At 41.1% G+C, this 144,179-nt stretch overlaps 3 protein-coding genes across 4 annotated transcripts; all 3 read left to right on the top strand.

Annotated features, from left to right (window-relative positions):
* The first annotated feature begins 28,992 nt into the window (after positions 1 to 28,992).
* Positions 28,993 to 30,645, top strand: LOC110578967 (protein lin-9 homolog). Of its 2 annotated transcripts, XM_044914267.1 has the most exons (2): positions 28,993 to 29,174; positions 29,280 to 30,645. In XM_044914267.1, exons 1-2 carry the CDS (start codon positions 29,017 to 29,019, stop codon positions 30,643 to 30,645), a joined length of 1,524 nt encoding a protein of 507 aa, XP_044770202.1. In that variant the 5' UTR covers positions 28,993 to 29,016. The 2 variants fall into 2 exon arrangements, with proteins under 2 accessions (XP_044770202.1, XP_021544165.2); XM_021688490.2 differs by having other exon boundaries at positions 28,993 to 30,645.
* A 7,215-nt stretch (positions 30,646 to 37,860) lies between these two features.
* SNX31 (sorting nexin 31) lies at positions 37,861 to 94,309 on the top strand. The gene is made up of 15 exons (XM_021688652.1): positions 37,861 to 37,926; positions 38,038 to 38,112; positions 47,920 to 48,034; positions 51,732 to 51,796; positions 59,113 to 59,223; positions 63,109 to 63,199; positions 64,154 to 64,241; positions 67,702 to 67,771; positions 73,274 to 73,366; positions 77,927 to 78,130; positions 82,594 to 82,707; positions 85,546 to 85,623; positions 91,627 to 91,683; positions 93,532 to 93,534; positions 94,217 to 94,309. Exons 1-15 carry the CDS (start codon positions 37,861 to 37,863, stop codon positions 94,307 to 94,309), a joined length of 1,323 nt encoding a protein of 440 aa, XP_021544327.1.
* A 10,746-nt stretch (positions 94,310 to 105,055) lies between these two features.
* On the top strand, positions 105,056 to 140,935 carry ANKRD46 (ankyrin repeat domain 46). Its single transcript, XM_021688268.2, has 4 exons — positions 105,056 to 105,121; positions 133,045 to 133,382; positions 134,556 to 134,714; positions 138,916 to 140,935. The coding sequence occupies exons 2-4, from the start codon at positions 133,072 to 133,074 to the stop codon at positions 139,130 to 139,132; spliced, it is 687 nt and encodes a 228-aa protein (XP_021543943.1). The 5' UTR covers positions 105,056 to 105,121; positions 133,045 to 133,071; the 3' UTR covers positions 139,133 to 140,935.
* The last annotated feature ends 3,244 nt before the right edge of the window (positions 140,936 to 144,179 follow it).

Here is a 144,179-nt window from a genome sequence, read left to right as displayed (position 1 = left end):
GGTCTTGAGCTGGCTGGAGTCTAAGTCCTAGCTGTGTGTGACTTTGGTCAGTTTCCTCGTGTATAAAAAGGGGATGATAATAGTAAGTTCACTATCAAATCACAGAATGAAAAGTTAATCCATGTACAATGCTTAGACCAATTTCAGGTGAACAGAAACTATTCAATAAGAATTAACTATTACTTAATATCAGATACCGATAATATTATGAAGACAAATCCAACTAAAGGAGGATAGTTGAAAGAAAGGCAGGCAGGCAGGGGCAAGGGGCCCTATCCTAAGAGGAAACTACCCTTAAAGGAAAAAGCCCCCATCCTGTTATTCTACACCACCCTGAAAGGAGCCCTCCACCCTCTCCCATGTAAACAACTACCCAATAGGTAGATGAGCATGTGGATAAAAACCTGATTGGGTGACAGGCGCCTGGAGGGTTATTCAGATTAAAAGAGCCTGCCAACAATCTCATAAAAACCCCTAGACTTAGAAACTCCAATGGCAACCCTCTAGGGCCCCCTCCCTCTTCCGGAGCTTTGTACTATGGCTCAATAAACTTTGCTTTGCTGCCCACCACTCTTTGTCTGGTCTACCTCTTCATTCTTTGAAGCAGCGTGACCAAGCGCCATGGGCACTAAAGGCAGAGAGATCCCGAAACACAACTAGGTTAGGGAATCAAAGAGATGGGAATGAGAGAATAAAAGGCTGGGAGGGAAAAGGGAGGATTGTTATTTCAGTTGAGGTAGTCATGAAAGGCCTCTCCAAGGAGGTGACGTTGATGTAGAGGCCTGAATGAAGAAAGGGACAGATTTGCCAAAAGTCTGGGTTCAAGAGAACAGCAAAAAACAAGGTCCTGTGGCAGAAAACTGCTGTGGAGGCCTGGGAAAAAGAAAACGACTGGGATGCATGGAGTGAACGGGGAAAAATAGCCCATTGTGTCACTCAGCACATCTGTAGACTGAGATCTCTCACTAGACTATGAGTTGCAAGTCTTTGTGTCCTTGTACCATCCTGGGCCATGGAATAGGTTCTATGAATGTTTACTGAACAAAGACATTCATTATTAACCATGTATAGCCCCTCCATCAGCAAATTAGAAGATCAGGATTCTAGGCCCAATTTTTCACTCCCTAGTTCCACGCAAAACCCATCTAGAAGATGTTACATGGATGGTGATCTCCTAAGGCTTTGTTTTATAAAAAATATGGTCAGCAGCCCAGGAGAAGGAACATCAGATGGGCCACCAGTTGATAAGAACAATGCAAGTCCTTTCCTTGGTTCTCATAAGTGAGTGGATACAATTCCCTAGGGTACCATTATTATGTATAACTGCTTATATGCAGTCAAGGGTTACCAAAATTAGTGCTTTGCTAGTGTTTCCTAGGGACTGATTTAACATTCAACTGATAAGCCTGGCTGCCAAGCCCTGCTCTTGGGTGTTGGCCCTCCCACTGTTTGTGTGCCCAGCATTGCTGGAATTCCTGCCAATTTTAAGTGGAAGCTTTGTTATTGCATCATCAATGTTGTTTAGAGTTGATCATGTTTCTTTCTTCCAGGTTTTCTCACCTTTTAGTGATAACTTCCTGTGTCTCTCCAACCTTCTCAGTATGGTGTGATGCAGGTTTGTTTTGTGAGCCCTGCAGGCTGTAGTATAAATTGGTTCATCAACATTTTTCCATTACTTAGGTTTTAAGTTGTGTATTTAATTGTGTGTTTAAGTGTTTAGGTTGTGTTTTTGTTGCTTTAGCCTGTCCAGCTTTCCTTCCACTATTTTTTTTTTTTTTAAAGATTTTATTTATTTGAGAGAGTGAGAGCAAGAGAGAGAGCATGAGCAGGTGGGGAGGGGGGTCTGGGCGGGGAGGGGGTAGGAAGACTTCCCGCTGAGCAGGGAGCCTGACACAGGGCTCAATCCCAGGACCCTGAGATCATGACCCGAGCTGAAGGCAGACGCTTAACCGACTGAGCCACCCAGGCACCCCTCCACTTTCATTTAGTAATGGCATCGCACTTTTAGCTTGGTGACTCCTTCCCCAACTGCACTGGCCCTAGTAGGGTTGTTTAACTTGGAGTCTTGCCTCCCCTGCCTCCCTCCCTCCTTGTCCCTGCCCCAAGGTTGCTCACCTTACCTGGCTAACCAAGATGAGCACTTCCTTCCACTAGTCACAGTGAGCCCCGAGTTCAGGGATGGGTCCTGACCCATATTAAACCATTAGGGTCCTTACTATCCATTGGCAAATCAATGCTCCTTAGGGGGGAGAGCAGGCTGCCCTCTTCCTCTGGATAGTGGTTCTTAAAACCAACATCCTTTTTTATAAACAAGTATTTTGTTATTATCCCTTTAATATACCAAAAGAAAATTCATAGATAATACCAATGTCATTTAGAAAAATCAATGACGTCCTAATACAAAAGAGAAATAAAAGTAACATAAAACATAAAAAATAGCTTATCATAAAATAAAACATAAATATGTAAACTCAAGGACATGCCTACACTAGAAGACAAAATAGGATAAGCAGATGCTTGCCACAAACAGAATCACCATGAGTGTGACAGTGACAGATGGAGATGTGTGCAGGTGACCTGTGTAGTACCTCCAATACTACTAGTGTCATAACCATTGGTGATATCTGAAATAGCAAAATAGTGAGCATTACTTGGTAAAATTTCAAACAAAAGAAGTACAGTTTTCCCCTCACTATACACATGGTAGTATTCATGGACAATTCAGTGTGTCCCATGTAACCCATGTACTGCCCCACTGAGATGCTCCCTGGGGACAGAGGCCAGTGGATGTCATCTTTGGGCTCCCCTCCTCTGCCTGACTCCAGGTCACCAGGATCTCCCAAAAAGGAGCTTGTATACTCAGGTGGCACCCTGGTTTTTGCAGCTGCGACCAAAGGACACCTACACCACCTGGCTCTGGTGGTCGGTGGGGCTTATGCTTGCAGGTGTCCAGGACTGTAACAAATGAAGAAAGGATTCTTAACCTGCTGCTGCCCCAGGGAGATAAGAGCAGCAGAGAGGCAACAGACTGAGGAGCCAATCTTTCTCTGAAAGAGAACTTCTAGCTTGTCCCTACAGCTGTGACCTGAGGGGCAGGCTTATAATTAAACACACATCTAAGGCCATGTGTAATTCTTTCCAAGGGCTTCCAAGGGTAGGGGCCATCTTCCTGCTTTCTCTGTCATGCTTTAGATCATGGCTTTCTCCCTAGAGTGGAGCTTGTACATGCCTCTGGTGCCCCATTTTTTATAGCTGATGCTCTTTGTGGCTGCCACCCAGGGAATACCCCTTGATTGTCTGTCTCTGGTGGGCAGCGGGGCTTATGTTCACAAGTACAAGGGGGTGGTAGCAGAGAAAGAAAGAGCTCTTAACTGGCTATCACCACAGGGCTCAGCAGAGAGGGAACAGTCAGAAATGCCTAACTCCTAGTCTTCCCCTGGAAGAGATAGATCTGTATACTTTAAAAGATTTTGTCAGAGAGAGCATGCTCACAAGCAGGGGGAAGTGGCAAGCAGAAGCAGGCTCCCTGCTGAGCAAGGAGCCTGATGCAGGACTCAGTCCCAGGACCCTGGGACCATGACCTGAGCCAAAGGCAGACGTTTAAGGACCGAGCCACCCAGGCATCCCCAAGAAATATCTGTATACTTTAAAAGCTGCTGCCTGGGCGCCTGGGTGGCTCAGTTGGTTAAGCGACTGCCTTCGGCTCAGGTCATGATCCTGGAGTCCCTGGATCGAGTCCCGCATCGGGCTCCCTGCTCGGCAGGGAGTCTGCTTCTCCCTCTGACCCTCCCCCCTCTCATGTGCTCTCTCTCATTCTCTCTCAAATAAATAAATAAAATCTTTAAAAAAAAAAAAAAAAGCTGCTGCCTGAAGGTCTGGGTTCCAATCAGCCTGAATCCAGGTGCTGAATAAAATCTTCCCCTTTGGCACACTGCTAGGTCTTGGCATACCCTCAGCTATGGAGAGCCACTAAAAATAAGTTAGGCTGCTTGGGCAATTACAAAGGTTTAAGAGACAACCAAGAACTAGGGCAGGGTTGAACATAAGGCTCATCTTCAACATGAGGCCACACCTTCAAGAAAGGGAGAGGTGGCTGTTTTATCTAATGCATAAAAACCAACAAAGAGTCAAAGAAAATGAAATAGAAATATGTTCCAAAAGAAAGAATAAGATAAAACCTTAGAAAAAGACATTAATGGAGAGAAGTGATTTACCTGATAAAAAGTTCAAAATAATGATCATAAAGGTACTCACCAAACTCAGCAAAGAATGGATGAACAAAAGGAGAATTTCAACAAAAAGATGAAAAACATAACAAAGTACCAAACTGAACTCATAAAGCTAAAGAATACAATACATGAACTGAAAAATACACTAGAGGGATTCAACAGCAATATAAAATAGAAGAAAGGATCAGTAAACTGAAAGACAAGGCAGTGGGACTCATTCAGTCAGAGCAGCAAAAAGAAAAAAAGATGAGAAAATGGTAAGATAGCTCAGGGGACTTGTAGGACAACATCAATCAGACCAAGATTCATATTATAGGGGGTTACAAAGAGGAAGAGAGATAAAGGGGGCAGAGAACTTATTTTAAGATAATGGCTGAAAACATCTCACACTTGGGAAAGGAAACAGACATCCAGATCCAGGAAGCTCAGAGTTCCAAAGATGATGAACCCAAAGAGACCAACATCAAGACACATTATAATTGAAGTATCAATTCAATTCAATTAAAGTTAAAGGCCAGGAGAGAATCTTAAAAGCAGGAAGAGAAAAACAACTTGTTACATACAAGGGAACGCCCATAAGACTATCAGGTTTTTCAGCAGAAGCTTTGTGTACCAAAGGGAGTGGCACCATACATTCAAAGTGCTGAAAAAAAAAAAAAACCTTCCAGGGTGCCTGGGTGGCTCAGTTGGTTAAGCATCTGCCTTCGGCTCAGGTCATGATCTCAGGGTCCTGGGATCGAGTCCCACCTCGGGCTCCCTGCTCAGCAAGGAGTCTGCTTCTCCCCCTGCCTCTGCCCCTGCTTGGGCACCCTCTCTCTCTCTCTCTCTCAAATAAACAAACAAACCTTAAAAAAAAGAAAACCTGCCAACCAAGAATATTCTATCGTCAGAGTTGTCATTCAACAGTTGTCAGAATTGAAGGAGATATACAAAGTGTTCTCCAGAAAAGCAGAAGTTAAAGGAGTTCATCATCACTTGACTAGCTTTACAAGATATGTTTAAGAGACTTCTTTAAGCTAAAACCAAAGGATCTAATTAGTAAAACAAACACAAAACACAAAAAAACATATGAAACATAAATCTCACTGGTAAAGGTAAATATATAATAAAATTCAGAATAATGTTGTAAAGGTGGTGGGTTAACTGTTTAAATAGCTAGTATGAAGGTTAAAAGAGAGAAGTAGTAAAAAAAAAAAAACTATATATAACAATTTGTTAAGGGATATACAAGATAAAAAAATTTAAATTGTGACATCAAAACATAAAACATTGTTGGTGGGAATAAAAATGTGGAGTGTTAGAAGGTGTTCATACTTATGTTGCTATCAATTTAAAATAGATTCTTATAAATATAAGTTGTTTTATGTAAGCATCATGGTAACCATAAAGCAAAAACCTATAGTAAATACACAAAAGATAAGGAGAAAGGAATGTAAGCATACCACTACAGAAAAGTCATGAAATCACAAAGGAAGAAAGAGAAGGAACACAAGTCTTACAGAACAGCTGGAAAACAGTTAACAATAAGTCAGTAGTACATACCTATCAATAAGTACTTTAAACGTAAATGGTCTAAATTTTCCACTTAGGGGCACCTGGGTGGCTCAGTCATTAAGCGTCTGCCTTTGGCTTAGGTCCTGATCCCAGGGTCCTGGGATCGAGCCCTGCATCAGGCTCCCTGCTCAGTGGAGAGCGTGCGTCTCCCTCTCCCACTCCCCCTGCTTGTGTTCCCTCTCTCGCTGTGTCTCTGTCAAATAAATAAATAAAATCTTCAAATAAATAAATAAATAAATAAATAAATAAATAAATTCTCCACTTAGTCTCTAGAGCATTGAATAGATTAAAACAAAAACAAGACACACTATATGCAGAATACAAGAAACTCACTTCAGATGTAAGGACATACACAGACTGAAAATGAAGAGATTGAGGAAGATATTCCAAGCAAATGGAAACCCAAAGAAACTTGTGAGAGCTACACTTCTATCACAGAAAATAGACTTTAAGAAAATGTTTACATAATGATAAAAGGGTCAATCCAACAAGAGGATATAATATTTGTAAATATATATGCACCCAAAATAGAAGCACCTCAATATATACAACAAATTTTAAGCAACCCGAAAGAAGAAATACACTAATAGGGGACTTTAATACCCCACATTCATCAATGGATAGATCAGACAGAATATCAAAATGGCCATAAATGACACGTTAGAACAGATGGACTTAAAAGACATAAGCAGAACATTCCATCCAAAAACAACAGAATACACATTCTTTTCATGTGCACATGGAACATCCTCCAGGACAGATCATATATTAGGCCACAAAACAAGTCTTAATAAATTTAAAAAGACTGAAATCAATTCAACCATCTTTTCCAACCACAATGGTATGAAAACTCAAAATCAATTACTAGAAGAAAACTGGAAAATCCACAAATATGTGGACGTTAACCAACATGTCACTGAACGAGCAATAGATCAAAGAATAAAAATGTTGAGACAAATGAAAATGGAAATACAATATTCCAAAACTTATGGGATGCAGCAAAAGCAGTTCTAAGAGGGAAGTTCATAGTGATAAAGATCTACATCAAGAAACAAGGAAAATCTCAAACTAAACTTACATTTCAAGGAATCAGAAAAAGAACAAAGCCCAAAGTTAGTAGAAAGAAGGAAACAACAAAGATCAGAGCAGAAATAAATTATAGACAAAAAGGACAACAGAAAAGATCAGTGAAACTAGGAACTGATTTTTAAAGAAAAAAGTAACAAATCTTTAGACTCATCAAAAAAAAATAAAAATAAATAAAAGAGGACTTGTGTAAATAAAATCAGAAATGATAGAGGAGATGGTTCTGCCAATACCATAGAACTGCAAAGGGCTCATAAGAGACTACTATGAAAAATTATATGCCAACAAATTGGACAACATAGAAAAAAATGGATAAATTCCTAGTAACATACAACCTACCAGGACTAAATCAGTAAATCTGAAAAGACAAATGGTAGTAAGAATATTAAATCCGTAATCAAAAACCTCCCAACAAACAAAAGTCTAGGACTAGATGGCTTCACTAGTGGATTCTACAAAACATTTAAAGAATTAATACCAAGCCTTCTCAAACTCTTCCAAAAATAGAGAAGCAGGGAATACTTTCAAACACATTTCATGAGGCCAGCATTACTCTGGTAACAAACCAGACAAGGATGCCACATGAAAAGAAAATTACAGGCCAATATCCCGGATGAACATAGATGTGAAACCCTCAACAAGATATTAGCAAATTGAATTAAACAATATATTAAAAGGATCATATACCATGACCAAATGGGATTTACTCCAGGGATGCAAGGATGCTTCAATATCCACAAAATCAATGTGATATCACATAATCACAAAATAAGGAATAAAAATCATATGATTGCCTCAATGAATGCAGAAAACACACTTGAAAAATATAACATCTGTTTATGATTAAAAATAACTCTAAGAAAAAAAAGTGGGTATAGGGGAAACATACCTCAACTTAATAAGGGCCACAGCTAACATACTAATAGTGAAAAGCTAAAAGATTTTCTCTAAGATCAGGAACAAACAAGGATGGCCACTATCCCCACTTTTATTCAACATAACAATTCAACATAACAATTAGGCAAGAAAAAGAAATAAAGAACATCCAAATCAGAAAGGAAGTAGTAAAACTGTCACTATTTGCAGATGACATAGTATTATATATAGAAAATCCTGAAGATTCCAAACACTGTTAGAATAAACAAATTCAGTAAAGTTGCAGAATACAAAAATCAGCATACAAAAATCTGTTATATTTCTATACACTAATAGCAAACTATCAGAGATTAAGGAAACAGTCCTATTTACAATTGCATCATAAAGAATAAAATATTTATGAATAAATTTAGCTTAGGAGGTGAAAGACCTGTAAACTGAAAACTATCAGACACTGATGAAAGAAACTGAAAAAACACAAATAAATGCAAAGATATTCTGTGCTTATGGATTAGAAAAATTAATATTGTTAAAATGTCCATAGTACTCAAAGCAGTCTACAGATTCAGTGTGATTCCTATCAAAATCCCAATGCCATTTTTCACAGAAATAGAAAAAAAAAACAATCCCAAAATTTGTATGGAACCCCAAAAGACCCTGAATAACCAAAACAATCCTGAGAAAGAAGAACAAAGCTGGAGGGATCACATGCCTGGATTTCAAACTACATTACAAAGCTATAGTAATCAAAACAGTATCAGAGTAATCAAAAACAGACATGGAGATCAGTAGAACAGACTAGAGGGCCCAGAAATATAACCACACACATGGTCAATTAATTTATGAGAACAGGAGCCAAGCATATACAATGCGGAAAGGACAGTTTCTTTAATAAATGGTTTTGGGAAAATTGGACAGCCACATGCAAAAGAATCATGCTGGACCTCTAACTTGCACCATACACAAAAATCAATTCAAAATAGATTAAAGACTTGAATATAAAACCTGAAATCATAAAACTCTTAGAAGAAAACATAGGCAGTAAGTTCATTGGTCTTGGTGAGAGTTTTTTGGATTTGATACCACAAGCAAAGGCAACAAAAGCAAAAATAAAAAAGTGGGATTATACCAAACTAAATAACTCTGCACAGCAAAGGAAACCATCAACAAAACAAAAAGGCAACCTTACCAAATGGGGGAAAATACTTGCAAATCATGTATCTGATAAGGGGTTAATATCTAAAATATATAAATGATTCACATAACTCAACAGCAAAAACAAAAACAAAGAAACCCCCAAACCATCTGATTAGAAAATGGACAGAGGATCTTTTTTTCCAAAGAAGACATACACATGGCCAACAGGTACGTGAAATGTTTTCAACATCATTAATCCTCAGGGAAACGAAAATCAAAACCACAAGGAGATATCACCTCACACCTGTTAGAATGGTTATTCTCAAAAAGGTAAGAAATAACAAGTGTTGGACAAAAGGGAACCCTCGTGAACTATTGGTGGGAATGTAAATTGGGGTAGTCCCTACGGAAAACAGTATGGAGGTTCCTCAAAAACTAAAACTACACTATGATCTAGCAATTCCATTTCTGGGTATTTATCCAAAGGAAAAACACTAACTCAGAAAGATACACTCACGCCCATGTTGAGTGCAACATTATTTACAATAGCCATAGAAGTAATCAAAGTGCCCATGATGGATAAATGGATAAAGACGATGTGGCATATATATATATATATATATATATATATGATGATATATATATATATACGTGTGTGTATATATATATACATATATATATATGATGATACACACATACACGATGGAATACAATTCAGCCATAAAAAAAGAATTCTTGCCATTTGCGGCAACAACAGTTGGATGTTGGTACGGTACGCCATGTGAAATAAGTCAGACAGAGAAAGGCAAATACCATATGATCTCATTTATAAGTGGAATCTAAACAAACAAAAACCAAAACTCCTAGACAGAAGGAACAGAATGGTGGTTGCCAGAGGCAGGGGATGGGGGTGGTTGAAATATTGAAGGGCCTCAAATCATAGTATTCCAGTTATAAAATAAGTCCTGGGGATGTAACATGCCACATGGGGACTAGAGTTAATAACACCATATCGTGAATTTGAAAGTTGCTAAGAATGTACATTTTAAAAGTACTCATAAGGAAAAAAATTTAGAACTATGTGTTGTGATGGATGTTAACTAGACTTACTGTGGTTGATCATTTCACAATACATAAAAGCATGGATCCCTGTTTGTACACCTGAAACTAATAACATTTTATGTAAATTTTATCTCTGTGTAAAAAAAAAAAAAAACCTGTGAGGACTTTATGTTTGTATATAAAATAGGGTTAAGTCTAGGCTCGGTTAATTATAAGTAGGCTCTGCACCTACATTAATGTCCATTGGGACAGTAGAAATATGTATGGCCCAGGAGGTAATTCTTGTCTAAGAGTGTCCCTTGCTTTGCAGGATATCTAAGCATTAAAGTCAAGGAGTAGCTCCCGACCCTCGTTGTGACAACCCAATCTTTCCCACAAGTTTCTGAGATACTCTCTAGGGGGCACTGTTGCCATTCAACTCCATACCTTGAGAGGCACTGTGCTGGGATCATAAATTCTAAGCTAGAGCTGCTTGTAGTCCTCTCCCAGCTTCCTGGAAACCGCCATCAGTAGAACATGCGAATGAAGCCAATGTGCAGAGGAAGGTAGAACTGAGAGGTGGATCGAGAGAGAGTTCTAAAGACATTATTTGAGCTCCTGGATCCATGTGTGCCTGAAGTCAGAAAACGTATATTTTCCACCTTACCTGAGCATCAGATTTCCTTTTGGTTTCTGATGCATGCAACCCACCCAAAATTTAGTCTAAGACATGGTTCTAAAGGCAGTTGTAGATATAATTATCCTTTTTGGGGGGCTTGTTTGATGATACTTTATCATTACTATTGACTTTTTTCTTCTGCAAAGTATAAATAGAAAGGGCAAAGTGAGCTCCAGAGTATTAGGTCTTAGTAGGTCAGACTTAGTAAGGTCTTTTTTACATTTTACTTAGATTCAATTAGCCAACATATAGTACATCATTAGTTTCTGATGCAGAATTCAATAATTCATCAGTTGCATGTAACATCCAGTACTCATCACATCATGTGCCCTCTTTAATGCCCCAGACTTAGTAAGGTCTTGAGCAAATGACCTTTTCTTTTTATCATGGAACTGATCTACATATACATACATACACACAACCACAGCCCTGGCAGACATATTCCTATACTATGGCCACATTCCCTGGGCATAGCTGATTGGTCCAGGGATGAACCAATCAAATTCCCTTTCCCAGGAATTTCAACCCAGGTCCCAGTGGACTGAATCACTCTCTCCAGGTCTGGAACGGTTATAGGTAACATGAACATTAGGGTGGGGGAAGGGGAGAGCTGTAAGGTAGCAATGGTCTACCAGGTGACTTAGGGAAACAGCAAAAATGGATTAGCAAATGTGAAGGAAAAGTTTCAGAAATGTTTCAGTTCCAAGCCCCATCCGTTCCCAAGATCCAGCTATATCCTGCCCTTGTAAATCCTGCTTTTTGGTTATATCTCCAGGGGGCTTCTTCACTTGCCTCTAAAGAATTCTAAGCTAATACCTTATTCCCATAGGTATTTTAAGTTCTCTCTTCACCCCAAATCAGATCACCAGGAAGCCACACCACACAGTGAGGGTATGGGGTGAGTCATCCACTGCAGAACCACCTGGCTGGGGGGGGTGGGGAGCGGGGCCGGGGGGGGGGGGGTAGGTGGTACATGGGTAGGTAATAAGTTTTCTTTGGCTTTAATCAAAGGTCAACACAAGAAACAACCACACACTTTTTTTGTATTCAAACCCAGGCTCTAACCCTCATCCCTGGAGTTGTTTTCTGAGCCTCAGTTTAGCTCTAAAATGGGCATGTTTTTAAGGGCTTACAGGAATCAAGCAGGACAACATGGTCGAACGCTCATCATCTCATGGAAAAGCCAAACATTCAGCAAGAAGCAAACTCAATGGTCAGTTCCAGCTACAAAAGCTTCGACACATTAGCTCCCTTCTCAGAGCCTCATCTTTCTCGTTAGTTCCCTGCCTGAGCTCCTGGCTCTTCCACTCCAGCTTGATGGACTGGTTTCTGTTTCTCCAAGGGAACCAGAGGCTTTTTCACATTTGCGGTTTTCCTGCCTTAAACAATCCTCTTTCTAACCCTCTACACAGGCTCTTCATCTAACCCAACTCACATCTCAGGTCTCAGATAAGCCTTCCATGTGCCTCTGACTCAGGGCTGCTCCCCACACTCCCAACCCTGTTCATGCACCATGCTCTAGGCTTCATAGAATGGATCACACCTGGAATATATGTGTATGAGCACAGGGACTACATCTGGTATGTCCACCGAGGTAGGCAGAGCCCAGGCACTGGGCCAGACGCACAGCAGATATCCACTAAACATGCTCTTCCCTCTTGACTGAATACCAGTCCACCTTGCTTGACCGGCTCACTACTGGAACCACCAGCTCAACCTTGCCCCTACAACTCCCTGACCAGAGATGCAGAAAAGCTGGTTGTCCCCAAGTTCATGTTTACTTAACCAAAATCAAAGTCTGATAGCTGAATAGTAAGGCTCAGCAGGCGGGACCTACCCCAGCAGTACGTCCTGGCATGGCTGGTAATGCCCTTCCTTTATCCCCAGCCATGAAGCTGTGCCTCTCATTTCTGTTGAAGAACCAGAATCTTCTTTATACGAACCCTCAGACAATAGGGTTTCAAATGGTAGAGAGAACCCCATTCCGACGGTCTTGGAGCTGTGGGGCATTGCCGTAATTCACACAGTATCCTCGCAACTGAGGAAGAGGAGCCAAAAAGAATCAAAAGCAAAAACAAAACCACTTTTCTGCAAAGGCATTCTGCGAAAGCCCCGTGCACACAGAAATGGGCTGGTTGGGTTGTTTCCAGTTGTGCTGTCGAAAAAAGGTATTTCTCTGTAACTCTTAACTATGAAGATACTACTCCAGGACTATTGTATATTTATGATTTTCACTCATTTGTTTTTAAAAGCAAAATATTTTTAAAAACTAGGCCAACGGTGTCGTGATACTCTATTGTTGGAACAGAGAGGTCTAGTGCTGAACAAATTCATACCTAGAAATGTTCTCCATTCAATGAAAAGCAGAAACAGAGGTTCTAAGGGGACTTAAACATGTGGCAGGACAGTTCAGATGGGAAATGATGGTAGTTATTAAGAGCTTGGGTATTGCAAATACAAGGTACAACCGCCATCCCCCACTGCCATCCCCAGCCAATGACAAGCGCTAAGGGATCGTGACAGTGCAGCACAACAGTTGAGAATGTAGGCTCTGGAATCACACTGGGTTTGAATCCATTTAACAGCTGCATGACCTTGGGCAGGTTAGTCAATCATGCAGGGCCTCACTTAGCTCACTGATCAAGTGGGAGCAGAAGCGTACCTACCTCATGTCCTGGGGTTGACTGAATGACCAAATGATTTCCTACATATAAAACACTTAGAAGAGTAACCCAACACAAGCACTCAAGAAATCTTAAGTCCCTATGCCAAAAACTAGACATAACCCAAACGCTCATCAACAAGCCAATAAATTGTGATATACACATTCAGTGGAATACTACTCAGCAATGAAAAGTGTAAAAAAAAAACTTATTAACACGCACAACAACTTGGTTGGATCTCAGAATAATTATGCTGAATGAAAATACACCAAAAAGGTATATATAGTATGATTCCATTTACACAGTACTCCTGAAAATGCAAACCAATCTATAGTGATGGAAAGTGTATCCATGGTTGCCAGGGAATGGCAAGGCAGGGACGGATCACAAAGGGTCAGGAATAAACTGTTGTGGGTGGTGGATATGTTCACTAGGCTGGTTGTGATGATGGTTTCGTAAATGTGTATATATGTCAAAAGTCAAATTGTACACTTGAAATGTGTGATCTGTCGTAGGCCAATTCTCTCTTACTCAAGTTGTTTAAGGAAAAATACCAGCCATTATTATTTCCCACTGACCCCATCCCTGATGGTCACTCCTGGGTCAGGGTCAACATTCAATTTGAGTCTTACTGGCTATCCTTGGCTTAGCTGAACTTTTTTATTCTCTCCCACTTATGAGAATATAGGATTCTAGAACTTACTAGTCCTTGGACCTTAGACAAGTCACTGAGTGTTCATCAGTAATATGGAAATTGCAGTAGCTACCTGCCTTTCTGGACTGTTATGACGGCTGGATGTAGAAATGCTCATCAGACTACTCCAGAACACTGCACAGTGTTAGGCAAACGTGAGGGGATGATACAGGCCGTATGCATTCTCACAGTTCATGGGTTTGCCAGGACTTAGTTGGCCAGTAGAACTTGATGCACCTTTTAAAGCAGCCCTTTAGCAAATATTATTCCAATGTATGAACAGCACGTTTTCATGGTTAGCCATCAGGATCTGTGTCCTCCTCAGGGAGGAGAGTCTGAGGGACTCTGGCCAGGCTGCTTAGAGAGGCCCAGCCAACACTGGCAGGAACTGTCGTATAGAGACCTTCCTGGGTGGAGAGTCTGCCACGTAGAGAAGTTTCTTCCTTCTGCCCAGGGGCCCGTGCCCTTTGATGAATTAAAGCCTGGTGCTGATTGGCATAGCCGGGCCTGGCTTGATCCCTTGTGTAAAAGCAATCGTTTATGTCACTCTACAGAGCCCAAAGGGGTGTTTGCAGGAAACAGCAAATGTTAAAAGACCACATTTGGGGGGATGGGAAGGAATAAACCCAGAGTAAAAAAAAGACTGGAAAGATACAAACTAAAATTGTACCAAATGCATGCCAAGAGATACAAATCAAAACACTAACAGTAGTTACTTTTAGTCTTGGGATCTGAGAAGTTTTCACTTTATCTGTGTTGTTTTCTACAGTGAGTGGCTATCACTTCCTGCAATAAGACCAAAAAGAGGAAAAAAAAAAAAAGGTCACAACGTATTTCTGGTATGGAATTGCTGCTACCTTTGTTCAGAAGAGCAAGAAACATTCTAGTTACCTCTAATCAATAGAGATAGCCATCAGCCATAAACACACGCAAATAATTTAAATGCCTCAAGCCTATGCATGTTCTGACCAGCTCAGGCATCTGACCCTGACATCTGTACCACATGGTAGTTTCTGGAAAGTCCTTCTGTGCCCCTTGACACCCAAATGAGAAGGACAGGGATGTCCCCCAAGCCTCCTTATGTCCTTTAACGCTAGATCTTGCTCTGTAGTCTATACGTAAATCTAAATTCTTGAATCAACAGGTTTTCTGCCTGTAGGACTCAGTTTGAAGTTAATCGTATTATACCCCGAATTCCCCCAGGCCTATCAGCCAGTGGGTCTAGAGCAGGTCCAGCCAAGAGTGATGAAATGGTGCTCACTGGTTCACGGCCTTCACCGTCAACCAAGCCCTGGACCCACCACAAAGAACCTCTTCATGATATAGGATCCCCAGAAGCACCTCGTGTGTGTCACACAAAGTTCACTCCGGCCACCACCGTCCCATGGTCTCCCTCATGGAGCCAGCAGTGTCCTTTTGCCCTACATTTCTCCATAGAGCCCAGTTGATTTCAAATCCTGCTGTAAGGATTACCAGCTGTGTATTCTCGGGCGAGACACTGCTCTGCATCAGTTTCCTTTTCAGTCAGATGGGCACAGTACTACCTATTTCCTAGGGGGTTTGTGAGGATTAAACGAATATTGCAAGGTGCCCTGAGATGTGCCTGGCACACAGTAAGCACTCCCTACACGTTTACTGGTATTGCTACTCTTGGCCAACGCCTCTACAGTTTTCGAGAACCCACTCACTCTCTCTCTGCAGGTTCCTGGCAGCATGTGAAAGAATCTTCATTCTACCAATGGATGAAAAAGACTTTGAATAAAACCCTAGGCTTCAGCTTTGTCCCAGTGGGCTGCTTGGATGAAATTCTTAATGCAGCTTTCCAGGGAGGCATTTTTCCAAGACTACATCTCCTCTCTTATAGAGCGAGCTGGAGCCAAAGTCAACCTTAAGAATTCTAAGAGCTGGGAGGGGCTCTGGCCACGATGAGTTTATTCACTCTCCAGTAGCTTTCATACATGGTTTAGGGTTTAGCCTGGGCTCCCCAACTAAATAGGGATAGCTGAAGGGGCGACCCAGGCATTATTATTTTTTTTTTTAAGAGAGAGTGAATGCCTGCAAGGAGTGGGGGCGGGGGGGGGGGCGCAGAAGGATAGAGAGAATATTAAGCAGGCTTCATGTCCAAAATAAAGCCTGATGTGGGGCTTGATCTCACAACCCTGAGATCATGACCTGAGTCGAAATCAAGAGTCAGACACTTAACCGACTGAGCCACCCAGGCGCCCCTGGTATTTCTTTAAAACCTCCCCAGGTGATACCAATATGTGGTCAAGGCTGAGCTGTGCTGCTTCCGCCAAAACCAAAGGCCATGCTGTGAAGGTTTTCACAGGAGTCATGGATCACAGGTGGTGGTTAGCCTATGGTCATATTTAAAGATACAAGCAGAGGTTAAGAAACTGACAAGATTGGGGGCTCAGAAATGGGGTCCATAGTATATCAAAGCTCCAGGGTATTTTCTCACCTTTTTGGAAGACTTAGTTTGAGGGACTCCCCAGGTAGTATCGTTTAGGTCTTGTTATTTAGAGTTCTGGGGGGAAGAGTTCCTTTTGTGATTCCACCACCCCTGCTCTCAATTAGAGCTCCCTGCCTGAGTCCAAAGGCAGGGCTGGGCAAAGGCAGATCCCAGCCTCCTCACAGCTCTGAAGTGGCCCTGACCTGGAGGCATTCAGTCTCTCAGTGAGAGGAACAGAGCCAACCCTAGAGTACATGCTGAAGGTGGGACAGGAAGCTGTGCCTTGAAGCCTAGGGAAGGGGACTATGCAGAATTTCTGAAGAGGCTAGGGGCAGCCGGGGCGGGGGGGGCGCAGGGGTGCACTAGGGAGAGAGGACAGGTATGTCCTTGGGAAGGATCCCTAACTACACTGTGCTTCAGATTCTTCAAACGTCAAATGGGGACAATAGTACCTACCTCACAGTCACTGTGAAGATTGAATTAGTATAGTATATGTAAAGAAGGTAGTGCTGGGCACTGAGAAAACCCTTACAAGATTAGCTGAGCTCATCATTATCATTGCTGTCAACATTATTGAGCAGCAATGGTTATTCAGACTCTTCTAGAACCCGGATGAAATTTTCCTTGATAATATTCCCATCACCTTTGAGAGGCAGCAAACCCCTCTTCATGGTAGCTTTTGGGTAATGCTTTGGGTAGTCCTTCAAATTCTGATATTCAAGGTCTGTGTGTTATAATAGCGTGTTTGCACTTTATATCCCATTTCTCTAAGGTCGTTTGTGCTTCTCATTAAAACCAACTATCTTTTTCCAAAAAAAGTTGTGCTGCTCTTTGGGATAATTGCCAACGGAGCACTCTGGGCCTCACACAGAGTCCTAACAAGTGCCTCCTGTGGCCACCACGGACCCGCCAGGGTACCTAGAAGTGGTCAGGCTCAGAAAGGACAGAAGCTTTCCTCTTCTGTCCTTCGCTCCCAAGCTCATGGGACACCAATGTACTGGCCAGGCTCTGATTTACTGAATTACCGGGGGGAAGGCACTTCTTGGTGACAGGACATGGCTCTCTGGGCTCTCTGGAGCACCACTCCCTTACTGGCATCCCCCAAACCCAAATTACTAAGAGAGGGCTGTTAGGGAGCCTCAAGTCCAAGCAGAGGAAATTAGATGGTCAGGAGTGGTAGCTCATTCCAACTGTACAAAAGCCCGAGCGTTCCCTGCCCTACAACTCTAGCGATTAGAATCTCCAAAGCTATGAGGTGCATATATCACTTCTCCTGGGCAGAGCTTGGAGGAGGATCAGGAGGAGAAGCCTGGGCTTCTTGGCCCTCTCCTAGGTATTCCACCAGTGAGAAGCCATTAGGGTTCCACATCCTTTTTTTAGACACTCAATATACAGAATTGGCTAGGTTACAGCTCTGATTTCCTTCATTCCAGAGAAAGTCTTCTAGTCACCTTGAGCACACCTGACAGGTTTTTACTAGGGTACCACCAGTGTGAGCCCACTTTTCTCCTTACCTTCTGTGCCTTTGCCGGGTGACTGCATCCTCCCCTGTGACTGTGACCTCCACCTGTATCCCCGATTCCCAGTCATGGTTTCATCTTCCAACCCAGCCTGGATATCTGGACCCTCCAGCTGGCTCCCTCTCTAGCACATCCAAACTCAGTGTGGGCTCCCCTACCCCCTCCCTGCTACTTCCCCACATGGTCACCCTATTGTCCATCCAGACTTTCCAGCCCAAACCCTGAAGCAGCCTTGGGTCTCGCTTACCTTTCTTCACTCCCAGGCCTCATCAATCCAAGTCCTGCATAACTTCTCCTAAATTTTTTTTAAACAATTTAACAGAACATTGATTTATTGCAAGGTAGGATATACAGTGACATGCCATCCTTCTGTCCATGTGAGCTTGGTTAGTGAGGAAAGCAACTGTTGAATGTTTGCCCTTGCTCCTTTATTTCTTCAAAATTCAATCCCTGTTTACTTTTTCCATATAACACCTAGCTGCCAGACTGGGACAGAGCAGGGTCACCTCCGTGAACTCCAAAGCTCCTTGGCCCAGTGGCTATAGGCTTCAGAGTCTCTGCCGCCTCGGTCTGCAGCCCCACCATGCACCTCTTCTGGCCTCACTTTTATTTCCCTATAACAAATTTTTTTTTTTTTTTAAATCATCCTAGGCCCTTGCTGGCCTATGTTTCAGGAATGCTCTTACCAGCCTACCTCTACTCATCTAGAAAGATTCCTGCCAAAGCTCACCTTCTCCAGAAAGCTTCTCTGCCTACCCGCCCCCCATTATGGCCAGCACAGCACAGCGCCCCGGAACTCACCACAGTGGGGTCTAGCTGTGTCTGTCTGGCCCCAGTAGGCAGTGAGGCTGTCTAGCTTTCAACTCCCACCCCTAATGCTAATGTGGTACCTGCAGAAAAGGGAGCCTCCCAGTAGCACATTTACATCCTCCTCTAAGGGGGTGGCTTCTCTAACACCTGATTCCCAGTGTCACTTCCATAGCGTCAGCCCCTCCTGACGTCAGTGCCCAAATCTGGGGCCCTTGATTTTTGAGAGTTCTTCCCATTAGCAGGTGCAAACTGAAAGGTTATTTTTGTTTGAAGAAGAGATAAGGAATCTGGAATCGGAGTGCCTGGATTTGAATCCTGACTCCCATCATATAAGCTGTGTGACTTTGGACAAGTATTGATCTACCTCAGTTCTGTCTCCCACAAACAAGGAGGACCGTTGTGTCGAGCTCCTATGATTGTTCCGAGGGCTCAAGGAGTTTGTATATATGAACACAGTCTGGCCCATAGTGAGCACTGCATGAGAGTTAGCCAGTCCTGGGATTATTTCCAGAACACTGTCACTCAGATCACAGGTCGCCTTTCCTCTTGGCTGCTCTCACCTGTTTCATCTCCTCAGAGGCACACGCGTGGCCTGGGGGCATAACCCTCTGTGCTCTGGCAAAGTCCCTATTTCCAATTAAGGCTTCATTCAGAGCTTCCAGGTGTACCTGAATTTTTGGAGGACACTATCCAACGGACTCTAGTCAGTCTCTGGGTTTAGGTGTTCCAGACCAGATAATTACCCAGGAACTCCAGACGTTACAGAACTACCTATTACTGGTGTAATTTTGCAGTGCTCTCACATTTCCTATACTCTTGTGTGTCAAGTTCCAAAGGACTCTAAAGCATTCAACATAGCCCAACACAGGTAGAGTCAGGACAGAGACACAGCCCAAACTCTCTAGCCTTACCTTTCTGACTCTTTCTTCTGAACCTCCAGAGAATAAAGAGGATGCTGACAAATGAAGCAAGAAAGATAAGGTGGGAGGATTTAACTCCATACCTCTTGCCACTCTCATACCTTTGTGTGTTTGCTCAAAAAACCTGCCCATTGACAGGAAACTCTCACATGTTTGCTCAAGTCTCTTTGTTCATATAGTCTAGAGGTTTGACTATTGGTTCCCAAAGCCTGGGCTATAAGAGGAGCAAAAGGCACCCATGGGCACAGGATGGGCCCCTGCAGTGTACATATAAGAGCACCAGCCATTAGGAACCACCTTGTTGGCTCTGTAGCAGACCTACTACCCTGTCCATCCCAGGGACCCAAGAGTGTGAAGGACTCAGGGGAAGTGGAAAGCTCCACAGTTAAGACAGCCATACCTCATCATTCACACCCCCAAAGAGTGTGGGTACCAATATGAAAAGACCAAAAAGATTATATGAAGTAGATAGGCTACATGCAAATAACATTTAAAAGGCTTAAAAAGCAGTACTGTTCTTGGTTATAGTATTACTAACTATGGATTATGCTACAGAAATTGCTTCTTTTCTTATCTGTAATCTAGGCTGCAGATTCTGTGAGGTTAGGAGACTGTATCTGTCACACCGTAAGAGGCACTCAATAAATAGTCCTTGGATGAGGAAATGTTAAGCTTTTATTTTATATGGCCACCATGTGTTAGGCACAGAGTACATTAAAATAATCCCTGGAAATAATATAGAATTGATTCAGAAATGGAACACCATAAAAATTTACTTAAAACTGTGTTAAGAGTTAAGACCCATAAGTGGCATGACTGAAAAGTCATGGTACAGATTTCACAAGCCATCCTTGGAAAGCAACTGAATAAAGCATGGGAGGTAGATGCAGACTGCCTGCCTGTTTTATACCCCAGCTTTACCACTTACAAATTCTGTCAACTGAAGCAAGTTTCTTAACTTTTGTGCCTCAGTTTCCAACTGCATAGGAGAATAAGGTCAGTACCTACTTCAGGTGGTGGTTGCGAGAATGAGTTTATTCATATAAAGTGCTCAGAACACCACCTGGCAGAGAATAAGTTCTCGTAGAGTGTTAGCTATTATACATCTCTCGTGGGCATGTTTGAGCACTATACCTTGCACAGCGCAGAGTACATGGAAGGAGCTCAATAAAGTTTGCTGATAAATTATAACATCAATAAACTAAAATGTGAGGTGGGGGTAGAAGTGAAAGAATTTTCACATGCTATCCAAGTTAACCTACCAGCTCAGAATAGGATGTTATAACTAAGACATTTTATGTAAGCCCCACAGTAACCACAAAGGAACAACCTATAGTAGATACACACAAGATTATGATAATGGTATCAAAACTTACTAACACAAAAAGTAATCAAATTACAAAGACTGCCAAGGAGAAAGAAAGGGACAAAGGCATCATAAAACAATCTGAAAACAACGAACAAATTAACAAGTCTTTACCTATCAATAATTACTATAAATGTGAATTAAATTATCCAAAAGACAGAATGGTTGGGGAAAAAAAAAAAAAAGCCCCCAAAACACTAGATCCAATGATAAAGAGACTCCCTTTCACTTAAAGATCACACAGGCTAAAAGTGAAGGGTATAAAAAAAAAAAAAAAAAAGATATTCCAAGTAAATAATAAATCAAAGAGCAGGGTAGTTTTACTTTTACTTAAAAAAAATAATACTTTGTGCTACAAATGGTCACAGGTGACAAGGAAGTTCATTATATAATGATAAAGGAATCAATTCATCAAGAAAGTATCATAATTGTAAATTTTATGCATCCAACATCAGAGCACTGAAATATATAAAGCAAATACTGAGAGAACTAAAGACATCAACAGGGGTGCCTGGGTGGCTCAGTTGGTTAAGAGTCTGCCTTCAGCTCAGGTCATGATCCCAAGTCCTGGGACCGAACCCTGCATCAGGCTCCCTGCTCAGCGGGAAGCCTGCTTCTCCCTCTCCCTCTGCTGCTCCCCCGCTTGTGTTCTCTCTGTCAAATAAGTAAAGTCTTTAAAAAAAAAAATAAAAAGACATCAACAGCAATACAATAATGGTAGGGAACTTAAATAACTTAAATAACACAATCTCAACCAGATCTAATCCCAGGCAAAGAATCCATAAGGACACAGTGGATTTCAACAACACTATAGACTAAATGGACTTAATAGACCTACAGAACATTCTATCCAACAGCAAAATACACATTCTTTTCAAGTAGAAGTGGAACAATCTTAAAGAGGGACATGTTAGACTATAAGTCTCAACAAATTCAAGAAGATAGAAATTACATCAAGTATTTTTTCTGACAATGGTATGAAACTAGAATCAGTAACAAAATTCGCAAACACATGGAAATCCAACACACATTCTTTTAAAGATCTTACTTATTGACAGAGAGAGCGCAAGCAGAGGGAGCAGCAGAGGGAAAGGGAGAAGCAGGCTCGCCACTGAGCAGGGAGCCCAACGCAGGCTTAGGCCCCAGGACTCGGGATCATGACCTGAGCCGAAGGCAGACGCTTAACCAACTGAGCCACCCAGGCACCCTCAACACACTCTTGACCAACCAGTATATCAAAGAAGAAATCAAACGGGACATCAAAAAATATCTTGAGACAAATGAAAACTGAAACACAACATACCAAAACAAAGGATGCAGCAAAAGCAGTTCTAAGAGGAAATAACTATGACAACCTACCTTAAGAAAAAAAAAATCTCAAATAAACAACCTAATAGTACACCTCAAGGAACTAGAAAAAGAACAAACTAGGCCCAAAGTTAGCTGAAGGAAGTAAAATTAAAGAAATGAAATAGAGAATAGGACAAAAATAGACAAGATTAACAAAATAAGAACTGCTTCTTTAAAAATATTAAGGAAAAAAAAAAAAATCGACAAACCTTTAGCTAGACTCCCCAAGGGGGAAAAAAAAAGGACTCAAAAATCAGAAAAAGGAGCCATTACAATACAACTGATACCATAGAAATAAGGACAAAGGATCAGAGACCACTATGAACAATTATACACCCAAAAACTGGACAGCCTAGAAGAAATGGATAAATTCCTACAAACATAGAACAAACAGAATAATGAAGAAATAGAAACCCTATACAAACCAATGATGAATAAGGAGATGAAGCATTAAAAACAAATAAACAAAACCTCCCAACAAACAAATTTCAGGACCAGATGGCTTCATTGGTGAATTCTACAAAACATTTAGAGAAAAACTAACACCAATACTTCATAAACTCTTCCAAAATATTGAAAAGGCACTCTGAAACTAATTTTAAAAGACCAGTATTACAATGATACCAAAGTCAGATAAAGACACTACAAGAAAAGGAAACTATAGGCCAATATCCCTGATGACCATAGATGCAAAAATTCTCAATATTAGCTGGATTTCACAATACATTACAGTGATCATGCACAAGGACCAAACAAGATACATCCCAGAAATGTAAGGATGGCTCAACATACAAAAATCAATATAGGTGATACAGTATATTAGTTGAATGAAAAATAAAATCTTAGTAGATGGAGAAAAAGCATTTGACAAAATTCAACATTCATTCATGATAAGAACTTTCAACAGATATAGAAGGAACTTACTTCACACAAAAAATGACATACATGATAGGCCCATGGCTCACATCATACTCAAGAGTGAAAGGTTAGGGGCGCCTGGGTGGCTCAGTCGTTAAGCGTCTGCCTTCAGCTCAGGTCATGATCCCAGGGTCCTAGGATCAAACTCCATATGGGGTTCCCTGCTCAGCAGGAAGCCTGCTTCTCCCTCTCCCACTCCCCCTGCTTGTGTTCCCTCTCTAGCTGTCTCACTCTCTGTCAAATAAATAAAAATAAAATCTTAAAAAAAAGTGAAAGGTTAAAAATTTTCCTCTAAGATCAGGAACTAGACAAGGATGCCTACTCTCACCACTTCAATTCAATATAGTACTGGAAGTCCTAGCCAGAGCAATTAGGACAGAGAAAGAAATGAAGGACATTCAAGTCAGGAAGGAAGAAGTAAAGCTGTCACTATTTGCAGATGACAGGACATAGTTTATAGAAAATTCTAAAGACTTTATAAAAATACTATTAGAATAAGTGAATTCAGTAAAGTGGAATGGTTCCAAATCAATGTACAAGAATCTGTAGCATTTCTATACACTAGCAATGAAATAGCTGAATAAAGAAAACAATCCCATTTGTAATAGCAACAGAAGGAATAAAATACTTAGGAATAAATTTAACCAAGGAAGTGAAAGATCTGTGCACTGAAAAACCATAAAACATTGATAAAAGAAATTTGAAGAAGACACAAATAAGTGGAATGTTATCCCATGTTCACGGATTGGAAGAATATTGTTGAAATGTCCATTCTCCCAAAGCCATCTATAGATTCAGTGAGATGACTATCAAAATTCCAATGGCATTTTTCATAGAGAAAACAATCCTAAAATTTAAATGAAACTACAAAAGACTCTGAAAAAGAACAAAGCTGGAGGCCTGACACGTCCTGATTCAAACTATATTACAAAGGTATAGTAATCAAAATAGCATGGTATTGGCATAAAAACAGACCTATAGATTAGTGGAACAGAATTGAGATCCTAGAAATAAACTTCTGTATATACGGTCACTAATATTTGACAAGGGAGCTAAGAATACTCAATTAGAAAATAGGGTCTCCAATAAATTGTGGTGGGAAAACTGGATATTCACATGCAAAAGAATGAAACTGGACCCCTATTATATACCCCTCACAAAAATTAACTCAAAAATGGATGAAAGACTTAAATGTAAGACCTGAAACTACAAAACACACAGTGAACACACAGAAAAAGCTCCTTGATATTGGTCTTGGCAATTAATTTTATACATAGGACACCAAAAACAAGTAGGCCTACATCAAACTAAAATTCATCTGCACAGCAAAAGAAAATGAAAAACAGCTTATGAAATGTGAGAAAATATTTGAAAGCCATATATATGGGAAAGGGTTAATACGCAAAATACATGATAATCATGTAGCTCAGCTAAAAAGGAAATAATCTGACTAAATGGGCAAAGACAAGTCTTTTTTTTTTAGAAGATTGAAATCATATTAAGCATCATTTCTAATCATAGCAGTATAAAACTTGAAATCAATTACAAGAGGAAATGTGGAAAATTCACAATTATGTGGGGATTAAACAACATGCTACTGAACAACCAGGGGATCAAAAGAGGAATAAAAAAATATCTTTAAGACAACTGAAAATGGAAATACAATATACCAAAACTTATGGAATGCAGCAAAAACAGTTCTAAGAGGTAAGTTTATAACGATAATGCCTACATCAAAAAATAAGGAAAATCTCAAATAAACAACCTAACTTGACATCTCAAATGAGAAAAGGAACAAAGCTTAAAGTTAGTAAAATGGAAGGAAATAACAAAGATCAGGAGAAAATAAACAGAGACTGAAAAGGCAATAGGGGAAAAAAAAAAATCAAATGACTAAGATCTGGGATTTTTTTTTTTTTTTGAACAAAATCCACAAACCTTTAGCTAGACACACCACAAAAAGAGAAATCAAATAATATCCGAAATGGAGGAGACATTACAGCTGATAATACAGAAATACAAAGGATCATAAGAGAGTACTATCCCAATTATACTCCAACAAATCAGACAATGTAGAAGAAATGGGTAAATTGCTAGAACCATACAACCTACCATGGACATACTTAAGCATGAAGAAATAGAAAATCTGAAAAGACTAGTAAGTACTATAAGGAGATTGAATCAGTAGTCAAAAACCTCCCAACAAGCAAAAGTCCAGGACCAGATGGCTTTGCTGGTGAATTCTATAAAACATTTAAGGAAGAATTAATACCAAGCCTTCTCAAATTGTTCCAAAAATAGAAAAAGAGGGAATACTTCTAAACTCACTTTATGAGTTTAGCATTATCCTGATATCAAAATCAGACAAGGACACCACAAAGAAAGAACTATAGGCCAATATCTCTGATGAACACAGATGCAAAAAACCTCAACAAAATATTAGCAAACCGAATTTAACAATATATTAAAAGGATCACACCATGATCAAGTGAGATCTATTCCAGGGATGCAAGGATGATTCAATATCCACAAGTTAATCAATACACCACATTAACAAATAAAGGATAAAAATCATATGATCTCAAATGCAGAAAAAGCATTTAATGAAATTCAACATCCATTTAGGATAAAGAGAAAAGAATCTCAACAAAATGGATATAGGGTGATATACATAAACATAATAAAGGCTATATAAGAGAAGTCCACAATTAATATATGTAGCAGTGAAAAGCTTTTAGCTTTTCAGAACAGGAATAAGACAAGGATGCCTACTCTCCCCACTTTTATTCAACATAATATTGGAAGTCCTAGACAGAGCAATTAGGCAAGAAAAATAAAAAGTATCCAAATTGGAAAGGAAGAAGTAAAATAGTCACTATTTGCAGATGACATTATATATAGAAAACCCTAACGATTCCATAAAAAACTGTTAGAATAAACAAATCCAGTAAAATTGCAGGATATAAAATCAGTATGAAAATCTGTTGTATTTCAGTTACCAGAAAAATCATAAATTGTATCATAAATAAAATATGTAGGAATATGTTCAACCGAGGTGAAAGACTAGTACATTAGACAGTATCAGACACTAATGAAAGAAACTGAAGACAATACAAATAAATGGAAAGATATCCTGTGCTCATGGATTGGAAGAATTAATGTTGTTAAAATGTCCAAACTATCTAAAGCAATCTACAGATTAAATGCAATCTCTATAAAAATTCCAATGGAATTTTTCCACAGAATTAGAACAATCCTAAAACTTGTATGGAACCATACAAGACCCTAAGTAGCCAAAGCAATCTGAGCCTCATGAGCCCTGATTTCAAGCTATATTACAAAGCTATAATAATCAAAATGGTATATTATTGGCATAAAACAGACACATAAATCAATGGAACAAAATTGCCCAGAAGTGAACCTATGAGGCAAGAATGTACAGTAAGGAAAGGACATGCTCTTCAAAAAATGGTGTTGGAAAAACTGGATAGCCACATGCAAAAGAATGAAACTGGAGCACTACCTTATACCATACACAAAAATTAACTCAAAATGGATTAAAGACTTGAATGTAAGACCTGAAACCATAAAAATCCTCGAAGAAAGCTTGGCAGTAAGCTCCTTGACATCAGTCTTGGGGATGGTTTTTTGGATTTGACACCAAAAACTAATAATACAACATAAGCAAAAATAAACAAGTGGGACTACATTATACTAAAAAGCTCTGTACAACAAAGGAAACCATCAATAAAATGACAAGGCATCAGTGAAATATTGGCAAACTGAATCCAATAATACATTAAAAAGTCATTCACCACAATCAAATGAGATTTATTCCAGGGATACAAGGATAGTTCAATACGTACAAAAATCAACATGATACATGACATCAACGAGAGAAAGGATAAAAACCATACCATCTTAATAGGTGAGGAAAAAGCATTTTACAAAGTACAACATCCATTCATGATAAATAACTCAATAAGGTAGGCTTAGATGGAATCTACCTCAACATAATAAAGGCTATATATACATATATATATATAAACCCAGTTAATGTCATACTTAATGGTGAAAAATGGGGGAGGTTTTCCTTTAAGATTAGGAACAAGATAAGGATGTCCACTCTCACCACTTCTATTCAACATAATACAGAAAGTCCTAGCTGCAGCAATCAGGCAAGAAATGAATGCATCTAAATTGATAAGGAAGAAGTCAAACTTTCACTGTTTGCAGATGACATGATACTGTATTTAAAAAGCCCTAAAGACTCCACCAAAAAGCTATTAGAATTCACAAATTAATTCAGTAAAGTTGCAGAATTCAAAACGAATGCACAAATCTGTTGCATTTCTATACACTAATAATGAAGTAGCAGAAAGAAATGAAGAAAACAATCCCACTTAAAATTGCACCAAAAAAATAAAATACCTAGGAATAAACTTAACCAAGGAAGTGAGACACCTGTACTCTGAAAACTATAAAACATTGGTGAAAGAATAGGATAAAGAGGACACAAATGAAAAGACATTCCATGCTCATAGATGAGAAGAACCTATATAGTTAAAAGAGCCATACTACCCAAAGCATTCTACAGATTTAATGCGACCCCTATCAAAATACCAACATCATTTATCACAGAACTAGAATACAAAAATTTATGTGGAACCACCAGAGACCCTGGATAGCCAAACAATCTAGAGAAAGAAAAACAAAGCTGGAGGCATCACAGTCTGAGAGTCCAAGATACTACAAAGCTGTAGTCATCAAAACAGTATGGCACTGGCACAAAAACAGACATATAGACCAACAATAGAGTACCCAGAAAATAAACCCACACTTATATGGCTAATCAACCTGTGACAAAGGAGAAAAGAATATATCATGGGTAAAAGACCGTATCTTTAACAAATGCTACTGGGAAAACTGGACAGCTACATGAAAAAGAATGGAACTGGACCACTTTCTTACGTCATAAACAAAATAAACTCAGAATGGATTAAAAACCTAAATGTGAGACTTGAAACCAAAAAACTAGAAGAAAATAGGCAGTAATTTCTTTGACACCAGCCACAGAAGCATTTTTCTAGAGGTCTCCTCAGGCAAAGGAAACAAAAGCAAGAATAAACTATTGGGACTACACTATCCAATAAGGGGCTAATATCCAAAATCTGTAAAGAACTTCTAGAACTCAACACCCCAAAACCAAATAATCCAATTAAAATGGGCAGAGGACCTGAACGGACATTTTTCCAGAGAAGACCTACAGATGTCCAACAGACACATGAAAAGATGCTCAACATCACACATCATCAGGGAAATGCAAACCAAAACCACAATGAGATACCATCTCACATCTGTTAGAATGGCTAAAATAAAAAAGACAAGAAATAATAAGCATTGGTGAGGATGGGGAATAAAAAGGAACCCTCATGCCCTGTTCATGAGAATGCAAATTGGTATAGTCACTGTGGAAAAAAGTATGGAAGTTTCTTAAAGAATTAAAAATAGAATTAGCATATGATCCAGTAATTCCATTACTGGGTATTTGCCTAAAGAAAACAAAAACACTAATTGGAAGATATATGCATCCTTATGTGTATTACAGCATTATTTACAATAGCCAAGATATGGAAGCAACCAAAGTGTCTATCCATAGATGAATGGATAAAAAAAAAGATGTGTTTAGAGCCTTTGAAAAAGCGGCGCGGCTCGTTCAAGATGGCGGAGCTCGACCAGTTGCCTGACGAGAGCTCTTCAGCAAAAGCCCTTGTCAGTTTAAAAGAGGGAAGCTTATCTAACACATGGAATGAAAAATACAGCTCTTTACAAAAAACATCTGTTTGGAAAGGCCGGAATACGGGCTCCGCTGTGGAGATGCCTTTCAGAAATTCAAAACGAAGTCGACTCTTTTCTGATGAAGATGACAGACAGATAAATACAAGGTCACCCAAAAGAAACCAAAGAGTTGCAATGGTCCCACAGAAATTTACGGCAACAATGTCTACACCAGATAAGAAAGCCTCACAGAAGATTGGTTTTCGATTACGTAACCTACTCAAGCTTCCCAAAGCACATAAATGGTGCATATACGAATGGTTCTACTCAAATATAGATAAACCACTTTTTGAAGGCGATAATGACTTCTGTGTATGTCTGAAGGAATCCTTTCCTAATTTAAAAACAAGAAAGTTAACAAGAGTAGAATGGGGAAAAATCAGGCGACTTATGGGAAAACCACGGAGATGTTCTTCTGCATTTTTTGAGGAAGAGAGATCAGCATTAAAACAGAAACGACAGAAAATAAGGCTCTTACAACAAAGGAAAGTTGCAGATGTTTCCCAGTTCAAAGATCTCCCAGATGAAATTCCTTTGCCCCTGGTTATTGGAACCAAAGTTACAGCTCGATTACGTGGTGTTCATGATGGTCTCTTCACTGGACAAATAGATGCTGTGGATACTTTTAATGCTACTTATAGAGTAACTTTTGATAGGGCAGGGCTTGGAACCCATACCATCCCTGACTATGAAGTTCTTAGTAATGAGCCTCATGAGACGATGCCAATTGCTGCCTTTGGACAAAAACAGCGGCCTTCTCGATTCTTCCTGACCCCACCACGGCTACATTACACTCCCCCTCTCCAGTCACCCATTACGGATAATGATCCTTTACTAGGACAGTCACCTTGGAGAAGTAAAATTTCTGGCTCTGACACTGAAACGTTAGGTGGTTTTCCAGTAGAATTCCTTATCCAAGTGACCAAATTATCAAAAATTCTCATGATTAAAAAGGAACATATCAAAAAATTAAGGGAAATGAACACAGAAGCAGAAAAATTGAAATCCTATTCCATGCCCATCGGCATTGAATTTCAGCGGAGATATGCAACAATCGTTCTGGAGCTTGAGCAGCTCAACAAGGACCTCAACAAAGTTTTGCATAAAGTTCAGCAGTACTGCTATGAGCTCGCTCCAGACCAGGGCCTGCAGCCTGCGGACCAGCCCACGGATATGAGACGGAGGTGTGAGGAGGAAGCCCAGGAGATTGTCCGGCACGCCAACTCCTCCACTGGACAGCCCTGTGTTGAGAACGAAAATCTCACAGACTTAATCTCCAGGCTCACCGCTATTTTATTACAAATTAAGTGTCTGGCAGAAGGAGGAGACCTGAATTCCTTTGAGTTCAAATCACTTACAGATTCATTAAATGATATCAAGAGTACAATAGATGCTTCTAATATCAGTTGCTTTCAGAATAACGTAGAAATCCACGTTGCACACATTCAGAGTGGCCTGAGCCAGATGGGAAACCTGCACGCCTTCGCAGCCAACGACACCAACAGGGACTGAGGAGGAGCCTCCACTGTTCGCGCTGCACAGGACACGGCGCTCCCTGCACCGAGGCTCCCAGCACCAGATAACCAGATAACCCAAGCGCTGGAAAGCAAGGGAAATGTAAATCTCCAACTAGGGCGTTTTAATATACTATACTGCTTCGTAAACCAGCATTGCTGACCAGCATTCTATTTATTTTTCTTTTTATTATTCAGCTGCAGTAGCATCGCTTATGTTACATGTTTATAAGCAAGTATTTTTAAACTGAAACTGAACGTAATAGGCTTTCACGGAAGAGTATGCTGACCCTTTTTTGAACGTGCATGAATTCAGCCCAGCACGCGCAGACAGCTGCGTGGGGTGGGGGTGGGGGGCACGCGCAGACACAGGCTCCTTGCGCTGCCGGGGGCAGTCCAGAACTCCGGCCAGAGGACTGCGGCGCAGGCTCCGTTAGCTCCTCACCCTGCCAGTCTCTGGAAGAGAGCGCCCTCAAGAGATGGGCAGGCACGTGTGCAGGAAGCCTCTGGAATAGCAATGGGAGATGTGGACTTGACAAGTATGCGGGATGGATACTTGCGGTGTGACACGGCTCGAGAGATCATTTTATAATAATAACTATTTTAATTTATCATAATTTATAAAAGAAACCTTTGTTTGTCTGTTGAAAGAAAATGAAGGAGCAGGAAAAAAATAAATTACTTGCAAAATGCTACATTTCAGCAAGTGGATTTGGCATGACTTTTCCCGTCAATTCAGGACAAAAAGTGCTATTGTTAGGAGACTTATTTAAAAAGACTGATAACACACTATTTTCATATTTTGTTTATTTGCACTTTTGAACCAGATGACTGGTTAAAATCCAACCGTATACAATTTATAAAGTCAAAAGATTTTATAAGGAAAACAAATAAAATAACCAGTGCTGTGAAATGCAGAAAAAAAGGTTTGTATTTGGTTGTGGGGTTTTTTTGTTGTTTTTTGGTTTTTTAAAGGAAAAACCCTGCCTAAAATGTTAATCTTGTAAAAAGTGTGTATTTGGAATTTTCTTTGTTTTAATATAGAATATTATAAAGTCAAAATATAATAAAATTGTTTTCAGATTTGGAGTTTAAGATATAGCTGTAGAAGTGGCTTTGATTCTTTTAGATGTCTCATAAAATGGGACTTTTTATATGTTAATGTATTATAAAACTAAAACGAGATTATTTTCCATTTGAAATTTTTGTATAGCTTAAAAATGCTTCCATATTCTTTGTTGGTCTTGTGCCACTGCAGAACTTTAGTGCAGAGTTTATATTTAGCTAAACTGTTACGTTAATTAAGAAATGCATAAATCCTCTATTCTTAATATTTGTAATTCTAAATAAATTGATCTATGAAAAGTAAAAAAAAAAGATGTGTTTATATACATTATATATTTTTACATATATTTATATTTATAAATATATACTTATATAAAAATATATAAATTTATATATTAAACACATATACATATCATATATATACACACACACATATAATGGAATATCATAGAGCCATAAAAAGAATGAGATTGTGCCATTTCCAACAACATGGATGCACCTAGTAAAGTCAGAGAAAGACAAATACCATATGATTTCACTCATATGTGGAATTTAAGAAATAAAACAAAGAAAGAAAAAGGAAACAAAAAACCAGTTTCTCAAATACAAAGAAACCTTGCCAGAGAGACGGTGGATGAGAGGATGGGTGAAATAGATGAAGGCGATTAACAGTACACTTATGATGAGCACTGAGTAATGTATGGAAATGCAGCATATTATACACCTGAAACTAAGAACACTGTATGTTGATTATCCTTCAATTAAAAAAGATTAAATGGCAAAAAAAAAAAAGAAAAGGCAACCTACTGAATGGACAAAAATCTTTACAAGTCATGTATCTGATAAAGGGTTACTACACAAACTATATAAAGAAGTCCTACAACTCAATAGCAAGAAAACAATCCAAAAATGTGCAGAGGATCTGAACATTTTTTCAAAGATGACAGAGATGGCTAACAAGTACATGAAGAGATGTTCAACATCACTTATCAGGAAAATGCAAATCAAAACCACAAGGAGAGGTCACCTCACACCTATCAGAATGACCATCAAAAAGACAATAACAAATGTTGGCAAGGATGTAGAGAAAAGGGACAGAACCCCTCACACACTGTTGGTGAGAGGGTGAATTGGTACAGCCACTATAAACAGTACGGAGTTTCCTTAAAATATTAAAAATAGAACTACTTTAGAATCTAACAATTCCACTTCTGTGTATTTATCAGAAGGAAAAGAAAATACTAATTCAAAAAGATATATACTCCCCCACAGTCATTGCAGCCTTACTTACAATAGCCAAGACATTGAAGCAACATAAGTGTTGGGTGAATTAATAAAAATGGGGGCACCTGGGCGGCTCAGTCGTTAAGCATCTGCCTTTGGCTCAGGTCATGATCCCAGGATCCTGGGACGGAGCCCCGCGTGGGCTCCCTGCTCCGCGGGGAGCCTGCTTCTCCCTCTCCCTCTCCCTCTGCCCCTCCCCCCAGTTGTGCACGTTCTAATAAATAGAATAAAAATCTTAAAACATGGTATATATATATGTGTATTATACAATGGAATATTTAGCCATAAAAAAGAAGGAAATCTTGTCATTTGAGACAATATGAGTAGACCTTGAGGGCATTAGGTTAAGTGAAATAAGTCAGACAGAGAAAGGCAAATACCATAGCATCTCACTGTGTGGAATCTAAAAAAACACAAGAAAAACCCTAAACTCATAGATAGAGAGAAAAGAGTGGTTGCCAGAGCTGGGACTGGGGGAAAGTTAGGTGGGGGGAATGTAATGTGAGAAGGTAGTCAAAAAGGTACAAATTTCCAATTATAAAACAAATTCTGAGGATACAATGCACAGCATGGTGACTATATTAATACTGTACTGCATATTTGAAAGGTAAGAGTGGGTCCTAAAATTTCTTATCACAAGGAAAAAATTTTCTAAGTATATGTGCTTAATTAGGCTTATTGTGATGATCATTTCACAATATTTACAAATATTGAATCATTACATTATACACCTGAAACTAACATACGTCAATTATAGCTCAATTAAAAAAAAAATGGGCAAAGGGCCTGAATAGATATTTTTCTTTTTTTTTTTTTTTTTTTTTTTTTAAAGATTTTATTTATTTATTCATGAGAGACAGAGAGAGAGAGAGAGAGGCAGAGGGAGAAGCAGGCTCCCAAGGAGCAGGGAGCCCGATGCGGGACTCGATCCCAGGACCCTGGGATCACGACCCGAGCCGAAGGCAGACGCTTAACCATCTGAGCCACCCAGGCGCCCATAGATATTTTTCTAAAGGTTTACAAATGGCCAACAGGTACATAAAAAAAGTACTCAACATCACTAATCATCAGGTAAGTACAAATCAAAACCGCAATGAGATATCACCTCACACTGTTAGAATGGCTGTGGAGAAAAGGGAACCCTTGTGCACTCACTGCTGGTGGGAATGTAAGTTGGTGCAGCCACCATGGAAAACAGCATGGAGGTTCCTCAAAATATTAAAAATGGAACTACCACGTGATCCAGCAATCTCTCTCCTGGGCGTAAGGAAATGAAATCACATCTCAAAGAGATATTTGGGGGGGGGTGACTGGGTGGTTCCGTTAAGCATCTGCCTTTGGCTCAGATCATGATCCCAGGGTCCTGGGATTGAGTCCTACATCAGGCTCCCTGCTCAGCAGGGAGCCTGCTTCTCCCTCTGCCCGCATCTCCCCCTGCTTGTGTTTTCTCTTGCGCGCTCTCTCCCCCCCACTTCCCCCCTCCCCCCACTTCCCCCCCCCCCCCCCCCCCCCCCCCCCTCCCCCCCTCCCCCCCACTCCTCTCCCTCCCTCTCTTGTACTCTGACAAATTAAAAAGAGAGATTTGCACCTCCACATTCATTGCAGCATTATTTATAATAGTCAAGACATGGAAACAACCTAAGTGTCCACAAGTGGATGAATTGAAAAAGAAAATGTGACACACACACAGCAATATTAATTGGCCACAATAAAGAAGGAAGTCCTGACATTTGCAATAATACAGATGGACCCTGAGGACATGAAAAGTGAAGTCAGAGAAGGACAAATAACAGATGATCTCACTCATATGTGGGATCTAAAATAACTGAATTCATAGAAAGCATAGAGTGGTGGTTGCCAGGGGTGAGGGGTAGAGGAATGATGGACAACGGGTAACAACTTCCAGCTAGGAGATGAATAAAGTCTGGGGATCTAATGTCCAGCATGGTGACTATAGTCAGTACTATATTGTATATTTGAAAGTTGCTAGGAGTTGATTTTAAATGTTCTCACTACCAAAAAAAACCCAAAAAACAAAAAAGACCCCAAAACACCCAAATACAAAAATACAAATGGTAACTATGTGAGGTGATAAACATATTACCAGATTTCTCAATATACATGTGTATCAAATTATCATATTGTACCCTCAAACTCACACAACGTAATAGGTCAATCCTATCTCCGTAAAGCTGGAAAAAATAAGATACAAAATACTCTGGCAAAAAAAAAATAATGTTCATTGAACGAGTGAAGGAGAGGGGACTCTCAAGAGCAGAGGCTAGTCCTGGTCCAAGCCAGCTGCAGGGTTGGCTTGGCGAAATGATGAATGGCCATTTGATCAATGCTACGAGGCAGAGGCCAGCCCCAAACAGGTGGAAGAAAGTTCCCAGGAGGATGGGCTCTGCTTTGCTGCCCTGAAAACTGGGCCAGATCCCAGAGCCTACCTGATAAGCCTCTACCCCAGGGGACACTCAGGGATACACCTGGTCTTGGTGTAGGGCAGCCTTCCAGTTCAGAGATGGCCCACTGGCAGAGGAAGAACCCTAAGTCCCATCTACCCTGGACTGAAAATCCCAGAGTACAGGGTTTGTTTGTTTGTTTTGTTTAATTTGACAGAGCGTGCACAAGCAGAGGGAGAGGGAGAAGCAGGCTCCCGTACTGAGCAGAGAGTTGGATGCGGGGCTCCATCCCAGGACCCCGGGATCATGACCTGTGCCGAAGGCAGACATTTGAACCGACTGAGCCACCCAGGCGCATCCTGGAATACAGGTATTAACATGATTTCATAAAGGAAGAAAATTTAATGTAAGAGTCCACTAACTTGCTCAAGGCCCCGCAACTAAAAGCCACTGGAATAGAAATTCCTCTTGCCATTCTTAGTCTCTACACTATACCGCCTCCCTAACTTAATGGTCCTAAGTCTTCATTTCCTTTTCCAGAAGACCAGAACCATCAATGATTCCTAGCTCACAATACCTGGGGAAAGTAAGCGGTAGAACGAACACGAGAGCCTGACACGCAGTAGGCATGCAGGAAATAACGGGTGTTCGGCAAATGTTGGTTCTCCTTCCCTAGTTCCAGATCCCCCTTCAGGCACTCAGCTGTCACCCGGTGAGGGCTTGCATTACAGAACCAACTGAGGGATGATGGAGGGAGGTGGGCGGGGGAGGGGCTAGGTGGGTGATGGGGATGCGGGAGGGCACTTGTTGGGAGGAGCACGGGGTGTTATATGTAAGTGACGAATCACTAAATTCTACACCTGAAACCGATTTTACCATATACGTTAACTAGAATTTAAATAAAAACTTAAAAAAAAAAAAAAGGACTTTCAGTGTTATCACTGAATCCTAGAGTAAACCACTCAGACCAATGGGCGGGGGTGGGGGAGGAAGGGAAATCACATGTGACCTTGGAAAAGTTCCTCCACTCTGGGCCTGTTCGGTCAGTGGCAGGATGTTGCCCTTGATGTTTGCGGGTAAGAGTTCGGAGATTAAGGAACAGGAGGAAGTATGGAGGCAGCCCAGCACCTGCCTAGTGACAGGCGCACAGGTAACAGCAGAATCCCCTTACCCCAGTGGCCACGGCCAGAGGGGCAGGAATTCTACTTTGATTTCACTAGAATAAGGGAATGAGGAGGATTACTTTCCACAGCTAAAGATGAAAGAACTTGGGCTGGTTAGCCCGAAGAACACAGGGTTTATACAAACCCAGCTAACTGGACGCCGGCACCTATTTAAAACGAGGCTTCCTGGGGATCAGCAGAGGCCCAACCCACTTTCATCTGATAAGGTTTCTGGCATATTAAGGGAAAAAAATTGTTGAGGTTTGCGGTATATTATTGGGAAAGTTTTTTTTAAGGAAGAATATCTAGTATTAAAAAAATACTAAATCGGGCTTATAAATATTATGGCATACCTTCAGTGTTAGATTTAACAAAGGTTACCACACAAAACTAAAGCTAATATAATTGCGCTAGTCCTAGAACAACTACTAGATTTATGTAGTTCTTGAAAATCTTAATTCGCAGTGCGCTGCATGCGGGCTTTGTCCACAGGTAACGGGACACAAACTTTTTTCAATCCTGTCGGGGCACCTACCTGAAGAAAAGGTCAACTTTTTGAGCTTGAGGGCGCATCTGCATGGGATCGGTCTCTCGCTGCGTCTCTCCCTGTCTCCCCCTCACGCGACAGGCCCGTTGGAAGGGGGGCCGGACATTCCACTAGCCACGGAGTCAGAATGGAGCCTTGGAGCCGACGCTTGGAGAAAGCGGGTTTCTCCAGGGCAGGGCAGGGCAGGGCAGGGCAGGGCATCCCCCCTCCAAATCCCCCCAGCACGTAGCCCCACCCTGAAATGTTGGGGCGGGGTGGGAAGTAGCTCCTTGGTTGGCACGTGGGCAGGACATTTATGTGGCTGGAGCAACCATTTTAAACTTTTGGGGATTCTGATGAAAATCCGGAGAAAACCTAGGACCGTCTCCCCAGAATTCTATCTCCCCCGCACCTACGCACGCACGATCTTCCCGCCAAGGAGCCGGGAGAAGTCCACACCCAGGGTGAAACCCCCGACGGGCGTGTGTTCCGTCCCAGGCCCCGCCCGGCCCCTGGGAGCCCGGCTCCCCGCAGGCCCCGGCACCCCGCCGCTCGGCCAGAGCTGGGCGGGGCTAGGGGGCGGCGTGGCCCCGGGCCGGCCCCACCTGTCGACGCCCGGGGCGGCGTGGCCAGCTCCCCCACCCCCCGCGGCCACCGCCCCGGGGCCCCGAGACTAGGCCCGCGCTGCTGCAGAGCCGAGACTCGCGGACTGACGCGCCGCTGCCGCCGCGGCTCGGCTTGCCAAGCGCTGTTCCCGGGCCGCCGCTGGAGCCATGAAGATGCACTTCTGTATCCCGGTGTCCCAGCAGCGGCTGGACCCGCTGGGGGGCCGCTACGTGGTGCGCCGGGGGCCGGGGTCCGACTGGGCTGGGGGAAGGTCGGTGACCTGGCGGGGCGGGGGCTCACCTGCTCGCTCAGCTAATCGGGGACGGTCTTTCTCTGTGTTGCAGCTGTACTCCGTGTACCTGGACGGCTACCTCTTCTGCAGGGTGCGCTACAGCCGACTGCATCGTTGGAACCAACAGGTGAGCAGGTTCGAGGCAGGTGGGTGCGCCCCAAGACACCGGACTTTTTGAGGACTCCAAGCTCCTAATCGGCGATTTGGTATTGCTTGGCATACCGCTCCTTGTATATAGGTTGCCGCTCCTAACCATCTACAGCTGGGAGATGAGGGGATAGGCTCAGGTCATTCTCCCAACCCCTTTCCAGCCCAATGATCCCCGCCCCCCCCAGCAGCCCCACCTGGCAGGGTGCTCCATTTCAGTTTCAGCTGTCCCCCAGGACAATGCCCCCATTCAAAATGAGCATACTCAGTCTAGACCAAGGTGCCTTAGGAATCTTGTACGCAGGTGTTTAATCTCCTCTCTCCCAGAGTTTCTTAGGCTGACTTTTTTAAAAAGGTGTGTTTATTTTTGTTTTCAAATTCGTGTATTTATAGGCTTCAAGTACTGGCAGGCTGGAAACCCAGGAAGCAGATGACTTATCAGGACAGGAGGCCATTTCCCACTATAGTTTCTCACTCTGATGTCCTGGTAGCATTTTCTTTGGGAGGCAGCCTGATTTATTAACCTGCTCTAATGGGTTTTATTGTCCTAATAAGGAAGTGTTGCAGGTCTTCAAATTGGGTTGGAGAAGTAAAAGAAAGTTTGGAAATAAACTTCACCCTCCCTCTACCTCCACGCATAGTGTTTTCTTTTTAATTAATTTTTTTTTTAGATTATATACCCTGATTTTAAAGAGAATATACCTAAAATTAGAAAGAAAGGGGAGCCTGGTTGGCTCAGTGGGAAGAGCATGTGACTCTCGATCTCAGGGTCCTGAGTTTGAGCCCCAGGTTGGGTGCAGAGATTAAGTAAATAAAACTCAAAACAAAACCAAGAAACAGACAAACTTGCCCAGGCAACAGCTATTAACATTTTTAGGAGAATCCTTCCAGGCAATCTGGGTTTCTAGTGAGTAGATATACCTTCTGGTGAAGGACAGCTCTTAATTTCTTTTTTTTTTTTTTACTATTGCAAACATTACAGTGAGCCTTCTTGCTCGTATCAGGGGGCATTGGAAAAGTCCATTTTCAAGATATGATTACGTTTCTTTGGAGTCAACAAAAAACAGGTGTAATGTGCTTGTTATCTTGTAATATGCTTGTAATTTGTGTGGTCCTCTCTGAATTGCTAGCACCTGCTGCAGTTGCCCCAGAAGGTTCTCGGGAATGATGGTGGGCAGACTCAGTGAGGAAGGCATGGATTCAGACTTGTGCAAGATGAGAAGCTACTTGTGACCAAAACCTGTCTGGGGATTTGAGAGGACTGCTGAGGTTGGCAGATGGAGATCTTAAGGGAAGAGAAAGTATAGGTGTATTAGGTATTTGGAGGAGGAAGTTGAAGTATCATCTCCCCCACTAATCTGTCTTCTCTAACGTGAGGTGGAATTGGGGAGGTTGCCATTCACAGCATGAAAAGCAGGAGACAGCAGTGGGGAGCAGGAGGGTGTGGAATTGACTAACCACTTCCTGGCTGGTCACCTTACCTCTTCTCTGACCTTCAATTTTTTTCATCAAAAATAATAAATAGGTGGTTATAGTGTCCACTTTCCAGGGTACTTGGGAAGAGTAGGGGCCAGTTTCCGCCAGAAACTCGGACGTGGTACATGCTCAGTAAACCTTTGCTGACTGATTTAAGATTTTATTTATTTGTCAGAGAGAGAGCGTGCACGCACAAGCAGGGGGAGCTGCAGGCAGAGGGGAAGCATTTCTTTGGGAGGCAGCCTGATTTATTTTAATTATGCAATTATTTAAATTAATAATGCAAATAGCCACCTAAGCTCAGCCTCTGGCTGAGCAAGGAGCCCAATACACGGCTCCATCCCAGGACCCCAGGATCATGACCTGAGCCGAAGGCAGATACTTAACCAACTGAGCCAGCCAGGCGTTTCCCCCCCCCCTTTTTTAAGATTTATTTATTTGAGGGAGAAAGGTGCGCCCATGATGGGAGGGGCAGAGGGAGAGAATCTCAAGCAGACTCCCCACTGAACGTGGAGCCTAACATGGGGCTCAATCTCAGGACCCATGAGAACATGACCTGAGCCGAAACCAAGAGTCAATGATTAACTGACTGAGCCACCCAGACACCCCACTGCAGTGGACTCTTAAATATTGAATTGCCACAGCCTGGTGCCCAATGTGGGGTATAGAGTAGATATTAATTAATACTTCATATTTGTCCCAAGTTTTTCAAAATCCAAAAGTGGAGATTTCTTTATCCAGTTTCCAACTACCTTACACCTTGCACTTAGCATTTTTCCTCTTTCAGTAGGAACAACTTCATTTTAAAGAAACTATTTAGAACTTAGGTGGCTATTTGCATTATTAATTTAAAACAACAATAAGCAGTTACTGTGCGTTAAGGTTGGTGCCAAGAGCTTTACATGTAATAGCATGTTTAATTTTTACAGCAGTTCTATGAGCTAGGATTATAATTAGCCTCATTTAACAGATGAGAAAACTGAGGCACAGCTTGCTCATAATCAAACTGCTGGTAAGTATTGGAGCCAAGATTTGATCTCCAGAAACTGCTGTGACCCATTACATTTTGTGGTTTCTTACTAAAGTCAACAAAATAAATTGTATCAGTAAGACAATTGGGTCCTAAAATAACAAGGTTTTACTCTATTTTGGAATAACATGAAAATTCCCAATTTTAGGTGTTCAATGTGGTGAATTTTGGTAAATGTATACAATACTACCACCATAATCAAGATAAAAAGAAGTTTTGCACTCTAAAATTCCCTTGTCCCCTTTGCCCTTGATCCTCTCCCTCCACTTCTCACCCCAGGCAACCAAGATCTGCTTTCTGTCTGAGTTCCAAGCACAGGATTTTATTCAGACTGCCCAGCAAGCCTCTGTGGGGTCAGCAGTACACTCATCATCATGACCCGTTTTGTATGTAGTCTGAGTAAGGTTGCCAGATTTAGCAAATAAAAACACACGCTCCCCAGTTAAATGTGAATTTCTGATCAACAACAAAGAAATTTTTAGATAAGTAGTTCCATGCAGTATTTGGGACATACATAACCAGGCATCCTTTATTTTGTCTGGCAACCCTGAGTCTGAGAAAGTTTGGGGGATGTCTTTCAGGCACTTCTCAGCTAGATCTTATTCTTCCTCTTCCACTGAAGACCTGAAAATGGCTCAGAATTCTTAATCTGATTTAATACAAAGCACTATAAAAAGGGAAACAATAAAAGGCCCCATCTGTGTGTGCATTTGAGTATATTTCCTAGGAAGTTCTGTATCTGATAGAATAAAAATGTCGTCTTATAGAATTAACTGCTTTATTTACTTAAGAAATATTTACTAAGTTCCTATTAGATGGTATGCACTGTGGTATATTCTGTGCAGATGGCACTTCAGCACATGTGATTTTTTTAAAATTTTATTTGAGAGAGAGAGTGTGTGTGAGAGAGAGAGCACAAGCAGGGGGCAGCGGGAGAGGGAGAAGCAGGCTTCCCGCTGAGCAGGGAGCCTGATGGCGGGACTCGGTCCCAGGACCCTGAGATCATGACCTGAGCCGAAGGCAGACGCTTAATGACTGAGCCACCCAGTCGCCTCAGCACATATGATTTTTGACTTTTAAGTATTGGATTTCTATTTTGTATATTGGATAACTTTGAGATTGAGGAAGGGCACCTGCCCAGGCGAGGTGGCCCCTGCTCTTTTTCTGCCCAGCTGCGTGGAGGCTAATGCATCTAAGACTGCCCCTGGGGAACTGAACCTGGCTGTTTTTCAAGATGTCCGTTGTGACTTGTGTCCTCTGAAGTCATCGCCTGCAGCCCTGTCCCATGGTGAGGTTCCTTCCAGGTCTGGCAGCTTGCCCCTCTGCTGTTGAGGGCTGTTCATCTCTCTGCCATGTGAACTGCCTGACCTGACTTCTCTCTGCGCCTTTGGCTAAATAAAACCAGTTTGATTTATGCTCCACTCTTGCCTACACCACCTTCCTCTCAGGGATTTAAAGAGACCTTCAAAGGAAACATTTAACTAGCTCATTTTGACCAAGTGTTAAAGATGAGGCCATCCTGTGTAAGCGACACTGGACTCTATGAAAAGGATGCTCGCCCCTTTGCAAACATTCTGCCAGTATCAGATATGGCAATGGGCGTAAGCCATAGAATCTTGCGAAGGATCCTTCCATGGTGATGGAAATGCTGTGTGAGCCCATATGTGCTGGTTTAGTCTTCGTCATTGCAGATGCTAACCCAGCCTAGCTCCTTCCCCTCTTTCCCTACCTCAGATTCTCTGTATTAGACTGGCCCATTCATTACCTCTGTCTACCTCACTTCCCTCTCCTGGGAAGACCCCTGCTTTCTGGCCCACTGGTCAGGGACCAGCCCTTTCTCAAGACCCATCTCAAGCCTCACCTCCTCTGGGAAGTCCTCCCTGATTGCATGAGATGCCTTTCTCTGATTCCTGTGTCACTTCGTGTTTAGACCTTGTCATGTTCCTCCTTTTGTGTATATATTTTCTTTCCCTTGGTTATTTAGTTACAGAAGCCAAATATTTAAATGAAGGAATGAATGAAGGCTGTAGGCATAGTATACCCAGCATGAAATCCTTCTTTAGTAGATGCTCAATAGAGATTTGGTGGAGGAGAAGGAAGGGAAATGAGGGAGAGAAGGGAAAAGTAATGAAAATCTGCCACTTATTAGCTTATAGGACCTTGGTTAAAGTCACTTCATCTCCCCGAGCTTCAGGTTACTGTGATTATCATGTAACTTTGATGTGAAGGTGGCAGGATGACATGTTAATGGTGATGATGATCATCTACCTCACAGGGCTATTTTGAGGAACAAACAGAATAATATACAAGCTCCAGGCTAATGTTATTTGGTGCCAGATGCCACAGTCTGGATTGCTTTGAGCTGTGGCCCTTTATCTGGTAAATCTGGGGTTTTGATTCGAAGGGGCCTTGGAGAGGTGGAATGGATAAGTCAACATTAGAAAGGACACCATTTGTGTCTGTAATTCCACTTGTCCTGGGTCACCACTTTGGGATAAGTATGGGGGGCTGGGAGTGCATAAGGCGGGGAAGGAGATGATATTTTCCATTGGCCAGTAAAGTTCTCTTCATGTTAAAAGGCAGAACTCTATGATGGAGAAATCAGTGCAGGGGATTGTGCTGGGATTAAAAACATGTATTATCTAAACAGGGTCTTTCAAAAACCAACCAAAACCCCAAACAAACATCTCATAATAAACAAAAGAGGTGTGTTTTCCTTTGGAGAACTTTGAACAATTTTTGGGAAGTCTTTGGGCTAAACTCTAATACCAGGTAATTCTTACTATGCTGTTGATTTTAATAGCTAAACTGTGTGCTGAGACCAGTAGCAAAGGTTCTATTTTGATGGAGTTGAAGAACTTGGGGAGTCAATGATTGATGTTTGGCAGACCTAACTACTCAGTTTATTATATGTTTATCTTCCCCCTTAAACCAGTATTAGAGAGGGGAGGGGAAATATTCCTTGAGAAGTCAGCTCAGGTTGTAAAACCTGCTGGGAGAGTTTGGGCTGTGTTGGGTAATAGAACCTTAAGCCTTGGTGACTTTTCCCCCCAGCTCTTGGCCTTATGGTAGGGGCTTCCCCAAGATGCTCTCCTGCCCACGGAAAACCCAGATGGCTTAAGGATGCTGTGATTCAAACCAATTTGGGAGCATCTTCGACATTTATGAGCGCATGCCTAGGAAGACAATTGCATTTTAAAGATCGCTTAATCCATTAATCAAGAAATAGTCACATGCAAAGAAGACAATTTTCTGCTCCTAGTTCATGGAATTAACAGAGATGGGGTACATAAATCCTAGGTTGTTTGAGCAGCCTTGCCTGGTTTGATGCTCCAACTGGGGTGACTTTGGGCAGTGTTTAGCATAACAGGAAAATTGCCTTGACTTAAAAAAAATTGTTGCTATAATATTTTATACTACCAGATTTAAAGGAGGAAAGGTTGCAAACTTTGATGGCTATAGGGGTCAGGCAGGTAATTGAAATGAGAGGCGTGGGCCAGGTGAGAGGCAATGGGGACTGGTGGAAATTGCTTAGGCCTCCTCTAAAGGGGATGATTATCTGAAGAATATGAACGCAGTGATTCCAGAACCTCTGATTTTTCAAGAAGCCAGAACATCAGGTTTGTTTGTTTGTTTTTTTTTTTTTTTTTTTAAAGATTTATTTGCGAGACAGAGAATGAGAGACAGAGAGCATGAGAGGGAGGAGGGTCAGAGGGAGAAGCAGACCCCCTGCTGAGCAGGGAGTCCGATGCGGGACTCGATCCCGGGACTCCAGGATCATGACCTGAGCCGAAGGCAGTCGCTTAACCGACTGAGCCACCCAGGCGCCCTGTTTGTTTGTTTTTTTAATGAGCTTTATTTTTGTGGACCAGTTTTAGATTTACAGAATAATTGCAAAGATAGTACAGAGAGTTCCCATATATCCCCGCAGCCAGTTTGCCCTGTTGTTTTCCATTAGTAGGGAACATTTACCATTAATGAACCAATATTAATACATTATGATGAACTATAGACCACAATTCAGTTATATTTCTTTAGTGTTAACCTAATGTCCAATTGCTGCCCCAGAATCCCATCTAGGACACCACATTACATTTAGTTGTCGGCTTACTCTCCTCTTGACTGTCAATTTCACAGACTTTTCTTGTTTTTAATGACCTTTTCGAGGTGCAGGAGTCAGTTATTTTGTGAGATGTCCCTCTGTTAGAATCAGACGTTTTTCACATGGCCAGGCTGGGGTTATGGAAGACCACAGAGGTCCCTGTTGTTCTAATCATATCACAGGAAGAGCACCTACCATCAACATGACTTAACCACTGTTGATGCCTTGATCACCTGGCTGAGGCTATGTTTGTCAGGTTTCAGCACTGTGGAGTTACTCTTCTTCCTCCTTTTCCAAAGTGTACCCTTTGGAAGGCAGTCACTATGTGCAGTCCACACTTAAAGAGTGGAGATTAATGCTCCATCTCCTTATGGGATGAGTATCTACAGAAATTATTCAGGATTCTTCACGGATTTGTCTCTTCTGTCCTCTGTATTTTTTCAGTAATTGATAGCTGCATAGACTCCTGGATAGTTACTTTATACTTTGGGTTATACTTCAATACTGCTTTATTCTGCTATTTTACCTGTTCCAGCTTCTGCCCACGGAAACTCCTTCAAGTTTGCTCCTGTAACTCTTGCACATGTCCCCGTTGTTGTTGTTTCGAGCACTTTCTTGTTTTCTGGTGCTACAAGATGCCCCAGATGCCTCTTCTGTATCTCCTGCTTCAGTTCTAAAAAATCAACTATGTTCTTCATGGAGCCCTGGTTGCTTTAGTTGGGGAATGGTTAAGAGAAACCAAGATCTCAGACTAGGTATGTTCGTTGCTACTATCGTGTTGTTGCTTCGAGGCCCTCTCAGCTGACAGAGCAAGTAAATATGTGTATACACATATCTATAACTCTCTTTATATGTAACCATCTGTATCTATGTTAAGCTAAACATGAGTTCATACCAAGATCTCCAACTATCATCCACCACCACATGGATCATTCCAGCCTACTGCCCTTGCTTATCCGAAAACTCTCACTTCAGGAAAGAAAAACCTGACTCCCATCAACTGCCATCCATTTACTTCATGTATCTCACCTACAGGCAGGCATTTACTAACCTTTCTAGATCTTAGACCAATGCTGTCCAATAGAACTTTCTGTGCTGATGGAAATGCTCTATGTTTGCTTTGTCCAATTCAGTAGCAACTTGCCACAAATACTGTTGAGTATTTGAAATGTGGCTAGTACAACTGAGGAACTGAATTTTAAATTTTATTTCATTTTAATTGATTTAAGTAGTCACAGGTGGCTAGTGGACATCATGTTGAATGGCTCAGCTCTTGGCCATTGCAAAGATATTGACTTTCCCTTGAGTGAGATAGGAAGCCATGAAGGATTTTGAGCAGGGCAATGGATTGATCTAGCCTACCTTTTTAGAATGTTACCTTAGATGCTGTATTAAGAATAAACTGAAGGGGGTCAAGGGCAGAAGCAGAAAGATCTGTTGTAAAGCTGTTGCAGTAATGGGGCAAAGAGAGGACAGTGGTTTGGACCAGGGTGATGGCAATGGGGGTGAAGAGAATCGGTAAGTTTTTTTTTTTTTAATTTATTTATTTGAAAGAGAGAGAGGGAGAGACAGAGAATATGAGCAGGGAGAGGAGGCAGAGGGAGAAGGAGAAGCAGACCCCCCACTGAACAGGGAGCCCGATGTGGGGCTCGATCCCAGGACCCTGGGATCATGACCTGAGCCGAAGGCAGACGCTTAACCAACTGAGCCATGCAGGCGTCCTGAGAACTGGTAAGATTCTTGATGTATTTTGAAGCTAGGGCCTATGCATTGTAAATATTCACCAGATACACACTGTGACAAAGTCCACTAGGAATTAAAATTTCTACCTCTTTGTTTCTCTCAAATCTGTTTTCATTTTCTTTAAGCCACTGACTATGCAATAGTAAGAGTTTTAGCCCTTCTGCAGAGGTACCATGTTAAAACCTGATTTCTGGCTAGTTTCCTTTCTCCTATTTTATTTTATTTAGATTTACTTATTTCAGAGAGGGTGGGGAAGGACAGAGAGAATGAGAGAGAATTTCCAGCAGGCTGAGCGTGGAACCCGACACGGGGCTCCATGTCAGGGGCTCTGACCCTGAGATCATGACCTGAGTCAAGAGTCAGAGGCTTAACCGACTGAGCCACCCAGGCGCCCTTCCTTTCTCTTATTTTAAAGAGAATGATGCTGTGCCTTATCTTCAAGCTGCTACTGTAAGTGTAGGGCTAGCTACACTTCATTCTTCATTCTTCAACTGTAGGGCATGGCTTCCTTCGAGGAAGGAAGATGCACTTTTCATTATCTAAATTTAAAACATATTTTTGATACATCCACTATTTAGCTTGCATAAAAATAATTGCCACCTTGGTCTTGGATCAATATTTGGGTGAGTAGGAGGGTGGGAAGGGCCTCACTGGGTTGCTACTGGGATCACATGTCAGCCTTACAGGAATTTTATAAGCCAGCACTGTCCAATAGAAATATAATGTGAGCCACTTATATAAGTTAAATTTTTCTGGTAGCCCGACTAAAAAGCATAAAAAGAAACAGGTAAAATTAATTTTAATATACTTTATTTAATCTAGTATACCTAAAATATTACCATTTCAACATATAATCAATATAAGGAGTTATTAGTGAAATATTTTACTTTTTTTTTTCCTCTGTACTAAGTTTGGGAGTCTGGAGTATATTTTATACTGATGGCATATCTCAAGTCAGACTAACCATATTCCCAGGGCCCATTAGTACTGGCCAGGGGATACCGTATCAGATCGCATGCTGTAAGCATCTGTTATGTTCAGACTTGGTGGAGGTGGGGTGGGGAATTAAATTCCTAACTATGCTCATCGTTATCACAGATACTATTGGGGAATGAGTTAAAGAAACATTGTATGGCATGAGTGGTGGGCAGTCTTACAAAAACAAATGAAAAATTAAAAGGTATCCCAAATCTACCAAACTCAGACTGGAGAGGTCAGTCTGTAGTATGTCTAATAGTATCTTCAGAAACCTATCCTGAAATAAACTCCTTCCTAAGAAAATCAGATCATCCCCTTTTCCTCCTTTTGGCCACCAGGAAGGGTTAATTTTAAATTAAGTACTAGAATGAGACTTGCCCTAAGAGGAGGCTTTGGTGTCTCATCAACCTTGAATTGGAGGTTCTTTGCCTTAACTGTGTGTTTTCTGGATCTTTCAGCTGAGGCGGGTCTTTGGAAATTGCCTGCCACCTTTTCCACCAAAGTATTATCTTGCAATGACCACATCCATGGCTGATGAGAGGAGGGACCAGTTGGAACAATATTTGCAGAATGGTATGTATTTGGATTTTATTTTTACAGATTTATTGAGATACAGATCCTATACTGTAAAATTCACACATTTAAAATGTGCAGTTCAGGGCACCTGAGTGGCTCAGTCAGTTAAGCATCTGCCTTAGGTCATGATCCCAGGGTCCTGGGATCGAGCCCCATGTCCAGCTCCCTGCTCAGCGGGGACCCTTCGTCTGCCCCGCCCCCCATTCTCTCTCTCTCAGATAAATAAATAAAATCTTTTTTAAAAAGTTGTACAATTGAATGGTCTTTAGTATATTTACAGAATTGTGCGACCATCCACCATAATCTAATTTGAGAACATTTTTGTCACCCCAAAAAGAAACCTTATACCTATTATCAATCACTCCTTATTCCTCTCCCCCACATGCCTCTATCACCCCCTATACTAATTTCTGTCTTAATAGATTTGCTAGTTCTGAACATTTTATATAAATGGAAACATACAAAATATGGCCTTTGTATTTGGTTTTAAAAATACTCTGTTTTCACATTTGCCTTTGGGTGCTGTATGTTGGCTTTGATTGTAAAAGTCAAAGACCTATTACCTGGATTGAGACCAAAATAGAGGGCTGAGATGAACTGTTTTCCTGAAAGCTCTCAGGAAATATCAGAGTTGCATTTCCATCTCTGTCCAACAACCAGGGAGCCTCAGAGGTCTGCGCTGACCCTAATGAGGCTTGCAGTACCCTGGTCCTTGGCCCTTGCCTGCATCCTGCAAATGCTGTGCACAGCAAGGGGGTTTCTCAGAAAGGGGGTTGGGGAGAAGTAGCAAAATTGGCATTCAAGTATTGAAAAGGGGAAATAGCATATACACAAAATATTTGAAAAGTAGATCCTGTCCGAAGAGTATAAAATGAAAGGTACAGGGCGCCTGGGTGGCTCAGTTGGTTAAGCGACTGCCTTCAGCTCAGGTCATGATCCTGGAGTCCCAGGATCGAGTCCCGCATCGGGCTCCCTGCTCAGCGGGGAGTCTGCTTCTCCCTCTGACCCTCCCCCTCTCATGTGCTCACTCTCTATCATTCTCTCTCTCTCAATAAATAAATAAAATAAAATAAATTAAAAAAAATAAAATAAAATGAAAGGTACATTCCCTTCCAGCCCAGCCCCCACCCCCTTAGGCCTCTAGAAGTAAACACTATGACTTATGTATTCCTTGGAAGCAGTTTTTGTGTCTACTGGTGTGTATGCACATCCCTGTTTGTTAAACACAGATTGGAATGTACTCTATATACTTTTTGGTACCTGATTCTTAAAAACTTTATTCTGAAAGAATTTCTGACTTACAAAAAGGTGCAGAAATAATGCAAAGAATTTCTGTATAGTCTTCACCCAGATTTCCCAAATGCTAACATTTTATATTTGCTTTATCATCCTCTCAATTTCAGGGTATGCGTGTGTGTATTATATATAATGTTTTGAGAGGCCTTTGTTACATACACAAGCCACTTTCCCCTTAAGTACTTCTGTGTGTATTCCCTAAGATCAAGGACATTCTCTTCTACAACCACACTATAGTTATCAAAATCAGGCAATTAACACTGATAAAATAATGTTATCTAATCTAGAGACCTTTTTCAAACTACACCAACTATCAACTATCCCACCAATACCCTTCATAGCACAAGAAAAAAATGTGTTTTTCTTCTGTAAGTTGATTTTTCCCTCTTAAAAATCTATATTTTATAGACCATTCTAGATCAGCAATTATAGACTTACTTCATTACTCTCATGGTGGCACTTGTTTCCTTAAAAAAGATAGTAAATAAAAATTCTAGAAGTCCTCTATTTCCCATTTGTCTTTTGTAATGGAGAATATACCTCTTTTAGACCTGTTAAATAAGCCTTTTCAAACTCAAAATGTAATATCTGTTGAATTTTTCTTCTCTCTTGGTTTGATTTCTCATGTCTTAGGGAAATACTCCTTTAACTGCTGGCCTCTCCACAAATGATCACAGTGCCTAAGGGGTTGCTTTTCCAGGCCTGGCCTTTGTGCACATCATGGGGATATCTCCTGCATCCTCCTCTGGCAAGGCAGAGCAAGGAGACAGTGTGACTTAAGACATGGGCTCTAGAGTCAGACCCAGAGTCAAATCCTAGGTTTGCACTTCACTGGCTGTATGACCTTGGGCAAAACATTTACCTTCTCTGAGCTTCAGTGTCTGTCTGTAAAGTAGAGATAATATTTATCCCAGGGTTTGTTGTGAAGATTAAATGAACTAAAATAGACAAAGTGCTTAGCATTGTACCTGGTTCTTAACAGTTGCACAGTAAATACTAATTGAATGAACCCTTTTTTCAACAGCTTTCCCCATCTCCAAGAATCCATGCTAACAATTATAATGTTAATTTGCATATCCACCACATAGATTCCAGAAAATAAGACAAGGGCTCCCCATCCCCCAAAATCATCTCCCTTAAAAAAGAGGGAATACCTTTTATAAAAAGTTTCTCATAATAGGGGGACTTTTTTCGTTACTTTCTTTTGAAAAATGTTGCATTGTTGGGAAAGATACAACTTGAAATGACTTCAGTCAGTGCTAGTTTTGAATGCTGGTAGAAGTTACAGTGAGGCAGTCAATTGAACTGGCAACAAAAAAAGAAGGGAAGGGAAGGGAAGAAGGAAAGAGCGAGGTAAGGAAGGAGGGAGGGAGGGAAGGAAGAAAAGAGAAAGAGAAAGAAGGAGAGAAAGAGAGAAAGAAGGAAGGAAGGAAAAGGCATGGTGGGGATGGGGGAGTGAAGGGAAAGAGAAAGACATTTGCTACAGATTTAGTAAGTACGTAAGTTTGGCTAGAGTGCGGGGTCCAGGAGAGGCGTTACAGGCAGGAGGGTAAGAAATGAGAAAGCAGGGCGCCTGGGTGGCTCAGTTGGTTAAGCGACTGCCTTTGGCTCAGGTCATGATCCTGGAGTCCCGGGATCGGGTCCCGCATCGGGCTCCCTGCTCGGCGGGGAGCCTGCTTCTCCCTCTGACCCTCCCCCCTCTCATGTGCTCTCTCTCTCTCATTCTCTCTTTCAAATAAATAAATAAAATCTTAAAAAAAAAAAAAAAGAAAGAAATGAGAAAGCAGGCTGGAAAGCACCTCCTACAGGAGTTTAGACTTCTCAGGGGAAAGCTTCTGCCCTTCTGCTCTGGCCACAGCACCTGAAATTGGTATCTGAGCTTTAAAAATCAAAAGGGAAATACTCTTATAGGTATAGAAGAATAGAAAACTTTAAATCTCTCTGACAGCCTTACAATCACTTCTCTGGGGATAACCTCTTGAGAGCTCCTATTAAGAGAGGTACTCTCAATCAGGGTTTCTTGGTTGATTTCAGATTTTCAGATTAAGAAATGTCTTGCCAAAGTGGGAGTCCAGGTCCAAGTTTTAAGATCTTTTTGCTTTTTCACATTGATTTCATCATCATCCTGGTAGGGGAGCAAGCTGGTATTGAGCGATATGGGGATGTGTGAATAAAGTGAGACTCCTGGGACTGATATGATGGGTTCACGTTGCTGTCAAGGCTGCCTGGAGGAGGCAAGCTTTGTGGATTTTCATGTATCTGCTAGGTCATATCTCCATTGCCCGAGGAGGCAGGGGTGCACTGGCAAGGCCTTCAGGGCTCCCTGGAGGACAGAGCAATTTAACAGAGAAGTCAACCCAGCCCCATGCTAACCTGGCTCACCATCTGTATTTTTCAGTAACCATGGACCCAGACATGCTGAGAAGTGATGTCTTCATTGACTTTCTAAAACTCGTACAGCTGGTAAGCATGCTCTTCTTTACTAAGATCATTATTTTGCTGCTGAACATGTCTCTTAGTTACCATGTGTGTGTTTCTGGCCATCGACCCCACATTGGGTAAAATATATTCATTTGGAGTAATTGGAGGATGGTTCCTATTTCAGTTGTTTTTTGTTTGTTTGTTTGTTTTGGGTTTTTTTGGAGGTTTAGATTCTAGATGGAAAAGAAGCATGTCACTTGACCTTTGAATTTAAGTAAGCAGATACCTTTTAAATCCTGTAGCCTAAGCATTGTACATCTCAAAACTGGCCATGAGAAAGAGAACCTTTCATCATTAAGGGCCTTCACAACAATTTGGGAATCTTCTTTCTGTAGATGGGATCCAGTGTGCCACAGTGAAGACATCAAGACAGCAGGAAGAGCTGGGCCAACTCTTACTTGTATCTTCTCTGCTCCTAACTCTGTTGTAAATGGATCACAGAGAAAATTCAATCTGAACAGAATGACATAGAGCAACTCCCTTTTCCTTTGTTGGTCTGCAGAACCACTGGCCACTTGCCTGTAGAGGTTGGAAGTTTGCCAAGTAGGCTTGGTTAGCACACCACTCATTCTCGTTGTACATGGGGGAACATTTTTATGCCTACAAGTATGTTCTTGACTGAATGGAAAGCTTTGCGAAGATTGAAGTCATAAGAATAACGTGATTTTATTGAACTGGATCCCTAGCTAGGGGAGGAATGATACTTTGATGGGATTTGTAAAAAATGGAAGCAAATTTCATTTATTCCGTGGGTCAACCATGTTGGTATAGTAACTGGTCCATTCAACCTGAGAAATGACCCTCAAGTCTCCCACTGTGTCACCGTTCATATTTTCACATATACTTGATGGCTCAAAAAATATATACTTTCTTTGAAAAGATTGTTGTCATAAAATTCAAACAGCACAAAAGGGCATATGATCCCACCACCGACCTCCAGCACGCCTCTTCAGAGACAGCTGTTTCCATTTAATGTGTGTTCTTTCTACATGTTTCTGTGCATTTACATGCATTTGTATGTATGCATATCCTTTCTGTTTTACAAATAAACACATACTCCATGCACTTACTGAAACTTGTTTTTTAAAATTCTGCATCTTGCCAATCCTTCTACATCAGTCCCCAGAGGTACATTTGGCCTCAGTTCTATCATCTTTTTTGTGTACATTATGACTTTTGCTTTCAGTGCTTTTTAAAAACCATTCATGGGTCATCAGTGTTTTGGAGCTTTGTTTGAGTGTCTTTTCTTCTGATAATCTGAAAGATTTTTGCCTGGTTTAATTCTGTTAGTGTTTTACCTTACCTTGCTTACTCTGATGAGATTTTCACTTTTGTAATGGCTTTATTTTTCTCTTCCGTGTCTTCCGTCAACTTTGTCAGCTTACTTTTCTACCTTTTTATTATCGTACCTCTTTTTTGAGGCCTTCAGCTATTCTTTGAGTGTCATCTCCTTAGTGGCATGGTGTGGGGAATATATTTTTTACCCCTAGTTGGTCACGATTCCTCCCCCACTTCCACGCAGGAGTTTTACTGGGGGCGCTTATTCTTTCTTCTCAGGCAATCACTCAGCTTTGGAAAGGGCTGTGCTTTGTGAGCAGCTGACACGTAGTGTTGAGGAGGAGCTGGGGTTGAGTCATTTGAATCTGTCCATTGTACTCCTGGATCTTACCTCTTGTTTCTGAGCACTTTCTCTGACATTCTGCCTGGAGGCCCGAGCAGTGTGTCTAGCCGAGAAACCATAGCCACGGGTGCACACAGCATGATCTAGCATTTTAAACCCTCTTACCGACTAAGTAGTCTTAGGACTGGCTTAGTGGTTTAGAGTGCAAGTGAGATGACCCAGGTTTAAATTTTGGCGGCCTGACTTCTAATTTGTACGGTTTGGGGCAATTTACTTAGCCTCTTTGTATCTCAGTTTCCCCAGCTGTAAAATAGGGAGAATCGCTCCTGCCTCACAGGGTTGTTTTGAGGATTAAGTAAGCCTCCAATATCTCTTAAAGCACTTAAATATCATCTGGCAAACTTAACACTTAGGAAGTACTTGCTACCATTAACACCAGTCCTTTCTTCTCTTCCCAACCATGTTAAGAGATTGCTTTCTGCAAAGATGATGTGTCTGCACATTTTTTGTGTGTGGCCTCCCCTGCCACACACAAAAATGGGTACATTTAAAATGGGTCGGCAGTTGTACTCCCAGACATACTAGTCCCTGGGGATTAACTGCTTGAAGACGGCTTCCGTGTAACTTGAGTTCCCTCGCACCTCGATACCTCTGCTTCTCTCCTCCCTGACCAGGTCCGATTTTCACTGCCCTTGGAGGCCCCCTCTGAAAACCCAGTAGTGGTTCAGGCTCGGGACAATTTTCAGCTTCTTCAAGGATGATTTTCCTTCCAGTTGTTTTCTCTCTGTCTCCGAAAGGAGAGCAGGACAGAGGTACCTTTGCTTCCAAAGATGTTTATAAAGGAGGTTGATGATTTTGAAAAAGGAGTTTAAGTCAGGAAGGTGGTTCTGTGCTCACTGCATCCCTGTCCTGCTTTATGCTGTCCTTTATCATTCATACATTGAACAAATACGTAGTGAATGCCCGCCGAGAGCCAACACTGCTCTAGAGGTGGGGGGAGACACCAGTAAATAGCAATCAGTCCAGCTCATGGAGTTTACTGGCTTGTTGGGGAGATAGAAAAGTCACTGGGCATGGCACTAAATGTAATGAATACTGTGAGACGGGACCGCGCACCGTGATGCAGGAGTGCGCGCCGGGAGACAGGGCCATGACCCAGAAGAAGGTTAGGGCTGTGTCGAGATTTCTGTCCTCTCAGCCACGGTGCAGCATGTGTGGGCCCTGCCACTCCAGTGGCTTTGTGCCCACTTCCCCCAGTGTGAAGTACAAATACCGTTCTCTACGTGTGACCCATGAGAAAAGGGCCAGGAGACACTGCCATAGGATGAGTGTGTGTCTGGGGGACCTTCTAAAGGAAGTGACAGCTGAGCTCGTATTGGAAGATTTCTGGGGTGGTCAGGGAGATCAGATCATACTCTAGCTTTTTCTTCCCGTTAGGGACAAAACAACAAACCACATAGTATCCGGCGTTCTGGAAGCCTCAGCACTGATACTAGTAAAAGGGAAGAAATAGCCACTTAGCACTAAGGGTGAGTCTACTCCAACTTCCAGGAGACCCTTCCCTGGCCACCTTGCAGGGCCAAAGTGATTTATTGGCGGTAAATAGATGCAGTCAATGCAGGAGAGCGTCGGCCCACCGAGCTTGCAGCCAGATTGCTAGTGCAGGGTGCACGGGAGCTGGGAGAACTGGAATGAGCAGTGGTGATATGTGGATTTGCCAGACTGTGAACGGAGCCCCAGGAACAGGGATTGGGCAGTTTGCCCAGCTCAGTATTCTACAGACCTGCATATTTTCACCACTTCTGGTAAGTGCTTGGCCCACACTTGCCAAGTGATTATTGCCGTGTAATCCCATGCTCCCAGGCCTGGCTCTCCAAGCTCAGCAGTACAAGAGCATCTTCTCTCTGGGCAAGGACACAGGACGTGAGAAACCTGAATGCATGAAAGCTTTCTGGCCCCTTCCTGAGGAAAGCCTTTATCAAGGATGATCATATGCAAGTTGCAAAAACAAGAAGGGTTTCCCTCTACAGGGTGATTTAATCTGGGCGAGGCCTGGTTCTTTATGTGCACTCTCTCCTTTATCCCCCACAACTTGTTGAAGGAGGTGCCATTAGGATCTCTTTTTCAGGTGAAGTAACTTGTCCAAGGGCATGTATCTCATACATGAAAGAGCTGGGATCTGAACCTAAGGAGCCTGGATCCAGAGCCCCTGCTCCATCGATGTTATGACGTATTTCTAGAGTGGTGGTAGCCCACCCAGCCCTGCCCCTAACCACGTCCCTCTTGTTTTGTGTGTCTAGACTCCCTTCACTTACTACATTCTATGTTTTTGCCCTGTGATCGCCTTGGAGATAGATGGATTTTTGAAAAGGCAAAATCAAAGTCTTTAAAGACTTTTTTAATGTTCTTGATTCTTAAACTGCAGTATTCTGTGGCATTATGTGAACAACATATTTGAGAAGAAGAAGACTGAGAAGGTATTTGGAGTAGCTTTTGGGCACCTGGGAAGTTAGGGGCAACCTACTGACTTGGGAAGTTTAGTTCACTCTGGCTTTGTTTGGGGGATCTGAGAAGTGACTATTTTCCTCCCTTCCTCTTAAGAATGTTTATCACATACTTGTGTGATAAAACCTCCATTAAAATCCCCACACTGTGGGGTGCAAAGAGCTTTGGAGTTGGTGAACATGCCAAGATGCCGGCAGGGTGGTGTGCCCAGAGAGGGTATGGAAGCTCTGTGCCCCTTTCCACATGCCTTGCCCTAATTCATCTTTTCCATTTGGCTGTTTCTGGGTTGTGTCCATAATAAGTGGATTATGGTAGGTAAAAAGAGCTTTCCTGAGTTCCGAGAGCCATTCTAGAAAATTACCAATCTTGAGGAGGGTGTCATGGGAACCCCCGATTTCTAGCTGGTTGTTCCGAAGTGTGGGAGACCTGGACTTGTGATTGGCATCTGAAATTGGGGAGGGGCCATCTTATGGGACTGAATCCTTAACCTGTGGGGTCTGTGCTCACTCCAGATAGATAGTATCAGAAGTGGTGTGAGTGGAGAAAAGCCGTGTTTTTCCTTATAGCATCCTGTGAGCAATGTTAAGGCCAGCGCTGGTGGTATAGTGGGGAGCATGGCTGCCTTCCATGAGCAAGGGAAGGACACTGGAGGGTTTTAAGCAAGGGGAGGACATTTTTAGGTTTGCATTTTAAAAATATTTCTTTGGCTGCTATGTGGAGAGTGCTCTGTAGTGGGGTAAGAATGGAAACCAGGAGGCCATTGCAGGAGTCTAGGGAGAGGAGATGTCAGTTGGGTCTAAGGTGCTGGTGGTGGAGACGAAGAGTGGATGGATTCAAGAGATGATAGTGTTAAGATGTAAAATATGCACAACTCAGAACTTGATTGGATATGAATGTTAAAAATATCTTCCTGAATCTTCTCTTGAATCCTTTATTTCTTATCTGTTGGCGCTCATTCTAATCCAAGGTACATAACTTCCTCCTCATTCCTCATGCTAGCAATAACAAAACAATATAACCACCAGTTGGGTGTTTGCAGTGAGTACCATTTCAAGTTCCACACATTGCATCCTTGAATCTTGTCCACAGCCCTATGAGGTGGGCACTATTACCATCCGTATTTTAGAGCTGAAGGAATGAGGAATACAGGGGACAAGTAACCTCTCCAGGTTTGCAGAAGGTCCCATGTGGTGAGTGCAGGAGCTGGGCTTGGAACGCTTTTCCTCACATGGTTCAGCCCAGTCCCTTGGTACCTCCAAGGGGATTGTTGCAGCTAACCTCTGAGTTCTACCCCCTCCCTCCACCCCACCTTCTCTTCCCACGCATTTTTGCCACACTACCAGACAGATCTTTCTGTAACGCTCTTTCCATCCTTCTGCTTCCTTTTGCCTTTTTAATAAAATCCTCAAGTGTCTGATTTCAGGGCCCTCTATAATCTGACCCACTCTGCCAATCCAACCTGCTTTCTCACTTTTGCAGAAGAATTTAATAAAGGATGTATTTATATCATTTTTGCTGTTCATGTAATTTAGCTATCTTACCAGTCTACAATTTAGTTTGAGTTGAGAGTTGCACTGAAGTAATATAAATTAATGCTAGGCTTTTCTTTAAAATCTGACCAAAAAGTAATGGCATTCCTTTCATTCATTTTGAGTGTTTTTCCCCTGAGGTAAGAGATCTCTGTGATGATAGGCCCCGAAACTTGAAGAACCAACATCTAGGCAAAGATGTACCTAGACAGGGACTATTTACAACAATTATTTTGGGGGAACCCATAGAAACTTAGTAATTGTACGTACATGGTGGGGAGGGGGTAGTTAAAATTTAAAGTCAAACCTTGCCCTTTGATAATAAAATTAGGAAAAATAAGCCTGTCAGTAATGTGATCGGCCTTTTGAGGTACCTGGATAATGCAATTGAGTTGTTGGATTCCCTCAGTTCCCTACGAAACCTGATCTGTTGTATCTGTGAATGTGGTGGGGGTGAGGAAAGGGGAGGTGTTGCCTGTTGAGGGGAAAGGTCCCAGTTGGTCAGCTCACCTGAGTCCAACTCTGTGATCTCCACACCATCTTAGGATTGGCCCTTTGGTTCTTCTCTCGCCCAGCCCGATACCAGGAAGGCAGTAACCTGGGCTGGGGGCACATTGTCTAGGCACCCCTGTATTACTAATATTCTAGCTTATATGGTAGGCTTAGAACACAGACAGTGATTTGAGTGACTCTTTTCTCAGTTCTCTCCAGGATGTATTACATACAGATTACATTCTAAATGCCTAGGAGAGAAGTGAACTCATCGCGTACAGTAGATGTTTTGGTGCATTAGGGTTTAATCCTATCGTAGAACCTGGGAACAGAAAGGCTGTGACCTGAATCAGCCTCCCAGAGATGAGGCAGCCCTGTGGATTGACAGCATCCCACTTGGGAGGTGCTAAAAACAGCCTTCCCCCAGACACAGCTGCCCTGTGAGACTCAGCTGGGCGGCCACTGGCCATGCCTCCTCCGGGGGTCCCTCTCTCTGTGGTCACTGAGCACCAATTGCAGCTTTACACTTTCCCAAACTCTGAAGGCCTTCCCAGTGTCTCTAGCATGTCCTTCACATTTTAGAACATTCCATCCAAGAACTTCACAGGCCCCCAGGTTTGCGGTCTCCTCTGGCACACACACATCCCCTTGCAGAATGCTTAAGTGCAAGCAAAGCAGGACTGAGCTGGGGGTGCTGGTCCTCAGCTGGACATTTACTCACCAGAGAGTGACGTGCTTCCTCATTCAGGCTTCATGGTTTGCCCACTTCAGATTTTTGCTATAGCAGAATCATAAATTATTGCAGATTATGGACTTTTAGGGATGCCTGGAAATACTCAAAATGAGAATTAAAATCTGAGATGCCCCAGGGTCACATGGATAGGTTTGGTTTTTTTCCCCCTAAAATGGATGCCTTAGTGTTTATTTGGAAATTATTCAAGCTGCATGTCATTGCTTTGTCTTGGCCTCTCCACACGCCTCCTCACCCCACCCTGCCCCTCAAGACAACATCCCCCAAATTTCTGCAGTCAGCTCTGTGTGTTTCTGGATACTGTATGCCTCAAGGGTCCAGGTAGAAGACTGACTGTTCCTGCTCCGGGTGCCCCATTGAAGGGCACTGTGGGGCTCACTGGACTTTCTTTTGCTTGCAGGACACATTTAACATCACTACCAAGACAGCCTCTCTGGATATATTTCTGCCAGATGGAAGGAATATTCCAGTCGAAATTCTAACATCAGATACTGCTGAAAGAGTCCTAGAGGTAAACTTTGTCTAAACTCAAGAACCAAATTTAGGAATCATTCTGTTTGAAGGCAGGGACTAGGATAAGGTTACCTTCCAGAAGCTTCCTCCCTATCATTTTACTCTGGATGACACATCTGTTGAGCTGCTGGGATTTTCTGGAAGATGGACCAAGGAATCTGAGCTACAGCCAATCCTCCACAGCGTCTTTGGTTTTACTCTCCTTGTGGACGTCAACTTCCCAGACATCTTTTAGGCCCTTCCTAAGGCTGCTGTCAGTCACCTGGGATTCAGCCAAGGATGTACCCTGGAAATATGCCAAGTGCTTTATTTTGGGATGCCTCATAGTTGGGAGCAGGAAAGGGAGTGGAGTCCAGATGAGTCTGAAATAGGCCGTACCCAGGTAGGCTGGTGACAGGTTCTGTCAGAGTGACAAAGGAACTCTTAAAGGCTAAGAGTTGTCCCTCCTCCCCCACCCGGAAAACCCCTGAAGCCAACACCCTAGCAGGTCTAACTCTGGGTCCAGAGGGCCAGACCTGAATTCTAGTTGGTTCTGTGAAGAGTCTGAGGACAAGACCCAGAGACTATCCTCCCTGTCTTTAGATGGCGGCCGTTACCAGCTCTGTCCCCGGGGCCTTTTCTCCCTCCCCTGGGCATCAAGGGGACACCAGCTTCTCACACCCACACACTGTTCCCAGGTCCTTTTCCTTTGGAGGGTTTTAGTTCTAATCCTCCAGAGAAGTATGTGAGGGAAAATATAAAGTTATAAACAGGTGGATGTCAGAAAGTTTCTAGGACTTTCCCAAGGACAGGACATTCTTGTGCTGGGGACATGGTACCTGACACCTTCTGGGCAGGAAACAAGCCCTCCCTGTTGCGTTCCCAGCCCTCGAGCCCACCTTCACCTGAAACTGTGGGGTGGGTGGACGGCCTCTCCCTACATCATGGCTCCTCATTCTAGCTTGGAGATTCAAGCCGGTCCATGCCCTCCTGGTCTCCAAAGAGCAGTTTTGTCCCCAGACTAGGACATGTCCCTTCTCTAGGGTCTTGGCTCTGCCCAAGAGTGATCATTTTCGACCTTCCTTCCTATGAAAGTCACTGCACACAACCTTTTCTTGGCTCCTGTACAGCTGTCCTGGTTGAACGGGATCAGCAGCCACCTCATTGCCAAGGCTATCCATTGAGAAGTTACCCTAGGGCCCCCCTCCTTCACCACCCCCAACCCCCCAAATCCTACTGACCTTGGGTCCCAAGTCTCTCTCCTAATAATTCCCGTCTTCTCATTTCCTCCTCTCCAACCTCACACCCTTAGTTTGAATCCTCATTTCTCAGCTAGATTTCTATAGCAGCTCCAAAACCAATCCCTGCTTCCAGCATTGCCAGTCTTCAATACCGACCTCCAGAATGACCTTTCTAAAAAGACACTTAATGCCTGAGGGGATTTATACCAAAAAACCCCCAAACCTCTCAAATATAAAAGCACTGTTCCCTAAATTGCCCTCGTGGGACCTACACAGTGAGAGACTGACACATCAGTGAGGGGAGGAGGACAGTAATAGGAGGGCGCAGGCCGCAAACACAGACGCCTCCAGGGCCAGGCCCGTAACGCAGGGGTGCAGATGAGGGACGCGAGATAATTTGGGAATGGTGGGGCCCGTGGAGAACTGGAGAGCCCCTGCCCTGCCCGACAGCATCATTATTGACCTGTTTTCCACATACTGGGCTCACTGGCCTGATTAGACATACCTGCAGCTGAAGTTGGCTGCCCGGTGGGCGTCTGGGGTCTCCTCCCTGCTGGGGTTAGGGCAAGAGCTGAATTCAAGTGACAGCACTGCCACGTCATAGCTGTGTGAGTTTGGGTAAGTTGCTTAACCTCTCAAGACAGTGTCTAAGTAATTACAGAAATAGCTCATGTTCCATCAACAGTGGTGGATATGGTTATTTCTCATTATAGGTATTATTATTGATGTCGGAGAGAGTGTTGAGCCAGTATTGAGTAGAGTAGTAAGTCTAGGGTTCCACAATACCATCATCTCTTTGGCCCGGGTCCCCTTGTAACTAATAGCGAAGTTTAACGAGGTGCATTTGTGATCTCAGAAAAATATACTTTCCCTCTTCTAATCACACCGACTTGTGAGAAATTCAAACCGCTGACACTGACATCATTAACATCAGCTAAGTTTACCTGGAGGTTCTGGCCTTGAAGTGGTGGCGTTTCTATAAAAGGTAAAGTGAGCAGTTGGCCAGGCAGGCAGGTGAGTTCTCTTCCAGGGGCTGGGAACTTCTCCAGCTTGCATAAAAGTGTAATTTAAATTTTGTGATTGAAAATCATTGTTTATATCTCCTCAAGCATACTCGCCCCAACTCTCCACCTCACCGCCATCCTGCTGGGCTCCTTAAAGAACCAGCAACAAGCTAAAATCTCATTTTGGTTTTTAACTCATTTGCACTAATGTGGTTTTATTGGTGGTGGCTGTATGTGAAGTATCCTTAACATTTGCGAAGAAGAAAATATTACCGTGTCTCTTTTTGTTGATGCTTACTCCTCTCGAAAGAAGGTATGTGTGTTTATGTCTTTATAAATTATAAAAGGCTTCTCCATTCTTCCTCCCCCCCCCCCCCCCCCCCAACTCCTTTATCTGCCCTGGCACGTAAGCTTGCTATTTTCACTAAACAAGTCAGAGAAGAGAGAAATCAAATCTGAATGGATATGGATCACACTCTAGGAAAAGATGTCTTTGCGACCTGTTCCATCCCAGCACACCCTCACCCCTGCATACACAGGAACGCTGGGTTTTGATTTGGAGGTTTTGCACGGGCATGGGGATGGGTGAGGTAGAAGGAAGGCGAATGGGGACAAGCCTTGAGTGAACGTGTGAAAAGATCCCAGGCTCTTCTTTATTTTCAAAGCTATGCCGAGAACACCCACTCATATCATCCACCTAATAGGACTGTCTCATGAGGTAATTTACAGATCTCTGACAAGAAAAGTACCCCTTTGAGCCTCGTATTTGCCACCTTGAGAACTTGGAGCTGTGGTTAAAGCATCAGCTCACACACACGACAGGAAAGGTGAAGCCTTGAGTGTCACAGAGGTGATCTAGTAAATTCAGGGTGTGCAAGCAAAGAAATCACTCTGGAGCCCAGGCTTCAAGAGGGAGCGTCTGGGTGGGTGAAGAAGGGGAGAGTGTGGTAACATGGACATTCCCACTAAGGGAAGGTGAGTTACTGTAAGACACGATGAGGTTCCAGCCTCATGACCCACTGGCAAAAATGAAACCATTGGAATGAAAGCCATTTGACAGAAAGGCCAGGGAGGAACATGAAATGAGAGCAGCCTGTGCCTGGGATCTGAGGTTTCACTGAGCAACTGCCATACAAATTAGACTTGACCATCACAGGAGACGTCAGACAGAGGCAGGCCCAGGGGGTCAAGGACGGCCAGTAGCTCATGCACTTTCACCTGCCAGCCAAGGGGCGGGGCACGTCCCTTCTCCCAATGTTGGATAAGCCAGCCCATAGGAAGGTGATCTGGTGTGGGGGCCCCAGCGGCAAATGTCGCAGAAGGACAGACAGACATGGAGAATGGCTGCTGACCTCCAGTGGGCTATAAAGACCAGATTCTCTGGGAGACACATCTTGTGTCCAAGATGGACCAACCAGCCTCGGCAGAGGCCAGTTCGTGTCCGTTGTGTTGGGGCTGATTTTTATTTTCTTCACTCTAATGTTTTTAATTTCTAAATTTTCTAAAATTAGTATTAAAGTTTTAGATTCAGAAAAGATTCCTTTTAATGTCGGCAGCCCCTTAAAGCTCCCTCTTATCGATGTTTACAGGCAATTTCAAATCCTGCACATCACCGTAAGCGTGGCGGACACTCCTAACTTTTCTTGTCTTTGGTTAAAGGTGGTGTCGCACAGAATGGGACTGTGTCAGGAGCTCTTGGGCTACTTCGGCCTCTTTCTCATTCGGTTTTGCAAAGAGGGCAAACTCTCTGGTAAGGAGAGAGGGAACGCAGGGCAGCCAGGAGCCGGGGAGGGCCGGTGTGGGCGGGCACTCAGCCCACAGGATGCGGGAGATACAGCCGAGGGCAGGGCGGCGTGTGGGCCTTACTACTGCCCTTAGCCCCTGGATCAAAAGTGGGGGGATGAGAGGTTGTGTCAGTGTTCAGGGTGAGCCGGGGATGAGCAATTCCCCGGAGAGGTGGCATGGGCAGTAGCAAGACGTCAGGTCCTTCCAGCAACTGCACTTGGTCTTGTGCCTGCCCCAGCCCCAGGCCTAATGTCCGTCTCGCCTTGACCCTAGCCGCTGACCACCACCCATCGCACAACCCCCTCAGAAATGGAGTGCTAGACTCCAGGTGTCAGGACATCTCATCACACCATCACTTCTCCTTGTTAAGGAATGTTGGCTATAAAATGTGGATGCTATAGATAAGTTCTCAGATTCTTAAAACACACATAATGAGGTAGTGAAAGAGGACAGTATGATTCACATCACTTTTGCATTTCTCTCCAGTGTATGTCTAAGACATTACAAGTTATTTACTTGTGAAATGGTATCAGTTATCTGAAGGTAGTTTACATATGTTCTCAAGAAGCTGCAGAGAGGTGGTCTTGAGTTGGATGTCAAGGGGTTTGTGTGGCAGCTTGGCCACTGAGCTCCGCTGTATGCTGGCACGGCAACAGACCTCTCTGGACCTCAGGTTCTTCTTCAGTACCACAGGGTAAAATATCCCCTACTAAAGGTGTTGATATTTTATGAGGATCAAATGCTATTTATCTTTTGAAGGAATTTCGGAAAGTTAAAAATTGTGTACAAATGCAAGGAATATTATTGTTGTGATTTTATTCTTTCTAATGGTAATGATTTATTTTCTCATTTCAAAGCCTCAGTATGTAAACTATATGTGCTGTTTCAACCAATAAGACTCTCTTTCCCCTTTCTCTAGTCATGAAAAAATTGGTGGACTTTGAACTCCCTTATGTGAGTCTTCGAAGCGCTGAAGTAGAAAACTGCAAGGTCGGACTCAGGAAGTGGTAAGCATTTATGGTGATGGTAGGTATTTAAGGATGTTTTAGATTCCTGCTGAGAATTTGTTGGTCTCACCCTGTCTGCCCACAACCTAACAGCTAGAGAGGGACCAGGAACTTGGAGACAGTTGAGAGGAGAGCAATAAAGAAGAGAGAGTGGAGAATGAACCAGAATATTTGTCCTAAACAATAGGATGTTGAGGATGACTTTCACTGGTCTCCAGGAGGTACTTGAGGGTTGTCATGAAGATGGTGGCCATGAAGGCAAGGCTTGAAAAGTAAGTGCTGTTGGGGTGGGGATCGAAGCAGGAATGATGAGAAACTGCAGGTTGTAGGCTTGCTTTGGAATGGGTTACCAACTGTATTAATTGACGGAATTTGTTGATGATTACAAGCAGGTGCAGTTCATCTGTTGAACTGTGGTATTCCCTAAAGGCCAAGGGTGGACTCAGCCAACTTGCAGTGAATTTGAACTCTTAAGTATTCAGCTTACATTCCTAAATGATTCCAACAATAAATGCATATAAACCAGGGCCAGCCATACTCCTAGATTGATTGAACACCTTGCAGAAAATACTACCCTTTCCCCCAGAAACAAGAAGGCCTATGGAGAGCCAACAAGCAGAAAATAACAAGAAGCACCCTGGGGCGCCTGGGTGGCTGAGTAGGTTGAACATCTGACTCTTGATTTTGGCTCAGGTCATGGATCTCAGGGCTGTGAGATAGAGCCCCACGTCAGGCTCCACGCTCAGTGGGGAGTCTGCTTGAGATTCTTTCCCTCTGCCCCTCCTCCCATTCTCTCTCTTGCTCTCTCTCAAATAAATCTTTTAAAAAAAATAGGAAGCACCCCACATATATCCCATAATCTGTAGTTCGCAGTGTTTATTACCGTGGCTGTATTGGATTGCTTCTTTGGTTCCCTCTCTCCCAGCCCAGCTATTCTGTAATCTGAGGACAGAAGTCTTATAGAAAGGCATTTTGTAATCTAGGAATAGTAGCTATCTTGACCTCGTGATGCCTTGCTTAGAGCTCCAGTCTGTGGTTTTGAATTTTGGAAGGATATTTTGGGCAAGGCTAAAAGTTCATATACTGCTATTCAAAAGTATTCTGAGAAACTGTCAAAACCTGTGGCATGGAACCCTGAGAAGGGGAAAAGGAAAAACCCTGAGCAGTTCCATCTAAGTGTTTCTGGAAGCTGCTTAGTATAACAAGTGGCTGAGCATGATTATTCCTGGGATCAGAGTATGTGAATCTAAATCCCAGCCCTCTCAGGATTTAGCTGAATAACCTTAGCCAAGTTACTCAAGCTCACTAAGCCTCAGTTTCTTTGTCTGTAAAATGGGAATAATAATAAAAGTCTACCTCAAACAATTAATATGAGGGTTAAATAAAATAATTCCACATGCTCAATAAATTTTGGTCTTTTTTTTTTAAAGATTTTATTTATTTATTTGAGAGAGAGAGAATGAGAGAGAGCACATGAGAGGGGGGAGGGTCAGAGGGAGAAGCAGACTCCCTGCTGAGCAGGGAGCCCGATGCGGGACTCGATCCTGGGACTCCAGGATCATGACCTGAGCCGAAGGCAGTCGCTTAACCAACTGAGCCACCCAGGCGCCCAATAAATTTTGGTCTTGTTTGTTACTGTTATATTGAGGATAATAACGATAATAGTAATAACAATAACAACAGAAATCCCTGGGGCTTAGACTGTTTGCTCATGGGCTCTCCAGAGAACTTGACATCAAAGAAGACATGAGGATTCTGTCCCTCACCTTGAAGCCTTAATTGGAAATTGGGCTTAGCCTATGTCTTCATTAAATAGGTATATTCTAGATCATCAGTGCAAGAGAAAATGTCATTCACTTGTCAGCGTCTCGGATCCAGGCGGGTTGCCTTTGCTTAGGGGAACTGGGAAGAAAGGAGGTCCCACTCCAGTTGTTAGAGCTGAGGGTCAAGTCACCCGAGGGGGAGAGCCTGGAGTAGGATCCTGAAGGTGACTTGTCCTCTTTCTAGGAAAAGTCTAAGTGAGTGGGAGCAGGGAGGCTAGCTTAGCTGCCATGAGCTGTGGGATTCCCAGCAGGTGAAGCATCACAATGAAGCCTAGCCAGCATTTGGGGGATTTTTCTCTGTCTGTGAATTCTCTGGTGCATCTCTCCAATTATGATGTGGTTCCTTCCAGACCGGAGGGAGCCCACCCTGGCCTCTCAGAGCCCCAGTGTGGGATGGGTCTGGGGGCTCTCTAGCTCTGACGTAACAGTTGCTCTTCTCTGCCATGGAGAATAGGGTGTATGCGCTGCATGGCAAATTAGCTAAATAGAATATAACAGAGTGCTTCCGTTGCTTCTCCTCCAGGAGGAAGGTGATCTTCAAGTTACATTTTCATCCTTTCCTAATCTATGCCAATCCCATTGGTCTATTAACCATTCACTTCTAAGTGCAGTGATTCTACTTACGTCTGCCTTCAGACTGGTTTAGACCAGCTGCAGTGGATCCTTTCCTGACCGTTTCCATCCATTCTCAGCAGCTCCTGTGCTTATACAGGAGCTATGTTTCAGTTTATCCTGATGATTCTGGATCCGTTAGACAGACATGGAGCCCTGCCATTTGCAAGTCACTTTGTGAAGGTCCAGAGGGGCAACTCCAAATAGGATGCAGCCCCGACATACCTGGTATCAAGATCAACTTGATGAGAGCAGTGATCAGGATGAATTCAGAGTGCTAAGGATGCACAGAGGATGGAGTGGAAGCCTTGGGGAGTGGGGACCAGAGGATGCCAGGGGAGGCAGATAAGTCAGGGATGGAGGCTGGGGAGGGCAGTGGTCTTCCAAGCAGAGGAGAGAACACATGGTTGGAATGTAGAGTGTGAGGGAGGGAGGTGGGTCATAGATGGAGCTGGAAATGAAAGCTAGGTATCCCATGACGGGCACCATGGAAGGGAGCAGGATGAGTGATCTAACTCCTGGGACTATGAGAGTCCAAAGATTACTCAGGAAAGAACACTCAGGTTCGAATGCAGAGCCTGAGACTGAGTGGGGCAAGGCTGAGGCAGATGGCCTGACAAAGAGAGCAGCTCGGGGGATAGACGGGGGTGGCCTGGGTACAGGGCAGTGATACAGATGTGGGTACGGGCTGATGAAGACACCAGGTACTGTGGGGTGGGGAGAGGGCATCCACACTTGGGGACTGACAGTGGGGCTGAGTGTGAAAGGGGCTGTGGACCATTTTCCGTCAGCTTTATTGTTTGGCATCTTTACTCTCAGGGTCCACCAGGCAAGAGCTTACAGTGTAAAGAAAGTAGGAGACAGAGAGGTGGAGGGACAAACTGAAAGCCAGGCGAGGAGAGGGGTGTTAGAAAGGGGGGGCTCAGTTTAAAGTGTGGGGGGCCACCACTTCAGAGAGCACTTTCTCCCAGGTGTGCCCACCAGCCATGTCATATGAATGAACTTAATGTTCCTGAATCACACAGGTACATGGACCCATCCCTGGACTCCGTGCTGATGGACTGCCCAGCAGCGGTAGATTTGATCTATATGCAGGTGAGGGTGACCAAGGGCTCTCAAAACATCAGATGTTCTTGACCATTTGAGAGTGAAACCATTAGAAAAAATTTGTAATAGCTAAGAATTCTACCTCCATAGCTAGAAGAGGGAAATTCACAGAGACAGAAAGTACAATAGAAGTTATTAGGGGCTGGGGGGCAGGGAGTTATTGTTTAATGGGTACGGAATTTTTGCTAGGGATGCTAAAAAAGTAGGTATGAGAGAGTGTTAATAGTTACATGACATTATGAATGTTTTTAGTGCCACCGAATTGTACACTTAAAAATGGTTAAGAAGTGGGGCACCTGGGTGGCTCAGTCAGTTAAGCGTCTGCCTTCGGCTCAGGTCATGATCCCAGGGTCCAGGGTTGGAGTCCCGAGTTGGGCTCCCTGCTCAGCTGAGAGCCTGCTTCTCCTTCGGCCTCTCCGCCTGCTCACACGCGCGCCCTCTCTCTCTCTCTCTAAAATAAATAAACCTTTTAAAAAATGGTTAAAATGATAAATATTATATGTATTTTACCACAGTAAAAAAATTTTAAAAAGCAGCAGAATTTAGAAAGAAAGTTCTACCTCCATTTTAACAATCTCTCTGAGTTTTCTAGCCGACACTCCATCATCTGGGCCAATTTCCATGAGCTTAGAAATGATGTCCCTGATAATCTAAAGCTACATGTGGTCCCTAAATCTCATTTTAGCATCATCTTCTTTTTCCCTGAGCTGACAAGCAGCGTATCTGCCCGCAGGCCCCGCTTCAGGGGTGTGTAGCCTATGAAACAGCACTGGGCCCCAAGCTCAGATGGGCCCCACACTTGTTTAAGATTCTGCTGTCGCCATCTTGAAATCCTTAATTTTGGAACAACAGACCCCACATTTTCATTTTGCATTAGGCTCTGCAAATTATGTTACTGGTGCTGCCTACCCCGGTGCCCTAAGCCCCAGAAAGTATATTTAGAGTTTGGCTCCTTTCCTTTCCCGGACTCGGGAAAGGTGGTGAAGGTTCTACTAAGCAGTGGGACGGTTAGCGGACTCTGCCTCTGTGATAAGTCCCCAGTTACCCCCCGACCCCCCTCTGTTCTCCTGCCTCACCAGCCCCCTGTCGCTACATACACGATGTTTCTCCATGGAATGGGAGTTATCACTTACACAGAAAGGCAAAGACAGGGTACCTGGTGACTCAGTCAATTAAGCGTCCGACACTTGGTTTCTGCTCAGGTCATATCTCAGGGTCGTGAGATCGACCCCACATCAGCTCCATGCTCAACAGGGAGTCTCCTGGAGATTCTCTGTCTCTCTGCCCCTCCCCTCGCTCACTCTCATTCTAAATAAATAAATAAAATCTTTTAAAAAAGGCAAAGACAGAGTGGCGGATTTCCCTTTTATATTCATAAAGCAAAGGCTCGTCTTTGAAGAATGACCACACTTCCGTATTATCTTGTAAAGCAACGAGCAGGTGCTTTATGCACCCAGAGAGAGGGAAACTGCTCGGTGTTTTACTAAAGCTGTATGCAAAAGGACTGCCTGGCACAGGCCAAGCAGGGCAGCCGAAGGCAGGAGAACTCACCAAATGCCTCAGAAGAACTAAAAGTAATTACCAGCTGGGGAAGGTGGGCATGGCGGGTTCACACACCATGCACCAAAGTCACAGGGCACTGTGCCGCCATTTAACCAGCAGTGTTTTTACTTAGTGTCTCACAAAATCATGGTACCAGAATCCACAGTATCTTCAATTTGACAAAGTAGAACATCATTGACATCTGTATTTTCCCCACTAGACCACCAGCCCCATGCAGGGACCTTGGCTTTTCCAACGCTGGATGTAGCACCTGGGGGTAGAACTGAGCAGACACAGGAGCCCAGCGGCCAGAATGTCTATAAGGGGTCACAATCCTAATACCCACTCCTTCTTATGTGACTTTTTTTTCCCAGATTTTATTTATTTATTTGGGAGAGAGAGACAGAGATGGTGAGCAGGGAAGAGAGGAAGAAGCAGACTCTCCACTGAGCAGGGAGCCCAATGCGGGGCTCGATCCCAGGACCCTGGGATCATGACCCGAGCTGAAACCAAGAGTCAGACTTAACCAACTGAGCCACCCAGACACCTCTCTTCCGTGACTTTTTAAGAGACCAAGGCAATTTAATAAATCATCTTTACAAAGCTCTTCTAAATTCTAAGGAGGCAAATCAAAATATCACTTATTACATGTTTAATGTTCACTGTTGTAGTTTAATGGCTAGAATATAGTTTTGAGTTCATTTCTTATCATATTTTAATTAAACCCACGTTGCGTGAGTTTAACTTGCCATTTTAAACGTTTACCGAGGCTCATTGCTGTTGTATCCTGCTATTACAGCACGTTATTAGTTGTGTCTGGTCTCTTTGATACCACGTCCTTGGGGACAAGGCATCACCCAATTCTATTGTTCTGGTGGGAAACAGAGTCTTTCTGGCCTGGTTTCCAGGATACGTTGTGGTGAGAAGTAGGACCTGCCAGCATCATCATAGGAATTTTATCTGTCTTCATCAAGGAGTTGTAAACCAGAGAGAAATGGCCCGTATTTCCTCTGCTTATAGCTGGGGGGAGAAAATGGCTTCACAGAAAGCGCACTGAATTCAGTTTCGAAGATGCGTTCTGCCCCTTGCTGTGCGGCAGGCTGTCTCTCCGTGTGATCTGGGGCCCGTCACTTCATCCTCCTGAACCCGGCACTACAACGTCCCCCTGTTAAGCGATGAGATTGAACGAACAGTTTCTAAGTTCTCCCTCCGCCCGAAGAGACTGGTATTCAAACTGTAGCTCTTTGCCTGGCAAAATCTTCGAAAGATTGTAGCTGACATTATAATCATCTGTGCCATTATCATCAGCATTCTCATTGTTCACTGAGTCCATGCAGAGGTACCAAGAAGTCGGCCCCAGGGAGTCATGACCACCAGTGTGGTCTCTTTTGCTGAACTCTTCTCAGCTCCCCTCGAAAGAAAATGCCTCCCTCCCTCTCTGCTCCTGTGGTATTTTGTTTATACCCTCCATTATGGTGCTTCTCACCCAGCCTTGTAAATACTGCTCATATACCTATTTGCCTAACTAGACTCTGAATGGCCCAGGGCAGAGACTGTCCTGGGAGCTTAGGGTGTGTGAAGGTATGAGAAGCAATCATCCTTTTAAATAATTAATGCAGAAAGTTCTTCGGAGTTCTTCGGATAAATAATGATGCCATCATAATTAAGGGACACCCTTTTGATTTTTCTAAAGCAGGTGTGCCCCATGAGGTCCTAGGAGCCAAGTGGACTCCCACATGTTCCCTTTCTTTTTCTTTTTTAAAATTTGAGTAACATTAACAGAATGGAAGATTGTATATAAAACTATAAATTTCTGGGTTTTCTCAAAAATATTGAGGCTTGGTCAGTTCTGGGCCTGCATTTCAGCACCACTGGCCGGTATGGTTAACTTTGTGCAAATTAGAACAAGAGGTCCCTTCCTCCAGGCCGGCCTAACCCTGTTGTCAGGGCCCGTGGCTCGGGGAAGGGAGCACGGGTTGACCATTAGCTTCCCCGGAGCTCCATGGGCCGGCGCCCTTTATGCAGAGGCTGGCCTACCCATACAGGCCTGGCCTTGCTCTGCCATGCCTCCACCAGCTGCAGCTGAGTGGCTGATGCCTTTCTTTATGTTCCTCACTGCTGTACCCTCTGCGGGGGATACGAGATATGTGTGTTTGAAGCTTGTGAAACCCATGGCTTAGGTGATTTCACTCGATTTTAAAAAATTAGTTTCTACATCAGTCTCCAGCAGCCAGTCTTTGGGGAGCCAGAGAACTGAGCAGAGCCATTTGTCTAAACTTGACTCTCTCATTGTTAGAATGAGGTCCTGTATGTCATGTATTTGATGACCCGTGAGCCCATAATCAGGGTCAAATCTTTTCAAAGGTAGTGAAACAAAAGCAGTCCGTTCCTGCTGATGTAGGGCATTTAAATCTCTGTGTCTGAGAGTCCCAGGTCCCCTAATGCTGAATGACATATCTTCAGTGAGTCCTTACTGTTGTGACTGCTGTTCACCTTCTTTCTTTAGCCATGCTTTTCTCTTTGATATCCCTGCCCTGTGATAACAGCCCTTACAGGACTCTACCACCAAGTAGAATTCAGGAAAGGAAAAGGTGTTCCGTTCTTCACACCCACGTTGATTCCATTCAGGCATGGTGTCTAGGTTCAGTTTTTAGAATAGTTGGTGACCATGAGAAGGTCTTGGGGAGGTTAGGTGCCTACATGCTCAGAATTCAGTGGCTTGGGCAAGGACTTGGTGCAGTGGCCAAATCGGGATTTTAACCCAACTCTTGCCACTTACTTGTCGGGTTGTCTCGAAAGCCATAACCTCTCTGGAGGTTTACCCATTTGTAAGATGGGGGGATGTTCCTACCCCACAGAATAATTTGGAAAAAGTCAATAAGAAAACCTTTCTACAACAGGTTCTCAACAAATACTATTTTTCTTCTCCTCTCTAAACCCATCTCCTTTTCCCCCAATCTAAAGAGCTAAATCAAAACTTTATGCAGCTTTTCATTCTCTGTTTGGAGATAAAGCATAACCAATAACACTGAGGGATGGAACACGTAAACTTACATTCAGACTAGGGTGTAAATAAGTGCCTGACAATTGGCAAAGAATTGTTGAGTGTTGGCTGTGTGTAAGACCTTGGACAAGGTACACTGAGGCGAAGGACTCAAGGTTTTCCCCTGAGGGGTTAACAGGCTAACTGAAGACCAATGGAAAACTTCGTTTAAATCATGATAAATAAAAATAGCACAGGCTAATCGGCAAGTTTAAATCCCATCAGTTCTGTATGGTACTTCCTGTTTCCCTAAACCCTTGCTAGCCCTGATTATTATATATATTTTAGTCTTTGCCAAGTTGAGAGGCAAAAAAAAAAAAAAAAAAATTACTGATTACTGGTGAGGTTAAATATAGATTTGTAATTTGGAATTCCTTTTTGTTGATTGCTGATACATATTCCTTATTGACATTTTTCCTATTGCTTTACATGAATAATACCAACTTTTCCCCCACATATGATGCAGTCATTTTCTCTGGTTTGCCATTTACTTCTTAGTTTTGTTCTTGATGGTTTTTATGTACAGAAGTTTTATATTTTCATGTAATTATATATTCCTTTATATTTAAAAATATTATTCCTTACCTCAAGATCAGATATTTTTTTTTTCTGAATCTTTTTTTTTTTTTTTGAAACATCTAAACCTTTATCTGGATTTATTTGATTGGGTGGCATGGGGAAAGAGCTAACTCTATTTTCTCTCCCAAGTGTGGCCAGTTTTCCCCAAACCATTGGGCGATCTCTTCCTACACCCACTAATTTAAAAAGTAACCTTTATAACATGCTAAATCCTTACGTATGTCCACTGGGGTCTGTTTCCATAGCCTTTCATACATGAGTGTGTTTTTGCCAGATTAATTCATTTCTGCTAAGGTTGCTAATCCTACAACTTCTGTTGTTTTAAGGCAATTCAGGACTTTGAAAAAGAATGGGCCAAACCCACACAGGCTCAGAGGCAGAAATTAGAGGCTCTCCAGAAAGAACACAACCAAACCAAGGTAAATCAGATACTGTACCAAGAGAAATCCCTTGGAGGGGAGTTAAAGAAACATATTAGAATTGAGCTGTTTCTTAATTTATAAACCCATCAACCACTAAAAATGGGGTTCTTTTAAAAAATGAAAATACTGTCATTAATTTTTCTGATTATATTATTTAAAGATTCTGAAAAATACAGACAATAGATTGTGATGAACGCTTTGCCCACTTAATATAGACCCTCAGCATTTTTTTTTTAACGACCACAGAGTATCCTGTTTTATAGTTATCATTTAGCTAACCAATTTCTTATTATTTAAAATCTGGTGGTTTCCTGTTTTTGCTGCTATAAATCGCTCTGGCAGCGAGTACCATGAGGCCCAGGACTGTGTTTAATTTACACATACCCTGGAAATTCCCAACACCTGGAACGGTTCCTAGCTGAAGGTCCCTGAATACTGCAGGCCGCATCCTCTGTCTTTGCGTACGTGTTCTGTTATTTCTTAGAATATATTTCTAAAAGTCCATTTTTAAAGTTCCATGAAGATTGTACCAACTCACACTCCCCCTGTCCCCAAGCAGTGATCCAAGCCTGACGAACAAGGCATATTTTAACAGAAGAAATGGACTCTGCTTCATAGTGTTGTCTTCTTTATCCTTTAGACTTTGCCAGTGGTCACCACTTTGCCAGTGTTCACTCATTGATTTTAAACAAAATGCAAACAAAATTTAGAGGACTCATACCTACATTAGTATAGAAAGTAATTCTTCAAAAGATCAGATATTTTGAGAATTTCACTGATGGGCAGGATAAGAAAAGGAAAAAGCATCTACTGCCATGATTTAATATTTTCCTTCCTTGGTATTCTGCCTCAGGTTTGTCACGAAAATTTTGGGGTTCAATTTCAGTTATAGTGTTTGTTTTGATGGATAGGATATTTAGATACAATCAGATACATCAGCTGCTTTGGATACAATTACAGATTCTAAGTGGATTTCTGCTCCCTAAACTTTTCAATTTAATAGTTTAGTAAGAATATTGTTTTTACCATGTGCTATACTCCACCAAAATTTGTATTTGTATTTTTGACATAAAACAAATTTTCTTTTCTATGATGAATGTTTTACCTGATTTTACCATACTATTTGTAATAGTCATCTTTAAAATACTTTGAGTGCATGAATTAGATGGAAAAAAAAAAAAAACAAGAACTGAACCATGATTCAAATGAACTGATACTCTCTTGAAGCATCTAAGGATACTGGCATAAAAACCAGCATTATTTAAGTGTTTATAAAGTTCTTCTGCTAATAGATTCAGCACATTAACAACTATTGCTTTACTTTATGTCCATGTGCAAGAAAACCTGGAGTTGAAAATGAGTGAAATTAGGGGCGCCTGGGTGGCTCAGTTGGTTAAGTGTCTGCCTTCGGCTCAGGTCATGATCCCAGGGTCCTAGGATCCAGCCCCACATTGAGCCCCACATCGGGCTCCCTGCTCACTGGGGAGCCTGCTTCTCCTTCTGCCCCTCCCCCAATCGTGCTCGAATACTCTCTCTCAAATAAATAAATAAAATCTTTAAAAAAAGAAAAGAAAGAAAATGATGAAATTAATTTAAAGGAGCAATTAGTTGATCTAAATCATAGATGGGCTAACTACAGCCCATGGACCACTGTTTTTATAAATGAAGTTTTATTGGCACACAGCCATTCATTTACATACTGTCTAAGGCTGCTTTTTGTGCTAGGATGATTAAGGTGGGTAGTTATAATAGAGACAATATGCCCAGAAAACTGAAAATATTTACTATATGGCTGTTTACTCAAAAGTTTGCCGGAGCGCCTGGGTGGCTCAGTCGTTAAGCGTCTGCCTTCGGCTCAGGTCATTGATCCCAGGGTCCTGGGATGGAGCCCCACATCAGGCTCCCTGCTCGGCGGGAAGCCTGCTTCTCCCTCTCCCACTCCCCCTGCTTGTGTTCCTGCTCTCGCTGTCTCCCTCTCTGTCAAATAAATAAAATCTTAAAAAAAAAAAGTTTGCCAACCCTCAATCTAAATGAAAATATATGAACATACCTTTTGTAGTTATGCTTGTTAAACTATCTTTTTCAGGTGTAAGCTTCTTTAAAAAACTAATTTTCTTTTTTCTTTTTCTTTTTTTTAAAGATTTTATTTATTTATTTGAGACAGAGAGAATGAGAGAGAGAGAGCACATGAGAGGGGTGAGGGTCCGAGGGAGAAGCAGGCTCCCTGCCGAGCAGGGAGCCCGATGCGGGACTCGATCCCGGGACTCCAGGATCATGACCTGAGCCGAAGGCAGTCGCTTAACCAACTGAGCCACCCAGGCGCCCTAAAAAACTAATTTTCTTAAAAAAAAAAACGAAACAAAACCCAACTAATCCTTGCAGATTTCTTTTACTTTGCATATGGTCAGTAACATCACTACACCTGCTTATTGAATGACAAATGCCCACAAGCATTTGAGTTACTAATTCATCACTGACTTTCTAGAGAAATGGAGCTTAACTTTTAAACACTTTCCGTCTCTTTGAGAGCATTGCAGCCAAGAGTTGATTACAAAACATTTTTTAAAGTGTTACCAAGCAATAAGATAACAATTTGTAGCATATAATAAATAAGAAACTATTGTAGCAAGAGCTTAAAACTGCTCTGTATGCTGTGTGGCAAGATTACTCAGCCCTTCCCCGACCCCTGCATGCATAGCGTAACTCAGGACCTGTCGTTTCTGCGGTTTCCCATTGACCCAGAGGAGGGCCAGGCAGCTTACCGCATCTCCTAAATTGAATGCGTGAACCACCGCAAATGAGCTGGTACAACGAACGATGTGAGGCTGGAAGGGACAGGAGCCTCAAATACCTCTCCCGCCTTGTAGTAACAGTCAGCTGCCCCTCACTGCTCATGTCTCGGCACATTTTACTTTCTCAGAGAGGGCTTCCTATAGTCCTTGAAAGGACTTACCTTCCTTCAAGAAAGGATCTGGAAAGTGCCAGGTTGTCACTGAGTGATCTCTCTGATTTAACCATGTGTTCAAGTGAGAACTCCCTTTTCTTCGTGCTTATCTCCCACAGCATCAGGCAGGACCATGGTGAAAGCTGGAAGAACCAGGGAGAGGTCCCCAAACTGATATCAGCTTATTAAAAACCAATGGGTAATAATAATGCTTTGTTACAAAAATGAAAAGTCCCAGATAGATATTGTCAGGACAGGATGCCTGGACCACAGGTGTGAACTGCAACTGTCCTCTGTTCTTAAGCCAAGTCAGAAGCAGAGGGAAAGGGGGCACCTGGGTGGCTCAGTCAGTCAAGCATCCGACTCCTGATTCCGGTTCAGGTCATGATCTCAGGGTTGGACAATTGAGCTCCGTGTCCGGCTCTGTGTTGGGTGTGGAGTCTGCTTAAGATTCTTTCTCTGCCTTTCCCTCTGCCCCTCCCCACTGGCTCTCTCTCTCTCTCTCTTAGAAAAAAAAGAAAGAAAAGAAAAGCAGAGGGAAAAGCTAAACCTTAAAAGTTTCATAAAGGTGTTCCCTTGACACTATTGGGCTGTCTCTAACTCTATTTAGAAAGCAGACTCACTTTCTCATTTTATTGCCATTTGCAAAAACTCTTCCTCGGACAATTCATACCATCATCATATAATGCAGACTGTAAAAATTAACTACTTTCTTTCTACATAGACCTGAGCTTAGTTTTTTTTTTTTTTTAAATTGCCTTTTTTTTTTAAGGAGGCTCAACATCAAATATAGGGATTGAACTCACAACCCTGAGATCAAGAGTCACATTCTCTACTGACAGAGTCAGCTAGGTTCAGCATTTCATTTCATTTCATTTCATTTCATTTCATTTCATTTCATTTATTTATTTATTTATTTATTTATATCTATTTATTTAATATTTTCTTTCTTTCTTTCTTTCTTTCTTTCTTTCTTTCTTTCTGTCTTTCTTTCTGTCTTTCTTTCTTTCTTTCTTTCTCTAAGAGAGAGAGTGCACGCAAGAGAGAGCACAAGCAGTGGGGAGGAGCAGAGAGAGGGACAAGCGGACTCTGCACTAATCACAGAAACTGATGTGGGGCTTGATCCCAGGACCCTGAGATCATGACCTGAGCCGAAACCAAGAGTTGGCTGTTTAACAGACTGAGCCACCCGGGCGCCCCCAAACAGCATTTTAAATGTACACTTTTTGTTTATTTTGCTGTTGTAATTTGCTGAGATAGAATCCTATCTACTCATTCATTTGATTCACTCTATTCTCCTCCATTCATCATTCAGTCACTGAGTATTTTTGTTCCCACTATGTACCAAGCACTGTAATGGGAGCAGAGACACAATGGTGAATGAGGCAGAAATGGTTCAGCCTTGGCAGGACGCACCATGAACTTCCCCAGGCCTTATTGTCAGGGAGCACAAAGGACATTGTCTTTGTTTGTATCATCCAGAAGAAAAAGGTGCTTTCACTGTGGCTCAATTCCATGTGTTCCACGAGAATGGCAGTAGCTTCTGACATAAGGTTGTCACCTTTTTCAAGCAGTCTCTTGCTTCTTTTGCCCTACCTTCACCCCCGGAGCAGTTTCTGGAGCTGTCCCAAGAGGTCCGGCACTATGGGTACTTGCAGCTGGATCCGTGTACCTGTGACTACCCAGAACCAGGCTGTGGGGCCGTCCTCTCTGTTGGCAATAATGAGATCAGCTGCTGCATAACCCTGCCTGACAACCAGACCCAGGAAATCATTTTCCAGATGAACAGAGTGAAGTGCTGGCAGGTCACTTTCCTTGTAAGTATCTTGGCACTTTGCCTTACCCGTGATTTAAAGTCTCTACCCGTGGTTTAAAAATCCTATTGTCTTTGGATGACAAAATGGGCCTGCCGTTTGCATCACTACCTTGAGTGGACCGGCATCTAAGCCACATGAAGCATCACCTAATGGTAAAACCTGTCTCTGGTCTGGTGCAAGTGGCCCATCCATAACAGTAGAGACAGCCATCTTCCCACTTGGCAACAACAGGCTTCTTTACTGCTTGGAGGCTGGTTATAGTAATACGGCATAGAGAAACAATGGCCACTGTTTATGGAGTACTTAATACAGACTCAGTACTGACAAGATTTCTACCCTTGGAAACTGGATGCTGACCAGTGGAGCTCTCCTTAAGGATCCCCAGCCTCATACTTACATTGCCATCTCCTCCCAGAGGAAATGCTATGATCAGATGTATTGAGTGCCTACTTTGTATCAGATGCTGTTCTGGGTGCTGCCACATCTATTTAATTACATTCTTGCAATAACTCAGTGAACTAAGTGGGATTATCCCCTTTACACAGGAAACTGGGGTTAACTCGGAGAGGACAAACACTATTAGAACAACCGCGACCCCCAGTTGCTAAATCCTTGGAATCCACAGGGATTTTTTGGCTGGCACAATACTAAACCTCTCTGTGGCGTTTGGTGTTGTCAACCATTACTTGCTTCTCAGAATTCCCTCTCCTTCCTCCCCTGTTTTGTGGGCTGCCTCTTCCTCTGAGCACTTCTGAAGTGCTCGTTTCCCCTGGGGTTCCATTTCCATCTTTCCTCTACGTATTCTCTGAAATCAATTGCCTACCTCCCTGTCAAAAGGTCCAGTATTTCCTAATGCCTTCTGGACATCTACACCAGGTGTCTCATGGACATCCCAAACGCAGCCTTTTCCCAAACCAGACTCATCCTTGCCCTCTCCTGCCCATTCTAGAGATCCTCCCCACTGTGTTCCCCATTTTGGTAAATACGACTTCTACCACCTGCTGAAGGCCAAACCAGTGATCTTGACATTTTCAGCGTATGATTTCAGTCTTTTAAACTTACAGGAACTTGTTTTATGGCCCCAAATCTGGTCTATCTTGGTGAATGTTCCATGTACACTTGAAAAGAATGTGTGTTCTGCCACTATTGGGTGAAGAATTCTGTAAGTGATCCATTAGGTCAAGCAGTTGACAGCATTCAGATCTCCTGTATCCTTGTATGTTTTCTACTTGTTCTATCAGTTACTGAGAGAAGAGGAATGTTAAAACCTTCAAGCCTAATTGTGGATTTGTCTATTTCTTTGAGGTTTATCAGTTTTTCCCCTCTTTTCCTGCCTTCTATTGATTAAGTATTTTATGACTCCATGTATTTACACCATTTTTTTCTTTTAGTTGTACCTTTTCATTTATTTATGGTTACTTTAGACTTCTTGAACTTCTTGAACATTCCACTTTTAATTACTATACTACACAAAAAGTGTAACAACACTGTACTTCTATTTCCCCTTTTGTGATATTTATTGCCATATTTCTACATATATAATCCTCATGCTGCATTATAATTATTTTTGCTTTTAAACAGTTGATTCTTTTTAAACTTTTAATTTTGATGTAACTGTAGGTTCGCATGCAGTTGTAAGAAATGGTACAGAGATCCTGTGTATTCTTCACCCACTTTTCTCAAATTGTTAGTTACATCTTGCAAAACTATAGCACAACATCAACACCAGAATATTGGCATTGATACAAGCAGGAGTCCAAACATTTTCATTATCCCACGAAGCCCTCATGTTGGCCTTTTAGAGCTCTACCCACTTTCTCTCGCCACACCTCTCTTTAGTCCCAAGGAACTACTAATCTGTTTGTTATTTTTATAATTGTGTCATTTCAGGAGTGCTACGTAAAACTTTTGGAAGTGATGGATATATTCATTACTTTGATTGTGGTGATGGTTTCATGAATGTATGCTTATGTCCAAACTCATCAGATTGTGTACATTAAATATGTGCACGGTTATTTTTTTACATCAATTACACCTCAATAAAACTTAAAAAAATAAAAACACAAACAGGTTTTAGAAACCTAAAACAAGGTTATGTACTGGTCAGTTGATGAAAATGTTGTGACCAGAGGTTTGCAGGAACCTAACCCTGCATTTCCCCTGGAGCAATGACTCAGTGTTCAGTAATGCAGTGTTTACAGAGACTTTATAGAACAGGACTACTGTGAATAATAAGAATTGACTGCATTTAGGAGGCAAAAATATAAACAAAAACAAGGAATTGATTACCTTACAAATGTTCTTTAAATGGAATCATATGTAGCCTTAAGGATTGGCTTTTTTTACTCAGCATAATTCTTTAGTAATTCACTCAGATTGTTGTATATATCAGTAGTTCGGTTCTTTTTATTGCTGAGCAGTATTCCATGGTATGGAATGGACAAGATTTATTTAACCACTCACCCAATGAAAGATACCTGGTTGTTTCCAGTTTTTAGCTATTATGAATAAAATTCCTATAAACATTCATACGTATGTTTTGGAGCACAAATCTCCATTTCTGTGGCATAAATGCTTGGGAGTACAATTGCTAGGTTATTTGGAAGTTGCATGCTTAGTTTTTTTAAGAAATTGCCAAACGATTTTCAAGAGTGGCTGTGCTAATTTCCATTCCCACCAGTGATGCATGAGTGATGGAGTTTCTCTGCATCCTCATCAGCATTTGGTGTTGTCACTGTTTTTCAGTTTAGTCATTCACCTAAGTGTGGAATGGCATTTCATTGTGATTTTAATTTGCATTTCCCTCCTGGCTGATGGTGCTGACCATCTTTTCATATGCTCATTTGCCATCTTGTCTATCTTCTTTGGTGAAATGTTTTCTTCCATATCTTTTGCCTATTTTCTCATTGATTGTTTGGGTTTTTTTGTTTTGTTTTGTTTTGTTTTTACTGTTGTTTTGAGAGTACTTCATATATCCTAGTCACTAGTCTTTTGTTGGATATGTGGTTTGCAAATATTTTCTCTCACTCTCTAGTTTTTCATCCTCTCAACAGGGTCTTGTACAGAGCAAAAGTTTTTAATTTTGATGAATTCTAATTCATCAGTTTTTCATTTTATAGATTGTGCTTTTAGTGTTGAATCTAAGAACTCTTTGCCAAACCCTGGTTCCTGAAGATTTTTTTCTTAGAGTTTTTTCCTAAAGGTTTTACAGTTATAGGTCATACATTTAAGTCCATGACTCATTCTGAGTTAGTTTTCATCTAGGGTGTGAAACTCAGAACGACATTCCCTTTTTTGCCTGTGGAAGTCCACTGACTCAGCACCATTTGTTGCAAAGCCTGTCCTTTAAGTGACTTGCTTTTGCACCTTTGTCAGATATCAGCTGGGCATATTTGTGTGGATTTATTTCTGGATTCTCCAGTCTGTTCCATGATGCATATGTCTGTCCCTCCCCCAGTACTACATACACAGTCATTCCCTTCCTTTGTAACAGCTTTATCAAGATATAACTCACATACCATACAATTCACTTATATGAAGTGTACAATTCAGGGGTGTTTAATGCATTCCCAGAGTTTTGCATCCATCACCACAATCAGTTTTAGAATACTTTCATCACCTCAGAAAGAAGTCCCATACCCCTTAGCTCACGTCTGTATCCCCCCATTCCTACCAGCCCTAAGAAGCCACCAATCTGCTTGTCTTTATAGATTCACCCATTCTGAACATCTCATGATTAATGGAATCATATATGATCTTTGTGACTGGCTTCCTTTACTTGGCATAATGTTTCCAAGTCCACCCTTACCATAGCATGTATAAACACTTTATCTTTTTCATGATCAAATACTATTTTGTCGTATGGATATACTATATTGTGTTTATTCATTCATTCATGGACATTTGGGTTGTTTGTCTCTTTTGGTTGTTATGAATTATGCTGCTATGAACATTTGTGTATAAGTTTTTGTGTGGACATAGGTTTTCATTTCTCTTGGGTATATGATTAGGAGTGGAATTGCTGGTACCATGATGGTAATTCCATATTTCATTTTGTGAGGAACTTCTAGACTATTTTCCAAATAGTCTGCTTGATGTTATGTACCCACCAGTGATGTATGAGGGTTCTCCCCATGCATGGACAGATCATTATTCAGCCAAACATCTGAAAAGAGCTCTCTGGAGCTCTTATTCTGTATAAAGTCCTTGTCTGTGATCCTCTGCCCCACAGATTGCATCCAAATTAGGTGCCCATCCTACCTCCTTCCATATACCTGGGTTTGCTTCCCTTACAATACTTATAATACTTATCATACCAAACTGTGGTAACTTACTTTCATAGCCCCTCATAGACTGACAGCTTCCTGGGGATAGTGACTATATCACTTGTTTTAACATTTTGCCCAGCAGTTAATAGCTGCTTAAATTTCTATTGGAGATCAAATACTATCTTTTCTCTGTAGGGAACTCTGCTGAATATGGAGGGACCCCAGCAAACTCTCAACCAGAACTTAGAGCTCAGATTTCAGTTTAGTGAAGACAGTGGCTGGCAGTGGTTTGTTATTTACACCAAGCAGGTGAGTTCTTGGGACAGCACATGAGAACCAGCACTGAAATGCTCTCCTGCTTGCTGGGGTGAACAAAGCACATTACCCTAACCCAACCAGAGCAGAGTACTAGAATATGCTATACACCCTCCTTTTTGGCCTATAATACTGTTTTTTTTTGTTTATTTTTTGTTTTGTTTTATTTTACTGGTCACCACAGGCTTCATGTCGATTACAAATGAATTTAGTTACTAAATAACAGAAGACTCAACTAATAGTGGCTTAGACAAAGCGTTGGTGAACTTTCTCTCAAAGGGCCAGATGGTAAATATTTTAGTTTGGGGGTCCATCTGGTCTCTGTTACAACTACCCAACTCTGTTGTAGTACAAAAGTAGCCACAGACAATATGTGAACAAATGGGTATAGTTGTTTGCCAATAAAAATTTATAAAAACAAGTGAGGGGCTAGATTTATTGACCTCTGACTTAGACAATACAGATTTTTATCTCACTTAACAAGAATACTAGAGGTAGATGATTGACATCCCTTTTATCTGGAAGGCAAAAGCTTTGCCTCAGAAGCCCCAGTAGACTTTCCATTATGTCTCATTGACCAGAACTGAGTCTCCTGACCACTCCTAGCTGCAAGGGAATCTGAGAATCAAGTATTTAGCAAAAAAGAACAAAATTCATGATCAGCTTAGAGTAAGCATGAGCTGGGCACTTTGTCATCAGACAAAATCAAGGTTCTATTAGGAGAGGAGAGACTGTTGGACAACAATCCAGGTCTTCCATGGCTTTGTAATTAAAGTTGGAATAAAATTTTTTTTTAAAAAGACTTAATTTTCTAAACACCAAATTCAGCTGAAAAATTCTATGAAATAACTTAAGCTATTTCAAATTAGAATCAAAACTACAAATGTTCTAAAACGAAACCAAAATATCAAAGTAATCTTTGCGTCAGCATTTCATTCAACTTAAGTCACTGGCGATCACACTAAGTTCCATGGAGCACTGTGGTTTCAGGTAACCAAAGCTCCCTGAGACACTCTACTTTTAGTATAGTTGTGATCACAAGATAATAGATACCAAGGTCCTCTGAAAAACATGAAGAGCTAAACCAAATTCTAGGGTAAAGAAATGGGCCATCAGGTTCACCTTGAATATGAAACATCCTTAGGGAAATGGTAGGATGGTTTGCAGTCACTTGGAGAGATGCAGATAGATCTTGGCAGTGAATCCACCTACCCTTGCCCAGAATGCTAAATGCAGTAGTTAAATTTTATTATGGTCTTTTAATCTAGTCTGTACCAAATGAGTTTAAGCCGCTATAGAGAGTGCAATAAACATTCTTTTAAAGGATTCCTAGTAAGCTCTTATTTCCTTTGGAGTGTGGGTTTATTGATACGTACCCAAGAGCTACTCCTGCAAAAGGAAGAAATGTGGCTTGTGTGCCTTGCAAATACAAATGAGGCCTTGGACCCCAATATTTTCTAGACCCTTTAAACAATAGCTCACTGCCTTTATATTGAATAAGCCTTACCTGGTTTATAGCCAAGTCTTAACCTACATATTTGTGCACATCATATGGAATATGGAATCGGTCCACATCTTATGCGGCATTATTAAACACCCTTCCAAGCTCTATCAATTCAGGTTATGTTGTTTAACTATTTCATATCCTAGTTTTGTGTAGGTTATATATATGCACAGATAAAAGAGTTAGTTTTTAGCTAAACCAGGAAATCAGAATTTGTTTTTGTATGTAAATCCCACGTCTTCTACTCTTTTCCTTATTGGTAGCAGTGCCTTTCTTCTCTTCTACCTCCTTTCTCTCCCCTTAAATGAATTATAAATTAGCCAATCTCTACAGTCCTGCAAGACTCTGAGATGCTACCCATATGTAGCCATTCTCCCTCTAATTCTGTCCTATCCTCCAAGAGTCTCTGCTTTGGCCACAATCCCAACCTGGGTTTTCTCTCTCTTTCCTTTCTCCTCCTCTCCATCACTACCCTCCCTTCAGTGCAGTGACCATCCTTGAGCATAAATTTATACTAAGAGCCTATAACCTCAAGCTTTGAGCTTCAGTTGTCTCAAACTTTAGTAGGGCCAAAAGAGAAAAGTGCAAGCCAAGCATTGCGAGCAGGACAAAGGAGAAAGAGGATTAGTGGCAAAGGAGCAAGTGGGAAAATTGCAGGGAAACTTAAATGGGCACGTGGAGTGAAGATCCTGGAAAAAGGAAACCCCAGCTTTTGTGTAGCAAGATGTCTAACGTGGGTCTTGGCACCAATGATGAGCCAACAAAAAGCCACAGGTGATCATGGGAGCAACCATCAGTCTTAAAAGTGAGTGATTAAAGATGCCAGAAAAATAAGAAAGTGCTGAAAAACAATTTTTGGGGGTTCAGTAAAAGCCATAAGGTGTTAATATACCCTTTCAAACAGACAGGTTTATGCCTAGTAACAGGTCTGTCAACAATTATGTATACAATTAAATGTAAGATCAACCATCGTCAGTTGATTTGATTACAATAATAAGCACTTTTTATTATTTGTTGCTTGTAAAACATGAGCTGCTTACAAAGTAATAGGAAAAAATAGGAGGGGAAGTTTTAAGAGGGAAAATGATTAGTAAATGTAATGATTCTCTGTCTTTTTAAAAATCTACCCTAAGTACATCCATGTAATTAAGAAAATGTATGGCTACTTGCTAATTGCATATTACGCAAATTTATGGAAATTAAAGATGAAATCGAAATTCTTCAAAGCGTGCTATTGGAGAGCAGAGTTCAAAATCTGCTTTGTGGTGTGAGGAAGGAAGAAAGACAAGATCTCTTCAGTTGAGAGACTTTATTTCTGGGTTCTTCAGGCCTTTTTGCTGAGTAGCTGCTTGAAAAAGATGATCTCAGAAAAGATGCTAAAGCTAGCTGCAGAGAATCCAGAAATGGTAAGTGCTCTTATCTGTGTATCTTTTTCACTTTAAGTTCCCACCATCAGCCAACATTAACCTACAGGGATGAATTCTGATCCTCTGGTGAAGAACCCAACCTCCCAGAAATGAGCTCCTCTGCCTTCTCTAATGAGCTGTCTTTAGAATTCAAGCCATTTTTCCAAGAGAAGTATCCTTACATTGCTCTGTATCCTTGTATCTCTGCTTTCCCCCAGATGGAAGATTCCAGATTTTCCATAAAAACTACATCATAAAGTCAGGATCCTGAGAGGTCTTTAACACAGCAGCGATGAACTTAAATAAACTCTACAGTTTTGTCTCTAGAAAGAACTCAAAGTTTCTTGAAGCTTCGACTGTGCCAAATTAAAATGCCATTAGAAGTCGAAAGAAGCCATAGAGCAAAAGAAGCTCTCAAGGCTATAAATTTTTCTCAGTGTAAAATTAAACTTTGCTTTTCTAGTCTGTGTCTCTTCAATAAAGGCCTAGTAACTCACTGAAAGGGTTGGCGGCAGGCTGTAAAAAGAGACACTGAGATTTTAAACTTTTTGACTTGCCTTGTCACCATCATGATACAAGCATATCCCAAATAAGACAGTACAATTAGAGTTTTAAAGATGATTACAAATACTAATGCCTAGTTGACATGTATAAACATTTTTTTTTTTTGCAGAATGTTATACTGATCTTTAAAAATGCAAAAGAAAACATTTGGAAATGTTCCCTAATGTTTTCATTTAAATTGAGTCCTTTATAAGAGGATGGGTGACATCTTTCATTGAACGTTGCTCTTTACTAGACTTTACAGCTTTTTTTCTGAGAAAATAGTTGCATTTTATCCTTATTTCTCTTTCTTCTAGAACTGAAAATATTTTCTTGGGAAAATAAAATTTACTGCCCCTTGGTATTCAAACAATTCAAAATGTACTATAGAGTAGCAAATCAAAGCAATGAAAGAATCATGGATGCTTGTTTTTAAAGAGTCATAAAATCCAACCTCTCATGCAGGATGGACCCCCTTAGGCTCCAATTATTATATATATACAAAAAGAAGAAGAAAAAGTAGTTAACTGAAGTAGCCCCATTAAAGGGGAGAAGTACTCTCAAATGTGGCTGAATAAAATGTAAGCTACTTGATGCAGGAAATACTTGTACAATGAATAGCTAAAGAGTTTGCTAAATAATAGAAGGTAGTGACCTATTTAAAGTTTAAAAAAACAACAACCACACTAACTACATTCTTTAGATTTGCACACAAATTGAAACCTATCCTTTCCCGTGGCTGATAGTGAAATCAGCATATTAGTCAATATTGCATTGCTTAATCCAAATACTCAACAAGTTTTATTTCCACAAGGTCCTTTTTTTACTTTCTTATTTTGGTTCTTGGAAAGGAAAGTTAAGACCCTTCCTCTGAAAAATTGGTTTTTTTGGGGCCCCTGGGTGGCTCAGTCGGTTAAGTGTCTAACTCTTGATTTCAGCTCAGGTCATGATCTTGGGGTCCTAGGATCGAGCCCCCTGTTGCATCAGGCTCTGCACTCAGCAGTGGGAGGGGCTGCATCTGCTTGAGATTCTCTCCCTCTGACCCTCCCCTCGCTCACTCGCTCTCTCTCTAAAGTAAATAATAAAACATTTAAAAAATTTTTTTAAAAAAGAAAACTGGGTTTTCAAGGGGATGTTGTAGGGATAGTCCACATTTCAACCTGAAATTTCATCTACAAACCCCTGGGTAGAATGAGACCCTAGAAAGTGAAAAGAGCAAGCAGATCAGCTCTTTGAACTGAGTTCTGGGCTTCCTCACAAAGCACAGTTGACTAGAACAAATCATTCTATGGAACTTAAAGTAGCCATTATAAATGTATGACTGTGACATTCACTCATTTTCTAGGTAAACACATGAAGTCTGAACTGACACGTATCATTTATAAAAGGCTTGTATGGACTAGGATCCAGAGGTCTCTATTTTGCAAGGCAGACTAGATTCCAAGATTTTGATAATCATGAAGAATCTGGAGAGGGGGAGAAAAATTAAGGAAACTGTAACCAAATGAACCCCATAAAAAAGCAGATAGTCCCTAGAAGCAGATTAAATAGTATTATTTTATCCTAGTAAGAAGAAAGGCTTTGAAAGAAGAAATTTAGTGCTAACTTTAATTACAGCTAATTCACTTAGCTATAGGCAATGCTTTCAAAGGTGAGACTTGAACCATTTCTGAAGAGATCATTAAAATTTGAAGTCAAATAAATGCACTAAAAAAATGTAAACACACAACAAAATCATGTTACTTTTTTTTTTTTAAGATTTATTTATTAGAGAGAGAAAAAGAGAGCATGGGCAGGGGGAGGGGGAGAGGGAGAGAGAAAGGGAGAAGCAGACTCTCCACTGAGTAGGGAGCCCGACACAGGGCTCCATCCCAGGTCCCTAGGATCATGACCTGAGCCAAAGGCAGACACTTAACCACTGAGCCACCCAGGGACCCCAGAATGTTATATTCTTAAAGGCAGTATAAATTGCAAACCAGAAGCGGAAAAAAATTGTAACATTCTTTTTAGAGCTATGCTCCTATGCAAAACCTTTAAGAAATAAATTTTGTTATTATTTGCTCCTTTTAACTAGAACAAAACTTTAAGAATTATGTGAAAATGAAGTGTATTTGTTAGTAGTAGGTTTGGCTATATATAATGAAGAACAAAACAAGACAGAAGAAGTGTCCTAGGTAAAATAAAAGTTTGTGTCTTTCTCATCTAAAAGAAACCCAAAGGTAGGCAGTCTAGGGCTGGGATAGTGGCCCCATGATGTCACCAGAGACCTTTCTGCTCTGCCATCTTTAGTGTGTGGCTTTTCACTTGTGTTGAAGATGGCTGCTGGAGCTCTAGTCATTACATCCACATTCTAGGCAGCAAGTATGATTGGAAGTGTGAATGGCTCATCTCTTTTCTTTAAGGAAGGGTCTCTGAAGTCCCACAGAATTTCAGCTTATGGCTCATTGGCCAAGAGTTAGTCACACCACAGGCCTTCACCTACCTGCAAGGGAGTCTGGCAAATGCAGTCTTTTTACAGGGTATGTTGTCTCTCCAAATAAATTTGGGTGGTATTACTAAGAAAGAAGGGCAGATAGATAATAGAGTAGGCTACCAGCAATCTCTGCTATTGAAAGAAATCTAAAAGACATCAAGAAAAGAAAGCAGATATATTTTATGCAATAGATGTGTTCTTTTTTTTTTTTTAAAGATTTTATTTATTTATTTATTTGAGAGAGAGAGGGTGAGAGACAGAGAGCACGAGAGGGGAGAGGATCAGAGGGAGAAGCAGACCCCCCGTTGAGCAGGGAGCCCGATGTGGGACTCAATCCAGGGACTCCAGGATCATGACCTGAGCTGAAGGCAGTCGCTTAACCAACTGAGCCACCCAGGCGCCCTGCAATAGATGTGTTCTTAATGAGTTTCTGAAAGTGTATCATTATTATTATCTTGTATATTGAACCATAATCTGAATACATGAGAGGTATTAGGAATAAGATGGTGACTAATTTTCTGAATTGAAAAACAGTTTATATTTTTAACAATCCGTACCTAGTTTGTTTTATTAGTTTGTGTATTTTTTTCCTTAGGTTTACTAAAAAGTGGTTCTGAATCTCTAAATTGGTTTTCTGGAAAATAGCAAAGAACCAAATGGCTTTCTGATTCTGGCTTGCCTCATACCTCTCACCCCCAATGCCAACTACCATCACCATATGTATTTTCCTCTCCACTCCTCTTTCATTCTGTGCAAGATCAGACAATGTAAAAGGCCACTGGGCTCAGAGATCATGCTTTGAAGTGTGTTTCTGTCACATGTGAGGAGGGGAAACAGCAAGGGCAATATTATCTGATGTCCCAGGAATGTCAGCCTTCGAATAGTTGGCGCTGTCTAGAAAACAAAAAAAGTACAGATATATTACAGCCCACTTGAGACTGGTCTGAGCATAGCAGGTGGACAGAATTTTAGAGAGCCAGGGGGAAATTACCATGTGAGCGTAAGTAGACTATTAAAAGAAACTACCTGTTGATGAAGAAGAGTGTATAGGAATACTGCATTATGAAAAAAGGATTTGCTCTCTTCCCCCCCCCAACTTTATTCCTCCTGGTATATAAAATATTTAAAGCCCTTATTCGAGTAAGTCAAGGAAACAGATATCAGAAATTGCTTAACATTCATAGTAGGTTCTGTTTATTTCAACATAGGGAGGGGAGGAAGATGAAGGAGAATAGGAGAGAGAAAGATTCTGAGCTATTTTTGCCAACTTCTGTATTTCATTGCACAAGGCTACTTACAAGCTATAATGTAATATTGTAAGCAATAACAATAATACTATAGCAAAACACGTAAGACAACAGAGCATTAATTTCTCATTTACCAAGACTTAATACTGATTTTTTAAAAAAGATTTTATTTATTTATTTATTTGAGAGAGAGAGCGCGCACGTGAGTGGGGAATGGGGCAGAGGGGGAGGGAGAGGGAAAGGGAGAGAATCTCAAGCAGCCTCTGCACTAAGCATGGAGCTGATGTGGGGCCCCATCTCAGGACCCTGAGATCATGACCTGAGCTGAAACCAAGAGTCAGATGCTTAACAGACTGAGCCACCCAGGCATCCCTAATAACTGATTTTTTTTTTAATTATTAAGCTAGGCTTCAAATATATGAACATTTCTATTAATACCAACCTAAAGGAAGTCCTTTGCATCCTTCCAAGCAATCTATTTTATTACAATATTAACTGTAGTTAAAAGACAAGGCTCTTTTGCAGTGTCATGTTATTTATCCCACTTATTTTGAAACGTTCCTCCTTATATTCTCATGAAAAATATGCAGTAATAAACAATTTAATTCATCCACACCTCTTTCTTGCATTTACAAATGCCTCTATTTACCATGCAGTGGTTGGAAACTCAAGGATCCAGAGTCAAGGAGTTTATTTGTTAGAGGAGAAAGGCAATAGAGTGATACGTTGAGACCCGCACATAACTCTAGTTGCATAAGAGGAGTGTTCTTTTCCTCGAAGAAGAGTCTAAGAGCTGTTTCTCCCGAGCCCTGCCTAGGTCATGTTTCTTGGCTGTGCCAGACAACTGCTAGCCTTTCCCGGTTCCCTGTCCACTCTCCCCCACCCCCGCTCTGCGCCCCAGAGACTCCTCTCCGTGTGCTGCCATCTTGCTCTCGGGCCTCCCACCGGGGTCACCCATGGGAAAACCCAGCGAGAATGGATGGAGCGTGGAAGAAAAGTGAGATTGCGCGATTTCTCCGATTCTGTTCCTGCTGGCACAGCCTTCTGCGGAGGGCCAAGCTCCTGGAGGTGGCCTCTCCTCCCCACCGCTCTCGCTCCTCTCGTTCCAGTAGCAGCTGCTATCCGTGCGCCTTCAGGCCCAGGAGCCCCTCACGGCTAGCCCCTGGGGGCTCCAGCATCCCTTCCCTGACTCACTTTAATCCTGGCCGCACCTCCATTAAATAGCTCCTTTTTTAAAACGCTCCTCAGCAGTGTGTCATCTGTTTTCTGCCGGGACCCTGACTGTTCTATTAAGCTTACCTTATGTACATGAGGTATATTCAAGTGTCTTGAACTTCTGCTTGATCTTCACTTGATTCATGGTGCCTTTTGATTAATCCAAGCCCCATTTGGCTTTGATTCAGCGTATGCATTGGGGCTCTGTGGATTATTTCAGGATTTAGGAGTTCATTTCATGTGAAGTCCTTCTAGAAGCTCTGTTAAATCACAAAATCTATAGGCAACCACCAGTGTTAAACATGAAGCTTCACTTCACTTTTAGGGGCTCGATTTCTGCAACGTTCCTACATTTGCAAATGAAGGGGGGGAAGGTGCGGATGGGAGGCAGGTGTGCCTGCTGACTGACAGCCTTTGAGACCATTAAGAGGATTATTGTGGAAGGGGAAATGTGCTAGTTAAATAGATTATTTGTGTGCTTGCTTCCCCAGGCTGTGCTGACTGACATTTTACTAATCTATTTAGCAGATTGAAGTTCCAGAACAAGGCAAAAGTAAAAAATACCACAGTCAAAAAAGCCAGGTCTGTGAGTAAAATTATGTAATTGATACATCATAATTTTGATAAATCTGTCCTTTTCCCCCTTTAAGTAACCAAAGTCATTCTACTTTTAAGAATAAGCCAGAATTTTCGTACTCAGAAGCTCCTCCATGTAGGATTGGGCCAATTGGAGGACCATCACAGAAGTATAGTATTTTTACTGTAATACCCAGTAGGGCCAGGAGACATGCTCTCCTGAATTTTTACGTAGAAAATTTCTAAGAAGAACATAAAATTCTTTAGTGATTTTCTTCTACACTCCATGCATTTTTTTTTTAATCCTCTTTCTGGTTTACATTTTCGTTTCATTAATTCTCTGCAGTGTACTCCGTAGAAAACAACCTTTAAGTTTATTAAATACTGTTTGGAGCATTTAGGTTTGTTGGGCAGATAACAATAACAGTAAATATCATTCTAGAAAGCATTAGTAGGCACTTATTGCTAGGCACTGTTGTAAGCACTTTTATGTGGATTACCACGTCATTCCCACCAAAGTCCTATAAATCACGGGAGGAAACAGGTGCGGAGAGGTTAGGTGACTTGCCCAGGTTGCACAGTAATCAATGGGGGAAGAAGCAGACAGTCTGACTCCAGAGCCGTGCCCTTAACTAACTCTTCCTTTCTATGTTCAAATCCTAGTGTATGTAAGTGAAATAAAGATGACCTCCAAGTAGCATTTGAATGGAATTTATTATCAGTCCACTCCTGTTACACAGTCTGCTGTGTATATAAAGGTACAAAGTATATAAGGACAGTACTTATGAAAATATAAGGGCCTCTCTTGAGTGACTAAGCTCCGTAAAAAACATTTAAAAACAGACTAAATGCAAAGCTTACTCTCTTTCATAATACCAGCATTTCTGGCTGCTTAGATCAGAGACAGGAGATAAGAACTCCACCACAGACTGGTGATGTGTCCTCAGGCAGATCAAAAAACTAAATGTTTAAGGGACTCTTGAGGTGCTTATTAAAATGTAAATTCCTGGGCCCCACTCCAAAAGATTGATTTAGCAAATCAGCATTTATAGCAAGCACCTCAATGGGGAACACTGCACCAAGCTTCAATTTCTTTACCTGTAAAGTGTAGGTAGTAATCACTCCATCACTCAAATTCATCAGCAGCATAGTGATTAGCACAAAGGTTCTCAACCGTGGCTGCATGTTGGAATCACCTGAGGAGCTCTAAAAACAAATCATGGCTGGGCCCCACCCTCAAAGACTCTGACTTAATTGGTCTAGGGGCCTGGCAACAGAATTTTTAAAAGCTCCTCAGGTGGCCTAATGTACAGCCAGGATTGGAACTATTATCCTAGAACAGTGGTTCTCAAAGTGTCATCCCTAGAGCAACGCCATCAGCATACCTTGGGAACTTATTAGAAATTTACGTTCTCAGGCCCCAGACCTACTTCATCAGAAACCCGAGGGATGGGGGCTAGTAATCTGTGTTTAGCAAATCCTCCAGATGAGTCTGATGCATGTCCAATTCTGAGAGCCACTGTTCTGGAACAATAGATAACACATAGCACCACTATGATCAACATTGAAACTAATTCAGATGGCCTCCCAGATGAGCAGCAATGCTAAAATAGGCCAACTCCCTCACACTCTAAGCAGGGCCAGCATGTCAGAAGTCGTCCAAGTATATTGAATTCCAACTTATTTAGCAAACCTTTATATAGAGCTTATCCTGAGCCAAGCACTGTTATAATTGCATTCCACATATAACTCATTTAATCCCCATAACAACCCAGCTATTATTATTATCCTTGGTTTATAGCCAAAGGAACTGAAAACACAGAAAGGTTAAGTAACTTGCTCAAGGGCACACAGCAAGTAAATGACAGAGCCCCTATTGGAACTGAAGCAGTCTTTATCTGTTGTTTAACCAATAAAGTTTGTTTGTTCCTTTAACCACTTTGCCATGCGGCCTCTCTATCAAGACAAATCCCTCATAGAAAAAAATTTTTTTTAGCTTATCTGCCCATTGAGGCACATTTATTTCATCAGGGACAAAGGCATGGCCTTGTCTTTGAGATTTCATAAATACTGAAGGCCAAGTATTCACTTACTGAGGGTTTATAGCAACCATAACCTCTTAAAATGTTTTAAAATACAAAACTTGTTAAAAATTTGTATTTGTGTTGGGTGTGCACTAAAGATTTGGGGTAGAGTTAAAAATGGAAATTTGCATAGCTTTAAGAGATGGGGGGAAAGGATGAGAGGCAGCATCCAAATGTCACCTGGGGACATTCCAGTGCCTGGAAAGGCCCTCTGAACAGGTCTACCTCGGCATACCAGCAGGAGGCGCTCTCAGCCCTAACACAGACACCTACCCCAAAATAAAGCTGCTATGGGGGGAAAAAACACTTGAAATAACCATCTTTTAAATAAATGTAACCTTTCTGTTGCCTTTTTAATATTATTTTAACATTCCTGACTTTGTAATTATTATTGTTGTTATGGAAATTATTTCCTCTCACATACATTTCTGACCTCTCTGTTTATTTCACAACAGAAAGACTCTTTTCGTTTTCTACCAAGAAAAAGCAAGATTGAGATGGCCAAAGTTGAATGTGTTTTTGGGATCATAAAGGAAGAAGAACTTTGATAGAAACTCACGTTTTTAAATGTCCTCTAGGGCTGTCTCAACAGTGAAAGAGTTTGGGGATTGAAAGTGGGCTGCTCACCAGCAGTGGAAGAAATGTGACCCCTTCCCATTTTCTCTTGACATTAAGATGGACCGTATTCACCAAGGGTACTTCAGAACTCTGTGAATCTTAAGATTAAAAAGAAATATGAACCAAAGTTATACAGTTTGCTTTTAATGACTCATAAATGAGAAGTGGCAAATCCAAATCAATTAGTATGAAGTTCTTTTTTTTTTTTTCACTCTAATAGATGTTTACCTGGCTTGATGAAGTCTTCTATATGTTCTAATACTACATGAATGAAAGGCTCAGCCTAAAACACTATAAATGTACTTGGGGTCAAGTTCTGAAGACATGACTCATCACCTGCGGATAATTTGGCTCTAAGAAATGGAATCATTGAAAAAGAAATCTGGACTTCACTGATCCATCCACAGCACCAAGCAAGGAGGTGATGAAATACTAATTTCTTTCCTTACGTCATTCTGAGCCTACCAGTAGGGATAGACTCAAAGTAACAGGCTGCCCCGTGTTCTGTTTCTCCACTGATGTAATTGTATTTTATCTTTAGAATGTGAAATTCAATTCAATAATCACATGCTATTTTGAATATTTTTATTTTGGAAAGCAATGGGGCCCTGCACTCAAAATCAGATACTATAATAAGTCTCTTAGCTTTAAAACCATGGATATTTTTTTCACTAGATTTTTCCTTATTTAGTTTCAGTTTATCATGATAATAAATGTAATTATATATGGAATTAAGACTGCAATAAGGGAGAGGGACAGAGGAATCTATGTAATGTAATTAAAGTGCCTAATGTTCTTTTCTCACTGGATTGTGTAATTAATTATGTAATAAATATGAAATATATTCTAGTGAATATAAAATTTACTGATGAAAATTCTAAGAATGATCTTTCTGTAGTATAGAATCTATTAAAACCCTGTAATGTTTATAAAGCAGTGCCTCCAGCCATAACTTCTAGTGCCATAAAGTTTTATATTTATATTTTAGGCAGTAGTAGGATGTTTTTGCAAGGGGAGGGGTATAGTAAACATCCCAAATCATCCATGGTGATGGTATTAATGGATTAGGATACATTTTCAGATTAAAATAGAAGTTTATCTACTATTTTGCCAATTTAAGAATAGTCCATCGATTTCTTTTTAATTGCAAACACCTGCACTGTGTAAGGGCCTATTGGAGACACTAGGAATGCAAACAGAACTTGTATTTGGGGGTGAGAAGGTGCATATACTAGATCGAACCATACCTGATTGCTGTTTTGCAGGTCAAAAGTAGTTGAATGTTGTCCGTTCCATATGTTTCAACTTGACATCTGAGAGCTAGTAATCCCAGACAACACGTGGTGGGTGTCCAATGTATAGTGTGGACCTGTGTGTCAGAGGGAGTTGGGAGTGGTCAGGAAGGCCCACGGGGAAGAGAGACTTTGAAGAAGGAGAGCCAAGTGGGGGAGCGATGGGGGCACACATGTGAAAGGATAAGATAGGCCCTAATGGGACAATGAGTGGGAAATGATGAGCAAACCACTGTGTGTTGGCAAAGTTTTAGGTTAGGGAGTAGTTAGGAGATAAAGCTAAGAGAGAAGAGGGATCAGTACCTATGCATACACAAATGGAGTGAATCTATAGACTAAAGCATATGCTGGTAATTTCCAAAGCCATGTCACGCCACTTAGAAGTTACCTCAAGGTTTTTTTTTTTAAGATTTTATTTATTTGACAGAGAGAGAGAGCGAGGGAGAGAGCACAAGCAGGGGGAGTGGGAGAGGGAGAAGTAGACTTCCCACTGAGCAGGGAGCCCGACATAGGGCTTGATCCCTGGACCCCGAGATCATGACCTGAGCCAAAGGCAGATGCTTAATGACTGAGCCACCCAGGTGCCCCACAAATGCAGCATTCCTATAAAATGAGCAGAGCACTTTATCCCTTATTTGAAGATGGCAAAAACAAAAGGATTGTATTTAACAGTTTTTTTCCCAAGACATAGAGATTATCATCAATATAAGGATACAAGAGGAAAGAAGTGATGGAGCACATTCACAGTATATACCATGAAGAAGAAAGGAACTGGGATAGTGGAAGACAAAACTCAAAACTTACTTTGTAAAATGGCACATTCCTTAGCAGTTATGTGGGAGAAGAAAGAACAATTAGCCCCTTTGGAGATTATTGGGCCTACATTTATGTAGAAGGAGTTGTGGGTTTGAATTACTTCTGGATCAAAACACTTCCTCATTGGGTAAAAAGTCTAAACTCTGACTGCCAGAGTGGCCTTCCCTGCTGCAGGCTCTGAGAGAGGCCAGAAGTAGGCCCCCATCTGTCCTGGGGGTGATGACCTCACTCTTGAGTGGTGCTGCTGGGCAGGACATTTCCAGCAGCCTAGCCCCTCAGCACAGGACAAGACACGAGCCAGTGCGTCAACTTTGTAAAGGCGGGCAGCTACTGAAACCCTTCAGGTAGGGCGCCTGGGTGGCTCAGTTGGTTAAGTGACTGCCTTCGGCTCAGGTCGTGATCCTGGGGTCCCGGGATCGAGTCCCACATCGGGCTCCCTGCTCAGTACAGAGTCTGCTTCTCCCTCTGACCCTCATCCCTCTCATGCTCTCTCTCATTCTCTCTCTCGCAAATAAAATCTTAAAAAAAAAAAAAATTAAAAAAGAAACCCTTCAGGTAACTTCTAAGTGGTGCGACATGTCTTTGGAAATTACCAGCATATGCTGTAGTCTGTAGATCCGCTCCATTTATACCTATAAAACTGGTCCCCAGTCAGCCAAATTTTCTCCTGATGCATCTGCCATCACCAACATCACTGCTCCCCACTTCTACGCATATGTATGTGTTTCCATTGCTGTTCATTCTTCTAAAATTACTGGCATAAGCACCCGGCTCACGGGCCAGCCCACTAGTGTGAAAAGTTGACAAAATAGAAGAAAAAAAGGCAGAGCTGACTCAAATGTGATTAGGCCCACAGGGTCTGAGCCCTTATCGGTCCTCTGGAGGGAATCACGTGCAGGCTTTGTCTGAAGGGCTCATGTGCGCCCCAAAGCCAGGTCTTGGTCTAGGTCCGTATGTGGTGAGCTTGTGGCTTGCATGCATCCCCATGTGGGTGGACCCTTGGGAAGCAAACTTCATGCTACATATGTAAGTGAGAAATTAACCTTAAGTTTGCCCTCAAAGCGACTTTGAGAAGAGCTGAGTGATCCTACTTTGTGGAAAATCAAACAGGTTCCAAGCCTTAGTGGGAAAAGAATGGCCAAAGTGATCCTACAGTACAAAACAAAAGGAAACTCAGCAACGGAGGCAACTCTCCTTCTCCGGGTGCTTTTTAGTCCTCTCCTTGCAGTGTGTGGACCAAGGCTCACCAGGAGGACTGAGGCCAGGGGCCCATGTAGACTCTGCACTAAGGGAGATGGAGTGCAAGGTACTTCTCTCCTTCATTAGGGTGATCTCAATCCTGTCCTTGGAGATCCCAGAAAAATAGTCAAGAAAAAGTTAGACATATTTTGCTGGCTCTTGTCACCCCAAAATAAAGCACATTGAGTTAACCTAGAAAATGTATGGCTGGGGCACCTGGGTGGCTCAGTAGGTTGGGCGGCTGACTCTTGATTTCAGCTCAGGTCACCATCTCAGGGTCCTGGGATCAAGCCCCTCATTGGGCTCCATGCTTAGTGGGGAGTCGGCTTCAGGATTCTCTTTCCCTCTGCCCCTCCCCCCTCTAAAATAAAGTCTTTAAAAAAAAAGGAAGAAAGAAAATGTATACCTAACACCAATACTCTCTTAGAAGATGGCCTTTTAGGGATGCCTGGGTGGCTCAGTCAGTTAAGCGTCTGCCTTCAGCTCAGGTCATGATCCCAGGGTCCTGCGATCGAGCCCCGCATCGGGCTCCTTGCTCAGTGGGGCACATGTTTCTCCCTCCGCCTGCAGCTCCCTCTGCTTGTGCTCTGTCTCTCTCTCTCAAATAAATAAATAAAATCTTTTAAAAAAAAATGGCTTCTCAGCCTTACCATTGTACTCCCCCCCCCCCACTTTATTGACATATAATTGTACTTTGCTTATACGTTACTTGATAATAGCTATTTGTTGTATTCTTAGGAGTCATGTGTTGAACAGTTTTCCAGATAAGAAAAATTAGACAGAGCTATGGAAAAAGTCCATGGTGGGCTTGGCTCTTTGGTCTAGCCCTGTAGCTGGTGTACTTTTCTGTAAGGCACAGTCTTTAGCTCACCAAATGGGCTTTGGTTGTGTAACATCTTGGAAGAGGTTAGACAGTTGATTTAAAGGCACTGACCCTGGTGATTTTGCACTGCTCCTGCACTGAATGTGGTTTCTGTCCCGGAAATGTGGGAACACAGAGTTGGCTGTACTTCCTAATGGCTTTTCCATCTGTCCACATGAGCCCTTATTTGATGGGTTCTGCGGTGCAGCCGTTGTCTGGGATGGAGGCGCCTGGAGCGGCAGGCTGAAGCTGGGAGTGTGAGCTGGCTTCTCTGTGCGCATGCGTGCTCTCATTCGCACTGAAAACTAGTCTCCACACAATGTCTGGGGAGGTCCCCCTCTTTGTATCGCATCTAGTGTGCAGAGGAAGAGGGGCTGGAAATCTACTGCATCTGGGTCCCCATCAAGGGAAGTTAGAATTTGATTTTCTGCAAAATGCTAAGTAGAACAAGTGAAATGACAGTTATGAAACATCTATGTGGCAAAGTCAACCAGTTGGAGACGGGTTCTATTCAGATCTCAACTGTAGCGATTTTGCTTCACAATAGCTGGTGGTACGTGATGCCCAGAGGGTCCATGCCAGCAAGTGCACCTATTTATGTGCAAAGGGAAAGCGGTTCCATGCCCCAGGACTTGTATGGCACAGTGTTAAGGGAGAAAATAGGAAGACTGTATATCAGAGGGGTTTTTTTTCATGTATTGACTGAATACGTATCATAGCGGTTAAATTGAAGATTTCTTATAGGTAACTGGGTTTATCTCAATTACGTTTGTCGGTATTAGTTTCTCTTTTGCAATTAACTGTGGGTCGTTTGTGTCAAGATGTCTTTATTCCTTGTTTTTCTTCTCTTGTATCCTTTTTTCCCTTTCCATTTGTCAAAATTAAAACAGAAGTGACATGTGGGCTAGGGGTGATAATGAAGATGGGCTGAGATCTTAGTGAATTCTCTGTAGAAAAAAAAAAATCCTAAAACCTTCCTGCTCAAGTGCGGTAAGGACTTGTTACCTGGGACTTGTTAAAAAATCCCACTGGATGATATGACAAAAACAAACACAAAAGGCAACTAACTCCATTTTTTTTTTAATTTTAAAATTTTATTTCTTTATTTGACAGAGAGACCGCGAGAGAGTGAACACAAGCAGGGGGGAGTGGGAGAGGGAGAAGCAGGCTTCCCGCTGAGCAGGGAGCCTGATGCAGGGCTCGATCCCAGGACCCTGGGACCATGACCTGAGCCAAAGGCAGACGCTTAACGACTGAGCCACCCAGGCACTCCCATTTATTTTTTTAATGTACCTCGTGAGCTTAGAAGATAGACACATAAAATACATTTTTGAGGTTTATAAAAAATAAAAATCATTTGTAAGTCTTTTCTGATTCTGTTTGCCTTAAAACAAATGCATAGGCTAAGAGCAATTCACATTACTTATCCAACCCCCCCTGTGACATAAAAATGTCACAAGTTTGCTTTCTTGTTGGTCAGGAGTTTAAGTTCAAAAGATGTATTAGTCCAGTTGTATTGGCAGAAAATATTTGTCAGAGTAGCCTTGGGCTTTCTCCTGACTGGGGCTTCACAGCTTTGGAAAAGGGAAATGGAAGTCCAGGCTCTGTGTTTTGAGAGGAAGAGAGCAGAACTGAGGCAAGTTCTGATAAAGCTCATTCCCTGGACTATGTTTCAGGACTGAGAAGGAGAGGAGTTTTGCTTCTGTTTGAATGATCGCCAGGAGTTTATTTGGAGACTAATGTGAGAGTTAAGATCCCTTTAAGCCGAAAATATCGGTTCATTGTGAGCCCCCGGAGTGAGCTAAGTGCCCTTCCAGGGTTGCAGCAAACCCTTTAACAACACAGATTGCTGGAACCAGCTGCTCATTTTCTGGACCGAGCAGACATTCCGGAGCCCTCTGCGACCAGCATGAACCCTTCCCTAGCTTCTCCTTTGCCCACACTGAACAAACCTGGAACTAGCATGGTCTCTAAGGAGTGGGAATATTAGAAGGTTAGGAAGGATATTTAGGGCCAGAAAGGAAAGGAGAAAAGGCCAGGCTAGCCTGGGCTAATTATCTCCTGTTGGCTTTCCTTGCCTGCTTCTGAAAAAAAAAATTTATAAACCTATTGGCTTCTGAGTTTCTAGTGCTTGTTTTGAAGTATAAAATAAATTATCAATATGTGGACATGATCATTTCTTATGCACTCTGGAGAGTTTTTATTGACTTTTTTTTAACGACATAGAACAGTGCTCTTTGGGAGATGGTTTCTTAGGTTCCCCACATAATCCTTATATGACAAGTAAGATATGACTTTCACATGCCTAAGAGCTCCTATCTCATTACTCAAGGACTGAGATCTGGTGGTCACAGGCATAATTTCTCACCAGTTGCTTTTAAAGGCTTTGCAAAGCAATGCATTTGCTTAAACCTTTGCAAAATGTATTCCCTTACTAATGATCAGTTCCTTAACTTTTGGAAGGGAAGCTTAATCAGGACTAAGCACTATATACGTCCCCATCACATACATTAGTCTAATATATGTGTGAAAATCCATGTGGTTCTGGCACATGTGGGTAAGAGCAACGAAAAACAACAAATGGGTGTTGCAGCGAGGAGCCAAGTTCTTTTCTTCTTTCCAGGGATCTAACTCTTATCTTAGTAACTCCAGAAATTCAAGATCTAAGATGTTTACTTTGCAATTAATAAAGGGAGAGAGATCCCTTTCTGAAGGTTTTGCTTGCATACTTAATTTCTAGTTGTGTTGGTTGCTGGAGGGACAGATTATACTCCTAGACTCCAAATTTTTTCCTCAGTGTTGCAGATATAATGCCGGGCACACAAGCACACTTCATTTTTTTGTGGTGGTTTAAATGTTTAAACTGTTGGGGAACCGGAACAAATCTAACTCTTGTGTAGATAAACATATGCAATTTATTCATTCTATGGGTAAGCCTTGGGAATCCGCAGGGTTGTTAAAAACACCTGATTCTCCCTAGCCGGGAGTGAGAGATGGGACGCCCGTGGAAGCAACACTTTTGGTAGCATGTCTCCCTCTGATGGTCATTTGTTAGTACTACAAAAACCACCCTGAACAGTCGTAAAGCTCAAAAACAAGTAGAAATTCCTTTTCCTTTGTAGGTATGATGTTTTTTGGGTTTGTGTTGTTGTTTTTGTTTTTTAGAGAGGGAGGGGAAGAGGGAAAGAGAGAATCTTAAGCAGGCTTCACACCCAGCATGGAGCCCCATGCGGGGCTCAATCTCACGACCCTGAGATCATGATGACCTGAGCCGAAATCAAGAGTCAGACATTTAACCAACCCAGGCGCCCCAGTATGGTGTGTTTTTAAAGGACTTTCCCCATTCCAACACATCTCCTTTCTACAGGGACAATTGGTTACACTGGGATGGTTGCTAGATCACTCAGCCCCTTCTGATTAGCGTTCAATTCTGTTTTTGAAAACCCTTTCTGAGTTTTCTGAGACTGGAGAGTAATATATAATCAGTTTAGCCCAAACTCCTTTTTTCCCTAACCGGGAAAACACCACCTAAAGGAAAATCCTACCCCAAGCAAATGTTTTCTGTCATCCATTCATTCATTCACTCGCTCAGTTGTATCTGACATGGTGGTTCTCAGCCCGGCACCGTGGCTGCATATCGGAATTCCCTGAGCAGCTTTTTAAAATATGGATGCCAGGGCCGTACTTCAAAACAGTTCTTACTTGGTTTTGACTAGGACCTGGGTGTTGGTATTTTTAGGCTCCTCTGGTGACAGTGATGTACTGCCAGGGCTGAGAACTACTAAGCTAATATTCTTGAGCACCTACTACATGCCATTCACTGTGGTAGTGCAAAGGATTCAATGGTAGGGACACAACTGGGCCACGCTGACCTCCTCCTCCTCCTCCTTCTTTTTTAAGTAGGCTCCAGGCCCAACATGGGCCTTGAACTCAGGACCTTGAGATCAAGAATCGCATGTTCTATTGACTGAGGCAGCCGGGCGCCCCCACAATGACCTTCTGACGTCCCCATTCCCAGGCTGCACATACTATCCCCTCGTCTGGAACACTGCCTTTGTTCATCACATAAATAACTCTTCCTCATCCTTTGTGTCTCAGAGACAATATCACTTCTTCAAAGGTATTGCTCCCTTCCACCTAAATGAGGTCCCATTGTATTTGTCTTTACGTAGCATTTCTTCTCTCTTCCTTCATAACACTTATCCCACTTGTAGTTACAGGTATTCCTCCCCAATGGAAGTCCCACAGTCAGAACTCGGGACCAAACAGATTTTGGTATTGAGGAAAAAGAGGCCGATTTACCTGAAGGGATTGGAGTTTGGGCTTCAGGGCCCTGTAGTGGGCTGAATAACATCCCCTCAAAGATGTCCATGTCCTGGTCCCCAGAACCTGCGACTATGTTACCTTGCACAGTAAAAAGGACTTTGCAGATGTGATTAAGTTAAAGACCTTGAGATGGAGAGATTCAGGATTATCAAGGTGTGTCCAATGTAATCCAAGGGTCCTTGTAATGAGGCAGGAGGGGCAAAGTTAGAGAAGATGCAAGAGTGGAAGCAGAGGTCAGAAGGAGAAATGATGCTACATGGCTGGTTTTAAGGATGGAGAAAGGGGCCACAAGCCACAGAATATGGGCAGCCTCAGGAAGCTGGAGAGGGGAAGGAAATGGATTCTCTGTAGAGCCTCCAGAAGAATGCAGTCTTGCCTACATTTTGATTTTAGCCCAGTGAAACTGATTTTGGACTTCTGACCTGAACTGTGAGATGATGAATTAGTGTTGTTCTAGGTCATTAAGCCTGTGGTAATTTGTTACAGGGACAACAGGAAATGAATACAGCCCACCCCTCCCTTGTACAGTTCCCTTCCAAGACCCTGGAAATATGTTCACACGTCAAATGGTTCTGTAAAGCTTGCAAAATTAATATATTTTAACTACAATAAAGACTGCTGTCTCTTTCTACTCAGATTTCCCAAGGCTCTCTTCTCTGGTTGAGTAGCACTGGAGTGAATACAGATATTTTGGGGCTCTTGCTAAGCAGAAATGCAGTTGGGAATACTCTGTTTTGCATTTAACGGGATACGTTCATGCGGTTCATGGTCACATGCAGCATTTATTGTTGAAGTGTAGGAATGGCTTCTGCGAACACTCCTAATGACCAATGTGCTGAATTCCCCAGGTGTGGTGACAAGGAGGCATCACAGAATATGTGTATGTGCATCTCACCCCCTTAATCTCAACAGAGAAAAAAGTTGTCTGCCTAGTGCCGGCATTTTTTCAGATCAAACAAGAACAGTAATTCACAAAGGGGAAGAAATATGTTTGAATAGAAGTAATAAATAGGCTCTCAGATTTTTTGGTAAGCCAATTAATGAAGAGAAGTGCATCCTAATCTCTGTGTATTCCCACGTTGGTAAAAGGTTTAAATTCTTTGCGGATTTGACACAATTTACGGGCATCAATGAAGATATTATAAACTCAACCCAAACCACAAGGAAGATATCCATGACAACTTGGTTAATAAAAGTCACCCATCCAGAGAGTATTTAATAGTTATGATTAGTCACTTCGCTGGAAAATGTGAAATGCCCTGAAATCATAATTCTTTTTTCTTTTTAAGTAGGCTCCACATCCAATGTGGGGCTTTAACTCATGACCCTGAGATCAGGACTCAGATGCTCTACCAACTGAGCCACCCAGGTGTCCCCTGAAATCATAATTCTTAATGAAAGAAATTTGAGAGAGATTCTCTTGAATTTGACAATCATCCCAAACACTTACATGGCTTTACCAAGAACAAACTGTTAGACTGAATAATAGCGCTTGAGTGGATGGACATGAGACATCCCAGAGGGTGGCCTGGTTGAGCCAGTGGTACTAGAATTCAGAGAAGGGATAATCACTGTGCAGAGGATGTCTGTAGGAACAATATATGTATAGAATTTTATGTTTCCAGTAAATGAACTTATACCACCCCACTACCCACCACATTTTTAGTGAGTTTTGGCTGTATACATGTTGCATTTAGTCCAGGAATCCTAAAATATGGGATGTAAATATCCAAACCATTAAAAAAAACCTTTGCATCATATTTTAGAATTAGAGCAGTTACTATTATGAATATGTCCATTTGGGTTATACATTAGCCTTACCTAGAGACCAGTGACTATTAATTGATGCCTACAGCTCTTAATAAAACGGTCCTTGCTTTGAAGCCTTCATTTAGCTGACGGGGTAGGATGTATATTTAGAAAAGGATGTGAATAGTGCAAAGTGCTCCTGGACTCAGGTCGGAGAAACCTCTTTCTAGGCTGTCATTCTTTTCTCCCCACGCCAGGTTTGATCCTTGCCCTCATTCTGAGTTTCCAGTTCTGGGCAAGCAGAGCAGCCGCTTGGGCCTCCCGCCTCCAGGGGGCGCGCCGTCCGACGCGGCGTGAGGCCGCTCTAGCCCGGGGGAGAGCTCTGCCTGTCTCTATGGCCTCTCCTTCCCTCAGCTTGCTGTCGCCGCCGCTGCTTCCTCTGCTCCACCGTGTCGAAGGTACTTGGGCCGGGGCCCGTGGGCGGCCCTAGGACTGAGCCGCTGACACTTCCCCTGCCGGCCCTGACGCACCGGAGAGGCCTGGCCGAGGGGCCAGGGGACCCCCCCACCCCCGCACCTACTCGGCGGCGGGAGGGAGCCCGACTGGGCGTTGCGGGTCCAGAGCTCTGCCGCTCGTGAGGGATGGGAAAGGGCCTGCGAGGGTTCTTGTTTGTTTTTGCGGCTGAAGGCCGTGGTCGCTCGTAGGAGGCGGCCAGCCCGGGTTTGCGGGCCGCGGCGGGCGGGCCCGGGGCGGGCGGGCCCGGGCCGGGGTGCGCTCGCGGTTAATCGGGAGGTCTGAGCCGCAACCCTCCGCCGGCGCTCGGTTGTTGCGCCCGGACCGAGCGTGTGCTTTCGCGGCAGCAACGCGGCAGTCCGTGGCCGATCGTAAGGAGCCCGCAGTCTAGGTGTAAACAGCTGTTGCGGTGTGACTGAACAGTCCAGAATGGCACATGGCCCCGTGTCGTAAAGAACCATTTGTCTCTTAATGTGCAGTGCTAGGAAGCGGGTGGTTTACCCGCCAGGTTTTCCAATACAGCGCCCTGCCTCGAGGAAAGGATATATTTATTCTTTAAAATTGGCTACTGAACATAATTAGGAAAAAAAAAAATATACCACTGAATAGTGACACCTCTCACTCTTCAAAAAAAATAACAATGGGGGCGCCTGGGTGGCTCAGTTGGTTAAGCGACTGCCTTCGGCTCAAGTCATGATCCTGGAGTCCCTGGATCGAGTCCCGCATCATCGGGCTCCCCGCTCTGCAGGGAGTCTCCTCCCTCTGACCCTCCCCCCTCTCATGTGCTCTCTCTCATTCTCTCTCTCAAATAAATAAAATCTTTAAAATAAATAAATAAATAAAAATAACAATGGTACCAAGGAGCTCCTAGCTTAAACAGCTGTAATATCAGTGGTATAGGAATTATAGTAATAACTATTTTCAGTGCTTACTCTGTGTCAGACATGGGGCTGAGTGTTTGAAATACCTAATACCTCTATTTAATCCTTGCAGCAACCCTGTGAGGTTCCATTTCCATTTTACAGATAAGGAAAACTGAGCACGGAGAGTCTGAGTTAACTAGTCGAAGGTCAGACAGCTAGCAGAGGGTGAGCTGGGATTTGAGCTTCATCTGCCTTACTGCGGTGTTCTTGCTTCTGTTACCTGTCCATACATGTTCTAGAGGTTTTGTTTGTTTAATTTGATTGTAGCCTGAACTGATTTCTCTCAGGCTTAATTTTCATGGTTATATGCAAGAGCCCTATACCAACTGCTTTTTAGTTTTTAAGGAGTTTAATGAGAAAAATGTTTGCTCACTGAAGATTAAAATGGATAATAAGTTAAGCTTGGACTAAGGCCCTCACCACTACCAATGCAGTTTGATTTGAAATAAGAGTTGGGTTTATTTGGTTGTTTGTATGCTTCATTACTATTCTTCATTATTTGTGTTTCGATACCATTTTTAGTGAGTTCACTTTGCCTTTGCAATATGATGACAGTAGTACTGAAGGGAAATGAAAGATTTTTCAATGACAATAAGTTAATATCTTACTGGATATAGAAAAGGCACTGGAGAGAGACTGGAGTAAAAAGGAATGAAGAGACTTTTGGCATGTTGTTTAGAGCAAATTGAGTTACTTATTATGAAGGATAAAGAATTTCCACTGTTCCCATGAACATCAGAAGGGAAGTCCTATTTCCCATGAGGAAAGAGGTTGGATATTAGAATCTCCCAAATCTCTTAGCCTTATCAGGATATAAGAATTTCCATATTCAACATTCTTGTAGCAAATGTATATTGAATGCCTTCCATGGCCGGGCACTGTTCTACACATTGGGGTTGCAGGGGTGGGAAAAAAAAAATCTTTGTCTTCATGGAGCACTGGAGGAGTGGGTACAATAAACAAAATAATTTGAAAAAATTAAAATATATCCAGTCAGATGGTAACTGTTGCTAAGAAGAAAAATAAAGCATCTAAGGGGGATAGAAGAACCAGAGAAGAAGCAGATGCAGTTTTAAAATAAGGAACAGCGTCATGGAGAAGATTCTTGAACAAAACTGGAGGGAGTGGAGGACAGCCATGGAGCTATCTAGGGGAATAGTGTACCAGGCAGGTGCAGAAGCCCAGAAACTGCCAGTCTTACTGGAGGACCAGCAAGGAGGCCAGCAGGTTTGAGCAGAGTAAGGGAGGGCAGAATGGGGTCTGAGAGCTAACTGGTCCTGGTAAAGACCTTGGCTTTTTCTCTGAATGAAGAGGGGAATGGGTGGAAGGTTTTGAGCAGAGTTGGGGGATCTTACAACGTTTTAAAGAGTCGCTCTGGCTGCTGTGTTCAGAATCGACTGTGGGGGCAAGGATGGAAGAGGGGAGACTGGTTAGGAGGTTGGTTCAGGAATCCAAGGGAAAGATGATGGGGGCTTAGACCAGCTGGTAGCTGCCAGGGTTTATTGATGGATTGGATGTGGAGTGGACCGGTAAAAGAATGAAGCATGACTCTAAGGCCTTTCTTTGGCCTGCTGTTGGAAGGATGGATTTGCTGTTTACTGAGATGGAGAAGATTTAAGGGTGGAGAGATAAGGGGAGGTGGGTAGAGTGGGAATTAAGAGTTAGTTTTAGATGTGTCCGGTTTGAGATGCCTGTTCACATGGGGTTATAGGAGACTGGAGTTGATGGGAAAGATTGCAACTTGAAATCGAAATTTAGGAGTCTTTAACAAGTAGATAGTATTTAAAACCATGAGCTTGTATGAGATCTGGTCTAAAGAACTGAGGATTGAGCTCTAGGCTTTCCACATTCAGTGGTTGGAGAGATTAAGAACCTCAAAGACTGAGGAGGAAAAAAAAGCCTTTGAAGGTAGGAATGTGGAGTGCTGGAAGCCAAGTGAAGAGAGAGTTTCAGGAAGGAGAAAGTGATCATCTGTGTCTCCTCCTGCTCAGTTGACAAGTCATGTAAGATGAGGACTGTGAAATGGCCATTGGATTTAGCAATGTGAAGGTCCTTGGGGACTGCGCAAGAGCACTTTTGGGAGAATAGTGGGGGAGAAAACCTGGGGTAAAACCTGGTTTTACAGAGAGAATAGGAGAGGAATTGGAGTCTACAGGTATAGACAACTCTTTAGAAAGTTAGTTGTAAATTTTTTTCATATATAAATTATTTGAAACACTGTCATTTTCTTTTTTTTTTGTTTCAAAGTCTTTTTTATTTTTATTTTTTATTATGTTATGTTAATCACCATACATTACATCATTAGTTTTAGATGTAGTGTTCCACGATTCATTGTTTGCATATAACACCCAGTGCTCCATGCAGAACATGCCCTCTTTAATACCCATCACCGGGCTAACCCATCCCCCCACCACCCTCCCCTCTAGAACCCTCAGTTTGTTCCTCAGAGTCCATAGTCTCTCATGGTGTCGTCATTTTCATAGTGACTAATTTTATTTCCAGCTTCACTTACTTAGCAACTAGGCTTGGATTATTTTATCAATGGCTGGTGGAAATAAATAACTATACTACTACTACTGATAATAATAATGTGTTATTAATTAACCTTCAAAACCAATACACCAGGAAGCTTGTCCTCTTTATATAACACATTTCAGGACTCATGAAAGTGCTTGGGTTGGAGTGTGTTCTTTTGCTACTTTGTTCTTACCTTAGGTTAAAAAATTAACTTACAAGTGTTACAGCTGTGCATTTAAAAACAAAAATACAGGCATCCAGAAATTGAGAACTAGGATTTATTTTGGAATATGTTGTCTCAGTAGTAGTAAGAACTGACTGTGCTGATATACATCATTTCTGTTATAAGAATTAATTCGTAAGTAACAAAATACACTTGGCCTTTTTTATTTATAAAGTGTGAAGACTTAATACTTAATTGCAAGTGAATAATAATATAAGACAGCATGGTTTAAAAAGGGAGTAAATGTAAAAAAAAAAAAAAAAAGTACAATTTTTATTTGAAGACATGAGTTTAGGTTCTTGTGTTTGCCCTGAGTAACTTAACGCCCACATACAAATACAAAGTAATCAGTGAGATACACAGCTTATGGCATATTTACACCATCTTAGCTGTGGATATAAGCTCTTTCCATGATCTTGTTGTGTACTGTTTCCATAGTAGGTACAGCCATTGGTTGCATTGTAAAGATTTAGAGTGATTAAAATATTTCAAAGTTTAATGTTATAGCTACTGATTTTTTTAATCCATTAATCCTATCTGGAAGATGACAGCTTCTTCAATCTTTTTTTTTAGTGAGGGAAGTAGTTTCTTAAGTTTGTGCCTTTTGTTTTATTTTTTCATTTTTTTTCTGTGGGAATTTTTCATGGGTTAGCTCTGGTTTCAAGTTGTATTAATCATGTCACACATCCTTAACTTTTTTCTTTTCATTTTTTTTTTTTTAAGATTTTATTTATTTATTTGACAGAGAGAGACATAGCGAGAGCAGGAACACAAGCAGGGGGAGTGGGAGAGGGAGGAGCAGGCTTCCCGCAGAGCAGGGAGCCGGATGTGGGACTCAATCCCAGGACCCTGGGATCATGACCTGAGCCGAAGGCAGACGCTGAACGACTGAGCCACCCAGGCACCCTTTTCTTTTCTTTTGTATCGCTTCTTAAGCAGGCCTTTCTGTCCCGGATTTGATTTTCTGCAGTATTTCTTCTGTTTCTTACTGCTCACAAATTGGATTTTAAATTTCTTTTATGTTTTTATTTTACTTGCAGTTTTGTTTTATCCCAATCTCCTTCTAATACTGTTTTTTTTCCTCCCCCTGAGTTCTTAATTTTTTGCATATTCCTAAAGCACATTTTTTTCTGGATTTTTTTTTCAATTTCTTACTTTAAATAATTGTCAGTGGTATGCTTTTCTTCATGTAGAGCTGATGAATGTCTTCTGGTGCAGATTTTTTCATTGACTCCATGTTGACTTTGTTTTGTTATTCATCCTTTAAAAATGAAAGAACTTGGGCGCCTGGGTGGCTCAGTCGTTAAGCGTCTGCCTTCGGCTCAGGTCATGATCCCAGGGTCCTGGGATCGAGTCCCACATCGGGCTCCCTGCTCAGCAGGAAGCCTGCTTCTCCCTCTCCCACTCCCCCTGCTTGTGTTCCTGCTCTCTCTGTCTCTCTCTGTCAAATAAATAAAATCTTTAAAAAAAAAAAATGAAAGAACTTTTGAGATTGTCACTATACTATTGAATTGTCATGCCAAATTTGCTTAGTACCATTCTACTGAAGACTTTTTCTAGATTTCTTGCAAGGAAAATAATTAGAGAATTGGATTGTGTGTAGGCATTCCATAAAGAACTCTGTTGTGGTGTGGGCAAAGAATTTACCTATTTAAAATAATTTTTGCTATTATTAAAACTTAAGTTTATAGTTATATCTTTGTAATAAAGTCCCTTTTTTTTTTTTTAAGATTTTATTTATTTGACAGAGAGAGAGACAGTGAGAGAGGGAACACAAGCAGGGGGAGTGGGAGAGGGAGAAGCAGGCTTCCCGCCGAGCAGGGAGCCTGATGCGGGGCTCGATCCCAGGACCCTGAGATCATGACCTGAACCGAAGACAGTCACTTAACCAACTGAGCCACCCAGGCGCCCCGTAATAAAGTCCCTTTTTAATGACTCAGTAAGTAGACATAAGAATGATCAATTTAGCTTAAACTTCTATGTATAAAAATAAAATCAGTGACAAAGGAACAGCTAATTTCCAGATTAAAAGTGTGCTTGTTCCTTTTTCTTCCAGCTTTATTGAGGTATTAGTGACAAAATTGTATATATTTAGGTTGCACAACATGATTTTTTAAGGGGTAAAACATGATGATTTAGTATTCTTTTTTTTAAGATTTTATTTATTTGACAGCGAGAGAGAGCTAACACAAGCAGGGGGAGTGGGAGAGGGAGAAGCAGGCTTCCCGCTGAGTAGAGAGCCTGATGCAGGACTTGATCCCAGGACCCTGGGATCGTGACCTGAGCCGAAGGCAGTAGCTTAATGACTGAGCCACCCAGGCACCCCGATGATTTAGTATTCTTATACACTGTGAAATGTTTGCCACAGTCAGGTTAATTAGCACATGCATTACCTCACATAGTTAACTTTGTGTGTGTGTGTTGAAACACTTAAGATCTACTCAGCAAATTTCAAGTATACAATACAGTATTACTATAATCACCATACGGTACATTTGAACTTCAGAGCTTAGTCATCTTCTAACTGAAAGTTTGTACATTTTGACCAACATTTTCCTCCATCTTTCAGTCCCAGGCAACCACCATTCTATTTTCTGGTTCTATGAGTTAGGCTTTTTAAAATTCCACATATAAATATGATCATACAGTATTTGTCTTACTGTGTCAGTATTATTTCAACTTGGCATAATGTCCTCCATGTTTAATCATGGTATTGTAAATAGCAGGATTTCCTCCTTTTTTAATATCTGAGTAGTATTCCATTGTATATATATATACACACCACATATTCATTTTCTGTATTATTTAGCTGTCGACTGACACTTGGTTATTTCCAAATTTTGGCTATTGTGAATAATGCTACAATGAACATGCAGATATTTCTTCAAGAGAGTGATTTTATTTCCTTTGTTTACATACCCAGAATTGGGAACTTGTTCTTGTTTTAGTGCTGTTCAGTTTTTCTGAAGCTTCTCTTTGTTCACTAAGATCTTTAGCAATTCCTCCAAGGCAGTGTTCAGCAACCTTAAATACTTATTTATTATCTTTATTGCCAGTAATTATCAGAGAAACAAAACAATTCTAAGACCAAAACATGTCCAATAGTAGAAATATACCCATTTGATTAAAAAATGGACAGTTTATTGTCTCTAGCTCTCTTTCATGTAACCATAAACACATATATATCAAAAAAATAGTGATATTTGTATGTATTTGATAAGCTATCCAATAAGTAGTACTTTTTTTCCCCTCTGGAAGTTTGTGCCTCTTAATCTCCTTCACCTATTTTGCCCATTCCCCCCCTTCCCCCCTCCCCAGAGGCAACTAGCAGTTTGTTCTCTGTATTTATTTCTATTTGTTTGTTTTAGATTCCACATATAAGTGAAGTCATATGGTATTTGTCTTTCTTTGTCTGATTTATTTCACTTAGCGTAATACACTGTAGGTCCACCCATGTTGTTGCAAATGACAAGATCTCATTCTTTTTAATAGCTAAGTAATATTCCAGTGTGTGTGTGTGTGTGTACACATATACACACACCCATATCATCTTTATCCATTCATCTATGGATAAACACTTGGGCAGTTTCCATATCTTGGCTATTGTAAATAATGTAAATAATGCTGTAATAAACAGAGGGTTGCATATATCTTTTCAAATTAGTGTTTTTATTTTCTTTGAGTAAATACCCAGTAGTGAAATCACTGGATCCTATGGTATTACTGTTTTTAATTTTTTGAGGAACCTCCGTACTGTTTTCTATGGTGGCTGCACCAATTTCCATTCCCACCAGCAATCCTGGAGGCTTCCCTCTTCTCTATATCCTTGCCAACACTTGTTATCTCTTGTCTTTTTGTGACTAGCCATTTTGACTGGTGTGAGATGATATCTCATTGTTTTGATTTACATTTCCCTGATGAGTGATGTTGCGAAGCTTTTCATTATTTGTCTCTGGCCATCTGTATGTCTTTGGAAAAATGTCTATTCAGCTTCTTTGCCCATTTTTAAACTGGATTATTTGTCTTTTTTTGGTGTTGAATTCTGTAAGTTCTATATATATTCTGGATGTTAACCCTTTATTGGATATATCATTTGCAAATATCCTCTCCCATTCAGTAGGTTGCCTTTTGTTTTGTTGATGGTTTCTTGTGTAAAAGCTTTTTATTTTGGTGTAGTCCCAAGAGTTTATTTTTTTTGTTTTTGTTTCCCTTGCCTGAGGAGATATATCCATAAATATGTTGCTAAGTACTAATAAGTAGGACTTTTCACAAATTTCTGAATATAATCACTTAAAAGATACGTGTACAATGTTATTTAGGGATGGTAGCAAGTCAGTCAGAAAGAACTGCAAGAATACAGTTTACTTAGCTACCTTTTCCACATTGGGTCTTTATGAGACTAGATACTTCGCTGTATTTTACATTTTAAACTAAATATATTAGGGGCGCCTGGGTGGCTCAGTCGTTAAGCATCTGCCTTTGGCTCAGGTCACTGAGCCCCGCATCGGGCTCCCTGCTCGGCGGGAAGCCTGCTTCTCCCTCTCCCACTCCCCCTGTTTGTGTTCCCTCTCTCGCTGTGTCTCTCTCTGTCAGATAAATAAATAAAATCTTTAAAAAACAAAATAAAATAAACATATTAAAACTCGTCAAATAACCTATGTATTTTCTCTTACTGATTACAATGTCTTTTTTTCCTTTAACATAAGCTTAAATTTTTTTTTAAGTAGGCTCCACACCCAGCATGGAGCCCAGTGTGGGGCGTGAATTCAGAGCCTTGAGATCAAGACCTGAGCTGAGATCAAGAGTTGGATGCTTAACCAGCTGAGCCACCCAGGCATCCCAACCTAAGTTTAATTTTAAAATGAAATGTCCTGGGGTGCCTGGGTGGCTCAGTCGTTAAGCGTCTGCCTTCGGCTCAGGTCATGATCCCAGGGTCCTGGGATCGAGCCCCCATTGGGCTCCCTGCTCTGTGGGAAGCCTGCTTCTCCCTCTCCCACTCCCCCTGCTTGTGTTCCCTCTCTAGCTGTGTCTCTCTAAAATGTCCTGAGTGTGACATTGTTGGAAGAGTTTAGGCATTTGTAACTTTGGTGGCATTTTTAGTTCTAAAGTCAAGTCAGTCACTTTTTTTCCCAATTGCCAGATGGCACTGCTTCTTTCATTTAACTCTTTCTCTGCCCCTTCCCCATCTTTTGGCTGTGTTTTACTTGTTGACTGTTAACGTTGATTTTTTTCTTAAAAACAAAAACTGGTATTGCCTGTAAAAAGAGTATCTTTTCAACTTGTTCTCTGGGTTATCTCCGTGGTCAGTTCCTAGAATTTACCCAGCTCTCAGTCAGCATCCGATTCTTTGTGCTGTTTGTTCCATTTAAATGTGGGATTTCTTAGGCCTTAATTCATCTCATTCTTGAAGCAAGTTAGATATCATTACACCCCACCCTTCCTTTGACCTTTGTCTTTTTCTGAAACATGTAACAAAAACAATATTTTTTCCTTCTTAGAAAGCAGTGACAGACACATATAGCAGTAGGTTAGGTATCAAGTAGTAATGACCACTTTAGGTTCTCTGTTAAATATTTGGCTCTAAGTAACAGAAAACCTAATTTAAACTGTCTTAATAAAAAAATGGACTTTACTGATGCCTGTATTTAAAAAGTCCAGAGTTAATATGTGCTTCAAATGAGGTTTAATCAAGGCTTGACTCCCATTTTTCTCTCTACTCTGTGTGCTTCCTATATGTGTGTGCACGCACGCATGTGTGTGTGTATGTGTGCACATGTATATAAAATATATGTCAAAATGACTAAAGCAATTTTAGGTGTTATTTGCAGTACACCATGTTTTTAGGGAAAAAAGAGAATATATAACTCTAGCCTTCCAAGCAGAGTCTTATTGGACTGGTCACATGTCTGCCTCTAAATAAACCACTACAGCTAGGGAAATGTAATTATTACATGGCTTAATATAATCAGGACTGACCCCCTCAAGGCATGTGGGCAGTGAAGAGTTACACCGTTGAGTACTATGGGGCAGAAAAACGTAGGAACAGATACTAGGTAGGCAGCCAATGTGTCCACTACAGTGGCAGTAGGTTTCTGAGGATAGAAAAACACATATAGTTGCTTTTAGATCAAAATGGTACATTAAGTGCATGTTTCAGTACATGGCAATAATTAATCAAACATAAAAAGAGGGAACCAGAAAGATGTAGTCAGAACAATACATAATATACACATATATACATATTCTCTATAGAGTAGAAGCACAGTGTGATGAGTGGAGCTGCAGCTGTTCTGGAAGTGGGCAGTGGCAGGCAAATATCTGGCTCCTGCTGGGTGATGAGGATTAAAAGTGCTCTGCATAGGACAAGAGTGGAGTAAGGTGATGGCTTAAAGTCAAGGCTTTGGGTAGAAATTCCCTAAGGAGGAAAGGAGTCCAAATAAAACAGTTCTTGACTGCTGGAATCAGATGGCTTAAAGAAGCTGGACCTAGCAAGGCAGAAGGACATGGCAGTCTCACGGCCAGGAACTGAACTGGACTTTGGCTCAGCGACTAAATCTGTAATAGCCCCACTATCACTGAGAGGAGTTCAACTTACCTTTTATAAGACCTGGTTCTGAACTACATTCCCAGGTGGCAAGGTGGAGGCAGCTATCAGAAGGAGTGAGCATGGGGGAGAAAGAATGGAGAACAAAAACAAACAAATAAACATTTCTCTCAAAATAAGCTTGCAGCACAAATTCCAAAAGGAATGAGGAAGATGCTAAATGCTAAGAAGAACTCATCCAATAATATTAGCATTGGAACACAAATTCAGTCCTGACATAAAAAATTTTAGGAAACCATCCAACAGAGACTTTTAATTGTCTATATGCTCAAAGAGAGAAAGGACTCACATTTATTAAAAATGAACAGTAAATTATGAAACAAAAAGTAACAGGTGGATATGAAGAATTAATTAGAACTCTTAGAAATGAAAAATTACCGTAGTTGAGAATTTTTTTTAAGTGTAATAAACTTTTAGACTCAAACCAGCCTGAGCGTTAAGTGAATTAGAAGATGGAGCTGAGAACTGCACCTAGAAGTAGCACAGAAAAACTTTTTTTTTTTTTTAAGGTTATATTGATCTTTGAGTTCCAACATACATTTAATAGGAAGATATGGTTGAAAAGCACTATTTGAAGAGAATTTGCCAGAATGCAAGAAAGGGATGAGTACTTAGATTACAAATACATTCTGAATTCCAAGCAGGATAAATAAATCCTCCTAAATAGATCCCAGTAAAACTGTAGAACATTAAGGATAAAGTGAAAAATTTTTAATGAAATAAAGAAAAATACATTCCTACACAAGAACAACAATTAGACTGAAGCAGACATCTCCTGGCAATAATAGATGCCTGGAAGCATCAGAGTGAGAGCTTGAAGGTACTGAGGGAAAGTAACTGGCAACTACAACCTCATGATCAACTAAACTGTTATTCAGGAATAACGTCAAATCAAGTCATTTGCAAATTTGCAGACTGAAAGAATCTACTTCTCACAGATCCTCACTAAAAGAAGTGGAGAGTGAACTTCAGCCAGAAGAGTGAATCCAGAGGAGAGGCATGGGATTTTTTGAAAAAGAGTGATCTGATTGATAAGATGTTGACAAATTTAGGTAATTTTTTTTTTTTAGGTTTTAGGGGTTTGGGAGAGGTATTTTTTAAAGGTAAAGCTAAAACTCTTAGCAATCATGGAGTGGTCTGTGGTGGTTATAGTGCATTCTGGTTATTGTGTTCAGAATAAAATTCTAGATAATTTTAGACTTTAAGAAACATTAGCATGTATGTCAACATTTTTAAATAACTAGTCGAAAGAAAAAATAGAGGAAAAAGATAAACAGAAAACAAAAAAAGATGATCAACAGAAGACACACACAAAGAAGAAAAACATGATAAACAGAAAACACAAAATAGATGATAAACAGAAAACACACAAAATAGGTGGAAATCAGTCCAAATAGGTTAGAAATCATAGAAAATATAAGTTGATTAAATTCATCTATGGGAAAAAAATCTTCAGAACTGTTAAAAAGCCATCTAGTTTCCTATTTAGCAGACATACACCTAAAACAAAACTATACATAAAGGTTGAAATAGGAAAATACCCCCCAAAGTTATAACCATAGAAAGGTAATATAATAATGTTAATATCATTAATGTCAAATGTTGAGGCAAGAAACATTAATAGGAATAAAGAAGCACACTAATAAAAGAAACAGTCTTCCGGGAAGATCCGTGTACCTAAACATAGTCTCAAAATGTAACCCCAAATTAGATGGGATTACAGAAAGAATCCATACATTCACAATCAAACATTAAAACTGTTAACATTACTTTCAGAAACCAATATATCATATCGCAAAAAACTGGAAAAATATAGAATATTTCCACAACAAAATTAACAAGATTGATCAAATTATGTATATAGAGAGTAGAATTCTATCTTCAACTAATGCTTCATACATTCTTTTGAGATACGCATGGCACATTAACCAAAAGAAAGTCTGTAAATTTTAATAAATTCTTGCCCCAAAGACCATTTTCTTTTGCCACAGTGCAAATAAATTAGAAATTAACAAAAAGGTTTTCAAATCCCTTACGTGGGTATTAAAAATATAATTAATAGGTTTAAAAGGGGACATCACAGAAATTATATAATTAAACAACAATGTGAAATACTGCGTGTGAAAACCAGTGGAGTCCAGTTGACACTTCAATGTAAATTTATAGATTTTTTTCTTTTTTTTAGATTTAAATAAATTTGTTAAAAGGTAAGATTAAGAGTGAGTTAAGGATACAAATCAAGAAGGTAAAAAAAAGAAACCACATATAAAACTTAAAGTAGAAGAAATGAAGAGAAACCAGAAGCAGTAAAACAGCAGAACTGGTTTTTTTTTTTTTTTTTTTAAGATTATTTATTTGAGAGAGAGCAAGCACACCCATGCAGGGAGAGGGGCAAAGGGAGAAGGAGAGATACTGTATTGGCACAGTAACTTGACCTTCCTGTCTTTTTTTTTTAAGTTAATTTTTTTTAGTAATCTGTACATTCAACATGGGGCTCAAACCCAACCCTCAGATCGAGTCGCATGCTCTTCGACTGAGCCAGCCAGGTCCCCCAGTGCCCTTCTTGTCTTTATTACCTTCCAGATGTCATCCTACCAAACTCCCAATCACCATCTACACTGCAACCAGATACGGATTCTTTGATTCAAGGCCCCTTTGCCGTTAGGCTTCAAGCAGTTTTCCTTAGCTTAATTTCCCTGATACTGCTCTCTTCATTCTCCTAAGGATCTGGCACACCTTACCCCCCTCCCCAACTCCATCTTTTTAAGACCAGTTTAAATGTACATTCTTCATTCAACAAATAGAGTGCTGGTTGTGTGCAAAAAGAACCCTCAAGCAGACTCCCCACTGAACTTGGAAATGGATGGGGATGCTGGGCTCAATGCCAGGACTGAGATCATGACCTGAGCTGAAATCAAGAGTTGGCCGCTTAACCAACTGAGCTACCCAGGCACCACAGAACTGGTTCTTTAAAAAACTAAATATACAGACTTCTCCCAATAATCTAGGAAAGAAAAACAAAACAAGAAAAAGCACAAATAAACAGCATCGGAAACAATGCAGATATAATAGAGATTTGTTTTTTAGTCATGAGCGTATGTAATGAATAACTTATGCCAATAAATTGGAAAAGTTTAAAATAATAATGTCTGTGGGTCAGGAATTTGAAAGTGGCTTAGCTGAATGGTTCAGGCTCAGAGTATTTCAGTCAAGATTTCAGCCAGGGCTAGCCATGTGAAGGCTTGGCTGGCTGGGTCTGGAGGATCTTTCCCAAGGTGGCTCACTCCCAAGACTATTAGCAAAAAGCTTAGGTTCCTGGCTGTCTACTAGCAATGCTTCATCACAGGAACCTCTATAGTACTGCTTGGGTGCCCTCATGACATGGCAGCTGGCTTGTTTCAGAGTGAGTAATCCGTGAGAGAGTAAGGAGGAGGCCGCATTGTCTAATTTATGACCTGTCTTACAAGCCACTTCTACCATATCCTATCTGTTAGTAGTGAATTAGTAAGCCCATACTCAGGGGGAGGGTATTTTAACTCAAGCTCTTGAAGAAAGATGTAGTGAAGAATTTGCAGGCATGTTTTTAAACTAACACACTGTACTTATGTAAGTAATATGGTAATACATAGAAAATTCAAGAGAACCTACAGATATATTAATAGAGTTAGTAAGAATTCAGCAGGATTGCTGATGTGAGTCAGCACATATGCATCAGTTTCATTCTTTGTACTGGTAATAACCAAATTAAAACTGTAGTAAAAAAAGACCTCAATCACAGCAGAAATAAAAACAATAAGTTTTTAAAAAATGTATAAAAGATGTATAAGACCTTCATGGGGAAAATTATAAAAATGTATTAAAAGATAGCAAAGAATATCCAGATAGTTCATCTTCAAGGGTATGACTTGGTATAGTAAACAAAATTTCCATGTCAAAATAATCCTGACACTCAGATGGGATAGAAGATTGCAAATAGGGGCATCTGGGTGGCTCAGTCGTTAAGCGTCTGCCTTCAGCTCAGGTCATGATCCCAGGGCCCTGGGATCGAGCCCTGCATCAGGCTCCCTGCTCAGTGGGAAGCCTGCTTCTCCCTCTCCCGCTCCCCCTGCTTGTGTTCCCTCTCTCGCTGTCTTTCTCTCTGTCAAATAAATAAATAAAAATCTTAAAAAAAAAAGATTGCAAATAATTTTTTTTTAAAGATTTTATTTATTTGACAGAAAGATATTGTGATATTGGTACATATATATCCCACAGACTATTAGAACAGAGCAGAGAGTCAGAAACAGACATACGTAGACAGAAATTTGTTGTATATTAGAGTTACATTATCCAGTATTGTGGCTATTTAAATTTTAAATGTAAAGTGCCTAGCATTAGTAACTACAGTACTGGTTTTCAGCATTGTGGTGTGCTAATATTTAGTGCTGTTTTAAGTATTTTTGATGATATATTGCGGGGTTTAGAGGTATTTTTAAAACTAAGTATTTACATCTTGGGACATACCAAGGGAATTATGTGAAGAGCCATGTAGCTGAAAACTAGAGATCCTTAGTCACTAACCACTTTTTCTCATGTTGGTCCCAATGACCTGGGAGGTCTCTGGGCAGTCTGTAAAAATAGTTCCATGGGAAACTGAGACAGGGATTTGCCAGCCCTACTCCCGTTTCTGAAAGATTCCCTAGAACTCTGAGTACATAGACGTAAACTGAGCCAACTCACAGATCTGCCATTTTAACAGGAGAGGTTTTGTGGGGGCCAGGTCTCAGTCGGAAAGAAGATTGCTATAATTCATTGTCCTTTTTACTCGGAGTTACTGTTACAGTGACAAAGCTATCAAGACTGCCAATTCAGCTCTGCCTTAGAATATTGGCATTTCCCACCTTGTGCCCCACATTTTAGGTTCCTAAGTGGCAGCATGAGGAAAGCGCTAGCCAAAAAATACAACTTCTCCCTGTAATTCTTATTTTTAATCCTCCTAAAATGGGCTAAAAAATTTAGGGGAAAAAGAATCCCTATTTCTCTTTTCTTGAACCTAGAGTCATTTGTATGTCATTCTCTATTTTCTTTTCTCTGGGTATCAGAAGATGCCTCCCCAAAATAGGTTGCCCCTAGTCCAAAGTGGGGGGCCACAGGCAAAGAAACAAAAGGTTCCCTTAAAGTCTCAGACGTCTACTCTTCATCTTTTACTCCCTTCCTACCAAAGGTCTTATCCTTAATTCTTAGGGAATTAAGGAAAAAGAGGAAATGTCTCACACCCCAAATGGTGGTCCTTTTGTGGCTATACATAACCATGCCATTTTTAGAGGCTGTTTGGTTAAGTTGGTTCCTTAGTCCTCTCTTCAGTCATTTTTTTCATCGTATATCCTTATTTACCTGGAGGTTGGAATAAGTGAGGTAGGATGTGGGTCTAATAATGATGTGTCAGGAGTTCTTGAATTTTAAGGGTCTACATAGGACATCACTGTAAGCAGTATGGAGCTCTAGACCACAGTGATTCACATAGCTTCACATGCAATCAGAGCACACCTCCAAGAAGTCTACTAGATCCTCTGTGGGCTTGTATAGCCTAGGGAGGGCCCTTGTCCATCCTGTGTCACTAGAATGGATGTTTTGTGTGAAGGATGCTGTACGTTCTAGCATCCATCTGGTGCACAATTTAAAGCATTAGATGGGGACAGATTACAAGAGAATTGTGACGAACTGTTACGTTGAAGATAATGTACCTTATATTTCCACCGTGAATCATGCATGAATGGAGCTAGAATCTTGAGGGTAAGGGGTAGTTTGCTTGTAAAGTAGCATGTTAAGTTATAGCTTTTCTTTCTTTTTTTTTTTTTTAAGATTTTATTTATTTACTTGAGAGAGAGAATGAGAGAGAGAGAGCATGAGAGGGGGGAGGGTCAGAGGGAGAAGCAGACTCCCTGCCAAGCAGGGAGCCCGATGCCGGACTCGATCCCGGGACTCCAGGATCATGACCTGAGCCGAAGGCAGTCGCCTAACCCACTGAGCCACCCAGGCACCCAAGTTATAGCTTTTCTGATTCTCAGTATCTTTATATGTAAAATAAGGAAATTGGGTTGGATAATCCAAAATGGCCTTCCTGGCCATAAAAACTATGGAAAGTATTCAAGTTTCTCCTAAGAACAGTCTTTTGCCTTCAAACTGTTTGAGGTGAATCTGGTTTACATTTTGTGAACTATTTAGAAAATGAGTAATTTACAAAAGTTGTAGTTCCTGTATTTTTAAATAACACCAAATAAATGAATAGTAGGAATGTCATTTTTTTAGAGGGGGGAGGGGCAGAGGGAGAGAGAGAATCTTGATTTTTCACAACCCTGAAATCATGACCTGAGCCGAAATCAAGAGTCAGATGCTTCACTGAGCCACCCAGGCTCCCCAGGAATGTCATTTTTTTAGCACTTTAATTTTGTGTAAATGAAGTCTGCTAAGGTGGGTTTAACGAGATTTAGATCTCCGAATAGTCCTGGAATCATTATTTATGCTATTAATTTGCTTGGTTAATTTTTTAATTGAGGTATAATCGACATACAACATTATGTTAGATAAACTTTTTTTTTAAAGATTTATTTATTTATTTGAGAGAGTGAGAATGAGAGAGAGAGTACATGAGAGGGGGGAGGGTTAGAGGGAGAAGCAGGCTCCCTGCCGAGCAGGGAGCCCGATGCGGGACTCGATCCTGGGACTCCAGGATCATGACCTGAGCCGAAGGCAGTCGCTTAACCAACTGAGCCACCCAGGCGCCCTAGATAAACTTTTTTTAAGGAAAATTGAGCTTCAGCTCAACTCTGCATTTTCACTAATTAAGAATTATTGAGAATGATAATGGTAAGTAACTGAAATAAAACAAAGAGGAGAGCCTGGCTAGTTCATTCAGTAGAGCATTGGTCTCTTGATATCAGGATCGTGAGTTCGAGCCCCACACTGGGTGTAGAGATTACTAAAATAAGTAAGTAAGTAAGTAAACTTTAAGAACAAAAACAAAACAAAAGAAAAAAACGAAACAAAAACTTCTAAGGTGCTCCCTCCTCTTGCTGTATTCTTGTCCTGGATGCTGAAGTTGCACTTGAAGCCCAGGTAGGCCACAAGGTGGCACCATTAGTTCATAAATAAAGTGCTGCTGTTGCAGGAAAAACCTGATTTTTTTTTTAAAAATCACTTTATTACAAAAATAATACATATGCGGGCGCCTGGGTGGCTCAGTCGTTGAGCATCTGCCTTCGGCTCAGGTCACGATCTCAGGGTCTTGGGATCGAGCCCCGGATCGGGCTCCCTGCTCCGCAGGAGGCCTGCTTCTCCCTCTCCCACTCCCCCTGCTTGTGTTCCCTCTCTCGCTGTGTCTCTCTCTGTCAAATAAATAAATAAAATCTTTAAAAAAAAAATAAATAAATAATACACATGCATGAAAGACTTCAGCTTGACCTTCCAGTGCTTATTTACTATCTTTATTATATAATTACAAATTATAAACTGAAGACCTCCTATGGGGGCAAGTCCCTTGCTAAGAATTTTAAACAGGCTGAAATTACACAATAAAGATCTTGGAAAATATTGAAAGGTATTAGAATAAAATAAAATATCCACGGTATCAGTACTCCATTTGTGAACAATTAATTTTTATTTTAAGCCAATATTTTTCCAAAAGTTGAATTGAACTGTTAAAATAATGCAAAGATACAAGTAACACAAACATTGGAAGAAATATATATCAGAAATCCTTGTTTGTTTGTTTTCTGATGGAGAAAGAAAAATTTAGACAAGTGTTTTCTCACTATCCCAATGAGTAAGAAATACATGAGGATAATGACTCCAGGGATTTAGTCACTTCCTATAAAATAGAATATATTTCCAAATATTTTGATGTTGTTTTCTCACACTTAGAAAAGATTACTTTGAGAAGATTGCAGAGTTAATTCAGAATATATGACTGAATGTTTCCTGTAAACAAGTGACCGGTGTTTCCTGCAAAGTAAGAAACATTTCCAGGTATTTATTGTTTCTCTGCAGTTCGAAAAATTTACTTTGAATGAAATGATTATAAGGAGTTAATTCAGAGTGTGTGGGCTAGACTGTTTCCCTTTATGTAATCTTTGATGAAAAATTTCCTAAACTAATTCATTATATGAAAAAGAATCTTATGAAAGCAAACTTACTGCCATTTTTTTTGCCCATAAAATGAGGATAATTGATAATACCTTATATATAAGGTTTATCTGAGGATTAAATCAGTCATTCCAGGAAATACACTTAAATAGTGCCTGGAATATAATAACTTAATAGATGTTAAATATTATGTATCATGTTGCTAAGTAGTTGCAGAGTAATAGCAGACATATAAACAAATCCTTGTTTTTTTTTCATTAAGCTTTCTTTCCTAAGAACTACGTAATGCCTGATTAGCCTACTTTCAGTTATTATATGAACTTAAACATAATGAACTGGCCTTTAGTAGCATTCTGTAATTCACACATTTCAAATTAACCTCACCTTTATTGCTTTAATAAAGTTTTAATTATGAAGTAATTGGTAGCTTGGCATTGAAGAAATCACAACATTGAGAATTTTAAACAAATCAAGTTAGACTTGGAAATACCACAAAATGAAATGTAAAGTAAAAATGTATCTGTAGTAGATCCAGATATATCTAAAAATTACTTTTTGAACTTCTGTTAATTATTTTTGAGACTTGGAAGTAAAATTCAGAAGGTTCTACTTATAAACTTCCTCCTTTACATGTTCTTCATGATGCTGGAATATCCTGAAAGGATAATATTCTCAATTCTTTTTTTAAATTTACTTCCATGCTTTCAAAAAGGCGGCTACCTTTTTTCTTTTTTAAGAACTCAAAACAAATATCCACATATTTTGCCTTTATTTTGGACAGATACCTCAAAGGGTAAGAATTGAGATTCTAGCCATACGATCTATGAGAATTTATTTCCCCAGCCCTTTTAAGACAATCTTCCAAAAAATCAATAAGTAAGAATTCTAAAAGGGATTCAAATTAAAGTGAACTGTAGTTTAAGATGAACTGTACATTTGACGTTTTATTGTGAGCAAAGCAAGCGTTGCATCAAGATTGCTGTCAAAGTAAAACTATTGTCCATAAAGAAATAAGACTAGGGCCATCTGGGTGACTCCGTTGGTTGAGCATCCGTCCGACTCTTGATTTTGGCTCAGGTCATGATCTCAGGGTTGTGGGATTGAGCCCCAAGTGGGGCTCCAGTGTCAGCAGGGAGTCTGCTTGAGATTTCTCTCCCACTCCCTCTGTCCCTCCCCTGCCCCCCATTCGCTCTCTCTCTCAAATAAATAAATAAATCTTTAAAAAAGAAAAAAAAAATAATTCCACATTATAGGTGGATCCATCTGTGTCACATCTTTTAAATACATTGCCTGAGAATCTATTGATAGTCAGATTTTGACCAAAAATACTGTTTTACAAGTCTCTTAGACTATGCTTTTTTTTTTTTAAGATTTACTTATTTTAGAGAGAGTGAGCAGGGGGAGGGGCAGAGAGAGGGGTCAACAAGCAGAGTCCCCTCTGAGCGGGGAGCCCCACACAGGGCTTGATCCCAGGACCCTGAGATCATGACCTGAGCCGAAACCAAGAGTGGTCACTTAACCAACTGAGCCACCCAGTGCCCCTCTTAGACTATGTTTTGATTGGCTTAAAATGTCAATGAATTTAAATTCGGGTAAGAGGAAAAATGCAAAGCAAATTTTTTTAAAGTGCTAAGGAATTTAATAAGAAAATTATGGAAAATTATAGAGTCTTATAGAATACAACCATTAAAAATTGTTTTTGGAAGACTGGTAATGTGGAAGGATGTTCATGATATAGTAAGTAAAAAAGTTTAACATTTGTATTTATAGTATGAATTAAATATATATTCATATAGAAAAAAAAGGCTGGAGGACCATAGCACCAAAGTAGTAATAATAGTTATTTCTAGTTGGTAGGATTATGGGTAACTTGTATTTTCTTCTCTTAGTTCATATTTATTTTCTTAATAAATTTACAATAAATTATAAAATTGGTCATAAAAAATGTTACCTTAAAATCCAGTTAAGATGGGGGTGCCTGGGTGGCTCAGACAGTTAAGCATCTGCCTTCGGTTCAGGTCATGATCCCGGAGTCCCAGGATCGAGCCCTGCATCGGGCTCCCTGCTCAGTGGGGAGTCTGCTTCTCCCTCTGCCCCTCAACCTGCTCATGTTCAATCTCTCTTTCTCTCTCTCTCTCTTTCTCAAATAAATAAAATCTTAAAAAAGTGGAATCTTGTTAAGATGAGCTTAATTGAGTGTATAATCCACAAAGAATTATTTGGATTCTCCTATGTCTAGATTTCAAAAAAAATGTGCCAGGCACTATGTAATCTGCAAGGATACACAGACATCTCAGACCCATTTCTTGCATTTTAGAGCCAAGGTCTGGCAGGAATTTTTGCAAACAGTTGTGAATATGGAACCGAGCTTTGTATGAGCCATTTCCTACTGGTTATCTTGATAACTATGTAGAGGTGGCATGGCATATTAGAAATTTTGTAGACTAAATTTGAAGCCCACTCTTAACAGCAGTGTGGCCTTAGACTCGTTAACCTCTCTGAGCCTTGGAAATTATTAAGACCACTCTATTAGAGAAATACAGCTATTGAAGATAAGCAGGCTGAAAAAATATATTAACGTTTTGAGAAGGAATTGTTAAAATTTTTACTTCTGCAGAGCTAGATTTCTTTTAGATGTGGCTTTTTCCCCTTGCCTAATATCTGGATCTGTACAGCGCTTGGATTTTAAGAACAGTAATTCTAAAGTGCTAGCAGTTAGGATTTAATGACTTCATTGGAAGTTCTTATTTTATGGTTCTTTGAGGTTATTTTTATATTTTTAAAACAACTGTATCCTTTTAAAAGGTTAAGAATAACCACATGAGGTATAGAGAATCCAGATTTGGGTTTCCATTTACTGTATAGGCTCTAAGTTTTAGTACTTTTCTATGACATTAGAAAATGTAGGCAGTCCCCTATGATAATGTGTCTCTCCAGGTATGCCATTTTTCCCTTGCATTTTGCTGAAGTGTCTGGTGCTTTGATCTCTGAAGTTGCTTGTAGGCATAGTGTCATTCCATTTGAACCAAGAATATGGCACTTAGTCTTGCCTTTCCCAGTGGCTTTTCAAAATGAAAAGTAAATGAATACATTATGGTTGGTGATATTAGATATAGAAGACCAATTTAAAGTTAGGTTTAATGAGTATATATTAAAATATGACAGGTTTTCTCCATTAGTTCTTAACCATCAAGAATACTATCTTAAAGTTATGTAGATATGACCCAATATTAACATAAAAGAAAAATTTAAAAGAAAAAGAATATTAACTAGAACTTCCCATCAGGTCAGTGACTCACATGCTTCCACTAAAACCTCCTTACTGTTTTGTCATTTGGCCTGAGACAAGCGCTGTGTGGTATTAGGAGCTCTTGTTACTGATATCTAGGAAACTGCTTCATCCTAAAGTATGAGTGGCTCCATCCTCATAAAGTCTTTTAGGCTGTGCCAGCCCTCCAAGACGTGACCTCCCAGAGTTCTCCTTTTAACAGTCCCATGGAATTGGCCTCTGAAGTAGTCACCGTCCCTCATGGACACTGTCCCTTAGGAACATGGTGAACAAGGAGAGGATTTTCTGGGGCTGTTCCCACAATTGACTGTTCTTGTGGGTTTTCCTCTGCCGGGAACCAGTTCTCTTTTCCTTTCTTGGACTTCTTTACTCTCCACTAGAGGTCACCCCATTGCTAGATGCTGCTCTGTTAGCAGGGGATCAGTGCTCCATGTTCCACGCAGGCTATCTTCAGTACATAAAGAACTGTCTCCCCAGAGCTGTGCCCATCCTCAGGAAGGTAGTAACTATTAATTTTTGAGTACTTAAGTCACACAGCTAGTAAGTAGCTGAACCGGTGTTCAAACCCCAGCAGTCTAGCTCCAGATACATTCTGGGTGAGGTAGCCAAGCTCTTTCTAGTGTCTTCTGACACTAGAAAAACTGCGTTTCTGGAGTATTGTACACTCCTGAAAGTAGTCCCTCAGGAAGTCAGACCATATCTTATCTCTCTGTCTCCTGCTCTTCCTACCTTGAAAAGCAGACTTCACTATGCTTAGCTTTTATGTTCATTTACAGGGGAACAGACTCAGCCCTCTGTGAATCTTGAAGGATACCAGTTCAGTGTTAATAATCACACATTAATGTTTCTAACTCTACTTGTGGAATGGTTCTTACTACACACTACCTTTGGTAAATACTAGGGCCCTTATTAATGCTTACTCAACAAACTCTTCCATAAATAACCTCTTACTGTCCTGGTTGCCTGAGCCATCCAGACAGATGATCCCAAAGAAGACCTTACTTTCTTTTTTCTTTCCTTTCCTTTCCCTTTTCTTTTTTTGCATGGGGACAGTAGGCACCTTCAGACTTGACTCTCTCTCCTTTTTTTTTTTATTTAAGATTTTTATTTGAGAGAGAGAGCATGAGAGAGCACAGGTAGGGGGAAGGGCAGAGGGACAAGTGGACTCCCTGCTGAGTAGGGAGCTGGATGCAGGGCTCAAACCCAAGACCCTGGGATGAGGACCTGAGCTGAAGGCAGACACTTAACCGACTGAGCCACCCATGCACCCCGTCAACTGTCCTTCAGTCCAAACCTTTAAGCATCCATACCAGCAATTGCACTTCTGGACATTTGTCCTAGAGAAATGAAGACGTTCGTTCACATAAAAATATGTACCTGAATGTTTTAGAAGCTTTAACATAACACCCCCAAACTGCAGACAACCACATGTCCTTCAAAAGGTGAATGGCTAACCAAGCTGTGGTACATTCATACCATGGAACACTACTCCGCAGTAGAAAAAATGATACTATTGATATACACAACAACCTGAATGAATCCTCAGAGAATTCTGTTGAGTGAAAAAAAAGGTTACATACTGTATGGTTCCATTTATATAACATTCTTGAAATGACAGAATTCTAGAAATGGAAGACAGGATAGTGGTTTCCAGGGGATAAGGTGGGGTGGGGGTGGGAGGGAAGTAGGTGTGGCTGTAAAAGGGCAATATGAGAGAGCTCTGTGGTAATGGAAATGTTCTAGATCTTAATTAGCAATGTCAGTATCCTAGTTGTGATATTATAGTTTTGTGAGATATTAACCTCAGGGGAAACTGGGTAAAAGTACATAGGATCTCTGTGTACTATTTCTTTCAACTTCGTGTGAATCTACAATTATCTCAAAAAGTTTAATTTAAAAATCTTTAGTCCTCTTCACTCTTTGAACCATAGTTAATATGTGTTCTAAGTTTTACTCACTTTCATAACTTCTTGAGAAGCTATTAACAGATTTCTAGTGATTAAGTTCTAATTGGGGTCTTAGACATTTTCTTGGAGGTTTCAAGTATAATTAGGTCTAATGCATTTGTGTAATAAGTTTGAAATCACATAAATCTGTAATTTGATCAAATGTACTTTCTTACGGGCTTGTCATCAGAAGAAAATGGCAGAAGCATTGTCTTGTGAATTTAAAGAAACTTTCTTGTGAATTTTTTTTAAGTTTTTATTTAAATTCCAGTTAGGTAACATATAGTATAATATTAATTTCGGGCATACGATATAGTAATTCAGCACTTCCATACAGCACTCAGTGTTCATCACAACAAGTGCACTCCTAAATCCCCATCACCTATTTAATCCATCCCCCACCCCTTCCCCTTCTGGTCACCATCAGTTTAGGAACTTCCTTATGAATTTAACAGGTCATTTGAAGGGGTAACTATATAATCTATAATTCTGTCTCCAAATGAGAAGCAAAGCTTGACCTTTTCGTAATGCGAACCCTACTATTTTCAGAATTCTAACACCTGTACCATTTTAACCTTGAAAATCGTATATCAGAGGTAGGCTTTAGTCGTGAAGATCCAGCCCCCAGTGGTCATGATGAGAAAGTAAAGGTACTCTACTTTGGGTGAATTCAGAATATTCGTGCAAGGAAATTAAGTGGCTCAGTAATCTGAAGTTTGTCTAAATTGGTACATACAATTTGTCAGCCCTCATCTTCCAGTCTAGCACTGATAACCCTTATGATACAACCTGACTTATGTATTTAAATGGAGCCTCATAAAATACCATTAATTATTTCTCATACAAGTTTATTTAAAGGGATTTGATAAAAATTGAGCATGAATGACCAGTAAAAGCTTAATCTGAATCTCAACCTGAGCTATAAATTCGGGATTTAGTCTTTATATCCTACCACTTAGCATAGTATTTGCCATATTTTGAGCACATAGTAACTGTTAGTTTCATGGATTAATACTGATTTTTTGTGGTCCCTACTGCCTGTGCGTGGCCCTTGTTCCACAGTCCCTCACAAGAAGAGTATAGTGGGGCAGACGAGGTACTTGAGATGTCTGAGTACAGAGGGGAAACCTGAGGGGGTCCCCGCAAGAGCATGAAGGTGAGGCAGCAGCACATTTCAGGAGAAGCAGGGTCTGGCATGTGGAAAAGTCTGCAGATAGATTTGGGCCAATTTTTCTTTCATGCTGAAAAGCAAAGGGGGCAGAGGATCAATCTCCTGGGGAGATTTAAGTACCAGCATTCAGGATGGATTAGAAATATTTTTTCTTAAATGTATCCTGTTTGGTTTAGATATAAGTATTGGTTCTTTTTACTTTCCCCCCATGCAAATAGCATTTTATTTCTAGAAATGCTTTTGTGGGCTGCTCTGAGATCTAACACGTGAAATATGTGCATTCTGAATTCCAGGGACTTAGCATGAATTTTCAGAGTCCAGTTTGTTCTCTGCTGATGGCACATAATTTGATTCTTTTTCTTTTATCTTTCTGACCATGCGTTCTTATTTGTGGGCAACAGAGTCACTCCTTAGGAGGCCTTCTGTTCTCCCTTTTCACTACTTTATTACTTGTCCGTTACTACTAGCTCGCAAATTGAGGCATTACCCATAGATTTTCTGGAGAATATTCACAGACCCCACCAGCTTGTCTGTGTTTAATAGAACAGCTAGACTTCATGTCACACCCTTGTTATAACTAAAGTTTCTATTTACTGTAGATCCTTGCTGTCACATTTCTGGATATTCTCTTGAACCTTCTTAAGAATTCAGAGAAACTGCTGGCTGACTACTGAAAGAAAGATACAATCTTCAGGCTTACATGAGTATTTTTCTGCCGTCAGCTTCCTCAGAGTATGTGAAAGCTTCGATGCCTTGCTTTGTGGCAGATTCAGTTCTGTGATCAAGATGAAAAATGTTATCTGTCATTGGCCTTATTAAATTTGGGGGTAAAGTTAGTTTCTCAAGGACACAAAGAAAAATATACCATACTTATTCTCACTTAAAAAATAAACAAGGAAGGCTTTTTTTTTTCCCACTGAGCCAACATTCAAAAGAATCCCAAGTCTTCAAACCACAAGAATTCTTACTGTGTTAGAAACAAAAATATCAAGTAGCTTGTTTTTCATTATCTGTTCTTACAGAATTCAACAAAAACATGTTATCTCTTGAAAAGCACTTGATATGTGGTATTTTAGTTTTTTAAAAATGCTTCTGATAGCTTTGTCCTTTTTAATGATCTAATCCAAGGAATACTGTAGGGGAAAATAGGGAGGCTACCCTCAAAAGAGAATTCTTGACTCTTTTAATGAGCAGTTTCTTCTCAATGGGTTAATTTCTTTAAAAAGCATTATATAGTGTCATAATCTGAAGTCTATTTTATCTTGATCTCTGTAATTCTTAATCCTCAGCAGATTTTTCCCATATTTAGAATTAGCCTTAACAACTCCTTCTCACCTGTTCTATGCATCGGGTCATTAAGTTGTGCTTAATGATCACATTAAGTTGTGCTAATTCTGTCTTCTCTATCTGTCTCCATTGTGTTCCCTTTTCTCTGACACGGCCTCAGATCTGGCTGTCATCATTTCTTGACTGGATTTGTGCAGTGACCTGCTGATTGATCTCCCAGTCCCCGGCCTTGACCCCCTCTAATCTACCCTCTCCCTGTTGCTGACAGAGTAATCTTTCTGAAAGACTAAAAGACCATGCCATTTCCTTGGCTTGAAATCTTTCAGTGACTCCTTACTAAAATTCAGTATAATAACCCTTACCATAGAGTTGTTAGGAAGATGAAATAAAATGCATTAGGCACCCTTGGTGTGGTGCCTAGCTTGGAGCAGGCCCTCAGTGTGTGTGACTGTTTCCCCTTTGCACAGAGAACCCGTGGAGGCAGCAGAGCTCTAGGGGCAAGTAGCTCATGTCTAGAGGGACCATGGCTCTGCTGGGAAACCAGGCTAAAAGGAGTGGGGACCAAGAATCTCACCAAACTCCGTAGCCATGTTTTCCTGAATCCCCTTGAGGTCAGATACAAGAATAGATTGGTCTAACATCCAGTTCCATCAGTGTTCCAGAAAGAAAGACTTTGTTTGACAAATTACAAGCCAACCCTGTCTGTGACTCAGCTTTTGTGACTGTAGAGTGAGGGAGTCATCTCTATAAACACATTGGTCTCTGCCTTTGTGTTTTCTTCTTTTGGTTTATTTTCTCTTCAATTTCTTAGTAAGGTTTCTTTTGTCAGACTTTAACTTTCCTTAAATGAACCAAGAGGAGGTCAGGGAGACAGACAGACACACACACACACACACACACACACAGTCCAAGAGACTGCTGGAGCAAGAAGTTATCAGTGAAAGAGGTGTGGATGCACTGGAGAGGCTAGGTTCCTCAGATGGATGAAATTTGTGGGGTGGACACAGTTGGGATTGCTGCCTTTGTCCTGCCTCTGAATTCCCAGACAGACCTGTTTTTCTTCATCTCTCAGTCTTCAGACAATGGGAGTTTGGCAAAATCAGATATTTAGATAACCACAGAATAGAATCAATACTGTAAAAAAGACAGTCTGAATTGATTTCATGGTATTTCCAATTTTTAAATTCAGTTTGTTGCTTTTCTTAGCTTTTCTCTTTCCCCTGAAAATTGAAGTTTGTGCTATAGACAAAACATTCAGCAGGTCTTTATTGAATATGAATTAAGTTATTTCATTATTTTTTCTTGCTGATTTAGTTAACTTTTGAGCAGATAGTTCTGTTTACCATGTAGAATATATCAAATATGATAAAAGGCAAATATGTGAAAGAGAGTTACTTTGTTTTAAATAAGAATCTCTACCAGCAGTAGTGTGTGTTTGAAGTTTAAGGATCATGTTATATATGTCTTCTGACAATGCAATAAACTTAAATCTAAGTGATTATATTTTCCTTACCTTTAAAAATCTCTCTTAATCTTTTTATTTAATGAAAAGCAAAATAGAGCTTTATAGTAATTTAATTGCAATTTTGATCAAGTGGATATGAAGAAAATAAGACATTTTATTGAGAAATAAAACATAATTGATAACTTTGTTGTTGTTTCTGTTTGGTGAGGTAATTTATTAGAGGCAGGAGGCCAAGAAGGATAAGAAATAGTGCTTCTCTAAATGACTTCATTGTCTTCATTTAGTTTGGCTTCACCGAATCTCACCTCATATTTCATTACAGGCATAGTCCATCCGCTCCATCAGAATAATGTCCTACGTTTTTGTAAATGATTCGTCTCAGACTAATGTGCCCTTGCTACAAGCCTGTATTGATGGAGACTTTAACTATTCCAAGCGGCTTTTGGAAAGCGGCTTTGACCCAAATATTCGTGACAGCAGGGGCAGAACAGGCCTTCACCTCGCAGCAGCCAGAGGGAACGTTGACATCTGCCAACTGTTGCATAAATTTGGTGCTGATCTTCTGGCCACAGATTATCAAGGAAACACAGCCCTGCATCTCTGTGGCCATGTGGATACTATTCAATTCTTAGTTTCCAATGGACTCAAAATTGATATTTGGTAAGTCCTCTGTGGTTTTTGAAATCTGGTCATTTCTTCCCATTAGTTTGTCAGCCATTGGTCCAATCTCAGAGTCTATTGATTCTGCTTTCTCGTTGATCATCTACAGTGACAAGTTCAACAAGGCATGGAGGACAAGGTAATCTTGTTAGGGGAGTGAGGAAACAAGAGGCTGACTTCTAGATTGATGCTGAAGCGGTGCAAGTTTTTCTATGAAAACAGTGGTGAGGTTCTGCTACCAATAATTGTGTATTGTCAGATAAGGGAAAAAGAAAAGAACTAACATTTGTTGAATATCTGTTATGGACCAGGCGCTGTGTTTTACTTACCTTAGCTCATTTAATCCTTAGAATGAATAGCTCTTGAGGTCAGTGTTATCTTCGTTTTACAGATGCAGTAGTTGAGACAAGAAGGGTTTAAACAAAGAGGTCACACAGCTGGAATTTGAACCTAGTTCTGCCTGATTCCAAACTGTTTGTCTTCTATCATATAATATACCATGCTAGCTTCATAATCTCTCTGGGGCTCAGAGTCCTTTTTATGCTGAACAGTTTGAAGAAGTGTTTGTTTTAGTGATACCTTGTCTCTAGAGTGGAAAAGGTGTGAGACCATCTTTAAAACTGAGCTTGACATTTAGACTACACTTACATGTTGCCTTGATTTATTGGTCCCTAAATCTGAAAAAGACAGCAAATGTGATGGACAAATGTGGTGGGAATTGGCTATGGGAGTCACTGTTACTTGGCTGTCTTCTCTTATTAGTGTTAAATAGGTAGGTGAACCAAAGCAGCTTATTTGGTTGCTTTGGGCTTTTGTTTTTAATTCTTAGACTTTTCTTTTTTTCAATATGCTCTATTGCCATAAAATGTAAATGTCAGGTAAGAATGAATCCAGAATCTAGAACTTTCTAGTTAATTTCTAAGAAAATGTCCTCTTTTTCTTTTATTTATTCTCATGTATTTACTCTTTTGCCTCTATATTCTTTTTCCTCTTTCCCTACAAGGGAAAAAAATAGGTTTACTCAAAATTCAAGTTCCAGTTCAACCATTGGTTCTGCTCTGGGCTTTGAGTTAATTCGGCCCATGCCTTTGTCACTGAGATCTACACAGGTGGGTACTAACAATATAATCCCAACTGTTATGATGATCTCTTTATATTTATGAACTTTTTTAGTAATCATCAAGGTGCTACACCCTTGGTTCTGGCAAAGCGCAGAGGAGTGAATAAAGATGTCATCCGATTGCTGGAATCTTTGGAAGAACAAGAGGTGAAAGGGTTTAACAGAGGAACTCACTCAAAACTGGAGACCATGCAGACAGCTGAGAGTGAAAGGTACTTAACAATGTAATTTTTTAAGGGGCAAGTCACTTTAAGTCTTTGGATCTTTTATGACAACTTTGTGAGCTTTCTATTTATTTGCTTTCAAGTACAGAGCTTTGATACTTTCTTTGAAGTTTATATAGGTCCGTATGGCTCCAGATTACAATTGAGAAGCTATTAACAGAAAGTACTACGTGCCCACATGCACGTAATGTTCTCTTAGTCCCTGTGCAAGGAAGGCTGCAGTATTGTCAGCACAAGGGGGAAGAGGTGGTTAAGAGCTGGATATGAGGGAAGGAAGCAGGAGTTTGAGAATTTCAAGTGCAGGTCACAAGCCGAATGGAACTGCAGAAAGGAGGAGAAAGATAAGGCTAGAAACTTGGACAGTATTAGAAAAGACCAAAAAGGCCATTTCAAAGGCAGGAAAGTGGAGTGCTGAGGAAAAGTAAAACAGGAAGAGAGAAATGAAGATTTAGCACACAATTCAGTAATGTGAAAGTGAAAGTAACTTTCCCATGAGTTGGAACAAGTGAAATTTGGGCTCCTGTAAGTAACTGATGCTAAGATGTAGTAACTGACAGGGTCTTCGGTATCTCGTCGTTTCTCATCTCAAAGCAGTTTACAACACGGTTCAGGGAGCTCTGAAAAGGTGACAAATCGTCTTTTCTCCTGGCCCCACTAGCTCCACAGGGAAAGTCCATAGTCCAGACTGAGTTGTACTAGCATGGAGTCTGGTTGATTGCCACGGAGTTTCAGCCTTCCAGATAATTACAAGGTAGGACAGATGATGAACCTACTGTTGTCACTTCCCAAAATTTTCAGTGGAATATATTTCAAGGGCCCTCATTAGCTGTTGACCCAGTAGCTTGACTGATCAGACTATTTGTTTAGATACTTTCAAGAACTTACTACTGTCCAAAGAAATTAGAGCTTTACTTCTAGAACAGTGCATGCTGATCATGAGTTATCACTGAAAGCTGACAAGTAGATAAAATAAGCAAGAAGTCCAAGATATATTTTCTCTCACCTGTGTACTCTGGATTGACGGAATGCCATAAGCAATATGGTAACATTGAGTTTTCTATTATTTGTTAAAGATCGTGTTCTTCCAAAATAACTTGAAATTTATTTTCATAAATACTTTAAGCTTCTTTCCATGAAAAATGTCCAAGAATGTGTTTTTGCTTGGTATGTTCTGGGGACCTTGCTTGCTATATTTTGTTAATAGCCAGTGTCTTGGCACCTCCGTATCAGAAATATACTTTTTTTTTTCCTTTATTATAGATTTATTTATTTTTTTTTAACTTTATCTTGCCTAGGTTGTGATTACTTACTAAGTAGTAGAAATGAGTCATTTGAGCTGTTCTGTATGAAATATTTACTCCTGCTTCTCTCATATACCTGTCATTTCCTTTAGCATAAGGATTTGTATTATTTATAGCATTGGGTAAAGCCAGTTCTTAAAAAATTGAGTTACTAGTATTTGTACTACCTGGCTGCCCTACCTTATTCCTGCCCCTCAGTATCATGGTAGACATGTGATGGTTGAAGTTTAAATTAAAAAACTTAAAGACAGCATCATTGGTCATTAGGGAAATACAGAGCAAAGCCATAGCGAGTTACCACTTCATACCAGTAGGATGGCTGTAATCAAAAAGATGGAACGACAACAAGTATTGGTGAGGATGTGGAGAAACTGGAACCCTCATACATTGCTGGTGGGAATGTAAAGTAGAGTAGCTGCTTTGGAAAACAGTCTGGCAGTTCTCAAAAAGCAACACAGAGTTACCATATGACCCAACAATTCCACTTTAGGTATATACCCAAGAAAATTGAAAACATGGGTTCACACAAAAGCTTGTACATGAATGTTTATAGCAGTATTATTTATAATAGCCCAAAGGTGGAAACCACCCAAAAGTCCATCAACTGATAAATGGATAGACAAAATGTCATCTGTGCATCTAGTGGAATATTCCACCATAAAAAGGAATGAACTACTGATACGTGCTACAACGTGAATGAGCTTTAAAAGCATCCTCCATTAAAGCACTTTCATTTAAAATAAATAAAGAAAAGCATCCTCTATAAAAGAAGCTGGTCAAAAAAGCCATATATTGTATAATTCCGTTTATATGAATTGTCCAGAATCGGCAAAAAGAAAGTAGATTAGTGGTTGCCAGGAGCTGATGGAAGGGGCAATGAGAAGTGATTGCTAAAAGGTACAGAGTTGATTATAGAGGTGATTAAAATGTTCTGAAATCAGTGGAGATGGTTGTATAACTTTGTCGGTATACTAAAAACCACTGAATTATACAAGATGAATTTTATATGTGAATTATACCAAAAGAAAAAATTAGAGAATAAAGCTTAATGGGATTGGCTAGCATGTGGCATTGTGGCAAAGCTGTGTGATGATTAGCAGAGCATAAAGCAAGTTTTGAATGTACTTAGTATTTTCCATCACTCTTAGGATTCTCTGAGACATAGCATAACTTAAGGGCCTATAAATCAAGATGATGAAATTTTCCCACTCCCCCATATATCCTAAGTTTAATTTAGTTATTTTTAAGTCTGTGGGTATAGGATGACAAAGACAGTGTAGATGACACACGTACAAAAAAAATATTGCACACGCACATTCAGTAGAAAACATTTCACTGGATAAGGTCACTATGGAAAATTCTGATTGGCAGAGCTTCATGAGCTCCTAGAGATTGCTCAGCTGAATCCTCATTTTATATCTTAACATCTTTGAATATGAGAGCACATCAACTCGGACAAAGTCAGTATATTTCATACAAGTCAAAATTAACCTCTCCTGAACTTCTTTATATATTCATGTTTATGTGTTTAAACCTTCTCAAAGTTCCAATCTTATTTTTGAACTTGCTTCACTTTTCTTAAATTTTTGTATTCATGTAGACTCCCACTGAAAATGTCTTTTCTTATTTGGAGAATAAACATCTTTTAATATAGAAAGAAGAAAAGCTCAGCTATCGAGCAGAGTGGCCCATTGGGAGGTCAGCTTCCTATGATGAGAGAAGACCTTTAATACTAGTAAATGCTGAATGATGTCTGGTTAAGTGTCAAGAAGTAAAAGTAAAATTGTAGGTTAAATAAAATGCCAGTTTTTGCATGATGAACCAGACTGTAAGACACTTTTATTCTGTTTCCATTGTCCTATGCCCAGATGGTTGGAAGAATATGAAGAGAGAGGGTTTAGGAAGGGTGGTAAATTACCTTTTATAAGCAACAGGTAGTTGATACATAGAATTATGGTCATTGTGGCATTAATCTAAATGATACCCTGTTATTGGACCTGCATGTTGTGACATAATTGTGGGTGCTAATCCCTCCGAACTTTGAATTCATCACAGTATGGCCGTCCACATACCAAAGTCAGATATCCTGTTTTCTACTTGTAGGGGTCATATTTCTCTTTGATAGAGTTCTGAAAACCAGAATCAAGAATCATTGTTTTTTATGGCTTGTGGTACCTTATTTTCGACTAGATTCAGCCTTTATGCAGAAGTGAGATAAACTTATTTTGTATTATTGTACAAGATAGAACTACAACCAGTTGGAGGAAGCTGTTAAGAAGAATTCCTAATGGCTAGGCCTGTTCAGATGTACAACAGACTGAACTAAGTGTCTGTTTTTAGAGGATTACAGTTAAAAGAAGTAATTCCTTTATTGGTCAGGTAATTGAACTAAGTTAGTGAAAATTCCCTTTTAACTTTAAGATTCACACACTGTATAAAAGTGACTCTAAAAATCATTTACAGATTTACCCATCTTTGCTTATTTTCATTAACATGAATTCTTAAATTATGAATCTTTGTTTTGAATTTTTCTAAATTTAAAGTAACCACAATTTGGTTACTTAGGTACTAGGAGTTTGAAACAACTCATCTGACCTATAGTCAAGACTTCTGCTTGGGACCTTTTCATTAGAAAAGGATTTTTAACTCTGACTCTGCTGGATACTAAACCAAGAAACATAATCATTGCAGCTTAATTGACAGTTGAAGATAGATTACCAGATAGATACATACATCAGTACATGAATGTATGGGAGCACATTTGTCAGTTTTCTTCTTTAAGTGTTGTGTCTTGTCTTTTCTAAGTAACGTGGTTGCTGTTGTATCTTTCTGAAATGGGTGGAATGTGTTGTTCATGCCCCTTTCCTTTGTCTTTGCTCCTTTCACAGTGCCATGGAAAGCCATTCTCTCCTCAATCCCAACCTGCAGCAAGGAGAAGGAGTCCTGTCCAGCTTCCGAACCACATGGCAGGAGTTTGTCGAGGACCTGGGCTTCTGGAGGGTGTTGCTCTTGATCTTTGTCATTGCTTTGCTATCTCTTGGCATTGCATACTATGTGAGCGGGGTGCTCCCCTTCGTGGAGAACCAGCCTGAACTGGTGCATTAAAGGAGCCCATGGGGATGGGGCCAGTGCCTCTTTCCTGGCTTCCACTGTTTGTTCTGAGTTTCTCAAGCGTTTTCTCTTAGTGCAAGGCAGTGAGGGGCTGTACATTTTTTCTTTGTGCATTTTTATGTATTGTAATCCTTTTCGAACAACGTGTTCATTTGAACCAACCACATACCGTAGTCAAGTATACTTCATCCTAAAGCTACCTCTGACTCAGCCCGACTTGTTAGGAAAGCCTTCACACAGCCTTGTTTGATAAAAACATGGAGGTCCGTGACTGAAGAATGAAAGATTAAGGAAGAGACTAGGGAGTCTTGCTGCAGAAACCTTACCTAATATGGGACCAACTAAAGGGAAGTGTTCAAAAAGAGAAAGGTTTTCTTCTGTGATTACTTTTTGATGGTTGGTTTAGGTTTTGTTTATTTTTGCAAGAGCCCCTTTTTTTCTTTTTCTTTTTCTTTTCTGGGAATAGGGGAGAGAATGAAACATTAAGCTTAAAACTTGAAGTGCTTTTTTCACATCCTGTATAGCAAATCAGTATGTGGGACTCTGTTTGGTTTATTTTAATATTTTCAAGTCTAGTTACAAACCAAACAGAACTTTTGAAAATGAGCTATATTTTCTTCAAAAATGATTAATTTGATATTTATTTGTTTATAGGATAGTTTGGGGGTTTTTTTTTTTTTTGTAAACTGCTTTGCTTGTTGTTAATATCTGTGAAAAAAGAACTTGAGTTCATTTTGTTCACTTTCCAGTTTCCCCTAGTGTTTATATCAAAGAACTCCTGTTCATCAAAAATAGTCAGAAGACTCTTTTTCTACTCATTAGTTAGCAGGGAACGATCATTCTGACATCTGTCACTGTAATTCTGTAGTGCTATTATTGTGAAAAATTCCGTGCTACAGGCTAGCTGCGTTGTTACAACTGTATCATAGTTGATAATTATTTCATTTTACATGCAATCCTGTTTAGAGGCCCCGTTAGAATTGTCTTAACAGTCTCATCCGTATCAGTAATTCTCTGATGCAAGAGTGGATGGAGCATTTCTGAGGTGACGGTGCTGAGCACTTCTGTACTGGGTGCCATAAACTCTTTACGGATGGTGATATTATGTAAATTGAAATCTGGTCCCCAAACTATATTGCAGCTTTCAGCAGTATGTTTGAAGGCCTCTTCTGTCAATGAGTCTGTTATGTATAAATCATATTCTTGATTTTTTTTAAAAGTATATAAAGAGTTGATAATTATTCACTGAGTATAGTCAGAAAATTGTAGTGAAAGAACTAATGGTTTTATTTTTTAGAACAAAGGCATCTAAGCTACTGCTAATTGAATTGTTGCTACAGGTAGAAATTATACTTTAGAGTAGGATTGACATTTCTGTGATTCTTGTTGCTTCTTGCTATTTTCTCTTGTATTTATATATGTAGGATTGAGGTGTTTTCTTTCATGTGGCTTTATCCTCTCTTAAAGAGCTGTTTAAAAATTCCTGATTTAACTGACTGCTTCAGGATCAGCTCACAGAGTCTTGTTTTTAGGGTAGAAACAAAATAAATCATACTTGGTAAAAGACAACAAAATAAAAGCCGACTTCAGAATGGAGAACACTAGAACTCAAAATCAGAGTATATTCAGAATGAAAGCTTTGGAATTCGCTTTATGTTTGTAAATCTAGATGAGCAGAATTGGTTAACATATATGTAAAGATACTGCATTTTTTAAAGATTTTAAGTGCTGATTTCTTTGTATTTTAATCTCTGCATTCAGCATTCAGTAATACTACCAATAAATGCATTTATAGTATCTTAATCACAACCCATTTTCTTAGTGTGTCATTGTTTTCTTTTGATTTAGGGCTCTTTGTAATAGGTTGCAATTGCCAGTTTAAAAAAAGTTTTTTTCAAACCTGCTGTAACAGGTATATTGAATTTCACATATGTTTGCCTTGTAAGTGCTCTGAAACTAATTGGGGTGAATTGCCTGTGGATTCAAGAGTAATGATACCTACCACGATTAAGTACCTTTCTATTGCGTATTTTACTTAACATGCCTCATCTCATGCCGTCGGTCAGCCCCCCGACCCAAGCTACATTTTCCCATTTTGTAAAGTGAGAAAACGGACACAGGGAGGGTTGTGACTTGTCCAGAGTCAGACAGATAGGTCATAGTGGAACAGGGATTCCAAGCTGAAGCTCTATCCCCAATTAAAAGTTTCTGTTTTCCTTCTGCCCCACTGTCTGTCATGCACCTTGCCTGCTGCCATCACAGCAATACATTACTAAATTTTCCACCCACATTCCTAAAAACTTTTCCTCCTCCTATAATGCGCCATTTCCCACATCCTCTCAGGATGGCCAGCCTTTAAAATTAAAGGTCTAACTCTGGCATGTTCGGAAGACCTTCCCTAGTTAACCTTGACAGCCCATTTCTCTGCCTCTTATTTCCTCATCAATTACCGTACTAAATAAACATTTTTTTTTTTTTCATTTGTCTCTAATTACAAGCTTCACAAGAGCAGGGGCTTAATATGTTACTACCCATTTGTCCACAGTGCCTCCTATGTTGTGTAGAACTCTTTGTACACACACATTGACAGTATTACTTTTTCACCTGTAGCTATATTTTTTCTTTTTATTTATTTATTTATTTTTAAAGATTTATTTATTTATTTGAGAGAGAGAGAATGAGAGAGAGAGAGAGAGAGCACATGAGAGGGGAGAGGGCCAGAGGGAGAAGCAGACTCCCCACCGAGCAGGGAGCCCGATGCGGGACTCGATCCCGGGACTCCAGGATCATGACCTGAGCCGAAGGCAATCGCTTAACCAACTGAGCCACCCAGGCGCCCCTATTTTTTCTTTTTAGATTTAAAAGCTTTTTACCTTTCACATGTTCTAACGGGCTGCATGTGCGAACTGTGTTGGTCGTTCTTCTTCCATGGTATGCCTGTCGCTTGATGGAAGAATTGCACACTCGTGAACGGTGTAGCTCCTTTACATAAGAGCATGCAGGCTCATTTACCACAGGTTAAAAAAAAAAAAGTATAATTGGTGTATACTTGGTATAGAAGTCTGTAACAATATTCACCTTTTGTTGTTTTGGGTTTTTTTTTTTCTCAACCAGGCCTTATTCTTTGTCTTGCAAAGTTGTTCATGTATGTATCAAAGTGCTTTCAGTTGCAGGAAACCAAAATCCAAATTAAAAGTGGTTTAAACCATAGGAAATTACTGATTGATGTAACTGGAAGTCTAGAGGTAGAGTAGACCCCCAAGAGTGACAATCCAAATTTACCTGTTTTCCTGTGCTTCTGGCTCTGCCCTCCTGCTTGTTCACTTCATCCTCCAGCTGCTTCTGAAATGAGTTTAGAATTCTCAGGCCTCACATCCATTTGTAACCATGAAGAGAAAAAGAAAGAGACTGTCTTTCCTGTGGTTTTCTCCTAGGAAACTTCCTGCCAGGCCCCCAGCAACTTCCTCTGTGTTTCATTGGCTGACATTATGTCATGTTCCCTATTCTCAAACCAACCATGTCCATGCACTGACAGTGAAGCCTGGATTGATGAGCCAGTTATTGGTGAGGGTTGGAGTGATAGAACTCATATGATTGGCTTGGAGCAATGGTTTTAGAAATGATTGGAGGTACTGCTGGCAATTACTGGGCAGGGGTCAGAGATGTTTTATGTCCCACAGCACATGGGAAGGTTTAGCACAACAAAGAATTGTTCCATATGTCATGATTCTTGAATGGTCTATTGAACATTCAAAAAAAAAAAAAAAACACAACTTAGTTATCTGAGCCTTAAACCCAAATCCATTTTTTTATAGAGTTTTAACATACACTGAATTTTCCAAGAATACAACCATGAGATCAGTAACAGAAGATTCTACTTTATTTTGTTAAAACTTGACCAAGAACCACACCTGTCTCAAAGAATCTTGTTACCAGTGCTACTGGTGATAATTGAGTTACCAACACAATTCTGTATATAGGTACTGATGACTTTATTGCTTCTTGTGTGGCTGTGCCTATGCATTTATATATCGAAATACACATTTTATTATCCATTGCTTTCCCTTTATTTTGCCTTTATATTACATGACTTATATGAAATCATTATATTGATTTTAGCAATTGTTACTTTTATCTGGGACTCATATTCATTCTATACCTTCTCTCATTTGGTCATCTTGATGTACCTTTTCCAAATAGTTTATCTTAGAGGGTACACCAGGAAATAGCATTTCTCAAAGTTAATAGAACACCGGGTGGGGGGCGGGGAGAAGAAGCCAGCATCTGGTTAAACTACCCTTTAAAATTGTTCGGTTCCAGAGTGCCTGGGTGGCTCAGTCGGTTAAACATCTCCCTTTGGCTCAGGTCATGATCCTGGGGTCCTGGGATCTTGGGGTCCTGAGCAGGGAGCCTGCTTCTCTCTGCCCCTCCCCCTGCTTGTGCTCTCTCGCTCTCTCTCGAATAAATAAGTAAAATCTTAAAAATAAAAAATAAAATTGTTCAAGTCCAAACAATTCCAACTGTGCTGATCAAAGTAGAACTCTGGGATCAAGCCCATTCCTTTGTGCTCTGAAGTAGCTTCAAAGCAGTTTCCTAGGGATGATCTTGGCCTTGCCATGGATACCTCCTTGGCTTCCCTCACAGCACAGATAGGTGGGCATTCTGTTTAGTCACCTTGGACTTTGCACATCAGAAACGGAGGTCCACAGTCCAAGGTGTAGGGGCTGTGTTTACGTGGCAGTGGAGGTGGCCACACTCCAGTTAGATGTCAAGGAATACAATCTGGAGTCCTTGTTGCCAAATGCCCATCAAAAACTTATAATGGTATTTAGAGAATATTACTTGGAAGATATTTATAGATCAGTACTATTCAAACTTTCTGAAATTTCTATATCTGTGCTGTCTAGTGCAGTAACCACTTGTTATTTGTGGTTATTTAAAAGAAATTTAATTCTTCATTAGCACAGTTATCTGAGCCTAAAACCCAAATCCATTTTACATTTGAAAGCAAAACTATCCACATTTCTAGTGCTCTATATCC

Source organism: Neomonachus schauinslandi, chromosome 4 (assembly GCF_002201575.2).
Source record: "Neomonachus schauinslandi chromosome 4, ASM220157v2, whole genome shotgun sequence".
Taxonomy (NCBI): Eukaryota; Metazoa; Chordata; class Mammalia; order Carnivora; family Phocidae; genus Neomonachus; species Neomonachus schauinslandi.
This window is presented reverse-complemented; position numbering and strand designations above follow the sequence as displayed.

Excerpts from the sequence above, each read along its gene's own strand:
- LOC110578967 (XM_021688490.2), top strand. The coding sequence starts at position 29,017 with ATGGCGGAGCTCGACCAGTTGCCTGACGAGAGCTCTTCAGCAAAAGCC.
- ANKRD46 (XM_021688268.2), top strand. The coding sequence starts at position 133,072 with ATGTCCTACGTTTTTGTAAATGATTCGTCTCAGACTAATGTGCCCTTG. Across the intron at positions 133,383-134,555 it reads GGACTCAAAATTGATATTTG|TAATCATCAAGGTGCTACAC; the intron begins GTAAGTCCTCTG and ends GAACTTTTTTAG. Across the intron at positions 134,715-138,915 it reads CAGACAGCTGAGAGTGAAAG|TGCCATGGAAAGCCATTCTC; the intron begins GTACTTAACAAT and ends CTCCTTTCACAG.
- SNX31 (XM_021688652.1), top strand. The coding sequence starts at position 37,861 with ATGAAGATGCACTTCTGTATCCCGGTGTCCCAGCAGCGGCTGGACCCG. Across the intron at positions 73,367-77,926 it reads AAGAACACAACCAAACCAAG|TTTCTGGAGCTGTCCCAAGA; the intron begins GTAAATCAGATA and ends CCCCCGGAGCAG. Across the intron at positions 78,131-82,593 it reads GCTGGCAGGTCACTTTCCTT|GGAACTCTGCTGAATATGGA; the intron begins GTAAGTATCTTG and ends TTTTCTCTGTAG.